The 112,261-nt window shown below is 44.5% G+C and overlaps 1 protein-coding gene across 2 annotated transcripts; it reads left to right on the plus strand.

Moving 5' to 3' along the window:
* The first annotated feature begins 9,658 nt into the window (after positions 1 to 9,658).
* Positions 9,659 to 110,572, plus strand: TGFB2 (transforming growth factor beta 2). 2 transcript variants are annotated; one of them, XM_004699902.2, is made up of 8 exons: positions 9,659 to 10,619; positions 28,155 to 28,238; positions 73,036 to 73,199; positions 100,940 to 101,072; positions 101,191 to 101,301; positions 103,088 to 103,265; positions 104,853 to 105,006; positions 109,621 to 110,572. In XM_004699902.2, the coding sequence occupies exons 1-8, from the start codon at positions 10,274 to 10,276 to the stop codon at positions 109,777 to 109,779; spliced, it is 1,329 nt and encodes a 442-aa protein (XP_004699959.1). In that variant the 5' UTR covers positions 9,659 to 10,273; the 3' UTR covers positions 109,780 to 110,572. The 2 variants fall into 2 exon arrangements, with proteins under 2 accessions (XP_004699959.1, XP_004699960.1); XM_004699903.2 differs by lacking the exon at positions 28,155 to 28,238 and having other exon boundaries at positions 9,660 to 10,619.
* Positions 110,573 to 112,261: the final 1,689 nt, after the last annotated feature.

A 112,261-nucleotide genomic window follows, 5' to 3' on the forward strand; every position in this document is an offset into this window, starting at 1 on the left:
TCTCCCCTCCCAAGGAATGGAGATAAACAGTAGAGTCCCATCAGCTCTCCAAACACCAGCCAGACACAGCAATCTCCCTGCAAGACAGAGAACCAAGCATAACATCAGAGCTGTTGCTACACATTAATATTTGGCTTTGTAGGATGACACTGGGTTCTCTTAAGTGTATTATAAATATAAAAGCTCAGAGGTCAGAAGGTTCTATATGATACTATCCTCCACAAGTGGCTCGAAGTCTACAAAGAGCTTGCATGAGACACAACTGCTGTATCTTTGCCCTTTGTCCCAAATACCCTTCTCAAAGGTAAGCAGAACTCAGCATTTGCGTTGGGCACTTTTGTGCAGATCGCTATTCACTGGGAGGTGAGTTTTTGTGGCTAGGTGCTGTCGAGTGACTTCTGCCTCCGCACCCTGATGGACGGCGGGACACACGGCCTGTCCTGGGCCATCTTCACAATGGTGGCTGTGCTTGAGCCCACTGTTGCAGCCACTGGGTTAACTCACCTAGTTGAGCATCGTTTTCACCTTCCCAAACCTGACGCCCTTCCCAGGGACTCGTCCTTTCTGATCATCTGTCCAAAGCACATGAGCCACGATCTTGCCATCCTAGCTCTTATTGAGCATTCTGGCTGTACATCTTCCAAGACAGATATCTTGTTCATCTGGCAGTCCATAATTCAACGGCATTAATTTTTCTGTCTTTCTTATTCATTGTTCAGTTTTTGTGTGCCTATGGCATGATTGACAAATACTGCGTCTTGGGTTAGGAGCACCTTAGTCCTCAGAGCGACATGATGAGAAAGTCTTTGGCCGCAGTTATCCCGGGCAGGCCGTGTGCTTTCTTGACTGCTGCTTCCATGGTGTTCCTTGTGAACCTTAAGTAAAATGAAATCCTTGACAACTTCCATCCTTTCTTTGTTTCTCATGATGCATTTCTTGGGACAGTTGTTAGGATTTTTGTTTTCTTTATATTGAGGTATAACCCACACTGTTTGATGTGATCCATGCACCTAGATTAGGGGAAGTAGATTTTTGGAATCAGAACTAAATTCAAAATATTTGGGCTTCCATGAGCTTTGTGTCCTTGAATAAAATTTCTGAGATAAGTATGCAAATCACATAGCAACACATGACTTAAAGAGATTACAATGCTACATGTGCAGCGTCTAGCACAGGGCCTGAGAGACAGGAGAGGCTCAAGAAAAGTTCTCCATTGTGATACAGCAGGAGGATGAGGTGCTGTCTATAGACTTGTCCTGCATTTCTGATCTGTGTAATTATAAATACTCTATTTCTGCCTCACAAAAATTTTCATGCTGGTAGTTAGAGTATTATTGAGGCCCATTAATTCTATTTGTGGAAAGCTTTCTCTGATACTATAGTATTGTCTTTAGTAGCAAAAGGTTGTAAGGAACTGCATGTTCCATGAGATGAGGACACGCGCGGACACGGGGTGCCCATGATCACTGTGAAGGCCAGAGAAGACACAGGTCAGCCGCGTGTGAGCAGAAGATGCAGACTCACAACACTTTGGGGAATATAATTTTAGGTACATTTTTTAATGGCAAAAACACGATCAGGCGAAAATAAGAATATAATAAATGATATGCTCTTTTTTTTGAAAACAGAAAATTTGACAGTCTGAGAAGACAAGTCTCCTGCAGAGGGCAGAGATCCTAACATTCAGTGAGATGCTAGCACATGCTTTTGTATGCGTCTCTGTTTCAGTTTAATGCACAGTAAGGGGGGGGGTGCAGAGATGACTGCACGGATCCTACCTTATCGTTTCCGTTTCACCAGCTCCCGTGCAAGGAAAGGGGAATGGCAAAGCACTGATGCTTCCTTCTCTTGGTGATGCCCTCTCTTTCCTGTGCCTCCTGATTAATAAAGATTTATCTTGAAATAGAAACCTCTGCTTTCTTGATTCATCTTAAAAATATTGTTTCCATTTCGTTTTAAGCTGCTTATCTTGCACTGCCCCAATCATTCATTATGGAAACGTGGGAACAGGGCAAGCAGTAATAATAACAACAAACATTTATACAGCATTTATCATCGGCCAGATACAAAGGGTTCTATAGGCCCTGAAATCATACAGTCTTTCTGATAACTCAGTGGAGAAAGCTCTGTGACTGCTATGCGGATGAAAAGACAGCACGAGAAATGTTGAACAACTTACCCAACATCATAGTTAACATTATCTAGTCCAGGCACAATTCACGGGCATGCTCTCTACACAGAAGTCCTTCTATTTATTTCTCACCCAGAGGGAGATACTGTACATTCGATTCTGCTTTGGAAAACAGAATGAGCGTAGCCATTTTCTCTCTCATTGACTTATGACAGGAAGCAGTGGCAGACAAGAGTCGATGGCGCGTATCAAAAGGTGAACACTCAGAGTCAGTAGATGACCTAGGTAGTCCATCATAGGTCTTGCCTGAACATGCCCGATAACAAGAACTCACAGTTGAACTATCTGTGTGTTGGAGACATATGCACTGATGTTTTCATTACTAAGAGTATTGTGCCACTATATTGCCATTCAGTTCCTAATGGCATTAGCTGACTCAGTATAAGTGGTGTAAGTGGCAGACATTTTGCATAGAATTGTATTGGCTAAGAGATAACGTAACTAAAACTTTAGAAATCATTGCTATTGATGTGCTCCAAAAAGTTCCTATTATGTAACAGCAATGAAACGATAGTGTTTATTTTATGTGCTGCGATTTTTGTTACGGTATGATTCTCGTGGGAGTGACTCCGGAATCGATGGAAGATATTCTTGAGGTAGAACTGTAAAATATATTAATGTTTAAAAAATTAATAACATACAAATGATGTTCTGATTTGATTGTTTAGTAAATATGATGAAAATACCCAAAGATTATTGAGAAGATGTTGGTTTTCTCGAAATATGAAAGTGCAAGTCATACCAGTATTCCCCTCTAGGGGGCACGATTTAGGTTGTCATTGAATCAATAGAAATCTTTTCTCCCCTGGCAACCAGAGTGCCTCGTTTCTGAATAACCAGTACCACTGTTGCATTGACTGAATTTAATTGCTACACCTGGTCAAGTAACTAGAATACCTTTGTAATACTCTGTTGTTTAATAATCTTAGCTTTTTAAAAGACCTAAAAAGTTAAACAAACAACCTAGTTATTATCACTATTAGGCAGCCACGATTATTTCTGAGTAATGCTGAAGTCTCTTCAGGTCACAGTGATATCATTTTGGATTTATTTAATTGATTTAGGATAAGGAACTTTATGGAACATAAAGATTGTCTTTATACTTGAAAGGACATTTATAGATATAGCTAAAACTAGCAAAGAAAGTACAAATTGCTGGTATCTTGATCAGCACCCTTTTTAAATATGTGGTGAGCTTGGTAGGTGTGTGTGTGTGTGTGTGTGTGAGGAGTTCGTACGTACTCAATAAGAAAGGTCAATATGTCCAAGTCAGGGTGGTGTAACCCATGCTCAGCACAGGACAGCAGAACCCTCCACTTTTGCTTGTTCGTTTGTTCTTTGTTCTCTGCACTGGCATTTAAAGGGCTAGAACTCATTTTCACTTTTTGAAAATTCACTCTTCATGTTTTGTTTTCTAAATTTAAAAAATGAAATTCCCTGACTATGCACAGCACACATGAAATGCGTGTTAATCTTCCCTCAGATGTTGTATCTCTAGTTTCTCTCTGTGTGAGAGGTTGACTTTCATGGAGCTCCAGAAAGCTTGAGGAAGCCCCTCTTTAGGGACTTCATTTCTGTGGCCGTGCAGACTTGCTACAGCTGTGCACAGAAGTGTTTTTAAAATGCAGCTCGGATCATATTAGAATTATAGGCAAAAGACCAGAGGCTTGGCAATATGCAAAACATGGGATCACCATTTTAACAAAAGAAAGATGACAATCTGATGTATTGTGGCCAATTCAGACTGCAATATGGCTCCCTTGTAGAGAAGGTAATCGGATACAAGTAGACAGGCATATATATGCCCAGGTTTGGACCTGTCACCATCTGCATGAGCTTCGTGGTGTGCCAAGTGCCAATATTTCCATTTGCAGAGTTACCCGCCTACATTTCATCTTGCTTTGTCTTTCTGCTGCCTCCACGCATTTAGAGATGATGGCTCTTAAACAATAAAAATTCCAATGTGCGATTCTCAAGCCCCATTCTAATTAGGAGAACCGATCATGCTTTTCTGTTTCCTTTGCCTTCTCTTTCCCTTCCTTCTAGTTTAAATATTTTTACTTGTATTTTGCTAAACCACTTCTCCTTTCTCCACCGGTAACCTTTGCAGGCTGCTGGGTTTGGGAGCGGCAGAAGGAATGAACGAAGAATGGAGATTCTCTGCCGTGAGAACAAATGTCAACCACTGGCCTCAAAGTGAAGGAAATTGTTGCTGCTTAGCATCAACATTAGTGAAAGCCTCATCTTTCTCACATGGAGTAGCTTCTGGTTTCAAACTGCTGACCTTGTGGTTTTGAACGTTGACCTGGTGGTTAGGAGCCTAATTGGTAACCACTATACCACCAGTGCTTTCTGCCTCTAGCCTTTCCTGCCCCACCCCACCCTGACTCCTTTTTCTTTATCTCTTGTTCTGTAGTCACCTTTAAAATAAAAATGACAAGAGCAATCTATCAGATGACTTTCCAAGGAGAAATCACTAAGGTTTTCAATCCATTAGTTGCATAAACTTGTTTATCTCTAGCAATGTAAATAGAACATGGGACAAAGATGGAAATAATCAAATATGAAAATTGTGGTTTCAGGAGATAACATTATAAGAATTTAAATGTGGCCTATTTTCAGATTAGATGCTTATTTTGCATTCTTCAAACGTGCTATAAAACCTAATCAATTATGGTTGTCCCCGCCAGACCACATACTCTTTCTGGATTTTAATGTTTTAAATCATTGTGAAATACTTTCAGAATTTGTCATATTAAAGTTATTCTTTTGACAAGGTTAGGATGGAGCTATTTAGATCATAAACTCACTCCTAGATCCATAGGGTGAGATGAGAAGTTTATTTTGGTTTTAACCAGAGGTTTGTTTAATCCCTTCTAAGAATTCGAAATTACTTCACTGAATGCACCCCTTAACTAGCAGGGAAGGGTTTGGTGAAACAGCTACCAACCTCTACTCTGATCTGAAAAACAAGGAATTCCATTTTAGGGTGTTAAATACTGAGAGACTTGAATGTGTATCTGGACTTGACTTTGATAGGCATTTGGCATTCTCTTCCCTCAAAATGCACTCTCTAGCCCTTGTCCCTGTAATCACTGGTAACAAAATATCATAATGTTTAAAATAATTAGGAGTCCTGGTGGTATAGTAGATTACTTGTTAGGTCTGCTAACTGCAAGTTCACCGGTTCAAAGCCACCAGCCACTCTACAGAAGAATGATGAGGCTTTCTGGCCACTTAAATATTTGCAGCCTCAGAAACCCACAGGAGCTGTGCTAGTCTACCGTCACAGGGTCACTCTGAGTGTTTTGTTTTGTTTTTTTAGAAATGGCTAGGAGGCATAACCATGAAGCAAAGGGGGGTTTTCTTCCCTTTGCTCTTTGGTTGTATTTGTAAATGAGCAAGCAGAAGCCAGGTGATTTTATTATAAATTCTCTCTCAGAAATGAGAAAGTGATAAAATAATAACAGTAACGTTGAACATGCACTTCCTAAGTGCCAGGTTTTGTTACAAGTGCTTTCTCTGCATCCTATAATTCAGTCCTCACCCTCTTCTTGTTTTTGGTAACGTTGATCCCCATTTTACAGAGGAAGAACCAAAACCAAGGCCTGAGTTACCGGGCAGGGATCACAAAGCTAGAAGGTGACAGGAACTCGAATCCAAGAAATCTTGACACTGGAGCCTGTCCTTTCAATCCTGGTTCTACTGTCTCCTACGGATCATCAAAACAGCCTGCTCCTGATTAAATACAATTGTACTGTGCATACCGGGCATATATAGTCCCTAGCACCTTGTAAGATTTCAACAAATAGAGTGGATGCTTTGTTTCTTGGCTATAGGGTTAAACGGCCTCCAGAAGGGTTATTTAACCCAAGAAAACACTAGTTTATGGTTATCAGAAAAATAGCTTTTGCTGTCTTACCTATGACATTTCCTAATGATGGTGGCATCTGACACTGGCTCCTCAGAGCAGTGTGAAGAGGCTCCTCTCCTGTTATCCTCAAGTTGCTCTCCGCAGTTACACAGAGCAGATGATGTCATTGACCAGCCCTTATCACCACCCTCTTGGGCGCTGGGGAAATTTAAAGTCGCCTCTTAGGAATGGGCCAGGGGTCTCAGGTTTAAAGGATTATAAAATAAGCCGCAAGCGTTCAACAAACTAAGTGTCTTGTACAAAATGGTATGCTTATGTTGGGAAAGAGTGGTCATCCGAAGCATTTTCGGCTTGTTTTCTGTAAGTAACGAGCTGCGTCTTTGTTGTCAGGGGCTCACTTGTTGATCTTTGTAGATCACTGCCATGCTCAAGCTGACACCCTAAGGGCGACGTAACTTGATGGCACAAACAACCCCAGGATGGGCTGATGGTTACACTTCCCTTTGGCTTTGGGGGGGTAACCGGGTGTAGAATTCCTTTTGAGTTGTTTCCACTTGAGACTGGCCACAGAATAGGAACCTGCTGATGCTGATTTGCACATAGCTATCAGAAGTGGGATAGGGCCCTTTCTTTATTCCAGAGTTTTCCGGTGGCTGTTAAGAGGGAAGGGAAGAAAATGCTGGGGAAGTGAGATACCAGGTGACGCTAAACTTTAGAGTCTTAAAGAGTAAGTTTTCTTCAGGACTCTCAGTGCCTTTGCCGTGATAATGGGGATTACTAATCTACAACAGGGGGATGGAGTGGCTGGTGTCTCCCAAATTAAGTTGGGTGCATAAATCCTGTTTGTCATATTCTGGGGCCAGTGTTTCTTAGAAGTATGTAGTGAGTGAGAATATTTGCAGGAGATTCTGACTGAAAAAATCCTAGCCCTGCGGACTACTCACTGTGGGCTTGAGACACTTTAGTCTCTGTACCTCAGTCTCTTCATCTGCAAAATAGGACTCAGATCTACTTCCTTGGGGTTATTGTGAGGCTTAAAGGAGTTTGGTGCCTATCAGTCCACGATTACTAAGTGTGATTCGTGTTACTCTCAAACTCACGGCCATCAAGTTGACTCTGATTCCCAGCGACCTCATAGGACAGGGTAGAGCTGCCGCTGTGGGTTTCCGAGACTGTAATTCTCTGGTGTAGAAAGCTTTAGCTTTCTCCTGAGTCATGGCCGCTAGTTTGGAACTGCTGCCTTTGCAGTTAGCTGCCCACTAAGTCACCTGGATTCCTTAGGGACCTGCTTTTGCTGGGTTCCTCACTGCCACAGAGTTGATACGGACTCATAGGGACCCTACAGGGCAAGATAGAGTTTCCTCCCCCCCCACCCCCATGAGATTCTGTGACTGTAACTCTTGATGGGAGTAGAAATCCCCATCTTTCTCTCCCAGAACAATTGGTGTTTCTAACTACTGACCTTGCAGTTAGCAGCCCAACATGTAAGTCACCCAGTGGGGCACCAGTGTTATGTGGTGGGAATACATAACGCTGGGAATCAGATGCAATAGTGATGCAATCATTAAATACTTGGCTGCTCATGGATAGGTGGGTCCCCTTTCCCAGGGACTTGAATGGAGACATCGTGTCCATCAGCTCCCATTAAGGTTACAGCCCGGCAAACCCTGTGAGCAGCGCTACGTGTCCTGTGGGGCCACTGGGAGTCAGAAGTCACTCACTAGCCCCTCCAACACCACCTCGAATCCTATTCAAGCAGCCCTCCATTTACTAATGCTACACACACACTGAACGTGTACATTCTGAAAGTTAGGAAAGGTTCCTACTGACTGCTTTCTTTTTGTAGTAGAACAGCTGAGCTATGAATAATATAGAGAGGCTTTGAGTTTGGGAAGAACTCAACAGAGTTTCCAGTTTAAATCACCATACTAGTCAGTATGGGCACCGCGTCATGGGGGAATGAAAATGTTGACTTTCAGTAACTAAAGGCAGAAAAGAGGGGAAATTGAACAGTGGCAAGGATTATTCTTGTATTCATCTGTTTTTGCCGAGGCTGAACTAGAAACAGTGAGATTGTGCATGGTGTATAACAGTAACTATCAAACCCTTCACATTCCAGTGTTCTGAATGTGTGCCCTGGGAAGGAGGAAGCGGCTGGTAAGCTCCAGCCTGAAGGAAGGTGGAGAGACAGACGCCTGAAGAAACGGTCAGGCAGCAAGCTCGAGTTCATCCTTCAAACAGTAAAACAAACCGATGCACCTTGTTCTCTCTGTAAAAGAAGCAACCCTCGTCATATTCTAGCAGTTCACACTAAACAAAGACCAGACTGCAAACCACTAATAAAGTAAGGACGGAGGTTAAGTTAGGGAAGCTCAGAAAATCTTAAGATTGCAGAAGTAAAAAGTACATTTTGGATCTGAAAGTTGTCCTCAAGGCTGGCCTGCCCCTAAGTACACTGGTGTAGGTGTAGGGGTGTGTGTGTGTGTGTGTGTGTACACACAGGAATGAAGACTTCCATTTGAGAACTAGTGATTCCATTAGGGAGGCACCGAGTGAGCCACAGTAAGTGAAAACGGGACGCTCGATAGTTGTCCTTCAACAAATTGTTCCAAAATGACTATATAAAGTAAATACCGTAAATCACTGCTGTCAGGGCACACACTGCACCTCCTCCTTCCCTTCCCTTCCCCACAGCAGTCCACATTTCCACACCCCCTTCAACTCCACGGTGGAGGAGAGCTCGTGGTCTAAGTAAATGAGAAGACTTCTGCCTGTAATCTTAGCACGTCACTTTGTTGAAGGCAAACACGTGGTTCAGAGAGAACTTATAAATCCCCACCAAGATCGTGATGTTATCTGCTGGCAGCAGAAGGTTCGCTCTGAGCCCAGCTCCCAGGGAAAGAGAGAGAGGGAGAGGGTGGAGAGAGAGAGAAGAGAAGAGGAGAGATGGAGGGTCCTGCATAAGGGAACAGTACCACAGTCTAGGGTGCTAATCGAGAACAAACAGGGGGGCTTCCTGGCTGCAGATAAAAGGACTATTTCAGAAAGGTGGCAAGTGCTTCTATCACCGAAGCGAGTACATCCAAGTGGAGGCGAGGCCAGGAGGGTTTGGGAAAGGACAGTCGCCCAAGGAAACCCCTACCCAACGCCCTTAGGAAATAAACTCAGCGGGCAGCGCGTCTCTGGAGTTGCCGCCGTGGTCCGTCCGCAGGGGGTGAAAGCCACCGCGGCCGCGGCCAGTCGCCTGTTGCTGGGTTGGCGTTTGGAGCGAGAGGAGGAGCAGGAGGAGCAGAAGGAGGGAGCTGGAGGCTGGACGAGTTGCGAGCAGCGGCGGCGGCGGCAAAGGAGCGGCCCGGCCAGGGCGCAGGCTATCCACAGCGCGGCTCCGGGAGCAGATCCTCGCGGCCTTTGCAGCCTCGGCGGTCCCCGGGCGACCCAGCCGAGTCCCGATCGCTGTGCGAAGCGCATCCGCCGCGCCGCGCCGGGCTCGCCCCCAGCGCGCGCCCACGGACTCGCGCGAGCGCGCGCACCCACACGCACGCGCACCCACACAGACACACACACACACACACTCCGACACGCGCGCGCGCGCCCACACGTGCGCTCTTCGGCTCCGGAGCGGCTGCTCTTGCTCCCAGGCGTCGCCGTGGAAGGACAGGCCGACCCGCTCCTCCTTTGACGCTATAAATTACCGCCTCGGCGCCCCGCGCAGCCCGGCAGGAGCCCCCGAGTCAGGTCGGCAGCTGCCAGCCCCGGACCTTCGCATCTCTTCCCTTTGGGCCGGAGGAGCCGAGTTCAGATACGCCACTTCGCACCTGAGACTGATACACAGAACTCAGTTTCGTCCTCTTAAATTTGTTTCTGTTTATTCGTCCCTCTTCCTCCCTCCCTCTCCCATCTTGTCGCTCCAAGAAAAAAAAAATTCTTATTAGCCACCCCCCCCAAACTCACAGCTTTCCCCTGGCCATCCATACTCATATTTCCACCCGGAGAACGAGTTGCATTTTTTAAAAAAGGAATTCCAGCAAGAAATATTTTTCTCGATTGGGAACTGACTCTCGGTTGTTTGCAAAAGTTTCGCATTAAAAAAAAAACCCCAAACCTAAAAACCTTGATCTATACGTTGAGACGTGTGGGTTTCTAGCTTTTTTTGTTTGCCTTATTTTTTTTCCTCTTTTTAAACGTTTTTTTTTTTCACCTTTAAAAAAATGCACTACTGTGTGCTGAGCGCCTTTCTGACCCTGCATCTGGTCTCGGTGGCGCTTAGTCTGTCTACCTGCAGCACGCTGGATATGGACCAGTTCATGCGCAAGAGAATCGAGGCGATTCGCGGGCAGATCTTGAGCAAGCTGAAGCTCACCAGCCCCCCTGAAGACTACCCCGAGCCCGACGAAGTGCCCCTGGAGGTGATTTCCATCTACAACAGCACGAGGGACTTGCTCCAGGAGAAAGCGAGCCGGCGAGCCGCCGCCTGCGAGCGTGAGAGGAGCGACGAGGAGTATTATGCCAAGGAGGTTTACAAGATCGACATGCCTCCCTTCTTCCCCTCGGAAAGTAAGTGCGCCTTCTCGCTGCCATTCCCCGAGGTGGGGCGCTGCCCGCTGCCCGGAGCTCTCGCCCGCAGCCGCACAGGGGATCGCCCTGACACCCCCGGGCCCCGCTGGCGCTCTCTCTCAGTCTCTTGCCCTTCTTCCCACCCACCTCCTTCCCCGTAGTGTGCTTGAGAACATTCGCTTTCAAAACGTGAACTTGCCACTTTATTTGCTCCACGGCCTCGACCAGAAGGCGTTATTTCCTCTCGCCGTGCTGCTCTCTGTCTTTTCCTCCTTGAGCTTCTGGACTTGGCTACCAGCGAGGTGTCAGCTCTCCCGCATCAGTCAGGGCTCTCCCTGGCGCCCACTTCGGCTGGTTTTCTTTGCGCACACTGGTGCAAAGCCCGTTGAACTGATGCGCGAAGGGTTAAACAAAAAGTGGCTCTTAAGTAGTCTCTCCCGAAGGTGCCTCCTTTCCAGGCTGCACCCCCATCCCGTGCCAATTGGCACCTCCAAGTCTTCCCAATTGTTTAAAACTTCCCCTCCCCCAAATGACAATATCGGCCTGACAAAACCCGGTTAAGAGACCGCTGGGGAAACCCACCTTGGAACCTTGAATTCCTGATTCCTCTATTAGGTCAGGAGGTGTTTACATTCCCCAACCATGAGCTCTTGCAACCACTTACTCCCCGCTTTGCCCTCACCTGGAGGGGCAGGCAGCGCAACCCCTTCTCAGGCGGTTTAAAAGGTGATTTTTTTTTAGGTCGTTGGCTGGATTTGTAGTTTAGTTTTAGTTCATGTTTTTCTTCTCAGCATTCAACCAAACCTACCTTCTTAAATTCGCCTGTGAGAGTATCGTTTTGGTTATAGCTTACCGGATAATTTTTCACACGATTTATTGTGTATCCTCGCCAATCCTGAGCCCCAGGTCTCTGCCCTTTCCCTGCCTTCCAGCAGTTAGTTCATGGAATTCCTAATTCCTGAGCACCAGACTGCGCTCTTTGCCTGGCTTCTTAGAGGGTAGTGTCCTGAAAACCAGCTGCGTACAGTAGCAAAGGGAGTGAAATGATTTATTGTGAGGTTCTTTGGGGCGGAGAAGGAAAGAAGGTAGTGAGTTTAGAATTCCTTCAAAAATTTTCTTCCCACACCCAGAAAAAAGAGGAAGTAAACGAATTTAGTGATACTAGAGAGGGTTAAATACCAAGTCAAAGAAAGAGCGAGAGGTGGAAGGAAAACACAAAACTCTGCTTCCAACATTTGTAAGCTCCACGTCTCAAGCCCTAAACTTTTCATTGGCTGTCATTTCTCTCCTCCCCCCTCCCATGCCCTATATACTTATTGGCTGCCTTTGCCAAGCCTCTGTGTTGCCTAAATAGATAATACAGCCATCTTGGTAATTTTATCCCAGGGGTTCTAATTGCAGGGTGGCGCGTTTCTCTTTTAATATTTATTTTTAGTTTGAGAAATTATAGCTCTCTGACTTGTCATATCTTGTACTTGATGGTCTCAGAATGTCAGCCTATGAGCCTAAATCCCAGTCTCCCCGGCTACCTTTTTTTTTCTTCTTCTCATATTGCTCACTAGCAAAGTAGATAGAGGAAATGCTGACAAACAGGGTGATTGTATTATGGTAATTATGGCACCATCCGAAACAGCGGGTGATAAATACACTCCACCCTGGCTCTTCCCCTTTGGGAAGGGAAGGGAAGGGAAGGAAGGCTTTCTGCTTGAGGTGGAGCCAAGGAAATATTAGGAAAGAGAGCTCATTGCAATTAGTAGAGAACCATTAAGACCAACCGAAGGGCTGAGTCAGTTTGCTGTTTGCAGCACGTGGATCAGCTCTGCTGCTATGAGGGCAGATAGGGGAGAAGGTTATGTGGAACTCATCCCTGCAGTGTTTACTGGCAAAAGCTCTGTGAGCTGCCAGGCTTTATAGTAGAGGAGAGGTCTGACTTCATCAGCATCTAGGTGTGGTGGGAGCAAGTTACCATAGAGGGTATTAATTCTTTGTTCTCTCAAGTACACTTTGGGCCCCAAAGCCGAGTGATCCAGCCCTGGGCTCATGGTCATCCCTAAGTGGGAAAAATTCTCAGATGGTTAGGAGGAGGATTTCTGAGTAAGGCATTTAAGATCAGTGTGTAGATTCTCCTCCCCATTTAGCCCAAACCCCCAACTAAATGGAGAGAAGAAAAAAACCCTCTGGGATGTCCAGTATAAAAAAAATAACACTCTCCATTTGGGGGCCAAGAATACAGACTTCTTACAGTGTGCACGGGAAGTTTAGAAGCAGAAAGCTGCATTAATAGTAGATTTGCTTCTACTGTGCAAAGACTGGATCGCTTTATAGAAAGTAGGTTAACTGATTTTCCAGCACTTTCTAGTTATGCTGGAATATAGCGAACTCTTCCAAAAATAGGAAGAAGTGAAGAAATCACTCCATCATATTTTTGAAGAGCAAAGTAAAAGTACAGCACTGACTTATGGACCAAATTTCCCTCCTTAAGACTTTACTGCTTATCTTTTAACTCTACCATCACTGCATGTCTGCATTTCTTGCAATGAATTCACTGAGGGTCACAAGCCCCAGAGATGCAGGCCTGGGAAAGATCAGTCGTTCATTTTTTACCACCAAGTTATTAGCGTTCAGGGAGTGACTTCAGCTCAAGTATTACAAATATGCTCTAATTATATTCAGTGTGCTATATGTCATTGCAGATTGTTGATAGCCCTTTGCAGGGCATTTTATAAACCTCAGACCAAATATTTTTAGCAATGTGGGGATTTAGAAGTAAAAATATAAGTGATATTGTATATGCCCTAAGGCATATTTTGTCTTAAATATTATCCTTGGCCAAGTATACTATATAAATACAGTAAATATGAATAAAACTGGCCAGGTGCCAATCTCTTGGGATAAATTTTAGTCAAGAAGGTATTCCTGGGATATAAATAATACTGTGTCAACATTTAAAGAAGGGGTCTGATTAGTTTTGAATTTATTCATATTGATCTTTTCACATGCTGTTAGTTTAAGGTTTACCGATAGTTTGCCCAGTGGGAATTAGTGCGCTTCTTGTTCTTTCGAGAATCTCCTAGGTGTTCAAGGTACATGTCTTCAAAAGACAACCACACCCAGCTTCAGAAATCGAGAGTAAATGCACAAGTACAGGAAGAACTGAAGCAATTGACAAGTAAAATCTCTAGTGACTTGGAAAATTACAAAAAAGGAAAAGTGGTAAAATTTTTGGAAGTCTTTTTTGTTGTCATGGCTTAGGTTTGAGGGCTGCTTACTAGCACACAGCGCACAGCGCACAGTGACTGGAAATGCTGTTAGCCATTCTGTAACGCACAGGACACTTCCCTACCTCTGAACAATACTCATCACACAATGTCAGAAGTGCCCACTTTGAGAAGTTTTGGTAGTCCTGGTATTTCTCTGGGGTTATTGAGTTCTGCTCATAGGGTCATTTTAAAAGCAAGAACTCACAGATATCTTTGTGATCAGAGGGCATAAAAATAAGAGCATTGAATAGCCACATAATCAGAAATAATTCTGTTAAGTTAATGAGAGCATACATTTTGCATGAAAATTACTCTATTTTTGTGTCCTGGAAGCATCTAAATCAGAGGCATCAAAATTTCCCGTGCATTTAGCCTAAGTAAAACACTGTGTGTTGTGTGTCAGCACAAGGAGAAGCGAGGAATTGTCATGGATTTTCATTGCAAGGAAAATAAGCAGCCCCTCTTAATGAAGAGTGGAATCTCCAAGCCAGGCAACTGAAGACAGTAATCGTGCTGGTTTATTCTATCCTATCGGATGAGATCGACGGACCATTTATAGACTGAACAAGAACAGGGAGGTTTCCCTTGAAATTGTTTATCATTTAGCACCAAGCTCTTTCTTTAGGTTTCATTGTATATTTCCAAATAAAATTGTGAAATGTAGAATGAATACCAACCACTAACGGTAGGGGTTTGAGGAATGGGACTTAGTATCCTGTTCAGGAATGGATGTATGTCCTGTATTATAAGTTGCTGGTCTGGTGGACCAATTGCCCAAGGATGGAAAATAGTAGCCATCGCTGGGACATCTGTAATATGTTTGCTTATGTTCAGGGATTTTATTTTTAAGATTAGTTGTGTTTGTGCGTGTTGCCTGTGCATGCACGCATGTGTATGAGAGAAAGCGCATGCAAGAGAGAAAGAGAGAGACAGATCTCACCAGATAGGTAGATCAAACTGACCCTTTTAACTTCCTGAATGACTATTAATATACAACAGGCCAAAGTTCAATACCACCATTCTTATTGCATCATTGCGGTCTAACACTTGTGCTAAATTGTAGTTACATTTAAGTTAGGCCACATTCTCCTCCTTCGGGATTTCCTCTCCTAACCCCCCTCCCCCTACTTTTCAAAGACTGCTAGGAAATACACTGTTTATTACTGAGGCCCTTGGACAGGCTTTGTTGCCAAGTGGAGACAGCTGACCAATGGAGGTTGGGCTTATGCTAACTGGCAGAGGCAGGTGGTATCCACTTGACCTCACAAAGGGAATGGAGCGCTCCCAGTGCCTCTACAGCGACCCCTGTGGTCTACTGAAGAGCCTGTGCCTTTTGATTCACAACTCCTTGGCAAAACAATGCTGATGTAACCTAATGACAGCATCTTTCATATAAAGATATTAAAGAATGACAGATCATTTTTCCTAGAGGAAAAAGAGATGTGAAAAAAGGGCTAATGACTCACTGTTGATCCCACATCAAATCTGGGTTACAATGGAGGAGGTCACTGACTCCTTAAGCCTCTGCCCAGAGATTACAACACACTGAAGGCTGTGTTTTTAGAAGATTAGGGGAAATACAGTGGAGGAGCCCGGCCATTGGCAGGGTGTGTGGGCCCACTAAGAAGTGGCTCTGATGTCAAACTGTCCCACCAGCATCTTTCCTCTTTTAAATGTGTGTGTGTGTGTGTGTGTGTGTTGGGATGCTAACTGCAAGGGCAGTAGTTTCAAACCACTAGTTGCACTGCAGGAGAAAGACAAGGCTTTCTCCTCCTGTAAAGAGTTACAGTCTCAGAAACCCACCGGGGCAATTCTGCCCTGACCTATAGGGTCACTATGGGTCAGTATTGCCTTAATGGCAGTATGTGTGTGTGAGTATATGTATATATAGTAAGGTGACCAGACGTCCCGCTTTTGGCGGGACAGTCCTGATTTTTGGCGTTTTAAAAGTCCCGATTTTTTGAAAGAATGCATGACAAGGTAGGGAACGGTCTATTTGGTCCATATAGAGCAAATTTTTAATCAAGAACACCCCCTCCCCCTCTGGTCAATGGTATCCCGCTTTACATCTGGTCACCTTAATATATAGATATCATGTATCTATGTATGTGCATGTGTTTGTGTGTGTTTATCAGTAGCAGCAACGTGGGCAGCAAGCAAAAAGACTGCATTGAAAAGCTCTGAAAACAGCCCTTTCAGCTCTCGTGATGCAGCATTTCCGGCCCTGATGGGATCCTGGAGAGGGATTGGATTTGCCAGCTGGGCTTGCTCTCCTTCTGCAGACTTCCTGTAAGGGTGTGTTCCACTCCGCACAGTGCAAGGGAGCGCTCAGAACAGTGTGCTGAAATGTGGCTCTGGCTGAGATAAACAAATGCTCTACTGTCGGCCTGAAACCATATGGTGTGCTTTTGTTTTTAAATTATCTATTGTTTAGCAAGGACTGGTTTTTTAACCTAGGAATGCAATGTTCTTTAGGTAATTTATTTTTAATTTAATTAGCACGTTTGGGGTCATCTCACACATTTGTTTAGAATGAGAAGTTTGCTTCTGATATCGCTTTAAAAGAAATTTGTTTCATGCTTAGGACGATAGGCTGGTTTTGGTGGTAGCAGCCGGGTTTCTACGAGTCCCTGGGTGGTACAAAGGGTTAAGCATTCAAGTACTAGCCAAAAGATTGATAGTTCTCACCCAACCGGAGGTGCCTCAGAAGAAAGACCCCTTGAGCCACTTCTAGGGTCACAGCCATTGGTAGCCCTGTGCAGGGCAGTTCTGTGCTGACAAACAGGAGTTTGCCATAGTTGGAACCGATTCCAAAGCAACTATTTTTCTTGGGTGTGTGGGTGTGTGGGTGTGTGTAGGGCGGTGGCTTCTGTACTCTTCTGACCTCTGCTACCCAGAAGTGGGTTTGCTATTTCTCTGCTGTTACCACTAGCTTCCTTCCTGGATTGGCTTGGTGGGTAAGCGCTCCCTTGACCTCCTTCCATCAGTTTCTGAATTGCCGCCTGTTCTTTACCCTCCTGCCACTGTTCATGGTCAGATGGTTCAGTGCTCCCACATACGCCCTGGTGGACACTGCTCAGTTTGCCGGCGAGAGCGGTCATCTGTGATGCCCTCGGCACCACTTCCACTAGCCCGGAAGTCTTAGGACCTCCACCGCCTTCCTTTGTAAGTTCCACCCACCATTTCTCTTGCTCTTTCAGATCCGTTCTTAGGTGTTCTTTATCGCTTCGCGACCCTGATGGAGGTGGGGCCCGGGACAGAGATGAACAGGTAATTCACCAGGCTGGTGTCTGGGTGGTCGTTCTGTGAGGATCCTGGGTGCCAGGAGCCCTTCGAGATCGACTGTTCACCTAAAGATTGTCTGTTTGGACCGAAGCCCCACCCCCACAACAGCTCCCTGGTAGAGGCCTGGTGCCCAGCTTCTGTGGGGGACAGCCCAGGAACCCCCGTGGAGCAGTTCTGCTCCAGAGCATGTGGTACTCTGTGATGCCTGTAATGCCTCTGATGACAGTTCTCATCTGAAGAGGAGGCCCTAAGAGCTAAGGCTCTTAGTGAAGACCAGGCGCCGCCGTAGAGACCATTGGCTTCTCCTCTTTGTTCAGTCCCATATCTCAGTGACCTGTTGTCGTTGCATTACTTCTGATTCCTAGTGATCTTGTAGGACAGAGTATAACTGTGCCCATAGTTTCCCAAACGGACCTTAATGGAAGCAGATCACCACACCTTGCTCTCGAAGAGAGGCTCTTGAATCAGAGCTACAGAGCGTTCTGAATCGCTGACCTTTCAGATAGCAGCCGTGTGCTTACCAGCTGTGCTGCCAGGCTTCCTACCTCTCACTGAACCTGGGCATGAACCCTCCTCTCCAGACACACTGTACTCTTTGCCTTTATGCACCTGTATCGATAATGCCTGTGGGCTCTGCTCTCTGCTGCTTTTCCCTTTATAACCTTTAGCCATCCTTCCAGGTTAGCCAGGTGCAGCCCCTGCATGAAGCCTCCTTGATTTGCTCAGCGGCCCTCAATTGGCTCTTCCTCTGCAGTCTCAGAAAATGTGCAGTTATCACCTGTTGGTTTTTGCTCTCGGTAAAAGTTACGTGTTCTCTGGGCTACCTTCCTCAATGGTTGCAAACTTCCTCAGAACAGGAACCAAGTGGTCTACTCTGACAGACCCCAGGGCATTGTAGTTGCTCAGTATATCTTTCATATAACAAATCTTTAATCTTTAATGAGCATATTTCTCTTTAGGAGAAACGATTGAATCGTGGGAGAAAGGATCTGTGGGGTCAAAACTCCAGGCCTTGGAGATGTGGAGAAATGAAATCTATTCACATTTCTTAGCCAGAAAAATGTGCCTGATGGAATACTCCTTACTATGCTAAAGGCGGCACAGGGTTTCTTATCAGCACATATCTCTTATGTTCAGTTTTACTGATAATAATGACGATGTCCAAAACGATAATGCTGATGATGGGCCTAAACCAAACTCACTAGGTCCAGTTGGTTCCAATTCATCAGGTCCCTCCAGAGGGCTTTCACGACTGGAACTCTTAGAAGAGCAGACAGCGTCATCACCTTTCTTGCAAAGAGCGGCTAGTGGGTTTAATCTGCCCGCCTTGCAGTTAGCAGCCCAGCACTTACCACACACCACCGTCAAAGCTCCAGTTAGCCTTTAGGGAGCACTTACTGCGTGCCAAGCAGTTTGAAATATTTTACATGTACAAAGGGACGTCACAAAGGTGGTAGGAAATCCCATTATCTTCCAATTGCATTTTTCCTATGGTTTTTTTAAGCCCTCTTCTCTACCCCATGATCTTCAGAGCATCCCTTGAGGTAAGCCCTAATATTTTCCCTTTGACATATGAGGCAGTGGATGCTGGTGCACTTCTGCTGGTGATGTTGTATTGAAAGTACAGCTTTCCAGTCATCATAAATAGTAAAAAACAAACCAACAAAATAATCTTAGTGCTATTAAGGTGAACACAACTCATTGCAACCCCATGGGTTGGAGAGTGGAACCGCTTCATGGGATTTTCATGGTGTGATCTTTTAGACCAGCTCATTGGCCTCTCTTCCCAAGTGCCTCTGGGTGGATTTGAACCACCAACCTTTCAGTGAGTCGTTGAGTCACCTAGGGACTCCTCCGAAGATAACATAGACTCCACCTAAGGACTCCTCCGTAGATAGCAGAGGCCCTAATAAGGACACCAGGAAATGGAGCGCACCACTTCTGTCTCTCTCTTGCAAAACAATATAGCAGTGCATCTCATGGTGACTCTTTGTCTCCCACCTCAAGATAAGTCCGTGAACTCTGCGTCCTTTCCTAGAAAATGAAATAAAGCTCAGAAGTCTTGGGCTCAGCTTTGAGTCTTTTTTCTTTTTCAGCATTTTATTCGGGACTCATACAACTTCTATCACAAACCATCCATCCATCCATTGTGTCCAGCACATTTGTACATTTGTTGCCATCATCATTCGCTTTGAGTCTTTTTTCCTTGCATCTAACACATCTAGCTTTTAGCTCTGTGTGTAGATGATCCAAACACTGTGATTCATGGAGATTTTTGGTTTTGGCTGTTCACTGCAACTATTTTCTTCATAAAAGGTTGGATGCATTTGATGAGTAGAGGATTCATCTTGTCTTTTTTCAGATAATTTATTTGGGAAGTCAGGATGGTGTCACACAGGGACCACAGACTTGAGATCCAGACAGACCCAATAAGTGCAGGGAGAATGAGAAGAAGGGAGTCACATCAGTGGAATCTCAGAGGCTGGAAGGGGAGCAGGAGCATCAGAGACATGAAGTTCTCCTCCAGGTCGTTGGCAGTGGTTAAAAGTGGTCTTGTTTAGGTTAGCAACTTGACTCTCCCAGGGTAAGCTATTAAAACCACTCCGTTGACATTGAAGTTGCTTCCTGAGGAATTCAGATCTTGGCTCTGCCATGAATGGCTTTAGAGCCCCAATTGAAGCCCTTTCATACCACCCAACCTCACTTTCCCTGATTTTAAAGACAACCACAACAATACGTGACACTAAAGTGTGTAAGGAAGTGCTTACCTAAGGAAGTCCTTCTGCCTCTCAGAGAGTTTTCTGTACATGTCGGTGGTTGTTCCCTCGTCTCAGGCACCACTGCTTTCAAGAGGCCACCTTGTGCTTTATTAAGACAGAATTTTGTGCTTTATCAAGACAGAACCAGCATGCTGTGGCCCATAAGAGACAATCTGCACTTCAGAGATACTCAAATAGGAAAACATATAGAATCAATGACACCAGATAACGCAGAAGGAAGAACAGTGGTTCATGTGCACAGAGGACAGACTGCTGTCCTGGAAAGCACATGAAAAAGAAGATTAAGTGGAGACATGTTATCTGTCCCCAGAAAAATTTTCTATGTGACGCATGTTAGGAACTGCCATCTGGAAATAACATCTTTGGAACAAGAGATCCTCCTTGTCAGAGTGTATTAGTATGCAGGCTTCAAACACCAAAACAACAACAACAACAACAACAACAACAACAATCAAACCCAATTCACTGCCACTGAGACCATTCATAGTAACCCTGTAGTGAAGAGTGGAACTGGCCCGGAGGGTTTTTGAGGCAGTAAATCTTTGTGAGAGCACACAGCTTCTTCTTTCCCCGGACTGCTGACCTTGAGGTGGGCAGCAAAACTGGCCACCCGCTACACCCCAGGGCTCCTTCATGCAATTTTAGTCCATTGGTTTCCAGGCTTTTTGTTTATTTGTTTTCTAATCTTAGCGTGTTGCCAGTTTGTCTCAAAGATAGGCATGTTTTTAGGGGGAAATGCTTAAGCATTTTTCACTGATCTCACTGAAGATGTGTGTGTGTATATGTGGGTATGTATACATAGATGTCATTTATCACTTGCCACTTTGTCTTTGAGTATTTTAGAAAAGTCCCGATTTTTGGAAAGAATGCACGACAAGCTAGGGTATACGGTTTTCGGCTGCCATGTGGCTATTTCGGCAGGATGTGAGTTTTATTAATGGTGTCCCGCTTTACCAATGTTAAAATCTGGCCACCTTATCTTTGAGGGTCCTAGAGTAGGAAATCCAATCAAAGGGGGAGGGGAAGGTGCTCCCAAAAGTCTGCCTGCTGTAGGGCCTTCTGTAGACCGTGCAGCTAGGGGAGGTGGTGGAGGGTCCGTGGCAGAATTCCCCCTTTACATGGGAAAAGCTCAGCTTCAGTCCCTGGTCAGTGTACCTCAAGCGCAGCCACCAGTCATCAGATGGGATTGGCAGCGATCGTGGGGATGCCACAGGGCCAGGCAGCACTGTTCCCCGTTTCGCACAGGATCCCCAAGATTTGGAGGCCATTCACAACAACAAAGCCTGTTTCAACCCCTTCTTGAACATGCCCTGTCTCTCATCAACTCCCCTCACCATTGTCTGTGTTGAGAAAGTAACCAGGACACTTGGAATCAAGGCAGAATTAAGTCAGACGGCCCTGGTGAGACTGGGGTAGACTTCATTTCACTTCTATCACCAAATACTGGCTGGTTGCTGATGTTAATTCAAGGACAGGCTGCGGCTACAGAATGCCATTAGGGAGTAGGCCTCTGGAAGAGGAAGACACAGGGAGGCAGGAGGTGGTTCCCTCCAAGGACTCCAGGAGGCGAAAGGCCCACTTGGGAGGTGTTATCAAAGAGGACAGGCCACAGGTAGCTAATGGCCCCAACCATTCTCTCAGTTCATTAACATCTGGCTTTCCTGAGGCCACCTAGCGAGATCACCTTGTTGGTATTAGCAACATTATCTGCTGTCCAAGATGGTTTCTGAGTTTGCTGGGTTCCATGTTGGTCAGCAATTGCACCCTCTCACCATACTTATTCAACCTGTATGCTGGGCAAATAATCAGTGATGCTGGGCTATCTGAAGAAAACTGGGAGGAAGGCTGCGATCTGCAGGTGACACAACCTTGCTTGCTGAGAGGGAGGAGGACTTGATGCCCTCACTGACGCAGATCACAGGGGCCGCCTTCAGTGTGGTAAAGAAGACCAGCACCGTCCCAACGGCACCATCTCTTCATGCTCTCAAGGAGCACTGGGCTCTGTTGCTCCCTGAGAGGTTTAGGGATGTGTGGCCTACATGTCCCTTTAACCACAAAGACGTGAGGAACTTCAGGCAAATGGAAAATTCTCTCTGGATAGTGTGAAGCCCAAACCTTCTGGAAATCATTTGAAAGCCTATCCAACCCTCTGAGGCAGCTGTTTGCTCTCACACCAGCATTTTCCACAAATCTGTGCTCCCTGGGACTTCCTAGCTGCTTATGTGTTGGTAATTAGGAAGCAGACCATCACTGAAGCAGAGATACCAAGCTTCGTAAGGAAACGTCATGGAGCAGCACTGGGAGAGAATGAGATGGCTTGTTTGTTTTGTTTTGTTTTTTTAGTTGTTGTCAGGAAATACTAGAGCATCATTTTGGTTTCATGAAAGGAAAGGAAAAATGTTGTGACTTAGACCTTGGCCCTGCTCATTTGGCTTCTTGTATCTCATCCCCACCCCACAGACAAACACTACATCTGTCTTGACAAGCGAGTTCACAAAAACAAAACAAAGCCCAAACCCAAAGCATTCATTCATAACTTTGGGCTGTTATAGAATCGTTATTTGTTGTTACCGAGTTTTGTGAACAAGAATGCAAACCTGGGTTTTAAGAAAGACCCTGAAATGATCTCACGGCCATTGGTCTTTGCCAAAATAAGAGGCAGTACCATCCAAAAGGGAATACTGTGTGTTTCCTAGTGCATTTTTAGAGCAGCATTAATGTAGGCATTGTTGCCAAAACATAACTGGGGCTGTTCTGGGAACTGGAATCTAATTGTTAAGTGCTGGGTTCCTTTCAGCCTTGTTAATTTCAGGGCTTCTGAGTTCCAGTTTCTCAGGGATGGCTCTGCCTATGGGATGGAGCAGGGCTTTTGTCTTTCCTTCCAACGGAGATTTGCCCTCATTTATTTTCCTCTCGATTGACTTAACCTTATTTTCATTTCTGCTTTGACATCTCCACAACAGCCCCACCCCAGTTGTTTCTACTTGCTTCCGCATGAACTCCTGTCACTGAACTTCTCAGCAAGTTCCAAATGCGGGAGGCACCTTCTGAATCTCATTCAGAGGGCAGGGGGGGGCGGGGGTGTTCCAGACCGAGGGCATTCCCTTGGAGAAAATTGTCTTTGGTGAAGAACTGTCTACTTGAACGCCTGTCCAGACTTTCTGTGGGCACATGTCTTACTAGCTCAGCTCGCTCCTTGACATTTTGAACTCTAGAGGTTAAGGAGGGGAACACGGAGGTAGGAGGGGAACATGGAGGTAGGAGTGCTTAATAGCACCTGATTTCTGCCTGGAAGTGACTGGGCAGAACCAAGGTCAAATCACCACTGGCCCCTCAGGTTTTGAAGCAATAGTACCCACCTTATGGTAAACCTCAAACCAAATCCAATGCCATTGAATAGATTTGGGCTCATAGGGACCCAATGTAGGAGTTCTGTGTCAGTATTTCAAACCCTGTCTTGCCTGCGTCTTCCTCTACCTGGTTTCATATCTAAGCCATTTAAAAAGAATTATGTTTATTTGCATGCTAGTTTAACTGGAGGCTTACTTCTCTTTAGTAGGAAGCATGACATTAAGTGTGGTGACATATATCACCATTATAAACTAAATCCTGAACTTCTGCTCCTTCTCCTGTGGAACATGTGCTCCAGAAATGGAGAGGATTAGTGCTAGTTTGCCTTAGAAAGAGAGATTTAAGAAGAATTTCATTGCCACAAAACCCTGAGTATCAATAAGAAGGTGACGTGTGGAGAGTTCTATAGGATCTCATTTAATTTGTTGGCACTCGTATTTGGGTTCTGGAAAGCAGGGCTTTGAATCAGGTTGACAATTGGGGTTAGCACATTGTCCTTTCTCAGTAACATTTCCATTCTTCAAGTGGAATTACTGTAGTTCAGTATTGGGAGGAAATAGGAGTAGCCACTTACACATGTAACTATAATCCAAGAGAGATGTATTATATGTTTGTGTAAGGGTTGAGAGGAATGGCATGGAGTTTAATTGAGCTTTCTGATTGATACTTAATTCTACTTAAGACACCACTAAGGAGCCCTGTTGGCAAGATAAGTTCTTGAAGTTTAAACCTACCCAAGTGGCTCTGTGGGAGAAAGACCTGCCATTCTACTTCCATAAAGATTGCAGCAACAAAAATACTATTGGTTTGGCCTGCCATATCAGTGGGGTGGCTATTATTCAAAATTGATGGCATCTCGGGCAACAGTAACATAACTAGTACAGTAAGAATGAGTTTATCTCTTTCCTATAGACACTTGCACATTACAGAAAACCACTACTTCCTTAGAACAAGGAACCATGATTAGGGATAATTGCTGTAAAGTCAAATGAGATTTTTCTGAAACGTGTTTCTACATCGAATTCTACATTCAAAGGCAGAACCAATGGTTCTCAGCATTATTCCTGCTAAAGTATCAGGAGGAATGCTTCCAACAAGTGCAGATTTCAAAGCAATGTCCACCCCCCACCCATCTAGTAATTCAAAGGTAAGAACTCCTGGTAATGCAGTGGTTAAGTGCTCAGTGGCCAACCAGAAGATTGGGCATCCCAAGTCACCGGTAGCCCCAATGGAGAAAAGATCAGGCAATCTGCTCCCATAAAGGTTAAACTTAAAAACTCCCTGCCATCAACTCAATTCCAACTCCTAGCAACCCAATAGGACAGAGGAGAACTGCCCCTGAGGCTTGCTGAGACTGTGAATCTTTCTGGTAGGAGCAAGCCTCATCTTTCACATGCAGAATAGCTGGTGGTTTCTAACTGCTGACCTTGTGGTTAACAGCCCAACACTTAACCACTTACGCCAACAGGGTTAACTTGTATAAAGAATTCAGCCTCGGAAACTCCATGGGGCAGTTCTACTCTGTCCTATAGGGTTCGCGATGGTCTACATGGACTCAGGGCACACAATAACAAAGCCACAATGCTTTAAGGTAAGCTCCAGATAGCTGCATTTTAATAATCCACGTGATTCTCATGTGGGAAGTTCAAGAAACACATTCTGGAAACACTATTTTTTGTTTTGTTTTTCGTTACTTTAATTCTTAGAACCAACGTAATACCAACAGCAACTCCTTTATAATTAACTTCATAGTCACTTAGTGACTTTGTAAATTAACTGTGCAAATATTTTAATCCGTGACTGTTTTGAACTGTTACTTGTGGAAGCCACAGTTCCCAATATCACTGAGTGTACACTCAAATGCTTCTAAGACTATCAACGTCTCAGATTTCCATAGATTTTATAAAGCATGTTCCACCTTTACTAAGGTGACCAGACGTCCCGCTTTTGGCTGGAGAGTCCCAATTTTTGGTGTTTTAAAAAAGTTCCGGTTTTTGGAAAGAATGTACAACAAGCTAGGGAACGGTCTATTTGGTCCATATAGACCAAATTTTAAATCAAGAACATCCCCCCCACCCCCCCTCCGCCCTCCAGTCAACGGTGTCCCGCTTTAAATCTGGTCACCTTAACCTATACCCAAAGCTTTGTTGATTTAAAAAAGATGTATCATCCATTCCATAAGGTGACTCCAGCTCACAGTGACCCTATAAAGCAGAGCAGAGCTGCCCCTGTGGGTTTCCGTGGATTTTTGTGGGAACAAAAAGCCTCATCTTTTCTCTTTGGAGCAGCTGGTGAGTTTGATGCACCGACCTTTCAGCTGGCAGTCCTGCCCCAGGTTTCCTAGGACCTGACTCCAGGACAGTGAGTTTGGTTTTAGTTTGATGCCACTCCGATCATGTCAGTGATTGGAAAGCGGTTATTTAAAAACTGGAGATTGTGTTCTTTAGCCTAAATAACAATACTTGTATTGCTCATATCGCCACCCCATTCATGTGTTTATTATCTGAGGCACTGGGTTTGCCACGGAATTCCCAGTTCCTTCACTACAAAGACCAAATAGGCTCAAGTTGGTCTGGATCCTTGTCGGTCCCGTATGTGATTAGAAATGCGCTTGAGTGAGTTCTCAAGGGCTGAGATTTCAGAAGGGAATTGCCAGGCCTTTCTTCTGAGGTATCGATGGTTGACTCTAGCCTATACCCCTGTGCCTAGCAGCCAAGTCTATTAACTGTTCACACTGCCTGTCCTTAGACGCGATCAGTTAAATAAATAAATAAACAAAAAGTTCCTGCTTAAAATCAACTAAAAAATGAGAGAAGATAAAAAATTCGAGCTGAGTGAAAATCAGCCACACGGTTACCTGCTGGGGGAATGGCTGCTGATCACAGCTCCCTTCCCTCTTCTCGCCTGAACTTGCTGTGACTTGCATGGTTTGGGAGGCTGCAGAGTGCTGAACTCAGTTAGAATTGTCCTTTTTCTGCACCACAACGTACACTGGCCTGAAGAAGGTGCTGTTTCCCAGGAAAAGGAGTTAAATCCCCCCAAGAAATGTATAGACCCATGGTGTGAAGAGCCAGTATTGCTAAGTGAATCACTCTGTGGATTCTGCCGCAGTAATCTGACTATGTTCTGTGAGATTCTTATTTAAGATAACTTTCAGCATCTCCTTTTAAAGATCAGATACGAATGAGAAAACTTTGTTTGACTTGCTAATCTTGTGACAAACAGTTTATACCCAGTGTAGCTTCCTGTCTTTGCTGACCGGTCTTTTGAGGTTTCTTTTTCCCTCTGTGATACTCTGGAGAAGGCTCTGAAAATAAACAACATGGTTGCTTATTGGTGGGAACAGATGGGAGCAGATGGTGGCTGGAGGCAGCATGTGGCGGCAAGGTGACAGCAGACTGTGTGCGCTGGGGACCGCATGCTGGGCCTCTTGGGCCGTGCAGATGGCCTCCTTTCCATTCGAGAGGTCTGACTGGCAGGTGTCGCTCATACGTCTGTGAGAACAGCTTCCTGCATTCTGGTTAGTGGGCTGCATGTTGTTAGAGAAGGTTAGACAAGGTAAGTTACAAGGTACAAGGGAAAAACCCCTGCACTTCCATTTAAAAGTGAGTGGCCAAAGGCACAAAGATGACACCCCCCACCAAAGAAGTCGACAAGGCATTTGTTAATTTCAAAAGAAGGCAAATCTGAATCATGGCTGTGGTATTTCTGGAAGACATGCCCTCTATGAACAGAAGGTGTGTGGCTACTAATCTGTGTAAGAAGCTAGGAGAGAGAGAGAGAGAGAGAGAGAGAGAGAGAGAGAGAGAGAGAGAGAGAGGCTAGCAGACAGTAAATAAGTTAGGTCTGTAACATCATTCTATTTCTTGGGTACCTTTTATGTGTCACTCACTCTTAAGTAAATCCCCTCATTTCAATCTTATCAAAATCCTCAGCGGTAGGGTCATCCCTGCCTCATCTGATGGGAACCACAGCTTCCATACAGCACTGGTCTGATGAGTCCTAGCTAATTTGCAACAAAGTTGGTGTTTCAATCCAAATTGTTGCATGCAAACGTTCTCTTATGACTTACTGGACTACAGCAGTGAAGTCTATGGACACTCAGCAATACTTCTTCTTCAATTTATGCGAATTATTGGTGTATGAGAACACGGTGGGCGAGATGCGAAGTCTGGTTGCTGTGACTTTAAAGAAAACAGGCTTCCCCAGTTCCTTACGTCAGGACTACTGATATACGCTTAATCCCAGGAATGAAACCTAGCTTTTTAAAGTGTAGGTCATAAGCCCCAAAACCCAATGTACCCTTGCATTTTTTACTCACCTGGGAAGGTGCATTCCCATTGAAGGTAAAAAAGAACAGCAGATGGTTCAAAACAAAAAACAAAAGCAAAACACCGAAATCCAGGCCCACCAAATGAAGAAAAAACAAAATAAAAAAAACCCAAACTGTCTTGTTTTTAATAAGTAGCCTCTGTTTTATCCAAGTAGGTCAGGACCTTTTCTATACATCATGGTTTCAGGTATTTATTTTGTCATTCAGCCTAGAAATTGCTCATTGTTCCTCTAAATCTGGAAGGTAAGGTATGGTGTTGAGGCAAGACTGAGTTCAGATGCCTATTCTGGCCATGAAGGGATGCGAAGCTCTGGACCTGGGACCAGCTATCCTTGATGGAATACTTTGTGTCTGATTATCTGGCTGGTATTGTCATCCCATGGTCCCAAGTAGCAGGGACGACTGTGACTGGGGGGATGAGAAGAACATTCAGAGAGTCTCTCTTCTGCTTTGAATCTTTGTGTAGCTCTGTACAAGGCCTCTCCTCCGTCAAATAGCTAATGACTGTGCTTTTTAAAACTCCTAGCTGTCTGCCCAGTTGTTACAACACCCTCTGGCTCAGTGGGCAGCTTGTGCTCCAGACAGTCCCAGGTGCTCTGTGGGTACCTCGGTGAGTATCCTTGTCTGTTTATACCTCCTTTGACAGAGTGATATCAAGTCCATCGTTCGTATGTGTCTCCTGTGGGGAACTGGGCAGAGAGGCAAAATGGAATTCGGACATGCTGAGTAATCACAAAGGGGCCCTAAATTTTTGATTCAGACTTTAAATACGAAAACCCCCCGAATAGCTTTGAAGTGATATGATGACTTGATTGCAATATGTGAAAAAAAGTGGACGGTGGGTATATGAGATATATGTTCTAAGAGTCACGGGGGGGGGGGGGGGGGGTTTGACATCTTGGTCTTGTGATTCCATAGAGGCCACAAATCTCCATAGATTCCATGGAGAGTTGAAGAATTGCCTCGAATGTCAGAGGGCCTATTTTTGTCAGCCTGTGGTGTTAGGTAGATGGGCATGGATGATATCTTATTTGTTTCTAGACTCTTACTCTTGGCAAAAAGTTGTTGCTTAATTAATGTTGTTGTTTTTTGAAATGAACATTTTATTGTGTTTAAGGAGCGTGGTGGGTTACTCGTTGATTTGCTAACCGCAAGGTCAAGCGTTCAGAACTACCAGCTGCGCTGAGGCAGAAAGACAGGGCTTTCGACTCTGTAAAGAGTTACAGTGGAGGAAACGAGGGACAGTTCTATCCTGCCCTATGGGGTTGCTAGGAGTTGGCACCAACTCGCTGGCAGAGAGTTTGGTTTTTGAGATGAAAGCTTACATAGCAAATCAGGTTCTTGTTGGACGATCTCTACACAGCTTACCCCGTGCTGTTGGTAATACCAATGAACATTTCCTGAGCAGAAGCGGGAGAAGGACATTTTCACTCCTTGGAGGTTTTGGAGGGAGGCCTGTGGAGAGTTATGCCAATGCCATTGTCATTGGCTTTCATTTTGATATTCCTGTGTTGCATGAGCAAGTGAATTGCACGGCTCAGCCCCTCAGCTGACTGGAAGTGGGGCTTTTTGCCACTTGCCCAGACCACTTAAAATTGGCCTTAAAACCAAGTGTGAACTCCTCTGAGCCAGTGCTGTGTGTTCATCTGAGGGCTGGGCGGTCTGCCCCTTCATGTCTTGGGACAGTTCACAATTCACCAGCATTTATTGAGTGCCCACTATATTCTGGTAACGAGACTAACAAAGCAACGTCAAGGATGATCCTCACACTCCAGGCATTCGGTAGCCCAAGTTGTCCCCACACCAGGCTCAGGAAGTGTGGGAATGGAACAACTTGGCATTGGCTCAGTCAGTATTTTTAAGGCTCTGAGAAGGTTTGGCTTATGTTGATCCTCAATGTAGGTGGAGGTCCTCTGGGAGGGACAAGGGAACTATTTTTATCACCAGAGGAAATGCCTGATTTATCCGACTATTTTACTCCCGGGTGTGTAAAGGGGTATCATTCTCTCCTATGTGGAAGAGTGGGTTCAATTTCCCACCAATGAATGGCATGCACAGGCTTCACCTGGAGGTCACAGGAGGCTTGTGTGTTGTTATGCAGTCGAAGAGGTGTCAGTGGGGCTTCCAGACTAGGAATAAAAACCTGGTGATCAACTTCCAAAACACAGCCAAACAAAATCCTGGCCAATCCACAATCCATCTTGAGGTCATGAATAGCCAGGCAATATTTCATTCTGCTTTGTATGAGGTAGCAGGAGTTTGGGGTTCACTTGATAGCCATTAAGAACAATGGCAACAACCTTGTTTCTTTGGAACCTGTGTAGTTTATTTACAGGGCTCTCAACTGGGTTTGTGGAGTTTTGGTGGCACCGCCAACCACAAAATCTATGGTTCAAACCCACCAGCCTTTCTAAGGGAGAGCCTATCTGCTCCTGTAAAGATGTATCCCCTCAGAAACCCTATATAAATTCGCTATGTGTTGGCGTCAACTTGATGGCAGTGTAAAAGGGGATTGGAGGAGCCCTGTTGGGCATCGTGGGTTAAGCACTGGGCTACTTGCTGAAAAGTCGGTGGTTCAAAGCCAGAGTTGGGGCAGTGGGCTCCAGCATGACTGACAGGCTTGGAAACCCTCTGGCACAGTCCTTCGTGGTCCTATAGGATGGCTGTGAGTTGGAATCCATGTGACAGCGGTTGGCTTGGTTTTGAACAGCTCTTTTCTCAAACACAACTGGATCTATTAAGGATATGAGTAGTCATGTATTTGAATGTAGAAAGCCCCAGGGGATTTAGAAGCAGCGGCCGGCCCTGTGAACAAAAAGCATGCAAACTTCAACCCATGCTTTCAACGCCCCCTCTAGTGAGGCCGACTGTCACCTGCTGTTTACAAGCTTTACAGATGACTGTTACTTTACGATATAAACCAAAGAGTTCAATGAGCACTCTTTCCCAAGAGCGCTCATTGGAAAGCAAAAGTGAAGGGGACGAGAGAGGGCCGTTTGTGCAATATTCCCCGCGTCCTTAAACGTTAAGGCATGGCCCCCTGTGGCAGGTAGAACATGACTAGCAATATCGATTTCTCTGTAAACCGTGTTTCGGTGAAGAAAATACCTTCTCCCTGGTCACAGAGCTCTTAGCAGCAGAGCCCAAATCTGAATTCAGCTCTGAATAACCCACCGGCCCCTGCCTTTTTTGTTCTCCTGTGGGAGTCCTGTTCCCTGTATTTTATAACTTTCTTACCTACCAGGTGCCCTGGCGCCCGGTGGTTACTCCCTGGTGTGGTAGCCCTTTGAAACCACCGTTGGCTGCTCCCCTGGAGATGGATGAGGCTCTGTACCCCGGTCAAGAGTCACAATCTGGGGAAGCCACAGGCTGTTTGACCTTGTCCTACCGCGTGGTGATGAGTAGGAATCCACTCGATGGCAACCAACGAGTGCTTGGTTTTGTTAGTGAGTCCGATGTAGTCTGCAGTGAGTTACTCGTTGAGACCCACCGCTTTGTAGTATCGCTCCTCTCACGATTTCCTATCTGAGACGCCTGTGCTGGCTCCTGGGCTGGTTTATCTCCCGAGATGCTCCTCGGTTGGGATGACTTTCAATCACTTCCATGCTCCACGTTGCCTCTTGTCCTCTGTGTTCGGCCGTGTTTCTGTGGGTGGGAAGGAGGGGGCAAGCACGGGTTCTGCTGCAGGCAGGGCTCGGGTGGTGGCGGTGGCGGCGCTGGTTCGTTCATGCGCCCACCTTCCAGGCCTGTGCACACACTTCACAGTTGGCCCCTTTGCCAGTCTGCTTGGGAAGCTGCTGAGCCACGGGGCTCTGCATTTCTGTCTTTTTTCTTTCTTTCTCTCTTTTTTTTGGGTCTCTGTTCTTAGAAATAGTAATTGGGTAAAAATGTAAGTGAGTCTCTGCCAGGGGCAAGCGTCCAGGGTCAGAATGGATTTCTCCATGCGGAGTGTGATTCTGAACACTCGTCAAGTCCAGTCCGGCGGTGCCAAGCCGCTCGAGGGCCATCCCTGTCACCTTGTGTGACCCGCCTCTCCATTCCAAGGAGATGTGAGGAGCGGCCAGAGAGGGCGAGCCCGGGGCCTGGGGTGCCTCTTGGTGTTCGCACTCGCTAACCGGGGTGTAGTTGACAACTGTGTGTTTCAACAGTGATGACTGGACTGGCAGCTCGGGTGCTGGGTGAGCTTTAAATCAATGGCTCTGGAGAGGCAATCCTCTCTGTTTCCCACAGCCTGTGTGGCTGCAAAGTTCCCCCGCTCTCCCTTTTTCAGTTAGCATCCCTAACAGTATCGACTAAGATGCGGTTAGCTTTTCTGGAGGGCTTCCTCCTGAGATAGAAAAAGTGTGAGCCGCAGAGACACGTGCTCCCCGTCAGATGGGAAGGTGGATTGAAATGGTCTCAAACACTTGCTGAGCAAGAGGCTTTTAAGTAGCTAGCTCGGTTCTGTTCCGAAGGTGGGGTTCCTGAACCGTGAACTCCACTTGAGTTTCCGAGGCTTCTTCAGAAGCCCGTTGTCTGGCCCTGCATCAGAACCACGCAATCAGAATCTCTGTGGTGGGCCCACCGAGAAGCCTGCACTCTGCAAACCAGTCCTGTAGGCGGTTTCTGTGCTTCACGACGTTGACTGTCATTGGAAGCTTTGGAGCGCAGCCCTGGGGTGCACCAGCTAACCACTTCACTGCCACTGAAAGGGTGGCAGTGGGACGCACCAGCTGCTCTGTGGGAGACCGATGAGACCCCAGCAATCTGCCCCCATGAAAGCTAAGCCAGGAAGCTTTATGAGACATGTCTGTTTGGTTCTGGAGGATGCAACAAGCACCCAACCATAAGAAGAAGGTTCTTATGATCTATGTATTATATGATATATGTGTTAATCACTGTGAATAATAATAAAAGAAGGCAATGGATGCTTGGATTGAGCTGGTCTGTTGACTCACAGTGGGCTGGCCTGTGGGTCCAGAGCCACAGGAGCTTCTGTTTGATCGAAAGCCTCATCTTTCTCCCATGGGACAGCCTGGTGGTTTCAAACTGTTGACCTTGAGGTTAGCAGCCCAATGTGTGCCCACTATGCCACTAGGGCTCCTTACAGAGGAGGTTGATCAGCCCCATGGGTGGTGGATGCCTGCCTTGGAAGTTACAGTGTGAGTGAATTCCTTCTCTACGGTGCCTTTAACTGGGCAACTGGAGTAGGAAGGAGATGTACTAAGTTCATGTATAATGTAGAAGCCAGATACATTTTATAATGTATAAGTTAATGTATAATTGCCCCAGGCACACTGTTTGTCAAAGCAAGCTGACCTCGTTGTGGTCCGTGACCCCTTTTGAGCTTTTCTTGGGGTAAGGATCCAGCCCACTAAGGAATGTAAACACGGCTGCCATGTTCAGCACCCTCATGTTCAAGTAGCTGTGTGCTTCTCTTTCCAAACCGCGGCTCTTTCAACTAGAGATACTCATGCCGGTGACAAGCTGACCCCGCCAACGTTAATGATACATTACTTGGTATTTACTTTGTGCCACCCAGTGTCACCTGCTATTCTGACATTATTTTTGAACGACTCAGTATTCTGAATCCAGCCATGCTGTGTGACTCTTCTGTCACTTCAGAAATAGGAAGCTGTTGATTTTCTGGAAGGAGAAGATTTGCCTGTTCACATCCTTTGCTTCCTCTGTGAACTTACTTGACCACCATCTTGATGGATCAGGAGATAATGGGAACATTTTCTGTGCCCTTTGACGAAAGAATTGATGTATTTCTACATGAGAACCACTTTGAATATGAAGCCAAAGGCAATGTGGTGATATCAAGTATTTCTTCTACAAAGCCGAGACCTTCAGAGGACATAATTGACCTACCGCTTGCATATCAGATGCGATTAAGTGGACTCTGACTCATGGCCATTCCATGCGTGTCAGAGTACCACGGTGTTCCATAAGGTATTCCAGGGCTAGTGCTTGGCCCATTGAGCATTTTGGAAAAATGTCTAGTTCTTCTGCATGGTGGATACCACTAACTAGCCCACACTGTTATTGAAACAGAGGAAGAATGGTCGGTAGTATTAACTCTACTTCCCCAAGTTATCAATGAAAAAAGATCTCTACATATTCACTATAAAAGGTATATGTAATTTTGAAAGATAAATGTCAAATGCATGGTAGGCTCTTGGGAAGACAAAGTTAAAGACAGGTGACACTGAGGGCATATTCTGTCATTCAATGGTACTTATTGGCAGCTATGTATTAGGCAGTAGTGATGTTATTGTGTGCCATTGAGTCAATGCCAGCTGAGGAACTGCATGTGACAGAACTGCCCCGTAAAGTTTCCTGAGCTGTAACCTTAATGGAGGTGGATCGCCAGGAATTTTCCCCAGGGCGCCACTGGATGAGTTCAAACCACCGCCCTCTCAGTTAGCAGTCACCCGCTGAACTATCATGCCACCAAGTTTTCATGTTACTAGTGATATCCTCAGTAGTGGGGGGACCATAGCAGAAAACACCATAACCTTGGGGAGTTTATGTGCTGGGGGGAGAAGACAGACACTTGATCATGAAAATTACGTTAGAAGGTTAGAAGTGGGCCAGTGCTGTGGGGAAATGAGACAGGGTCAAGCGTATGGCTGGGGAGCGTCCATTTTACACAGGCTGCCCGTGGCAGACATCATGAGGAAGGTGGCATGTAAGCCTAGACTGGAAGGAGGTGAGTGTTGCCGGGAGGCCTGCAGGAATGCTTGTATGGCAGAGGGAACAGCCAGTGTCTTCCCGGCACATTCAAGGCCATCAAAGCCTCAGAGATGAAAGTAAAGAGATCCTGGGGGTCAGGTTATATGGGGCCTTAGAGGATCTGTGGCTCTTACACAGAGTCAAATGAGCAGCAGGGTGGCTTTCGCTGAAGTGTGATGTGCCCTGCCTTTGGTTCCGGAAGGTCCGGTGGCTGTCAAGTGAGAAGATCACAGAGAGGCCGGCGAAAGCAGAAGCAGGGCGGGCATTGCTGAGCGTCTTTGCATTTCTCACCCAGACGGTCCTGTAACAAGAATGCCAGACAGAACTGCCTGGGTTAAATTCTTAGCGAATAGTTTTCTAACAGGTGACGGTGTGCTCTGTGGAGAATGTTCTTTTGTTTGATTGTTTTTAATTAATAGTCCCGAGTTACTGGCAACTTACTCACTGCCATTCCTTTCTGGAAAGGGGTTAGCTTTGCGCCTTTCCATGGATGAAAAGAACCCTCTGGGTCTTGCATCTTGTGGTGAGAGATGTGGAACGACAGCTGCTAGTGTTGGTGCTTGCTGTGGACCCTAGACTGCCTTGCCTAGGAATAGCCTTCGCCTAAAGGGCTCTGGTTACACCTTTTGCTGCTAACTATGAGGTCAGCAGTGCAAACTCACCAGTCACATTACAGGAGAAAGGTGAGGCTATCCGCAAAAGGCAATACTGCCCGCTCCTGCGTAGATTGAGTGTAGAGAAACCACTGGGGTGGGGTCCGGGTGGTGGTTCAACTCTGCCCTATAGGGTCACTACATGTTATAATCGACATGGTGGCAGTGGGTGAACCCTCTCTGACTTGGTGGCCAGAACACATCGCACACGTTGGCTTAGGAGAATGATTTCCCCACATGAAACAGAAGGCTGGGCCCACAAGGGTCTTTGGATCTGTATAGCTCTTTTTAACACATGAACATCAAGTGTCTTTGATTAACCTCCAAAATGGGGTCAGAAGCCAGGGAATTTGTAAAACTCTGTTGCCAACTAATCACCGCACATTTCTTGTGTGAACTAGAGTTTGCTTTCTAATCCTTAGATTTGGAAAAGCGAAACGGTTTAATCGTGGTGTTAGCTTTATTCCTTTACCTACATATCTAAGAAACAGCTTTTTAAGATTCTACTGTGTGCCAGGCCTGGTGGAGGGATACAGCATTGTTTCTGCCCTCAGGGGGCCTACAATCGTGTGTGGCAGACAGGCAGGCCCAACCAAGCTACAACAAGACAAAAAGCCAACAGCATGTGCTTGATTGCAAGTACAGTTATCTGAACGGTCGTAAGAAAATGATCTGACTTGGTGGGTATGCCAGAAGCCTTTCTGGGAGAGGTGGTATTTGCTGCTTGAAAAGAGGACCTCGGAGATTACAGGGTGGCTGTTAGCAGGCAGAGAGAGAAAACAGCTTATGTTTTCTGGAAGACAATGATGCGTCCTTTTGTGTCATTTTCCTCCTTTGGGAACTTGCTTCGGTCCCGTCTTGATGAATCATGAAATAGCAGGAATGGTTCTTGTGGTCCTTGAAGGAACTGGGGTGATTTCTAAAGTAGAATCACTTTGAATACAAAGGTGGAGACGAGGGCAGTCCAGTAGTATCCCGCATGCCTTAGAGAAAGTTGACTCTTTCAGAGAACGTAATTGACTCACATATATCCAGCTGCCATTGCGTGGACTCCAACGCATGGCATTGCCATTTGTGGCCAAGTGGAGCTGCGCTCCATGGGGTTGTCCTTACTGGCTAATTTTTTCAGGGAGTAGACTGCCAGACCTTTCTTCTGAAGTGCTTGTGGGTAGTCTCAAACCTTTCCGGTAGCAGGCACCTGGTGATGCTTGGCTGTGGTATCACGAGGCTCTGGAATGGGGCATTCGAGGTCACAAACACTGGCTAGAGTTTCTTCTAATCTCAAAGTCCTACATCAGTAGTTTCTCTCGCTCATATTACATGTCCTTTATGGGTTGATGGTAGGAGCCCTCATGGCATAGTGGTTATGTGTTGGGCTGTCAACTGCAAGGTCAGCAGTTCAAAACCAGTAGCCGATCCATGAAAGAGTAGGTTTTCTACTCTTGTAAAGAGTTACAGTTTTGGAAAACCTCAGGGTGGCTCTACCCTGTCCTGTAGGGTCACTATCATCCAAATTGACTCAATGGCACTGAGTTTATGGTTTGGCTTTAGCTCTGCTCCATGGAACCTTCATTCCGGGACTGAGGCTAAGGGAGTGGGCTAAAAGAGGGGCACGCTTGTCTCTCAGGGCAGATGAGAAAGAACACTAGCTGAACCATGAGATGAGGCTTTGTTACTTCCACTCACATCTCATTAGCCAAACCAGGACTTGGCTTCAGGGAGCCAGAAATGTGGCACAAGGGAGCGGCTGTGTTGGGAAGCGCCCAATGGAGAGGGATAGCCTACATTAGAACAGATGGTACAGTCTGCTACAGGGTGTGTGTGTGTGTGTGTGTGTGTTTGGGGGCGGGGGGTGGGGTGGGGCTGGTGAACCTTTTCACTCATGCCATTAGCGTTCTATATTGTGGACATGACAAAATTTGATTCATACTGTTGTCTGTGGAATCATGAGGCGCTTTAGAATGGAAGTTCACTGAGTAATTAGTAGGTTGACTTTATAAGACAGACATAAATGTTCTTTCCCCATTTTTTTTTTTCTGTTACTTGCTCCTCCAACTGAGGTATTTTGAGGTGGTGGAAAAGCGACAGTTGACCGTGCCAAGTCCTGATTGATGTGCTAAATGAAGTATATGCCTCTTAGGAAGAGTCTGAAATCAGCTTACTTCCGTAACACGTGGTGACATCCCTTAGCCTTAGGGTCTTAGATCGCCACCAAGGTACTGACAGGCCCAGCGGTAGCTGGCGGGTGTTGTCCGCAGTAAGGATTCAGGCTGCATTTCCATGAGAGTATCAGCCTTGTAGATGCTTAACTGTTTGCTGGCGGGAGCGTGGCTTTACTGTTGACTTATCTCGCTGTGTGTGAGCCACGGCAAGTTAACCATGAGGCCCTAACCCTGTCTTTAGTTCCCTAGGATCCTGTCTAATGTGCACTTCGGGCTGCTAACTCTGGCCCAGCGGGGAGGTTATTTAGACACAGGCCCCTCCCTGCAAACCGGTGAGTAACCCAGCCTGGCAGGGGCACTCTCAACGCAACGATAGCCGTCGGCTCTGGCGACCCCCTAAGCAAGCCAGGTAGCTTGGTGCTGTGTGTTCATAAATAAGCATCTCCACAGCCTATTCTTAGTAGCAGCAGATGCTGAGTTTTGCTCCCCTACCAGCGGGGTCAGCAGTGGGAAAGGGAAGAAAAAATGAAAGCATTGTTTTGCACATGGACGGCCATCTGTAGTTCTGAATTGCCCTGTTGTGTGTATGATGCAACCGCTGGAGCTGTTTTGCTGAATATGAACTTTGTCCACCGACTGGAGTCTAAATTGATTTTGGATCCCACTGACATCTAAATGGTCAGGCCATATTTTTCTAATATTCACTTGGAGTGTATGTTTACACTGAAGTAGAGGTGGCGCGTATGTGTTCACATCCACAGCAGGGAAGCTTCTCTTGTCCTGACCTGGGGAGCTTGTTTTCTCAAGACTGCTACTTGACCTCAGCCCATGATGTGGACTTAGGAGCGCAGGAAGGCAGCTCCCTGTGGAACTGCAGCCCCCGTGGCTTCCAGGATCCTTTATACCATGAACCAGCTGCTTTGGGGATGGTCTTGACTCATGGCAACCCCCAATGTGCCGGAGTAGAACCGTGCTCCAGAGCCTTTTCAATGGCTGATTTTCAGGACGTAGCCAGACAGGACTTTCTTCTGAGGTACCTCTGAGTGGTTAGCAGTGAGTGTGTTAGCTGCATTCATCAGGAAGATACTCCAGCAAGCATCCTTTACCCTAGGGTTATTGTCAGGGCGGGAGCAAATTGCTTTTCACAAACTAAACGAGTAAAACACCAAGAAGACCACACTTACTAGATGCGTTAGGTACTGTGGCAAGGCCTTGGACTTGAGCTTCATTTCTTCTTGAAAGGCTCAGATCCCCTACTTGTGGCCTTCACTGCTAAAGGAGTCCCTAGGTGATGTAAAACTAGGTGATGGTTAACTTGCTTAGCTGCTAACCTAAAGGTTGGAGGTTTGAGTCCACTCTGAGGTGTCTTGGAAGAAAGGTCTGTTGATCCACTTCCAAAAGTAGGAAATAGTATAAAGCCCAGTTCTACTCTGACACGTGTGTGGTTCCCATGCGGTGATGGCGCTAATGCATAGTAGAGGTTCCCTGGAGGAGCATTGAACATCGATCCATTCTGGGTTCCACATCTGCAGTTCCTGATTCAGGTGATCTGGCATGGGACCCAGTGTTACATTTGGAAAAATAAAAAGTTCCATGTCATTTTAATATGCAGCCGAAGGTGAGAAGCTTTGTTCCTTTTTTGGGGGCGGGGGTGGGGGGATGCTATATCTAGCTCTCTCTAGCTATCCATGTTATGATTTGAGTGGATTTTTGCATGGAGAAAAGAAATATATTGGGGTGAAAGTGCTCATTTATACATGACTTTAGTCACACCACCACTTCCACCACCAATAATAATGATATAGCCATTAGTTATTGAATGCTTATAATAGGCATTGTGCTAATTTCCATATTAGCCTTACAAGGTGAACACTGCTGTTCTTCTCAGTTTTATACACAAGGAAATGGAGACTCATGGAAAGCACACAATCCCCCATAATCCCACACCTTTACCTTGGCAGAGCCAGTTCTTGAACTTGATTTGTCTCCAAAGCATATCCTATCAATCATTTTTCTAAAATAATCAACTTAAATGAAGGAGATGATCACAAAGGAGATTCCTCTGAGTGAGAATCATATATTTGTAGATGTCAGGGAAACATTTTTTCTAGCTAAGGAAAACTATCTGTTTGGATGCCTTTATTATTTTTTCATCTAATATTCCTCTGCTAAACCTTTGTGAAGGTGCCGGGCAGGCAGCAGGACCCAGGGCTTGAACACTGGTGGTGGTGCTATTGACCGTGGCTTCTGGGCTTAGCTCACTTATGGTTCTCTGTGTTCTCCCCTGGAGCAAGGAAGATGGTTTCTTCTTATAAACTGGAGGGTGGGTGTTTTCTCTTGCCCAGTCCAGGTGATAATTAGAGCATGCAGTATAAAATCCTCATGCTGCTTGCTTTGTCCCCTGACTGCTCAAAAATTAGAATGACCCCAGTGCCGATCAGAATGGGCAGAATCCTGGCACTTCAATACCCCGTTCCTAGCTGGCCTGCCTGTTCCTCTATGCATGAAGGACCTCTGCAGTGGAAGCCTCCAATAAGCGTTTGTTGAACAGGAGAGCCAATGGGTCGTGCCAATATGAATTTCAATAGATACAGTGCCTGCATATGGCTAATTCTAGAAACCAACCTGTTGTCATAGTGATTCAAGGCCACACTCTTGGGTCCCAAAGTCAAACTGCTTCACAGGTTTGAAAGGCTTCAAACCACCAGGACTTTCTTTCGAGGTGCCTCTGGGTGAGAATGAACTGACTGACACCTTTTTAGTTGGTAGAAAGAACATTAGCTCAGTGGTTCTCAACCTGTGGGTCACGACCCCTTTGGGGGGGGGGCGGTGTCGAACGACCCTTTCACAGGGGTCGCCCAATTCATAACATTAGCAAAATTGCAGTGATAAAATAGCAATGAAAATAATTTCATGGTGGTGGTGGGAGGGGGGTGGTCACCACAACATAAGGAACTGTATTAAAGGGTCGTGGCATTAGGAAGGTTGAGAACCACTGACTTAGCTGATCGCAGTCGGCATACTGCGAAACCCAAACAAACCCACAGCCGTCAAGGTGATTTCATCTCACAGTGATGCTATGTAGACTTTATGAGACTGTAAATCCTTACAGCCTCATCTTCCTTCTGCAGAGTGGCTTTCGAGTTTGACCCACCCACCTTGCAGTTAAAACTTCAATGCTTAACCCACATCCCCACCAGGGCTCCTTTGTATATTGCTAAGGGCTTCTTCAAACCAGTTGCCATGGAGTGAATTCTGACTTTTTTTTTTTTTCTTGAGCTGCTTCTACGTGGACTCAAACTTCCCACCTTTCTGTTAGCAGCAGCCTTGCACGTTAAGCATTGGCAGCTAATCCGAGTCAATCCCAGGGACTCCCAGGGCTTCTTAGGAGATGAGAAAGAGTTGGTTGCTTAGGTTCCCAGTTTCTCCATGAGGCCACATGATCTTTTAGCCAAATCCTAAATGCCTACATCGGAGGAACTTTTTGTACACTAAGCGTCAAACCAAACCAAACCAAACTCATGGCCATTGAGCCTATTCTAACTCCTCAAGACCGAGCCATCAGTAGACATGGTGATGTGAACAGACCTCTCCCCAACCCCTTTTCTTTCGTCTTACCCTCATTAGCCTCTACTTCTCTCTCCCATCCTTGAAGAAAAGATACTGTCTTTTTCTTCACTCCAAGTGGCATTTTCATAGTGTGAATGGAGCATATTCACAGTTCCCAGGGGACGGGAGAATCTTGCCAGCCCAGGTGAAAGAGGAGACACCCCAGTTCAGTCATTCCTACCTCAGACAGCCTTCCGGGGACCCCGAGTTAGACTGTGCTCCCTCTGTGACTTCTAGCTGCTGTCAGCATAAGAGCCCTAAAAGACTTTGGGGCCTGCAGTCTTGGGTCTTTAGCCAGACAGCACAAATCCTTTTAGGGGGCTTCTTGTCCCCATCTGTGATTCTTGCATGAAACTTTAAAACACACGGGCTACGCTGAAACGACTTTTAAACTGCTCTCTGAGCAGCGTGGGAGGGGTTGGATTAGTACACTCCAGCCTTTAAACAGTTTTTAAATTTTTTTTTTATTGCTATATCCACCAGGCTGAACGGAGGAAATTCAAGTCTAACCCTGGAGGGACCCCTGTTTAGTCATCTGTCTAGACAGACGAGTTCATATAATGGGCCTCTCTGTTTCGTTTGCTTTGTTACAACAGACGGTGGTCCCTTCCTTGAAACTCTGTGAAGATGTCAACTTTTGCTTTTCTGATCCCAACCTCTGTTGATAAGCCAAGAGAGTGACTCACACATGAACCAACAATGACTCTGGAGGGTGACAATTAGGCCACCATCGGGTGGAAGGAAAATACAGGCTTTGCATAGAGGAGACCTCGTAAAAGCCTGATGATGTGACATTGGCAAGCCAGCTACCTTTTCTGAACCTCATTTTCCTCTTCTGCGAAATGAGCACTAATATAAAACAAGCCAACCAACAAAAAAAGCTATGGCCTCTTAATGGGGCTCTAAAGGAATTAGCATATAAATGACCTGCAGAGTAGGGTCTGGATCAATTGTTATTCCTTCATTCCCAGAGGCTCAGTGAAGGCTCACTTTCTTTTCTTCTTTTTTAAAAAAATAATTTTATTGGGGGGCTTTTACATCTCTTATCACAATCCATACATACATCCACTGTGTCAAGCACATTTGTACATTTGTTGCCATCATCATTTTCAAAACTTTTTTTTTCTACTTGAACCCTTGGTATCAGCTCCTCATTTTTGCCCCCTCTCTTCCCCACCCTCCCTCCCTTATGAACCCTTGACAATTTAAAAACTATTATTTTTGTAATGTCTTACACTGACCACTGTAGGAGCACAGAAACCCCAGCCCAGGATTTTACCAACAAGTCTGAATACACTGGGAGAAGCAAGCAATCATGTGTTTTTTTCAGTCGAGAAAAATAAAGTGGTACCAATTCCTGTGAGAAAGTCATATTGGAGAGAGTTTAGAAACCGGTAGAAATCATAAATAAGGTAGCACGACCATCATCTCTGTCTAATTGGGAGTTCCCGAAACAGTCGCTAGTGAGTCAATTCTGATTTATGGAGACCCCAGTGCTGAAGAGGAGGCCTGAGCTACAGGGTCTTAATGGCCAAGGCCTTTTAGAATCAGACTGCAGGGCCTTTCTTTCCAGACACCTCTGGCATGCTTAGAACGACCAGCCTTTCAGGCAGTAGCTGAGCACATAACCATCTGTGCCACACAGGGTCATCACATGCTCTTAGAGCAGTGATCCTCCACCTTCCCAATGCTGCGACCCTTTCATGCAGTTCCTCATGTTGTGGTGACCCCCAGCCATAAAATTATTTTTGTTGCTACTTCATCACTGGCATTTTGCTACTGTTATGCATCATTATGTAAATATCTGATATGTAGGCTGTATTCTCATTGTTGCAAATTGAACATAATTAAGTCTTAGTGATTAATCACAAAAACAATATGTAATTACCCTGTTTACCCAAAAATAAGACAGTGTCTTATATTAATTTTTGCTCCCAAAGATGCGCTGGGTCTTATTTTCAGGGGATGTCTTATTTTTCCATGAAGAAGAATACGGTACACATTTATTGTTTAATTAAAAGAGACCTCACACTTCCTGTCTGCTGCTGCACAGTGGTGCCCGCCGTTCTGGTCCAGAGTCTGGTGTTAAGGTAGCTTCCGGGGGCCTTATTTTTGGGGAGGTCTTATTTTTGGGGGGATGCCTTATATTTCAGCGAGAGGTAAAACTGTAAGTAGGTCTTATTTTGGGGGGATGTCTTACTTTCGGGGAAACAGGGTATATAGTGTGAAATATTTATTTCTAATGACAAATGAATGAAATTTTGTCTTGAAGCATGGTATAGCATGGGTAACAGGGTACTTGTATGTGTCTCAGTTCCCAAGACCATCAGAAATATGTGTTTTTTGATGGTCTTAGGTGACCCCTGTGAAAGGGTTGTTCGACTCCCAAAGGGGTCACGGCCCACAGGTTGAGAACTGCTGTCTTATAGATGCCTTAAAGGACTGCGTGGGGTAGATACAATAGGAGCCCCTATGGTGTCATGGGTTGCTAACTGAGCTGCTAACTGCAAAATCAGCCATTCAAACCCCCCAGTGGCTTTGTGTCTATGCCTGTGAGGATTTGAATTTGTAGAAACCCCCAGAGACCGCTCTTCTCTGTCCTGTGGGATCACTATTGACTCAATGGTAGTCCATTGGTGTTGGGTATGATTTGACCACTAAGTGGTAGAGGCACACTTTCATTCTCTCCTTCATTTCACTTTAAGCAAAGCCTGGATTGTTCCTGAAAAATAAAAATATGGTAAATGTTTATTTTTCCCTAGTTGAATTCAGTAAACACCCCCTCAGTGTATGCTGCCCCAAGGGCATGGTGTCTGAATTAGGCCAGAGGATAAAAAGTAGTTACACAGGGATGGTCCTCTTAGAAATGTCACCCCAGAAAAGGCCCACAGGGAAGGTCCTGGGATCAGACGTCACATTAGATTAGTTTCCCCATTAAGCCCCAGTGTTGTATCACCTACCTAAATTAGATCGTCCAAGTTCATGTGTTATTAGCATTACCAGTTATTGGGAGCATGGTAAATGGTTTGCTACGATAGCTATTCATGTTGTCTCTGCTCTTGTTACTTGTGTCTGAAGTAACAAGTTCCTGACAGCTCAGGAACAGAGAGGTTGCAGATCAAACTCCCTCAGAAGCCCCTCAGATGTAAGACCAGGTGATCTGCTTCCCAAAGGTCACAGCCCCGAAAAGCCTGAAGTGTGAAGTTCTGTGCTGTACACAGGGGCCTGCTAGGAGTCAGCTCGCAACAGAATCATCATGACATCATCCTTGCCTTCCAAGAGCTTATAACCAAATTAGGGAGACTCAGTTAAACACTCACTAACCTCACCGAAGAGGAATAAAAAAGGGTGAATGAGATTTGCAAGCAAAGTGCAATGGAAGCCGAGAAGAAGGTGTGGCTTATGAAACAGATTAGTGAACAGTGCCCACCGCAGAACAGCCTGGGTTCCGGTGCACTGGAATGGCCAGCCTTACAACGAAGTGGGAGACAAAACTTAGCCTCTCCTTCAGCCGTTAGAGCACAGAAGCACATGATATGTGTGTTGATAGCAACATTGTTCACATTTCACTGTGCAGTTAGGTCATTCTCACAGGCTGGAATTCCATTATCACCCAGTGCTTTCCGTGGCATTGGGTAGGGTCTGTCTGAGTCATGTCTCTTTCAATACAACTGCAATCAATAAAAAATCCAGCAACACATGGTTAACCACAAGGACATCCCTCCCCACCAGCTCCGTTCCCAAGTCAACACTGTAAGGTCATTCAATTTAGTGTTCCTCTCCCCAGTACATTTCAACTCGAGACATGCTGATACTCCTTTGAGTACATGAAGATAGAAGTTCTCAGAGGTGCTTGCCAGCACCAGGGTGGTGCCGCCTTGCCTCCTCTGCCCTTCAGCAACTCTGACAGCTATGCCTGCGACAACGTCTGCCTGATTTCATGGGCTATAGCAGAGTATATGCCTCCAGAGCATCGGTTCTCATCCTGTGGGTCGTGACCCCTTTGGGAGTCGAACTACCCTTTCACAGGGGTTGCCCGATTCATAGCAGTAGCAAAATGACAGTGATGAAGAAGCAATGAAAATTTCATGGTTGGGGGGTCACCACAGCATGAACCATATTTCAGGGTCTTGGCACTGGGAAGGGTGAGAGCCACTGCAAGTGCAGAGGCTAGCAGTTCCAGAAAGTCTTACTGAGTAAAAATCTTTTCCTCACCCTTCCTGGTACAACTCTGCTCCTTTCCTGTAACCTCCTTTCAAATGAATCTTGAGAAAATGGGTCCCTTTAGTCACCCCCTCTTTAGTGTTCACGCATTCTCTGTGTTATAGTGCTTGTTGTTTGTTTTCTTACACAGAAGGCACTGAGACAACAAACAACAAATGAGTTTGGGGGTTGCAAGGAGGAGCAAGGAAACAGAGGAGAGAGAGTCGAATAGAAAGAGGGTTCAGAAAGGGCACACAGGTAGTCTTTGCCTGCTTCCTGTTTGGGCCCGTGTCGTGTCCCTTATTCACCTGAGCAGCACTTCCCAGGCCTGCTGTGCCGAGAGAGTCCTTGGCCAGCAGCCTATAGCTGTAATCCCAGCAGTGAGTCCTTGAAACATTACCTCCTGTCACCCACGGGGGAAATTTGGCCTCACTATTACCTTTAATTGTAAAAGCAGACCAAGAGAATGTGATCTATTTTCTTTATCCATGTGAAAATGTTACACTTTTCTTTGCGCCTCCCTCAAGCTCCAGTTCCACTGTCGAGTTTTCGCTCAAGGTTGCCATCGGGGAAGAGGTGTGAGTGCAAAGTTTTGGGGTTGGTTAAATATCTTGGAGATAATGTGTTTGGCTAAATATCTGAAAGTTAATTAAATGGGTCTCCTTTTCTGCTCTTGCACCAGCGATAGGCTTAGTTCTGATATCTGGATCGGTGAAGGCTGGAATTTAAGTCTGCTGGGGGAGAAATACCTAATCTAATTGGACCGTTTTCGTCTACCTGCTATAATTCCTGGGGGAAACAACTCCCCCAACCCCCTGACATCGAGTCAATTCTGACTCCCAGTGATCCGATAGGACAGAGCAGAACCACCTCTCTGCGCTTCCAAGATTAAATCTTCACAGGAGCAGGCAGCTCATCTTTCTCTCTAAATGGAGAAAGATGGGTCTAATACATTCTGTCGCATGGAATTTCATTTGCGTTCTTAAGAAGCCCCTTAGTTATGGTAGAGAGGAATAGCTATATCTAGTTCCTTGTATTCTAACTTGGTGTTTTGTCAGCAATAATGATGATAATCAGGAGCCCTGTGGCACCAGGGTTAAATGCGTGACTGTAACCAAAAGATCAGGAGTTCAAACCCACCCAGAGACTCCATTGGAGGAAGACTTAGTGACCTGCTTCTGGAAAGATTATAGCCAAGAAAATCCTCCGGGCAGCCCCGGAGGAAATGGATACAATGGCTCCCAACAGCAGTGAGGACAAAAAGAGTAGCAAGGATAATAGGCTAATAGGACTGACATCGGTCGCGCTTTCTGTACTCCCGGTATTCTTGCAATCATTCCACCGATTTTGATCCATTGATTCTTCACAGTGATGGCATCATCATTTTCTCTACGTCACACAGGAAGAGACAGGCCTAATGAAAGAGGAGGTCACTTGCCCAAGACCAGGAGCTGCTAACTGGATAAAGGCAGAGCGTTCCCTCCATAACTCCTTCTCTCATCCTCGCTTCTTTACATTAATTGGGAACTCAAGTCAGCGACCGCTCGTATGCCACGAAAGCAGAGCAGTATGGTAGAATAGGGTAGAAACTCCAGAACTCAAAACTGCCCAGGTCTACTTGTTCCAAGAGGACTAAGGGAGGTATAGTAGGTTACGCCTTGGGTTCCTAACTGCAAGGTCAGTAGTTCGAAGTCATTGGCTGCTCTTCAGGAGAAAGATGAGGCTTTCTAACCCGGTAACCATTAACATTCTTGAAAACCCACAGAAGCAGTTGTATTCTGTCTTATAGGGTTGTTATGATTCGGAATTGGCTTGATAGCAGTGAGTGAGTATGTTTAGAGAAAGGCATTCCACTGCAGAAGTAGGCTCCACCTGGCCACAAATCTATCAATCAGAGTACTATTATGTCAAGCAAGAAATGTCTGTGGCTTGCATTTACACGCCAGCGCATGCACGCACAACACACACACACACACACACACACACACGCACATATGCTTCTTAGGGTGTAAACTAAAAAGAGCAATCAGGATGCCAAGCTCTTTTTAGCTCTTTTTTATTTTTTTAAACTAGCACTTTTGATTAGAAAACAGTACATACAAATGTTTATAGAATTGGAGGGTTTCTGATATCTTTATTTGAATTGTGCAAAGCAGCCAAATGTAGTTCGGCCCCGGGCTGCAGAGTATAGTCATCCGGGTGCCAAGAAGCACTGCACTCTGCCTGAGATGCCCCGCATTCCAGACCTGTTACCTTGTAAGTATAATATTTCCCAGATTTTTGCTTCATCTGGGTTGAAGAGCAGAGCTGCCCCGGGCGGGGCGGGCTCAGCTGCTGGGAAGAGAGCTCAGTGAGTAGAAGACTCCCTGAATGAGTGGGGAGCTGGGAAGGTGAAACAAGCTTTGCCGCAACAGCCTTTTGCTGACAACATCTAGGAAAATACTAGAGAGGCCGTAGCACCTGGGGGGTACTTACCATGAGCCGGGCCCAGAGCCAAGTGCGTTGCTCTCTTGATCCTGTTGAGAACTCTGGGAGGTCAATGCTATTATGGTCTCCAGTTCTTTAGTGAGTTATAGGGAATGTCCAATGTCTGATAACTAGTTCTATAGCAAGATCTCTCTTTACTTTTTACTTTGGGAAGATTGGTATCAAGCAAGGAACGATAGAGGGTAATACAGGGCTAGATGGAGCTCCACAGGAGTTTCAATGGCTGATTTTTCAAAAGTAGATCACCAGATCTTTCTTTTGAGGTGGCTTTGGGTGGACTTGAACTTTGGTTAGCAGTCAAGTGTGTCAACCCTTTGCATCACCCAGGGACTCCTTTACGATAGAAATCAAAAAAAAGGAAGAAAAAAAATCCCACACCCTTTGCTACCAAGTCAATTCTGACTCACAGTGATCCTATAGAGCAGAGTCGAACTTCCCCATAGAGTTTACACAGCTGCACATCTGTACGGAAGCAGACAGCCTCATCCTTCTTCTATGGAGCAGCTGGTGGATTCAAACTGCCAAGCAACCATGTAATTGGAAGACGATGACCCCAGATGAATGCATCCTGTGGACAGGATCTGACCTCTTCCTTTGCACATTTTCTCAATTGTATAGTCTACACAGGACTTTCATGTAACCTTTATGATGGTCCAAATGTAAATCATGCAAGCTTGTGTCTCTTTTCTAGTGTATTGTGTGCTGCAAATATTAAGAAAAACACAAGTGCATTGGAATGCAGTAATGGCACTGTTTGTTTGCCCTTCATGGGCCCCCTTTAATTTTCCTTTTGATGGGAAAGCAGGTTGCATGACTTGGGGAGAGGAGGCTGTGGGGGCCACCTTAACACCATGTAGGGTCCTATTGGCTTCATAGACCAAGAGAATTCTTCCTAAGAAGTAGCTGCCATTGGCATAAACTTGTAAACCATGATGATTGGGAGTTGTTCTTGTTTGTTTGTTTTCTGAACGGTTTTAACATAACCACATGTCAGGAGACTCAAGGGACTTGATGATAATGTCCCATAAGTCTTGTTTCCAGGGCTTAGAAGTTGCAACAGAATTCACGATAGGCTTACGAAGACCTTTCCATGAAAGGTATTTTCAAGTAGCAAATGTTATCTTTTGATTTCCCATTGAAAAAGGTAGAGAGAAGACACCTCCTGACAAAAGAATCCCTTGTTCTGGCTCTCCGCTCCTCCAGACTTGGGAAGTGCCTTTCCTGGCTCTTCCCTGCACTTTGACACCACAGGACGACTTTCTGGTGGTTGTGCTATTTCTGTAGAAGATGAGATACAGATAATGTTGATTTAAAGTTCTTTTAAATCATATCAAGCAATTCACAGGATTTTTTCCCTTTCTCTTCTAAAATACCTTGATTCATCCAAAAAGGAAAGCAAAAAAGAATCAAAAAGCTTTAAGTACTTTGAATGCATAGGACATGTGCCTTGTACAGTATTTCATGACTGTACCTTGTCATTATTATTTTTTAGAATTAGAAATTAAACCCCAGAAAACAAATTCTTTGCCATTGAGTCATCAATTCCAACTCTTGGCGCCCCCATAAGACCAGGTAGAACTGCCCCTGTTGGGTTTCCAAGACTGTACCTCTTCAGGGGAGTAGAAAGTCTTGTCTTTCTCTCAGAGAGCGGCTGGTGGTTTTGAGATGATGGTCATTTAGACCAGTCAAACAGCTCTGTGCACTGTTGCTTAGAATACGAATAACTTGAGAATGTTACAGTGCACACAGCAGTAGTAGCTTCATGGAAGGCTGAGAAGCAAACATGTTAGATGTTCTCTGTGTATGTTAACACTGTTGGATACTGCTAAATGTTATAAGCAAGAATTATGTAGCCAGAGGGTCTGTCTTTCCTAATGAAGAACTCAAAGCAGCTCCTTAGAAAGGAAATGAAAATAGATGATCTCAAGGAGTCCATGAGCGGCTTAGGTACAAGGCAAGTAAGCCACCATGGACTCCATTCCAATTTAAGTGATCCCAGGTGAGAGAGTAGAACTCCCCCAGAGGGTTTTCTAGGCTGTAATCATTACAGGATCACCTGGCCAGATTTTCCTCCCTGGGAGCCCTCTGGGTGGATTCAAACTGCCACACTTTCATTGAGTACTCAACCATTATGACACCAGAGCTCCATTCCTGGCCCCTTAAGGATGGAGAGATAGACTTTCTAGGAGCCAATTTCCCAGGCATTTGCTTTGCCTACTTGTTCCTAAACTCATAAGCTGAGTAGAATCCTTTCACCAGAAAGGAACAGACGGCAAACCTCAACTCTGCTGAGAAGGGGTAGTTCAAATGTAACCTGGGGAATGACCCAGGCGGCCGTGGACTGATGAGAGTTGCCTGCAGGAGTATGGCAGCTGCAGGAGTGTATGAGGCCACTTCATGCAGTAAATTGCTCAGAGGATTGAGGAGGCAACCTCACATAGCTCAGGCCAGCCTTGCTCTGAAAGAGGCTCCGCATTCTACTCTTTCCATCAGAATGAACTCTTCCAACGTTTGCAATAGACGTGGTGAGTGGGAGGAAGACTTGTTCAGAGTTAGGATATGGGTCTGATCTGGTTTTCTTCCTCTTACTAGCACTTTGTGTTTACAAGTTCTGACGCTTTGTTTCATCCTTTCCTAAATGGAAAATCTGCCTCAACAGTTGTTTCCTAGACTCATGTCAGTAAATGCTAATAAAGAGAATATAAGAACATGCTAATGATCTTTGGGTTGTGTGTCTTAGCTACGACGAGTAGCTAAGTAAGTCAGTAATGCTGACTTACACTTCAAAAAGTGTCAGGTGCCTTTAACAAGGCATGCTCACATGCATGGTCATATTCGAGCCAGACTGAAGCCCTGTGAAGGAGAAAGAGGAGGATTTCTACTTCTGTAAAGAGTTACTTGAGCTCTTGGTATTCAGCTCCTCATTTGCACCCCCTCCCTCCCTTACCCCAGTTCCCCCATGAACCCTTGATAATTTGTAATTTTTTTTTCATGTCTTACACCAACCGCTGTCTCCATTCACTCAAATTTTTGAAAATGATGATGGCAACATAGGTACAAATGTGCTTGACACAATGCATGTATGGATGGATTGTGATAAGAGCTATAAGAACCCCCAATAAAATGCTTTTAAAAAAAGAGTTAGAGTCTTGGAAACCTGCTTAGAGGCCATCCTGACAGGTCCTCTAGGGCCCTGTGAGTTGGAGTCAATTCAGTAGCAGTGAATTTGGCTTTGGTTTGGACCCTGTGAAAGGAGGCTGATCGTGCAGTGGTGAAGTACTTGTCTGCTAATGGAAAGATTGTGGGTGGAACCCATCAACTGCTTCGAGGGAGAACTGCTCCCTGTGAAAATTACAGATAGAAACCCTCCGATAACCTGCTCCCCATCAAGATTACAGCTAGAAAACCCTACGACAATCTGCTCCCCATCAAGATTACAGCTAGAACACCCTCTGACAACCTGCTTCCCATCAAGATTACAGCTAGAACACCCTATGGGGGCTTCTTCTTCTCTGTTATATAGGGTGACTGTGAGACAGAATTGACTGTTCAGTACACAACAGAGACTTGTTGGGGATCACTAGCCTGCAAAGCCCAGAGAAGGTGTGAGTGTTCTCTGCACAGCATGAGAGACAGTGGGAATAATTATGAAGTGTCCATGTGAGTTGTCATAAGCTAGTCATCTCTTTAATGCTCAGGGGTTGTTTAACTGCAGGTTGTTTTTCCAAAAATGTTTTTCAATGATAGTAAAATATGTATAAAATGAAACTGCTGTACTATCCTCAAGTAAACCACTCAGTACCACTAATTACATTCAAGGAATCCTGGTGGCATAGTGGATTGAACATCGTGCTGCCAGCCCGAGGCTGATGGCATCAGTCCACCAGCTGCTCTGTGGAAGAAAGACATGGTAGTCTGCTCCTGTAAAGGTTTACTACCTTGGTGACCCTAGGGAGCAGTTCTACTTTGTCCTGTATGGCCACTGTGAGCCAGACTCGACTTTGATGGCAATCAGTTTGGTTTTTGGTTTTTAATGTAATACAGCCATCATCACTATTTCCAAAACATTTTCATCACTCAAACAGAAACCTTGTACCTGTCAAGCAATAACCCCCCCCTTTCTCCTCTCCTGTAAGCCTTTCTGGTGACCTCTGATCTAATGTATCTTGTTGTAGATAATTCATATACTCATAACAGGATCAGCCAATATTTGTCCTTTTGTGTCTGATCTAGTTCACTCAGCATTTTGCTTTCGAGGTGTATCTATATAGCAGCAGGTGTCAGAATGTTATTTCTCTTTGTGACAAAAATACCATCCCATTATGTGACTATCTGAATTTTTGTTTATCTGTCCATCTGTTGATGAATCTTTAGGCTGTCTTCGCCTTTGGTCTATTGTGTACATTGATGTACTAACTGTTTGTACCACCCAGGGACTCCAGAGTCTCCTTCTATACCTGGATCATATGAGAGTAAGCCAGTGAGTCAACAGATCTATTGAACCCAAGGGTGGTTTTCTTAGACAGAGCCAACGGAATTTGGCACATGCCTGGTCACCATGCTCCTGAGACTGATAGTTACAAACCGAAGAGCAGAGAGTAGGCTCAGGTCTCTTTATTCTGGAAGGTAAAGAAAAGGAGGCTTCTCAACCACAAAATGTCAGGCACTGATGCAGGCTTGTGACTTATGGCCCTTTTGAAAAATGCCTGGTTATTGTTGGGTCCAGTTTCTTATTTATAATTGAGGAGGCAGGAAAACCAGATTGTAAAGATAAACAGAATTTGACTCAATGTAAGAAGCTTCGAGGTGACAGACTAACATGGCATGGCACACTGGCATGTTTGGAGACTGGAAATGCTACGGTGTTCTCAGGCCATGGAGCAGACTCGTGTGAGACAGAGTGGGAGAGGCTATGGCACTGCACATGAAGCAAGCTGAGGGTCATGGAATACAAACAAGACATGGAATGCAATGCTGAATCTGTAGGGCCTTCACACTGGTTAGCGTTGGTTAAGAGAAAGGAAAAGAAAGCGAAGGCTGGAGAACAGAATTGCTTACGCTCAACACTTACGTTGCTAGGAAAAGAATGTCAAGCTAAGGCAGGGTCGGTGATTCCTAATCTGCATCCCCTGTCTCCTCAAGGGCAGACAGTGTCTCTCTCAGCCTTAGATGGAGGTGCTCTGGTTCAAGCCACTCATGCTTTCAGACACGAGGGGACTGAGTTTGGAAATGTTGATGTCAAAAGATGAGTTCTCTAGATAAAAGCCCCCCCTTTTAGTGCTCACTTTTGAAACAGATGACACAACCTTGTTTACTGAGAGCGAGGAGGACTTCAAGCACTTGAAGGACTACAGGCTTTAGTATGGATTGCATGGGGTCCACAGTCAATGCTCCTGGAAGCGACCAGCAACAAAGCAAACAGCATATTGCAATAGCCGCATCTGCTGCACAAAACGTCTCTAAAGCTGTTAAAAGAGCAAAGATACCAATCTGACAACTGAGATGTGCCAGACCCAGTACAAGGTGCCATCGCATTTTCAGTGGCCTTCTATGCATGCGGAAGTTGGATATTGCATAAGAAAGATCATGGAAGAATTGATTTGTTTGAATTATGGCACTGGCGAAGAATACTGAAGGTGCCATGGACTGCCTGAAGAACAAATTATTCTTAGAAGAAATAGAGCCAGGATGTTCTTTAGACTTAAGGATGGTGAGACTTTGTCTCGCGTACTTGGGACATGTCATCAGGAGAGACCAGTTGCTCTAGAAGGACAACATGCTCAGTAAAGGGGCAAGGACAGTGAAACAGAGGAAGGCCGTTAGTAAGATGAACTGACACAGGGGCTGTAACAATCGGCTCAAACCTAACCCTTGTGGGGGGGTGCGGGACTGGGCAGTGTGTCAACCGGTCACTCTGAGTTGGAACTGAGGTGGAACAACAAGCATCTCCAACAAAAGGGTTGCTATCAAGTTGATGAAAATTCAGGAGGCCCCCGTGAGTGTCAGAGGAGAACTGAGCTCTAGACGGCCTTTCTGTTTGTTGTTGTCACCATACAGAGAATTTATTTTGCTAAGATGGCAACCTAGACAACCCTATGGGATCAATTCTACTCTGTCACGCGGGGCCACTGTTAGTGGTCATTGACAATAACAGTACATAACTCAACTCAGTTCCTGGTTAAACTTCGGCCCTAATGCAGTCAGACAAGTTACCACTCCAATGTGTTTTGTGTGTATGATTTGGCGATACCAGTGCCGTTTGTCATGCCAAACACCGCCCACCCATAATTGTTGCCAAACCCTTATTCTTTTACTACTTAAATAGGGGTGGAGGTGCAACTAGACATGATATAGCTGGTAAAAAGGTGGAATTAAAAAAGAGAAAAAAGCCCGTGACTGTGGCAGGCCCAGACAGTATTATTTCTGTCTGACTAGTCTCTCTGACATGACTAATGGCAGTGGCATGACCCAACTGTACACACACACAATGTTGAATTGCTGTTGTGCCATTTTGTCCCAGCCAAGAGTTAACCATGGGTTATGTTTAGCTATATACGGTTATTCTTTACTTCCTGCACGTGTCCTTTAGCAATTTCTTCTCCTTTGGATGGCTCTACCTGATACTGAAACCCAAACCTACTGCCATGAAGTTGATTCCGCTTCATAATGACCCTGTGGAAGGTCGCTGAGACTGGACGTCTTTATGGACACGGAGAGGTGCTCGTGGTTATCAGCCAAGCGTTAACCATTTGTCCACCTGTGGGCTCCCACTTCTGGAGATCGTCTGCCATATTGTATGCTTTACGTCCTTTCACACTCTAAGGGGCCACTGTGCAAGACCTGTTTCCACCTGCCCTCCATTTTAACTTCTTTTTACTCATCAGAAGATGCCATCTGAGTCAAAGTTTGGGCAGAATGATTGACACTTATTTGACCACATGTATTAGACTCATAAAGTACTTTTTAATACTTTGGGACACTTCTTGGAGATATTTTAACATGCTGAACATGCGTGCTGTTCCCATCTCTGTGTGACCCATCCCCTGCCAGCATCACCCAGACATTAGAAATGAATCAGTCTGACAGGCCCACAGACCAATTCTGAGGAGCAGACTGTGGGAGGGCCTAGCACATAGAGAACATGAATGTGGGAGTATATGTAGGGTGTAATTACTGGAAGGCTATGGAGGTGGCAAGGGAGCCCTGCTGATGCCGTGGTTATGGCTTGGGCTGCAGAGAAACCACCGGCTGCTCTGCAGAGGAAGATGGGGCTTCCTGCTCCTGTAAAGAGTGACAGTCTCAGACGCTCACAGGGCTGTGCTGCCCTGTCCTGTAGGGTTGCTTTGAGTCCCAGTGCGCATCGACTGGATGGCAGTGGGTTCATTACTGTTGTTGTTATGGTGATGGGCTAGATGGTAGTGCATTCATTGTGGATATTCATTGTTGATATTGCTGATGGCATATTTGCCTAGTGAAGCTCTCTGGCTTACTTCTAATAACAATTACATTAATAATAATAATAATAATAATAATAATAATAATAATAACAACCACAAATGGGTGATAAGTTTGTTTGACACACAAAAGGGATGCAAAGGGACCTTTGTAAGCCCTTCCTAGCTTGGGCTGTACTGATCTTCCAAGGCCAGCTGACCTCTGTGAGGCTGCTGTGAGGGAAGAGGGCACAGCTGCTCTCCCCCACCCACTGGGGAATTTAAAAAGTGCAGTGAACTCCAGGGTCATGAGGGACTCTCTCTGAACAAGAAAAAAGGGACTTGGTATTAAGGCTTATGGTCGAATAGCATCTGTGTTAGGCTCACTGTTGCAGCTGCCTCTCACCCAGCTCCCCTTCACCCAATGTTTAAGAAAGAGCAGACTGTTCAAAAAACCACAAGAATAGCACCCTTGCCATCCGGTCAGCGCTGCCTCCCAGAGAGCCAGGGTGTCAGAGGAGGACTGTGCTCCACCAGTTTCTTCTTCTTTGTTGTTGCTTCTGTGTTGCTGTATTTTCAATGGAAGTCTACATAGCAAAATAGGATCTGATCCAACTATTTTGACACAAATTGTGCAGTGACATTGGCCACGTTGTCTATGTCGTGTCCACATTCTCATGATTTCCCTTGGTTGTTCCTTCCCCTTCACCTGGTCTCTCACTCTCCCAATCTTCTCTTCTGTGCTTTATAGAGTGGGTGTTGATCATTTGGTCACATATAGGGGTGTGTGTGTGTGTGTGTGTGTGTGTGTGTGTGTGTGTGTGTTTTAAGTGTAATGCGTGAGGCTGATATTCAATACTTTGAGTTAACCCACGATTTAATTAAAAGAGGATAGTTTGGGTTCATAGAGTGACCACTATCCAAGGGAGGATTACCAAAATGACTACCTATAATTTTGTGTGTGTGCAGTGTTTCAGTATACATTCATTAGTTGTTAATAAAAAAGTCTTGGTAGTCAGTTGTTAACAACGAAAGCAGTTGTTCACCAGCCAAGCTCTCCTGGCTCCATATGGCAACAAGGCTGGGACTCTATGCTGGTCTGCTGTGGGAACCTTTAGATGTGCTCCAGCCAGCGCTCATTGCTACCCGGCCACAGCGGTGCTTCAGGTAATGCAGCAGCATCTGCATGTGCTACAAGCACACACTGTTCCCCTTGAGGATGCAGGTGCTTTTCTAGCTTCGGAGCTATCAAATTTACTGGTGTTTTAGTGAAAATATTGAGTGAATCAGCATCTGTGAACATATACCAATAGCATTTTTGAAAATGAAGCACTTCAGAGCAACATTTTAAAAGGCTCTGCCTGTTTACTCTTAGGTTGTCTTTAATAGTGTTGTAATTCAATATAGAAAGATTTTACAAAACAATTTTGTTAATTAATGTAAGAACTACTACATTTATGTAATTTACAAGTGTATTTTTCACATATTAGTGCAATTAATTTTGGTGATAAACATCAGTAAGGATTCTGTCTTGTATGGGAGGAGGTCCGTGGGCTGGGGTGGAGACTATATGAGTTACTGTCCATGTGGACATCAAGTGACTCCACTGATCTCAAGACAGTAATCTTGATTCCTCCAGTCCCAATTGTCCAGTAAGTCTGGTTTGTTAGAAGTTTCTGTTCTGTTTCACATTGTTCTTCCTTCCTGTCAGGATACATCCTCGTAGCCTTGATCCGCGTGTTCCATATGTGAGTAGTTGCACCATCTGGTCTAGGGATAGAGTAGGCTGTGGTCCATATAGACAAGGAGTTCCCCTCGTTTCTTGCATTTCCTCCTTTCTCTCCTGCTCCAGATGGGTAGAGGCCAATAGTTGTATCTGAACCCTCCCACCCCCTTTTGTTTGATGCTACTCACCAAAGTCAGATGTAAAATATGTTGTTTGGGGCCATTGGGTCCGTTCTGACTCACAGCTAAAATAGCTAAAAGAGAACAAATCATAAGCCCATTGCTGCAGCCACTGTGCTGTGTCAATCCATCTTGTTGAAGGTCTTCCTCGTTTTCACTGCCCCTCTCTACGTGTCTGACGTATGTGAGACCAAGTCTTGCCAGTCTTGCCATCCTTGCCTCTGAGGAGCGTTCTGGCTATACTTCTGCTAAGACAGATCTGTTTGTCCTTTTGACGGTCCGTGGTACTTCCAATCTTCTTCACCAGCACTATAAGCCAAATGTGCTGATTCTTCTTCATCTTTCTTATTCACTGTCCAACTTGCACATGACATGGTTGGAAATAACATGGCTTGGGTCAGGTACACCTTCGTCTTCAGTCACATCTTTGTTTTTCAGCACTTTAAATGGATCGTATGGAGCAGATTTACCCTGTGATCTCTTGACTGCTGCTTTTCATGAACATTGATCGTGGATCCAAGCATGACTCATAGCAACCCTGTATGACTAAAGACTAAGAATATAGCAATCTTATATGACTAAAATATTAAATTTTTGTAAAAGCATAGATCTTCATCTTTCTCCCCTGGAGCTGCAGGTAGGCTTGGACTGTGGTGGACCTTGCAGTTAGCAGCCCAATGTTTAGCCAACCGTGCCATTCAGACTCCTTAAACAAACCCCAATCTCTGCTAAATGAGGACACCGGGCATCATTCTCGGTGCGTCTGTTACTCCTCCTTTCCCTCTCTGGGTCTAATCTAAACGTCATAGCCATGCAGCGGCCCTGCATCTCCTCAAGCACTCCTTATGGAATTGGCTGCTGAGTAGCTGCCCCCTGAGGGGGCTGCCGGAATCCATCGTAATCCCTTCCAGGCACTACTGCTCTCAGGCTTTGTGCCCTGGGAGAAAGGTTGCCCTGTTTTGGGCATGGAAATAGCTATTCTTGATTACAAGGAAGAGAAAAGTTCTGTCGCCACAGTGCCAGTGCTACCTGACAAGCTATCTTGTGGGTTTGTTTTAATATTGCTTGGTTTCTTCAAGTTGGAGCGCCAGAGAGGTCTCAGAAAATCATGCTACTCAGCATCCTCGGCTGTACCTCAGGGTCTTCCTTTGAAAACGTACCCGGTAGGGTATTTTGTTTTTCCACTGGCTGCTTTCTGCCTTACAGGGAGGCCATTCCTGAGCCTGCTGTCAGAAGGCAAGCATTGGATTAGCACCAAGAAGCCCTGGGAATCATTTAAATCAAGCCTCTGAATCATGGCTTTCCCCACAGTAACTTGGCTTCACAGGGACATCAGGCTCCGATGACATAATATGCCTATGAGAAAGCATTTTATGAAGCATAAAGTCCTTCAAGTCCCCTGAAGACCCACGTGGTTAAAATTAACATTCATCACAATATCAAACCCCAAACGCACTGCCATTGAGTCAGTTCCGAGTTACAGAGACTCTAGAGGACAGCATGGAGCAGCCCCCGTGGGTTTCCGAGGCTCTAACGCTCCAACTCTGTATGGGAGTAGAAAGCCTCATCTTTCTCCCATGGAGCAGCCGCCTGGGGATTTCGAACTGCTGACATCGTGGTCAGCAGTCCAACTCGTAACAACTACACTACTAGGACTTGAAAAGAGCCCCCAAGTAACAAAGCGTTTTATGGATTCTGCCTCCGGGTGACCGCATGTGTTCCAGAGTAAGACTGCTCCACAGGATTTTTCTAGGCTGTGCTCTTTAGGGAAGCAGATTTTCAGGCATTTCTTCCATGGTACCAGTTGGTCGGCTGAACTGCCAACCTTTAGATTAGCAGCTGAGCTCCTTAACCATCTGCCATACTCGGCCTCCTTCAGTGACTTAGCTGTTTAAGAATGAATTCTCTTCTTCTTTGTGACATTTACTGATCGCCGCATACGCTAGAAGGACTTATCTTGCGTGGGGAGTTGTGGCACAGGAATAGCCCCTGTGCTCTTAGCACACTTCTAATGGTCCCCTCTCCCAGACAGCTGGTGCTCTGAGGGTCCTGGCTAGGCTATCCTGACGCAGCGCCTGCCCAAGCAGCAAAGTAAACGTGGGCAGAGAGCTCCTCTCTCCCCTCAGGGACCCCAAGGCCAGTGCTTCCGGAACACAGTAACATAGCTGGCTCCCTGCTGAAAGGAATTTTCACTTGCAGGGAACTGAGACCAAGTTCTGCTGGTCAGCATTGATCTCAGGAAAGGTGTTCTCAGGACAGTACCCATGGTGCTGGGTTGTAGAGTGCACCTGGACAACCACCGAGGGGCTCTTGTTGGGAGCTCTGGAGTTCATTCTGGCTTGGAGCACCGCCACGTGACAGAGCAGAACGAACCCCGGGCGTTTTCTAGGCTCTAATCGTTACCAGAGCGGGTCACCAGGTGGTTCTCCCTGAGAAAGTGTTAGGTGGGCTCAAACCACCAACCTTTGGGTTGGCAGCCAAGCCTTTAACCATTTGTGCCATTGTAGTAGTTCACTTGGAATTAACTCGAGGGCAACTGGTACAGGGTGGTATCTGCTGTGGACATTCCATCTGCCTTCCTAACACTTTATGAAGCAGTGGCTTCCCTCACAGAACTTTTGTTTAGTAAGTGCTTTTTAAGAAGAGTCGGTCTCTTGGCACTAACCGGAAGCCTTGATCTTATTGTGTTTGTACCCACTTTCTGTGATAAAAGACAGTAAGGAAGTCTGCAGAAATCATTGGAGTTTTGACAGCTCTTCCCACCGAAAAACTCCTAGAGAAAATTGAGAGTGGTCAGGCAGACCCTAAACATCCATAAAGAGAAGAAACCCACTTTCTTTTAAGAATTGTCGTTCTGCCTTCAAAAGGCAGTGCTCTCCCTTTGCTGGGGTCTGTAATATGCAGGGACTAGTTGGCTTAACTCTGGATTCCCCGGAGGCCCATTTTCTCTCCCCATCTCGCTACGAGCAGACTGAAATTGGAGCACCCGATAGCCTCGCTACACAGCCTTGAGGAGCCTGAAGCGCAGTGGTAGGGCTGGCTCTCGCTCCAGTAAGTAAGAACACGCGTGCAAGCCTTTTCACGTTCTCAGCAATGGTCTGCTTCTACAGTGGACAGTCTGATAGTAACCAATGGTTTTCCTTATACCCCACATGGTGGCTTGACCTGGAAGAACGAAAGCTGCTTAGCACCCGAGTGAATGTAACTTTTCAAAGCGGGCATAACACCTTTGGCACGGTTCATCTGGATTCCAATAATTCCTGTATGTTCCCAAATCTCAATTGCCCATAGCTGCCTTGCCAAAGCACACGATGAGGGATGAGCACACACCATTCATGACTGTACATCTACCAACCCTGAGAAGGCACCATCCTTTGACACACTCATGGTCTTTGTGGGGTGCTAAGTGGTTATCCTTTGAAATGCTAATAAGGGTATCTGGGAGTTCAAAGCTCTTCCCAGACAAGTGTCTCTTCCACTAGTCTAATGAAGAAGTCCCTGAGTGGCACAGGCAGTTAAAGGTTCCACTACTATAGCAGGAAGGTCTCTGATCCTAAACTGTCCCGAGGCACCTCTGAAACAAGGCCCATGTTCTGTTTCAGAAAGAAACCCAATGGAAACCTAGTGGAGCCATGCTACTCCGCGCGCACACGGAATCACCGTGAGTCGGAATGACTCCCGGACAACACACAGCAACGCCAACTCTCAAAACCCCTTGGTGGCACAAATGGCTTGCACTTGGCTGAAGACTTGGGCCACTAATCGCAGTTCAGCGGTTCAAACCTACCAGCCGCCCGCGGGGCGTAACCTTGCTGTAGTCGGCAGGGACTCAATGTCAATGACTGATAATCTAAATGCTGGTGATTTGAGCCCAGCTGCACGGTGGCTCAGCGGTTTTGTTCCTTGCTGGGCATGGGGTCCTCATGAGTTGGGGGACGACTAGACCGCCGTTCACAAGGACTGTGTAGGTGTGAGGCCCTCCATCCGTGTGCTACCGCCGTGATTCACCGCCGGGGAGACTGCGTGTTGGCTGTGTCTGCGTTCCTTCTCCCAAACGGGATAATCCAGACCATCTATTCCTCTTCGTATTTACTCACTCCCAAGGCCTGCATTTAATACATTGTAATAACAGCCCACGCCACTGGGATAAATTGGTAAACAGCTTGCAATCCTAGCAGGGTGTGCCTTGCCGCTTATTAACTTAGCTTTAGGGCAGAGCAGCAAATCATCACAGTGCCTCAAAGTAATTAGATGATTGCTTTACAGAAAAATTGGGCCACAAGCGAGGAGCTTATGGAAAACACAAAGAGGAGCTTGCAGTACAAGACACGCATTGGCCATTATATGCATCACTGCTGTAATTTTGGAGAGATTAGAGAAAGATTTTCAGGCTAGTAAGAAAACGCTACGCCCATTAAGCATGTCAAAGTCAACACCAATCATTGCAAGCTGTGGGGAAAGTGGAATCCCTTCTTGAGAGGAGAAAGCTGGGGTTTGCTTATCCTGGGATAAGAAGCTATGAGTGGCAATGGACTTGATGGAAGTTGGTGAGGATAAAGAAGGGTTTCTGGGTCTTGGTGAGCAAGAATGGCCAAGGCTGTGCCAGAACGCTGAAGGCCAGACCTTGTGGTCCTCATGTCGCCAAATACTTCAGGCCTCACTTTCTCAACCTGTGAAAAGGGATCAAGAAGGCATTTGCTTCTAGTCCATGGAGAGGATGGCATACAAGGCGAAGTCATTAATGTAATGAGCACACATTCTCTTCCTCCTCCTGAGATTGGCTGAAGCTATTGCTGAGTGCACGAATAGTTGCCTGGAGTGCTGTGTCATGGGGTTGGGCTGGTTGGACTTTTAAAAAGCTGTCCAATACCAAGCAAACCCTACCTGTTGCCTTCTAGTCAATTCTAGCTCATGGCAGCCCATGTGGTACAGAGTAGAACAGCTCCATGGGGCTGCCTTGGCTCTAATCTTTATGGAAGCCTTTCTTCCAGGGTGCTGCTGGCTAAGCTGGAACCACCAACCTCTAGGTTAGTAGCTGAGGGAGAATCACCCCCAACACCTAGAGACTCTTGAAGCACCACCATTGAATGGAAGACATGACTGTTTGCCCATTGGGTGATCTAAAGCCAAAAGGTGCAGACAGAAGAGGACTAGGACACGGGGCCAAGAAAGGATAGAGGGCAGAAAGACTACAAGCTGAGACGAGAGCAGAGCAAGGTTGCTTCCATGGTCTGTTGCAACCACAGGAGGACATGCTGCCTCTGTGTCTCATTTGTGCTCCATCTGTGCGCACCTGGGGTTTCAGGTGCCCCCCTGCCAACAGGAGGCTTCGGACACTCCTTGGAATTAGCCACCAGCCCCCGCCTCTCAGCAGCAGCAGCCAGCCCGGCCTGGCCCTGTCAGCACTCACTGCTTTTAATGCACAAACACCCTAGGTCTTGTCGCTGTTGTAGTTAGCTGCTGTAGATTTGGGCCCGGACTCAGGATGACTCGTGTGTGTCAGAGTAGATCTGATGTTTCAGAACTAGATCCCCGGGCCTTTCTTCTGAGGTAGATTCCACTTTCTGACCTTGTGCTTAGCAGCCGAGTGTGTTCCAGTATTGTTTGCACCACCCTGGGGAGACTGAGGTGGAACAAGGGTCGCCATTTAGGTTGAATCAGGCGGGGGAGGGGTGGTGGTGGAGCTTGAGCATATTAGTTTCCTCCTGCCCTTGAGAACAAAGGATCCCACAGCAGATGGCTTTCAAGGACAAGTGTGTTTTATCTCACAGTTCGGGGGCCAGCAGTGTGGAGGCAGAGTGCTTGAGGAGGCTCAGGAGGAAGACGTTGTCTTGCCCCTCTCTTCTCCTGGCAGCCGCAGGCAGCCATTGGTTTGGAGCTGTGGCATCGTTCTGCCATCCCTGATCAATCTTCTCTCTGTCTCTCACTCTTGAGTTTCTTCTCCTCGTTGGATATTGGGCTTAGGACTCCACCGACTGTTATCATTTAACTGATGACACCTTCAAAACATCAATTTCCAAGCAAGGTCGTCTTCAGAGGTACAAGGGCTAGGGCTTCAGCATCCATTTTTGGGGATGAGGCAGTGGCAGGGGGTGGAGTGCAGGCAAAATCCAATCCTTGATGGTGATGGAAACGTTGGAACAGAAACTAGAAATCCCATATCCCCCAGAGTTCAAGAAAACCCACCACAGTGGGCCAGCCCCCCGGCATTTTCCTTTATATGCACCGTGTAAAAAGGGGTCCAAATGCTTTTGCTGACAGTACACACCGTCTCCCATAGCAGTTAGATGAAGGCCAAGTCACATAAACTGATGCTGACCCATTAGAGTCGCAGTTGCCAAGGGCATGTCAAGTCTGACACAATCCCCCCTCTCCGAGACTCCCACTTCCAATCACACTGGCGGCGGTGCGGCCTTACATTTAATAGGAGGGATGACTGGAGAGAAACGCAGAAACCACTGCCGATGAGCTGTTTACTTCTCAGTCATTTTGTGTTAAATTGCTGTGACTTGAATGTCAGCAGTGTTTGGGATGTGGCAGTGAAATAAAATCCATACCCAGTGTGCCAAGACAAATTTCAGAAAACCCAGAACACAATTGTCTTGGTTGCTTGCTGGCTGTGCTGGCGCACACACAACTAGGAATGGGCGCAGGGCCTTGCAATCAGGGTGGGTGGCTTGTCTCACCGGACCCTCGAGACTGACTAATGAAGCCCAAATGACTTCCCTAAACCTAGCGGATGTCAGGAATGAGGGACCACTGCATCCATTAAGCGTGTCAAAAGTCTATGCCAATCATTGAAGGGCTGCAGGCACTGTGCAGCCATTTCTAGAAAGAGAAAGTCGTCATAGTGGGTTCTGTTCAGTCAAAGGTCTTGGGTACCCCTGGGGCAAAAGAACAAGTCAGGTGTGATGGGGGTACAAGGTCTTGGGCAATACTGGTATTAACCAATTCTGGGGTGTGACCCCATGAGCCCTGGTGGTGTAGTGGTTAAAACCACCAACTGCTCCTTGGGAGAAAGATGAGCTTGTCTAATCTGGTGAAGAGTTAAGGTCTCAGAAACCCACAAGGGGAGTTTTACTCTGGCCTCTAGGGTCACTGTGAGTCAGAGTCAACTTGATGGCAGTGAGTTTGGTTTTGTGGGTGAGTGAGGGTCCCCAATCTCCAAAGCAGTCACAATATAAGACTTGAATAAAAGCTTCTTTAGTTTTATCACAATGTCAAACTGATCTGGAGCTGAACAGGTACTGTTTCTCTGAAGTCACTCCTTGCACCCATGCTGTAATGGCTATGCTGCTATCTCTGCCAGGGGTAATGTCCACAACCTTGACCTTGAAGCAGAAGGCAGGGTCTTTGAGTGAAAAGCCCCAGGCTTGTGATTGAAAGGACATGCTCACCTGAAAGCTATTTCATGTTCCTTGATTTTAATTTCTTTTATCTGTAACATAGGGGTGAGGAGCTGATAGTTCATAGGGGTGAGAGATCAGAAGCGTTGGACTAACATCATCATGGTCAGTGATTCAAATGTACCAGAAGATCCTCAGCAGAAAGATGAGGCTTTCTGTTCCTGTAAAGATCCACTGTCTTGCCAACTCTATGTGGGGTGGCTCTGAGTTGCACTCAACTCTGTGGAAATGGGTTGGTATTTAGCACGGGTTGGGTAAGAGAAGAGAAGTAGATGCAATGTCATGGTATCATACAGAACCAGCCTTCTGAATTTGCTGTGAGATCAGAGTGCTCCTGTTAAGATGGGGCAGCGGTGATGAACATGCATTACTCATTACTGGCTAACTCATGACCCTGAGAAACAGAAAGGGCCATCTGAGCAAGTTCACTGTGGTTAGACCATTGCCTAGAGCAGATGTTCTCAAGCTTGAATCTCAGTAAAGGGTCATCGAGTAGGTCTAGCATGTTGTTTAGTAATAACTCTATTAATCACACCCCTTGCCCACGAAGTGATTTTGAGGCAAGTAGTGAGTTAAATTTCATCTACTATATAATCTCTAGAGAGATTTGTGAGGATTCCTGGTAGTTCAGGGGTTAAACACTGTGCTGCTAACCAGAGAGTTGACAATTTGACCCCACCCGCCGAGTTCCCCTGGAGAAAGACATGACAGTCTGCTTACGTGAAGATTACTGCTTTGGAAACCCTACACCCTGGACTATTTTGCTCTATAGGGTCTCAGCTCAATAGTGATAGGTTTGGCTTGGTTTCTGTTTTTAGTGGGATTTGGAGGCATCCTCGGGTAGTGCCAATGGTTCATAGACTCAGTTGCTAACCTGAAGACTGGTGGTTCCACCCTCCTTAGAGGAACCTCAGAAGAAAGACCTGGCATCTACTTCTGAACAACCAGCTATGACAAACCCAATGGAGCACAGTTCTACCCCACCAACAAGGGACCACCACGAGTTAGAGTTGACTAGATAGCAAGTGCTTTGGTTTGGGTTTGAGGGTGAGTGAGAGGAAATCAAGGATTTCTGGTATCTCTATCCTAGAACAGCCTCAAAGCAAGAATGACATCAGGACAGATTTGGCAGAGCACTGGGAGGCCATCTAGCCTATCTGCCCCCAGAGGCAGGAAACCCTCCTCTCTCTCACTGGAACCTAGCGTCTTTCAGTCTTGAAGGGCAATGCGTTTCTGTTATTTCATGATTTATTTTTGAATTCTTTTAATTCATTAGAAAATTGTTTATATACTGAGCCAAAATATGACTCTCTAGTTCTAGAAAGGTAGACTTTAAAAGAAAAGCAGGGAAGCCCTTGAAATATTTGAAATCCCCTATAGGTTTTGATGTCTACTGCTCTTCTCCTCCCTAGGCCAGTTCCTTTAAGGAGGGTTTCTCCATTCGGACTGGGCTAGAATGAGCTCAAGAGTGTTGAAAAGCCCAACGAGGCAAGCTACTAGGCCGTCAGGTGCTGGGACCCAGATAGCAGTACTTTAAAAACTCTCCAGGTGATTAAAATAACAGAGAACTGGTGCCAACCCCAGAGGGATTCTAGGTTTCCATCCTGGTTCTTCCGTGACTTAAATTTCTTCTTTTCTGTTTCACTCTTTCATTCTTTCCAGGTGTGGTGCCCAAAAAAGTGTTTAGAGTAAGGTGACCAGACGTCCGGCTTTTGGCCGGACAGTCCCGATTTTTAATATATTATCCCCCCCGCGTCCTGCGGCATTTTTAAAAAGTCCCGATTTTTGGAAAGAATGCACAGCAAGCTAGGGTATACGGTTTTCGGCTGCCATGTGGCTATTTTGCCAGGATGTGAGTTTTATCAATGGTGTCCCACTTGACCAATGTTAAAATCTGCTCACCTTCGTTTAGAGGCTCTTTTGTCTTTCTGCTTTTCTTTTTGTTTTTCACCTTTGATTTAGTGGCTCTCAATGTATAGGGAAAATGAAAGTCACCCAATGAGTTTGTTAAAGTGCAGCTCCTCCAATCCCACCCCACTGTCTGAGAACTACTACTATATAAGATCCATCCTTGTTGTTGGAGCTGCCACTGAGTGGGCCCTGACCGATGGTGTCCCGTGCACGATAAAATGAAAGACAACCTGGTCATTGGCTATCTCCATGATGGGTTGTTGTGACCTATAGGGTTTCCACTGGCTGATTTTTTCAGAAGTTAATTTTCAGGCCTTAGCTTAGTCCTTCCATGTAAACATGTTCTGCATCGAGTCACCCACAAGCTGGATATAGACAGTGGCTGGGCCAAAGGTGCATAGGCTGGGCATCAACCCTGGGCTTCTTGCGCATAAGCCTTCTAGACTTCTGCCACTGACCCACCACAGCTCCTTCCTCTCCACAACAGGCAGAGAAATTGTACCATGTAGAGTGGTTCTAAGGTGCTGCGGTACCACAAGCTACTTCTGCTTATTCTCATCTCCTCTTCTAATTAAATCAGTCAGCCAGAAAGAAAGTTCTGTCTCCATGTAGGCATGGAAGGAAGGCCGAATGGCCACTAGGTAGCGTTAATGTAGAATGAAGAGGAGGGGTGAGTGGGTGGGTAGGAAGGGATCTTTATGAATGGAAATTTGTGCTAGGCATGGTGCTCAAACTTTCCATCTGGATTCTCCTGTAATCCCGATGACACAATTCAATATATGAGGTAATTACCTATATAGGGGGCATTGGTAGTTCAGTGGTAGACTTCTCACATGGGAAGCCAGGGGTTACTTGCTGGGCAGTGCACCTCACCTCTCTGTCAATGGAGGCTTGAGTAATTACACAGATGACAAGACAGGTCCAGAGAGGTAGGCTGATTTTGTCTTAGATCTCAGAAAGCCCTTTACATCCTTCACCCCATGGTGATCCTGTAATCACACATGGTTATGGCAGGGCTGGTTACAGAATTTGTGGAGTCCCTCGTTCAGAATCAAACTATGTGTTCCCCTGTTCACAAACCAGTGGGAAATGCTGTTAAATGTACAAAAAAATAGAAAATGTTCATCTTTTTCTATGACCTTTCTCTCGAAAGATCCTTGTATTGTCATTGCCTCCTGGTGTTCTTAAAGGGAATCCTGCTTGCACGCTGGTGAAGCCTTGAGCTGCCAATCAAAAGGCTGGCAGCAATTTGAAGCCACCAGAGAGCAAAAAGACTGCTTCCCTCCATATTTACCACCTTGGAAACCCGATGGGGCAGGTCGCCTGTGCACGGCAGGATCATTTTGACTTGGAATCAACTTGATGGCACAGCTTTCCGTTTTGTTGTTGCTGGCTTTATTTATTTATTTTTGTTTTGTAGTGCCATGTTCCCTTGGGCATAGGAGTCCTTGTGGGATACATGGAGTATGTATGTGTTTGCCCTGGAGTATACAGCCAACCATCTATTGGATTAAATTCTTTTCCCCACCAGCCTCAGACCGATGACAAGTTGAGCTTTGAATCTCCCTTCCTATAGTACCATGGGCCCATTCTGTAGGATGACAACTTTTGTCCTGGAGCATGCTCAGAATTGGATTAGGAGTGGGTACTTTGATCAAATTGACCATCAAACTTGGGCCACACTGCCAACCTTAGGTGGAAACAGCTGCCACTGTACCACCCTAAAATGCCTTAACTCTGAGCTTCCCCAGGGATGGAAGGTAATATTGGGCATTGGGTGGGCCATTGGATGGGAGAGACCAGAGAGGAAGGAACAGGAGCCAATAGAAATCCTGGTGAGGCAGGAGGTGGGACTGTGCTAGAGTCCAGGCTCCCAGGCCCCCTGCTTGTGCTCCCTTATCTTATCAGATGTCACTTAAAAAGCACAGATTCAAAGGTGAAATGACGAAGGATGCCAAGATGGTGACCGACTAGAGGGCGCTTGCATGAAGCCTTTCTGATTGTAGGGCCCTGTGAGACAGCACTTAACTAAAGGCTTAGGGAGTTAGCTCTGGGCTGTGAGAAACCAGAGAACTACGAGAAAAGATTTCGGAGCCCAAGGCACCTATAGGAGAGCCCAGGAAGAAGATAAGAAGCATTCCTCTACTCACTTTACCTTCAACAGATGGCAGGGCCACACAGACTTTCTTAAAGGCCATTTGTGATCAGTGCTCTCACGAGCTTTCTGTACCCTGTCATTTTGCAAATTCTAAATGCTGGATTTCTTCCTCCCCCTCCCTCCCATATACTGCCCCCTCACCCAAGTAGGGGTGTGTGACTGAGAAGAGGGACACCCCTACACCTAGTTACACCAGGGAATCTTCCATGTGCAAGATTTTCCCTGCAAGGAAGGTCTGTGTGGAAAGCATGGCAGAAGGAACTGGCCCAGCTCACTTGTGCTGGTGGAATGAAATCCAAGGCGCTGCAGGAAAATCTGTTTGATGGAACTGAAAAAGCGCATTAGTACCCGTGAGGCAGGAGTGGGCCAGGCTGGGAGTGTGGGCAAGTTGGCCACGGTGAAGCCCAAGTACCTGGCAGGAGAAGAGCAACTTGGCCTGGATTGACAATGGCCTTTAGTGAGAACTCCCAGTGCAGAGGGGGAATGAGTTCTTAGAGAAAGCAGAGGAAAAATCTCCCTCCCTCCAAGACTAAGTGGGTGGATCAGGCTTGCATAAGCCATCAAATACCTAGCCTGCAGCTCTGGCACCTCGAATCCAGAGAAGGAACCTGCTGCGTCTCAGCTGGGTGTGGATGGGTCTGGTTGCCAGTTCCCCACACTATAGTCCCATCCGTTGGCCACAGAACTACCCAAAGCAATTTTCCGTTCTCTCTCTCTTTCTCTCTCTCTCTCTCTCTCTTTTTTTTTTTTTTTTACAAATCCAGAGATAATCTGGCACGTTGTTCAAGTTTTTCAGCCAGGCAGGGGGCTCATGACCCATAACAGATGTCAGCAGGGGACGGCTATGACTGACCTCTGGCAGTGGCCGCCAGCAATTCAGTCAGCAGTCTTTATGTAAGTCCCTGACTTGCATGCTGGTGGTGTTTCATCTAGGCCTGGTTTATTCCTTGTGTTTCCAGGGCAGAGTGGGGTGACTGCTGGGGTGTGGTCAGCGGTCAGCCTACCTTGCAGATAAACAGCTTCTACTTATGAAACGAGAAAAAACAAACAAACCAACAAAAAACCAGGCATTGCACCCTCGACAGCCTCGAGGGTCAGACTTGCTTGAGGACTGTTTTCTGAAGTACGGGGAGCAGAACCGCTGCGCGGAACTGCCAAGCTGTGCTTGTGAATATTTGCAGAGGACCTACCTCTTCATGGTTCAGGAGTCTGGGGGCAGGGCGGTTGGAAGGTTTGCTTAGGAGAAGAAGAAACAAAATTGACCTCATGGGCTGAAGCAGCCATTAAAAAAATGAAGTAAAGAGTGTATGGGCAGAAGACCAAGAAGTGGAGGGGGAAATGGTCTCAAGTTTATTAAACACAAAGGAGAATCAAAATAAATCTCAAGAGCACTCATTTACAAATGTGGCGAAGGATGAGATTGGGGCAGGTGGGTGTGAGAGGTGGATATGTTCCGAAGTAGAGCAGGCTAGAAGGGAAGGGAAATAATGATTGTGATGTTTACTTTTCCTAAGAACTGGAAACCCACTTTAAGTAGCTTTGCTACTTCGGATGCTCCTTCAGAGGATGTATAAAGTTTTGGTTGTCTAATGATGAGGCGCCACAAAGATGCACGCTGACACTTGGTTTGCGGACAATTCTAGCCTAGTGAGAGGCTCTGTGAAGGCAGAGAACCTGGCCTCAGCTCTGAGCTGGCTTTCCTGCTGGTCAGATAATACCAGCCTTTCCAGCCATTGGGGTGGGCGTGTTGCAAGACAGAGGAGTATTTATTCCTTTTCAGTAGCTACTGTGCTACTGGTAGGCGTCACATTGGGCTGCAACCCACCTGGTCGCAGTTCAAAACCACCAACAACTCTGCAGGAGAAAGAAGGGGCTTTCTACTCCCATACACAGTTAGAGTCTTGGGAAGCTGCAATGGGTCACCAAGAGTCAGCATTGACTCAATGGCAGTGAGTTTGATCTTTTGGTTTGATGCTTGTAGTACGAGTTGCCATGGGGTCAACTCTCATTCATAGAGACCTCACCCGTGTCAGAGTAGAACCTTGATTCAAAGGGGTTTCTTGGCTATTATCTTCATGGGTCTAGTTCAGTGGTTCTCAACCTTCCAAATGCTATGACCCTTGAATAGAGTTCCTCATGTTGTGGTGACCCCCCCCCAACCATAACATTATTTTCCTTGCTACTTCATAACTATAATTTTGCTACTGTTATGAATTGGGAGACCTCTGTGAAAAGGTCATTTGACTCCCAAAGGCGTCGTGACCCCCAGGTTGAGAATTGCTGTTCTAGATGGACAGGGTTTTCTTTTGAGATACCTCTGAGCGTATTTGAATCGCCAGTTAACATTGGCGTGCATTAATCACCTGAGTATATAAAACACCTGTGCTACCTAGTTGTTGCGTGTCCTTGAGTCGAATCCCACTTGTATCAGGTCCAACTGACCAAGAGAAGCTGCCCCATACATTTGTCTAGGGTGTAATCTTCATGGGAGCAGATCAGCAGGCCTTTTCTCCTCTCTTCAGAGTTGCTATTGCGTTAGAACAGCTGACCTTGCAGTTAGCAGCCGAGGGCTTCACTGCCAGGCCACTGGGGCTCCCTGTTCGGCTATGCTAGGTGGCTCACAAACTTTTCTGCTTGTCTGTAGATGTTTGTCATCTTGAAAAACGGTTTCCTAGTTCTTTCAGAGCACATCCAAGGCAGGTCAGCCGCATGTCTGCACGAATGCTTTCTGCTCTCCCAAACCTGAATACTTTGGATTTTTTGGTTTTTGTTTGTTTGTTTCTGAGGCTTTTGGTTTCGTAGACTTACAAGGCCCCAGTTCACACGCAGTTGTTTTAAAATGTGCTGAGTGCCGAGCGCGTACTAGTCATCAAGCCGAGTGCGGCATGGAATTCGCCGCTTCCCCATGAGCTGGCTTTCTGAGCATCACGGGAATGGGGAGAGGTCTGGGGAAACCCTGCGGGGCTCTCAGGATGAACACATGTTGGTGTGTCCCTAGCAATCTCTTCAGTGGCATCACCTGGGCACAGATTTCCCAAGAGATCATGAAAGGTAGCTATTTCTATTTTAAGGGTGGCTTATTTACTTCATAAGAAGTTAGTCTCGCCAACAGCTAGATGCCCGTGTCTGTCAGACTCTGTTGCCAATCAGCTCGGCATTTGGTGACCTCCATGTGTGCAGGAGCCTGGCTCTGGTGTGTGCAGGAGGAAGAAAGATTGGCAAACAGGATGTCTGCCCTCAAGATTCTTAAAGTTTCATGAGGGGAAAAATCCAAATAAATAATATAAACATCATATACACAAGTAATACAAATGTTTTGTTTTTTTTAACAAAATGAACGGAATGCCTAGGTTGTAATCAAGCTGCATAAATGAAGAGAGGGTAGAAAGTAAGGAGACCACCAGTGTTGGATGGAACGTTCAAGAATAGTGAAAGCAAACTGGGCAGGAGGGTTTGCAGGGGTTTCATAGTAGCACATGGTACCAAGTGCCCGGTCTACTCTTGTTGCTAGGTGCCATCAAATTGATTGGATTCATGGCAACCATAGCACAACAGAACCAAAGACTGCCCAGTCCATCACTGTCCACACAATTACTGTTACGTTTGAGCCCATTGATGCTCACTCTGTAAATCCAGCACCCTGAGGGTCTTCCTATGTTTTGGCAGCCGTCTACTTTACCAAACATGACATTCTTTTCCCATGGCTTGTCTCCTGATGTCTAAAGTATGTGAGAAAAAGCCTACTCCAACTAAATGAACACTACATATGAAAACACGGAGGTGGAATAGGATCTACTTTGGTCTTTAGCTAGCCATGTTGGAAGGCTCTGATGGCCCACCACCACACAGTTGCTGTTGAATCAACTCTGACTCACATCAACCCCATGTATGTAGAACACACAGAGTAGAACGGTGCCCCACAGGGCTTTCAATGACTGTTTTCTGAAATAGGTTCCCAGGTGTTTCTTTTGAGATACAACTGACTTCATTCAAAGTTCCAACCTTTCAGGTAGCAGCCAAGTCCATTAACCATGCTTACCACCCAAGGACCCCTGAAAGAGATTAGAGGAATCTGAAGTGTTAGCATGAGCTTGAAATTGTCTGGTATGAGCTGCCTCTCTATATGCTTGATCTGGGATAGCTGATATATGGATATTGTTTTGTTTGTCGAAATTTTTTTACCGTAACTTGGGTAGAGAATGTATTTGCTCCTATGAGTGTGAAAACCCCAAATCTGGAAGCCAAAAAAGATGCAATACATGAGCCTGGATAGAGTAGGGTATTGGATGCCAAACTTCCAAGGGAAAAAAATATATGGGCAAACTGCTTGCCATTAGGAGCTATTTTCTTGGCACATCTGATTAAAGTGTATGCTGGCCTGACTGCTTTCTTTAGGCGTCAACTGTCATGAACGTGTTCCAAATCATAACCGTCTAGGATTTTCCACCACTCTGTCAACTTTCAAAGGATAGGGTTAACTGCGTGCCCTGAAAAGGAGTTGGAAATGGTTTGTTAATCTCTATTAATCTGCTACCCCTGTAACCAAGTGCACATGTTTGTTCTTTTCTGTCTTTCCCCCCTGCCCCCCTCTCCCCGCCCCCCTACCCCAGTTAAATTGTTAATGGTATTAAATTGGTCCTTGGAAACGAAACCGTCCTGTAGATAGTTCCCTTCTGGTTTCTTGGGACTGCCTCGTGCTGCGGTCTTTTTTGCGAGAACAATGGATTTTTATCATTTTCAACGATTGCCCTAACTTTTTACAGATGCCATCCCGCCTACGTTCTACAGACCCTACTTCAGAATTGTACGATTTGATGTCTCAGCGATGGAGAAGAATGCTTCCAATTTGGTGAAAGCCGAGTTCAGAGTCTTCCGTTTGCAGAATCCCAAAGCCAGAGTGCCTGAACAACGGATAGAGCTGTATCAGGTAACTTGTCCTTGAGTTATTTGAGCCAGTTGGCGACCACCAGGTAAAAGACTTTCTACTGTCTTACTGTTTTTACCCCCTTAACTTGGTTGATACAGCCATTTTATACATTCACAATCTCAAAATTTACTTGCCATGAAGCCTCTACTGACTCACGGTGCTCCCAAGGCTGTCAGAGGAGAACTGTGCTCCAAAGAGTTCAATGGCTCCTTTACAGAGGTAGAGCATGGTCAGGCCTTTCTTTGAAGATGCATCTGGGTGGATTTGAACCTCCAACCTTCCACTTAGCAGGCAAGCCATTTGTGCTATAGGCGCTCCTTTATTACCATTGCTGGAGTGATAGGGAGCATATTCTTCAGTCACTCTAGAAGCAGGAGCCTGTAGACTGTAGCAGTGACGCTCGGCACACCTAGTCAAGTGGTATGAAGAGCTGGAGGAGCCCAGTGGGAGGACTTCACGCCAGAAACCCCCCCCCCCCTCATCTGGACAATCAGCAAATGGCGGCCTGATTCCACCCTCAGGAGAAAAGTCAGCTGGACCCCCCTTCCTTGTCCTGCAGCTCTCCCTTTCTGTGTGTCTTTCCTTTCGTCTTCCTGCCTATTGTCTTCTCCCTCCCTGGTTTTGCTGCTTCCTGTCTCTTCCCTAACCACATCCGGTTTTCCTCTCTCCTCTGCTTCTACCATTCTGGGTCAGTTTAACACACACACACACACCCCACACACACACATGTTCCTTTCCTCCACTCTTTCTGGAACCTTTACAACCACTTCTCGGTCATCTTTCTAAGTAGGCAGCTGTGTCCTGACAGTGATGGTGATGGCGATGAAGTGCCACATTACAAGGGTGACAGATAGTCACAAACCTTTGTATATTACTCAAGTGAGAGCTACAAACCAGTAGCATCAGCAGCACCTGTGAGAAATGCAGAAATTTAGCCTCCAACCCAGAACTACTAAGTCAGAATCTACATGTTAACACGATTTGGATGTATCGTAAAGCAATCCTGTAAATGCCTTGAGTCGGGTGAGGGACATAGCTGGATTAATCAGACTCATCCAAACCCAAACTCATTGCCACCAGGTCAACTCTGCCGCCGTGTGACTCTCTAACGGTCTAGATCGGACCCACCGGGTTCTCCAGGCCCGCAAACCTTCCCAGAAGCAAACTGCCACAGCTTTCTACCATGGGGCAACTCCTTTTGGCTTGCAATCAAGCACTTTAACCAATGTGCCACTCGGAATCCTTAGTCAGACCGAGGCACTGTCAAGTCCACTCGGATTCAAGGCCACCTATATGTGTCAGGGTAGTTCTGTGCTCCATAGAGTTTTCAGTGGCTGATATTTTCCAGAAGAAGGTCAGCAGGTTTGTTTGTTTATTTTTTTTTTTCCAGAGGTGACTCTGGGCGGACTCAAACCCCCAACTTTTCAGTTAGGAGCTGAGCACCATCTGTAATCCCTCCTCCCTCAAGGACTCGGTGATGTAAACAGATGGCTGACATTCACAGTGTCCCATGAACCGTTTGTACAAGCATTGACTATAGAGTTTAGAAGTCTTCACCAGGGAGCTGAGAATATGAGTGAAAACCATTCAAACACGAAGACCTGCAAGGCCCTCGAGAAGTCACCCCACACCTGAAGCAGAGGACCAGGAAAAAGGAGGGACCGAGGCAGTTGCCCCTCAAGGCAAATGCACAGAGGAAGAAACAAAGGGGGTGCAGCGCAGACCCAGAGGTGCCCGGTGACAATGTGGTGTGTGAAGTGAATGTCATTGAGGAAAAGGAAAGGATTGACATCTAGATGCAGAAACGTCCGATTATTCCCTATTGTAAACATCTGGGAACCTGTGTCCTTTGGAGGAGAATTTCCTCTGCGTGCACTATGAAAATAGAGATATACAAATAAGCCTTGAATGTGAGACCTCAGAGAATAAACTTAAATGTTTTAAAGCCATTTTGAAGTATTAATTTACAAGTGTGTTCATTAAAAATCAATCTTAGTGAAATGGGTCCCTAAGAACCTCTCCTGGGATTTGTTCCAATCTGGTTAATGTGTGTTCTGAGAGTGGCCTACCACTCCATACCTGGGATGCCACCATCGCTTGACATCACCTGGTAGGATCAGGCAGAGATAATGCGTCCCAGACACTATGCTGAATACTAGCTAAGTCGTGCCTCGGTTAACACTCCTAACAATGCTACAATGTGTGCACAATGCAGGGCTTTTTCTAGTACTATGTTCTCCTCTCTTTTACAGAGAATAACTGTGATTCACCAAGAAATGAGGTCACTTGGCTAGGGTCACAGCACTAGGAAGTGTCAGGACTGGCTAGGAATCCATTCTGACTCCCAGCTCTCTGCCCCTCACCACATCGTATGCTGCTGCTAGCACCTTGTTCCCTTTTGCTCTCCCTCTGTGTTAGCCAGAAGAGAAGGAAAATAAAAGAAAGTAGGCCAGAGGGTGGAGTGATCCTTGGAGGGAAAGTAAAGACTGGTTCCGCCAAAGAAAAAGCCAGCTTAAAGGTAGCCAAATACGTTGCAAGGTAATTTAAAAGAGAAAAAGAAAAAAGATGGAGAGTGAACAAATTCCCATCCGTGAATGTATCACATCTATTTTCTAAATTCTAGTTTCATTAAAGCGTTCTTCCATCTTTGCTGACAGCAGCATCACGGATTCGCTGAGTACGTGGATTTTAGTACATTGAAAGCAGGGTCTTCTAGGTTTTGTGTAACATAAGCTGCTAAAACATGGTCAGTCTTTGTGCTGCGCCCCACCCTCCCACCCCCAGCTGCCCCCCTTGTGATCTGAAGAGGGGCCTCAGGCAGAAGTATTACTGCTGACTTGCCTTACTCTCAGAGACCAAAAGGTCTTTGGCAGGACATGCATCCACTGAGGCTGATAACTTAGAGGACCCTTAATGAGTCCTTGGTGGGCGTGTCCCTTCTCAGTCATCATGAACACAACGGCTGCCCATGATGTGAGTAAAAGTATCCGGATGGATTAGAGTAGCATCCTCAGATAAGAAAGATCCAGATCCGGATGCAAGCATATAGTTTGGAAAGGGTGAACGTGGGCATCTCCACTGCCACAGAACACGGGAATCTGAAAGGAGATGCTTTTAGAGCAAACATAAGGAAGGATAACATCTCCTTATCTCTCTCAAGCTCAGCTGTGTAGCAATATTACCTTCTGAAACTCAGCCAAGATCCAGGCGGTAGGCCAAAGAGATTTGAGAGCCTTATACCAGAAGAACAGCGTGCACACACACCCAGCATACTTGTAAGAAAAGAGTAACCTTTCGTCTTTATTCACTTATGACTTGGTTGGTTATCTTTAGGACTGGGCAACTCAAACCAAACTCCCTGCCATCGAGGCAATTCGAGTGTGGGGGTGGAGTGCTAGAGAAAGATATGTATAGGCTGAGAATTTTTGATCAACACCACAGTAATACTAGCCCATAACATCAAAATCACAGAACACAGGAACTTTTGTGGATAGTGTCCCTGAATCTTATCCTGCGTATAGTTGTATTAGTTTTCTAAGGCATCCATGGCAAAGTATCATAAACTTAATGGAACAGAAATGTGCTGTGTGGTAGTGCTGGAGGCTGGAAGCATGAAATCAATATACTCACCAAGTGGATTTCTTCTGAGGCTTTGAAAGAAGCTTGGTTCCATGACTCTTGTCTATCTTCTGGTGATGGCTGGTGGTCCTGGGTAGTCCTCGGCTTTGTACATGTGCTACTCCAATCTCGCCATCATCTGCTTTACCTCTATCTTCATCTGACTGTCTTCCACCTGTGTCAGTCTCACTGTGTTTGTTCTCCTCTTTGATAGGGACAGTGCACTCAGATGAGATTAAGCCCACCTACTGGGACAGGACTTGATTTCAACTTAATACAGTTTTGAAGACCATATATCCAAACAAGATCATGCCCACTAGTACCATGGATTAGGGCATCAGCACTTCTTTTGGGGTACACACTTCAATCCATCGTAATAGTTGCCCACGTTCTATCTTCTTGACCTGCCTCTGACATCTGATTCTGGCCTCTATATTTGGAGTCCCATTTTTTGCTTGTTGTTCTCTAATTTTCCCTGGCCTTCAGCTGCCAATTTTTATATCTTTGCAACCTCTGCTAATCAACTTCTTCTTCTTCTAGCTCCAGTACAAAAGGTTATGCATATGGTAGAAACTTTGAATTGCAAAGACAAGGCTGAATTGTAATCAGGAGACTGAACACATGCAATACATTTTAGAGAGAATTATATTGAGTAATAATTAAATATTATTTTGAAGCAGAGAAAAAAGCTTCATGCTAAATTGGCAGATCCTCAGCTGCTAGGAAAGATTGTTTAGTACAACAAGATCTTCAAAGTTTCCAGATTCCTGTTGGTTCCTGCATCATTTGGTATGCTACCCCCTAGAGAAAGGTAGAGTGACTTTGAATATGATCTCAAGGAGTTCAGCTGGTTGCCTGGATGATTTATGGGGATTCTTCAGAACATTGACTGTAATGATGGGGGAGTGTGTGTGTGCCTGCATGCATGTTCACTTGTGGGTACAGGCCATTTTACAAGGACTGTTCCACCCCACCCCCCACTCTCTCCCTGAAGATAGTGATTCTCCCTGGACAGGGCAAGGAGAGTTACTCCTCGATTATGCTGTTAGAATAAACTCTCCTGGTCACTCATTGGGGCCATTCTCCATTGGGAATTATGGATTCAAGGCATATCTCAAGAATTTTCAGGGCATTTTGACCCAGTTACTATTTCCAAAGTCTTGATAATACCCATATGAATTGACCTAAGGCAGAATTTCTGACACCTTGCCAGAGGGAATTGAGAGATTGTCTTTTCCTGGGTTATGCAGATATGCTGATTCTCCCAGTACTACAGAGGCAGGGAACCCCAGCCCTCTGTTGAAGGGAACTTGGGCTCCTATTCCCCTCCCTTCTCTAGAGCATCCTCTGCCAGGACTGCGATGGATGGGAGTTCTGAGTTCTCTGACCTCTGCCGTGCTACCAGATTCCAAATGGTTTCTAACAGTAGGACCCAGGTCTGATTTCAAAATGTACGCCAAGATTGAAGAGAATATGAGAGGACTAAAGTCCTCTGGCAGATGAGCAGGAAGAGGATAAAAGATAAACCTTTTTATCCCCCATACAGAAGACCCTTGCTATGTTTTTAAAGCTTTATGCCAAAGCCTGTCTTTATTGGAATGTTCTCAGGTAAAGTGCCAGTGCACTGGGAGTGCTTTACCCCCCCCCCCCCCAGGGTCATTGTAGCTCTCAGGCCATTTGCAAGTTGGAATGTATTTTTTATATGACATGATTCTATGTTTATGATTAAAACCATGTCCAGAGTTCTGAGATAAAGAGAGCAGGAGAATACTCCAAATGCATATCGCCAGTGAAAGAAAGGGCATCCACGCCATGGTCCAGGGCAGAGCTCAGAGTAGATGTAGTTGCTCGCTGCCTTAGAGTCATGGTAACCCCATACACTGGAGGGGGGGGGTCGGGGGGAGGGCTCAGCAGAATGAATCTAAGAGTGGGTCATGGCTTAACAAAACCAATGATATCAAAGATATTAAGACACCAGTGACCTAGTACCCAGTGGAACCACTAAAGGAGACTTACGGTTAGATGTGCTGACTCCCTAGGAGCTAGGGACTCTCAGATACTTCTAGCTTCAGCTCACTAACTCACACCCTTTGCACACTTCTTTACCTCCTTTAGGATAATAACTTTTTTTTTTACCTTTTTACTTCTTTCCATTATAATTTCTCAATAGCAAATTATAACAAATAATAGTGACCTCAAATAACAACCGATGCTCTGTATCTCATGATGGAGGGGGAAGGCACTTCAAAACTTTGCGTAGTGCTTGGCTAAGCCACGTGTCTGCTCCACATGCCTTTTTCTTGGGTCATTTAGTGGTATTTGCAACACAGTTGGACTGGTCCAGAAGATTGCTGACTTCTCTCACAGATCTGGAGCTTTCAGGGATCATGGGAAGGCGGGGCTCAGCTAGGTCCCTCTCTCTTTTCCAAGTATTCTTTGGGTGTCTCTCCATGGTCATATCAAAAGGAGAGTCAAACTTCTTACATGGACATGCAGGACGCCAAGTGTACAAAGAGAGTTGTGAGCATATTGGATTATACTGCCATCTTGCTTGGGCACCTAGAATAGACAGGGGCATAATTCCATGGGGCTGAGCCATGCACCAGAATCGATAACTTCTTTAGCATCTAAGAATATTGATAACATGGACATCTGAATAAATCAGATTGATCTTGGAGTGGATTAGGTTGATTCCTATGTACCGTATCTTGTTTGATTGATGTGAGAAGTACGTTCATAATCCTTCAATGTAAGCACGAACATCTTGGGGTGTTTAACTGCCCTTTCTCATTACCCTGTAGAAGACACCATGGCATATGTGTTCAATGACAGAATAGCTGACCTACATTTCCCGTGTAATCCCTGATTCACTTGAAGTGAATTGTAAGGAGGAGAGCACACAAAACATACAACAGTCCAGTGGGAAGAGGATGCTCAGCATAGGATAGTGCTCGTCCTTCTGGTTTACATCCAGATTTGGACTCCGAAGTCCTTCATTCCTTTAGGAGGAAGAGCTCTCCCTGGAGTTACTTTCCATACTCAGCTTCCAGTCTTTTATTCTTGATTTTGGTTCAAAAAGATATATTACAAATCATTTGCCATGTCAACCTTTTTATACATCTAATTCAGTAACATTAATTATGTTCTTCACATTGGGCAACCATCACTGCCATCCCTTCCCAATTCTTCTACCACCCTTGACCGAAACTCAGTGCCCTCTCATTGCCCTTGCCTCCCTCGTACTCCTGGAAATCACTAATAATCTTTGGTTTCTGTACTTTTAGTTGCCAATTCAGATAAGTGGGAGCATGTAGTATTTGCCAGACTAACATAATAGCTCAGACCACTGAAAAATAGCTCACTGGCGAAGCAGTGTGATGGGCTAGGTTCATACATCATAAAGCATTAGTCTAAAAAGATTAAGACAGCGCCTTGGCGCATGGGGCTGGTGTGAGACCACACAGGTTGATGCTGGGTAACTTGGCAGAGTCGAATCTCCGCCCTGTTCATCATTAGATAATGAATGTGCTGAGTTTTAAGAGGGGAAGCTTAGTGTTTTTAAAAAATAATGTATTTTTCTTTTGTTGTTGAGAATATGCATAGAAAAACAAATGCCAATTCAATAATTTCTGCTTGTACAATGTAGTGACATGGACTACAGCATTCAAGTTCTACCATCATTCTTACCTTTCTTTTCGGAATTGTTCCTCCCCGATTGACATACACAGTACCCCCTAAATTTCCTAAATAATCTTTTCAGTTGCCATTGTCAATTTGTTCCCATTTCAGTAGATCTTAAAAGAGTATAATGCTCAAGGCAGATATTCTTTACTAGTTATGCTAAATTATTTTTATGTAGACCTCAGGCGATATTTTTGGTTTAAGATTTAAAGATTATCTCAGAGCAATAATTTGTGAGGTGTGAGGGCAACCCAGATCCTGCTGAAGCCATGTCTAGCTTGGCAAAAGGACTCGGGGTCCTCACTACCCTGCCTCCCTACAGGACGCTGTCAAAATGTGGACAAACGGGGGCCGAATAAGATATTACTGCCCTCCTCTTTTTGTGTGTGACCTCTTTCTTCACTAGTTGGATTTTAATGCCTAGCTGAATTTGCATGTAAACAGTAACCAGTTTGTCAAGTGCAGTGAAATCTCATTTAGAGCAGAGACCCCTTGCAAGGATATCTAGAAAAGAGGTGAACTCACTCTTAAGTCACTTATATCCATTTATGTTGAGCTCCAAGCTGTATCATGCACATTCAACACTTTTTCTAGATTTAGGGTTAAAAGGTGGATTGATGTTTATGGAAAAAATAAATAATAAAGACCTTAGTATGGAGGAGCGATTTTCAGCATTCCTCAATGGACATTCCATTTATATCAACCTCCGCAAAAGATTTTAAACTATGCACACCCCTGAATGCTTCCAGTGAAAGTTCAGGTAGGCAACCTAGGCCCGAGTTGGAATCTAAGACATTTTATGTTTGGTTTGAATATTTGATTACATTTCAGGTGGAAGTTTACATAGCAAATCTTCTTCCCATTCAACCATCAATACACAGAGCATTCTGTGACATTGGGTGCTCTCATCACAACATGCTAACAAGCTCCTTGTTTCCATCCTGCCTTCTCCATTCCAACCCGGTAGTTTCATTGCCCCTCTTTGTCATATCAGCTTTGCTTTTGGGCAAATGTTGCCTATTTGGGCTCATGTTCTAAGGAGGACATTGTAAATGGTACTATTTTCCTAATTTTCTTTTCGGAGTGTTCCTTGTTAGTGTAGATAAATCCAACTGCTTATTGGTTGCTTTTCTTGTACCCATCCATTGTGCTGCACCATTTCATTCATTCTAGTGACTTTGTTGTGGGCTCTCCGGGATTTTCTAGGTATAGGATTCTGTCACCTATCAAAAGGAATCGTTTTATTCCTTCCTTACCAATTTGGGTGTCCTTTATTTCTCTTTCTTTCCTTATTGCTCAAGATAGAACTTCCAGTACATTATTAAATAAGAGAAGTGATAGTGGGCATCCTTGTTCCATTCTGGGTCTCAGAGAGAATACTTTCCATCTCATTCCAGTGAGAAAAATGGTGCTTGTTGGTTTTGTATGTATGCCCGTAATAATGTCAAGGAGTTTTCTTTTTATTCCTGTTTTTCTGAGAATTGTTATCAAGACAGGGTGTTTATGCCAATAAATCAGTGCTCTGTATCATTTTTGCCCCATGATAGGTGAAATCTTGTTTGTAATAAGTGGCTTCAGTATTCATTCTTTGTCTTTGGTTTGGGGAAGTTTAACTAGGATGTGCCGTGAGGACTTCATTTTGGAAATCTATCTTGTACGGAGTTGATTATACTTCATGGATTATTGACCTTTTTCATCTCATGATATTAGGGAAATTTTCTTCAATAACTCTCCAAAAATTCTCTTTGTTTTTATCCTCTCTTTAGCTTCTAGAATTCCAATCACCTGTAAATCTTTCCTCTTGATAATGTCCCACATTAATCTTAGACTTTCTTCATCATCGTCTTTTATTCCCGCTGATTTTTCCTTACACAGATTCTTGTCTAGGCATCTATCTTCTATTTGCTGATTGTTTCTTCTATTGATTACATTCTACAGCTGTGTCCTTCCATTGAGTTATCTATTTCTGACATCTTATGGTTTAGTTTCTGGATTTATAGTTGCTGTCTTTTGAATTCTCAATGCCGATTTATTTAGCTCTTGTGTTGTTTTCCGAAATTCTTATAGGATTTTGTTTATGTGTGTGTGTGTGTGTGTGTGTGTATTTTAATCTCTTTGAGGATCCTAGAAGTATTTTGAATGTCTTACCAGGTAATTTTATTACCATCTCTTCCTCAGGATGTTTTTCTGTCCCTTTATTTTGTTCACTTGTTTGAACCATTGTATGCGGTTTCTTCATATGACTTATTATTACCTGCTTTTTTTGAAGCATTATAGTATTAATAATTTATTTATATATTTATTGATTGATTGCTTATTTATTTTCTGCTGATTGTATTTTGTTTTCTTTTGTTTGTTTTGTTTCCATGTACCTGGAGCCTTGCTTCTCTGTCTCTTCAAAAATCTCTTTCCTCCATTGTATTATTTTAATTGTTATTTAACTGTGCTCTATCTGTAACTTTGGTGGTGCCCGTGGCTGGACATGATGTGCTCTCATAGCAGGTATGGTAAGCCACACCCACAAGTGACTTTTCTGTCGTTAGCCTCGTATGTTTTTCTTACCATATTGGAGGCGCTGGAATGGGTTCATCCCATGATATTGGGTGACAGGTGTTGTGGTCAGAGTCACAGCTCTTGTGGGACCATGGAATGCTTCCAATGTGATACTAGTTTCGTGAGCTTTCTGAAGACCAAGATGAAATGTCTCCGTATCTGCTGAGAAGGAATGCTCCCAAAGATAGGCCCATTGTTCTAGCTTAGTACCTAAGTATGTGGTGGAGTGTCGTGAGGTTTTCGTGTAGCAGAGAAGACCTGCAGGAATTGTTTGCATGTGTGAGGTTTGATGATGTTCGCAGAATGTTAGAAGAAGCCACTTGGATTTACTGCTCATCATTTGGCCGAGGTACAGATATTGCCCGTAAGGATGTGAGTGGCGTTGCTGGTGAGGGGAAATGTGTTTCCTGCTGGTCACCGGGGCATGAGTGCAGCTCACGGTCTCACTGGTTGCTTTGTTGGCTACTGTGTGTGTGTGTGTGTGGCATTGGTTGTTGGTTGGTCAAGGTGAGAATACACTAATTCCTGTGTATTGGATGTGTGGCCAAGGAACTTGCTCTACTAGTTGACATGTTGTGGGGCAGTGGGATCAGTAACATACCAGTCCCTGGTCTCGCAGAAGTAGTGTATGCTGCTGCTCACCAGGGTCAGTAGGTTTGGTGCAGTTGAAATAAGCATGAGGCTCTAGTTGCATTTAACCCTGGGCTGGGGGTGTGCGAGTCACTGCTCGTCCCTGAACAGGGTCAAGGAGAATGCTCCCTCAGTCTCAGGCATGTGTGCTGAGGCAAGCGCCACTGAGTGCAGTTGGTTATTAGGACCTGGGCCCAAGCAAATGTAAGTGGTGGGGATTTGTTTAGAATTTAGTCAGGTATAGAAGCTCTAGTCTCCCCTCCACTCCATCAGCTCCATCCACCCAAAAGATCAGCAGCCACTGCTGGTGAATAGTTCTGTTTCTGCTCTCTAGTTCCCTTCCTGCTTTATGTTTGCCTTAATCTCCAGGCTCTCCTCTGCCTTACTGCGCTGTCCCTGACTAGATCAGGTCAGTTTATGCTTACCTTGTTTTGCTCTGTGTTAGCCCCACAATATCTGTGTCTCCTGCTAGGGATTCCATGACATTTCCTACCTGTACTCCTCACTAGGAGCCCTGGAGGCTGGGACGCTAATGGCAAGGTTGGCAGTTCGGAGTCACTAGCCTCTCCACAGGTGAAAGAAAGTGTTTTCCACACCTGCAAAGGGCTATATTCTTTGAAAATTCATAGGGGCAGTTCTGCCCTGTGTTGTAGGATCGCTGTGAGTCAGCATGAAGTCAATGACTGTGAGTTTGAGCTTGAGGTTTTTGAGTACTCCTCAATTGGGAATGCTGTTCACTTTGCCTCAAGATGGCCACACTTTACCAGTATGATAGGTAGGTTTATTGTGCCAACCTGGTCAATAGACACATTGACCAGGATTAATAAGGTTGCAGTTTAATTTAAGGGCAAAGAGATAAATGACTCAGCAAGTCTCGCCTTTCTGTCTCTTGCTCTTTGATGATTGGACCAATGTGTGACTGACTTAACTAGTTCTCTGCCTCAACTTGTGAGCTACACTACCTGGGGGACACCCAACCTGTGGACTATGTTGTTAAAGTTTGAGGTTTCCTTCTAGACCTACTTTGCCACACTGCTGGTGTATATATCATTTGAGCGGGAGACTCTCGGACCCTGGTTAACTCTTGGTGACTTGCCTTGCTGTTTGCTGCATGTGGCCAGACTGCCTGTATTGCTCTACAGAACACTCAGTTGTCTGATTCCTTGATTTGCACCCAACAGCCCTTGTGAGTTGAAGGACTGCCAGTATATTAACTATTTCATGGAAGGGAGTTGAACTGAGCCCTCTGTACTGCTCTGTGAATTAGTCAACTGCTTATTTCATTGTGTTCTATCTATCTTCTCTCTCTCTCTCTCTCTCTCATCTATCTATCTATCTATCTATCTATCTATCTATCTATCTATCTATCTATCTATCTGATCATAAATGGCTTGGTTTTGTTTCTTTAGAAAACCCTGTCTAACACAAGCAGGTCATCCACTAGAGCACCTACAGTAGGTAAATCTCCTCGTTCACTGTTCATTCATGACACCTTTCTCAGTGTCATGGAATTGTTCACCTTTCTGTGTGCTGTTCTGTGGTCCAAGATTGTCATTGTAATCTGTTTCCTTTCGTTTCTCCATTGTGTTCTGAATCAGGATGGCATGGTGTGTATGGAAAAGCCCTCATCTTGGGCCATCTCTTGGTTGGAACTTTGTGCTGCAAATCTGAAGGGTGAGGTTGCTATCCTTGCAGAGAACACAGCATTACTGGGGTTAATGGAAACTGCTCTGTTTTTCTAAATGGCCCCCTCCTCCCCCCGCCCCAGCACACAGAAGAGTTCAGCTTTCATTTCTCATTTTGCCCAAGGGTGTGTAAAATAAAAAGAGGTCAGCCAAAAAAACCGACTGTCTGTTAAATTAGACTTGCAAAAAGTGCCACTGGGAAAAAAAAGTTATACTGGCTTCTGTTGTGTGGAATTTTACGGCATACAATCCTGTTAATACTGATCCTAACCTGGCGCCACATCGGAGACATACACAACATAGTAATCCACTTAAAAAGAAAAAGGGGAAAAAAGAAAAGAAAAGCCATGAGGTATAATAAACACTTTGTTTGCATGAGGCTATTAATATCTTAGGTTTTTAAAAACTGATCAAATGACATGCTTGCGCCTCATAAGGAAATTGAATCGCTATCATTTGCATTAGGTTATGACATTACCTAGAGTCTATTAACCTTGTGAACATACAAGACCCCAAAGAATTGGTATTAACTGTGCCTTTTTTCCCTTGCTGTATTCAAAGAAATGCTTGAGTACAATCGGGCAATAGTCATGCATTTTTCTATAGTTATTTTTTCATAATGTACTTGGTACTGATATTGATCATTATTATCAATGCACACAGTATTTTCCATGTGTTAGGCACTGTTTAAATGATAGATGATAAATAGATAGATAGATAGATAGATAGATAGATAGATAGATAGACAGACAGACAGACGGGGACGGGTAGGTAGGTAGATAGATTTCTTTAATCCTATGCCAAAAACCAGACCAGTTGCCACTGAGTTCATTCTGACTACTGAGTCCGTGTGTTTCAGATTAAAACTGCACTCAAATGGGTTGGCTGTGATTTTTCAGATGTAGTGTTTCAGGCCTTTCTTTCCCAGGTGCCTCTGGGGGGATTTAAGTTGCCAGCCTTTCAGTTTATAATGAGGTGCCTAACCATTTGCACAATTATATTAAGGATTTCTAATAACAACCTGACGAAGGAGATAATATTATTAGTCTCATTTTACAAGTAAGGAAAATGGAGGTCCTAGCACTTTCTCAGGTCATGTAGCTAGGGAGAGGCTGAGCTAGGGTAGGAACTGAGGCAGTCAGGCCACAGCACCATGTGCTAGAAAACTTTACTAGGTGAAAGAAGACAGACTTCAAAGGTGGGTTAATATCTGTCCAAGGCATGGATGAGCATGAGGAAGTCCCATCACTGAGATTATGTCTCCATTAGGAAAATGTGTATAAATCTCCTATTTGCAAGAATTTTGGAAGAAGTAGAGGTATACACAGAAACATCTAGTTCAGTTTCTGGCTGCTCAGTGGTCATTACTATTATGATTATGACAGTTCACACAGCTTGAATGTTGATAAGAAGCAGCCTCTTGAATTTAAAGTCTGTTCAGAAAACCCTAAAGAGCGAAAGCCCCAGAGCTTGACACTGGCTCTTCCCAGTCCAGTCATGGCTAATGAAGTGGAGTTGGAATAGACTTGAATTCATAAAATGTGGGTGTACTGGAACAATAACCAGAACAGGAAAATTTACTGGTCAACACCCTACTGGAAACTTAATCTCCCTCTTAGAAAGCATGTGTCTTGCACAGCACCTAAATTCTGGTCTCAGATTTGGAAACAGCGGTGACTTGACCATCTCTGAATGTGTGTCACTCTCCCCAGTCCTGGCACTAACCCAGTCTTCTGCAGCAGGCTTCTGAAAGGGCTTGCTACTCCACTGCTGAGTTTCCCCTTCCAAGGCTCCTACTCAGAATTTTCCCCATTCTGGTTATTATCATTACAAACAAACAAACAAGAACATCACTATCATCCAGTTGATCCTGATTTATAGCAACCCTATAGGACAAATAGAGCCCACTTTGGAGTTTCCAAGACTAAATAATTACAGGAGTAGACAGCTCCATCTTTCTCTAAGATTGCCCTTCTACATACCCACATTTTGTTGCGTTGGCCATGATTGAACCAGTTTGACCAGAGTCAAAGTTCTGGAAAGCTCACCCTGGTCTTGCTTGTCTGTATTTTTAGTTGCTTTAAGAGCCTCCTTGAAGATTATGTTCAACTCTCACTCTGCTTATTATGGTCCTACTCCATTCGTGGTGCGCAGCTCAGACTGGAAAGCAGAGGAATTCTATGGAGCCAGTCCTCTCCCACCCTTTCTAACTCTTGGCTTTATGGATGTACAGATTCCTTCATCTCTCTGAGCCTCCAGTTTCACTTGTAATATGGAAAAACAAAACAAAACACAGCACTGCTTGTCTAGTGAGTTATTGGGAGAACATATGTGACAAGCTGGCATGTTATATATGCAAGGAACAGATCTAATGAGGGTGGTTTTCATCATCTAATAGAGGGATGATCAGCAAGGTTCCTATCTTTCCTTGGGTGGCCTGGGATTATAAAACTTCCCCTTGATGGTGTGACTATTTACAGATGTGGCCAGGTCTCTCCTGCCATAATCGGTGCAGCAGGGCAGGATTATGTAAACAGCCACTATTTATTTACTTTCGGGGTCCCCTGGTGGTCTACATCCATCCAAAACACCTTACGAAACCAGCCCTGTGATCCAGTTCTGAAAGGTCCCAGGACTGAAAATCCTGTGGTGCACAGTTCAATTATGAAACCAATACTAAGGGTGCCTTGAGTTGAACTGGACTCAATGGCAACTGGTGTGTGTGTGTGTGTGTGTGTGTGTGTGTGTGTGTGCGCACGCGCACGCGCGCATTTGCTTTATTAAGATTTGAAGGGAAGCAAAAGGAGCCCTAGTGGTCAAGTTGTTAAACACAGCTCTGCTAAGTGTAAGGTCAGTGGTTTGAACCTACCCCCCGCTCCATGAAGGAAAGGTGAGCAGTCTCCTTTCATGAACTTGGCAGCCTTAGAAAGTCTATGGAGTAATTCTACTTTGCCTTCTAGGCTCTCTATGATTCCAAATCCATTTCATGGCAGCTGGCTTGGTGTTTGCTTTGGAGGTTCAGTAATGGAAGGCTGGGCCCTTGATGTTTCTTTTTCTTTTTGAAGGATGATTACAGAGTGATTGGTCTGAGAGGGGACATCGTTTTACCTCAGCCCTTGTTCCAAACCACGTCTTTGACACATCAACTATTTTATCACCTCCACCGGGGCACATGAATTCATGTTTATTTTCTGATTTCAAAGAGTTCAGAATATCTTTAAAATTGGTGTTCGAGAACTCTATTTACAGACTATCATGCATACTTGATAATTTCTACAGTGGGCATGAATCAGGATTTTCGAAAGATAGTGTTGATTTTGAAAATCATGCTAGGAAAGGGGAAAGTGTACGGAATTAAGTTGATTTTTCTATGTGAAAGAATCCAACGGCTCCTATGCTACTATCTTGATCTAAGTGGGTCTTGCCTTTCACAGGCAGGAAGCTTGTTTTAAGGGACTAGCTCTAGGGGAGACTCTTGCAATCAGTCCGGTGGAAGAGCCTGATCTCGCCAAGCTTCTGTCACGCTGGTGCAGCTTAGATCCCTGGCAATCTCCCCGTCACATCTCCCTGCCCAGCTCAGTTCTACGTGCTTTTCTGTGTGCCCAACCCACAGTCACTGCCAGTGAGCGAGTCGAGTCTAACGCACAGTGAGTGAGGCTGTGTCCCTAAACTGCTGTTGATAGCACTGAGAAGTGGTGAAGTTTAGGACATGCTGTACGCTGAGCTGTTTTCATTATTATAACAAAGAAAACACTATTTCCAAACAGAATTATCTTCTCAGGCACAGGATTCATTACACCAGCACATTTGGGGGGTAGGGGGGTGGAGGAGTGCATAATTCAATCAAAATGGTATGAGTGATGTTAGTATTAATGAAATAATATATAACACTGATCCACACACATTTTGGTGTCTCAAATATTAGACTTGTTTCTAGCTGTATTTGACCTGCTGATTCCGAAAAAAATGGCACTAGTTTCCCCCTAGCAGCTCTAGTTTCTGCGATACAGAACATAAACATGCCATTCTTCACTCTGCTTGCCCATCAAAAACAAGGATATTTTAATGTAGCTAGTCTGAGAGAGAGGAAGTACATGCTGGCTTTACTTAAAGTGGTGTGTATTGCACTAACTATTTAGGTCAAGTTATATTTCACGTGGTGTCCTTTGATTCAGAGATATTTGAACAGTGCAAACTATATGAACTTAGACTTTTTCCCATGTATCACTTCACCTTATTAGGAACTGAACAGCAGGCAATTCCTATTTGGTACCTTAAGAAGAGCCAGAAATAAGAGTTACTGTATAATATGTAAGGAGTCCTGGTGGCATAGCGAGTTATGTATTTGACTGCCAACCACAAGGTCAGCTATTCGGGTCTACCAGCTCCTCTACAAGAGAAAGGTGAGACTGTCTACTCCCATCAAGATTTAGAGCCTCAGAACTCGCTGTCCTGCAGCAGCCACGGATCATGATAGACCTACTGAGAGTAAGTTTGATACAATATGTTGAGCTTCAAATGTTCTGAAACTCAAAATGGTTCTGTTGGAATTCTAACGCCTTTATTAAAATTAAAATAGCCCAGCCTTGTTACAAGATGTTACAACAACTCCACCTGTGAACAGAAACTCTTAAAGAAGAGTTAGAAATTTTCTTTTAAAATAACCTTGGAGCCATTTAACATGAATTATCCATTGACTTCTATATATTAAAAAGGTGTTCTGCAACGTTGACTGCATAATTTGAAGAAGAAAATTTGGATCTTCAAAATATTTATGAACGTTGCTACGGTGTCTTACATTTCAACACTTTAAATTGCCCTCACACCTTCCACATATCTGCTGTCTCAGTTGTCTTTTCCCACTCTTCTCAACAGTGTTCTGGCTTTGCAATATTCCATGGTAGACCGTGCATATTGCAGTCTCCCATACCAAAAAGAAAAACCCACTGCCATCCAATAGAGCCTAACTCATAGAACAGAGAAGAACTCTGTTTGGTTTTCCAAGCCTTTTGGTTTTCCAAGCCTTTCAATCTTTAAAAGGCTGCAGAGCGATTGGTGGGTTCAAACCACTGACCTTATGATTGGCATCTCAACGTGTAAACAACTAGCCACCTTGGGTCCATAGACAGCTTCCTTTGGAAGTCCCTTAATCTTTACTTATTTTTCAAATAGTTCTTACTGTACTGTCTTATCCTATAATTTATGGGTCTAAATCATTCTCATATTTAAAACTAAGATGATACCTTAATAACTTAGTTATAACTTAATAGCTGAAAACATAGTGGAACAGCAGATCTAAGAAACTGGAGCTGGTGTGTTCTACCCAATGAAATTTTCTGAATCAGCACCCCAAATGATCCCAGGATCAAGCCAAAAAACCAAGACACCAAGAAAAAAAAAGTTTTGGTTGGGCTCTGTAATGCCAGTGAGCTAATCAGGATACAATTTTGAGAATGTGATCAAGAAAGTGAAGTAATTATAATAGGGGATGAGGTATCTTGGAACCATAATTGAAATTGATAAACCATACAGGTATCAATGATTCTAGTCTATATTTCAACTTTGACAAAGTTGGCTAGTTATTCTACTAAAATCTTTAATAAAGAGTCAAATTTTCAGCTGCACTTGATCTTTTGTTCATGTGCTTGCAGACTTAATCTCTGGGTCATCACACAGCTCCCTTGGCTGTTTCTTGGACACGCTGTGTTCACTCTCCCCTAAGGTCTTGGTGACCTGTGTGCCAACCACCTTGCTCTATTCCAAGTACTCATATGGCTTCTTTGCTTCATTTCTTTAGGTCTTTCTCTGAGATGTCACTTTGTACAGAAAGGCCTTCCCCGGTGTTCTAGCACACATCTCAGGGTCCCATTTTTCATTACACCCCCTCCCTCAACTGTATTGTATTTTTTGCCTTAAAACTTGGCTTCATCACTTGTTATACTTTAACTCTAGGTCTCTCTTTATCTTACTTGTGGTCTTACGTCCACTTCTTTAGAGAAATTCCTAAAGCAGTTGGTCTGCGAACCTCAAGGCCAGCAGTTCAAAACCACTCATTGATGTATGGGAGAAAGATGAGGCTTCTTATTCCTGTCAATAGTTACAGTTGTGGATACCCAAAGGGCCACAGAGTGGCTATGGGTCGAAAAGTGGCTCTATAGCAGTGTTTGGGTTTTGGGTGTATAGTGAGGACCCCTGGTGGTGCAGTGGTTAAGCACACTAACCTAAAGTTTGGTGGTTGGAACCCACAGCCTTGGAAACCCTATGGTAGTTCTATCTCTATGGGGCACTCCAGATAGAGTGCTAGTGGGTAGGAACCAACTTGCCAGAAGTAGGCTTGGTTTTGGTGCATAGGGAGTGCTCATTCGAGATGCCCAAATGAATTTAAGAGAAACTTCCAAATAAAAATTAAGTACAAGGAACATGGTTGAAATAAGTATTCAACTCTGGGCAGTTGGCCTTTTGAAAAAAAATCACTCTTTTTATTGTGATTTAGAGATTCTAGAATATTTATTTCAAAAATATCTAACTATTTATGTAAAATACGATGTATATTCCCTACCCACTTTCTGTTCAGAGCTAATTCTGATTACGTGAATAGTCATCATATGTTGTGGATAGATTTATACTTCTCTCCCCGAAAAATGTGTGTTGTAAATCCTGTTATGTTATGATCATGATGAAAGACTAGTGTTGGGTTTATTTTGAGTCAGTCTCTTTTGAGATATGAAAGCGATTTAACAAGTAAACAGAGGACAGTTGGGGTAACATAGATGCCAAGCCACATGTGAATTTTTAAGGAACCAGAAGGTAGAAACAAAAATGGCAAGGACCTTCCCTTCCAGTTGAGCTGACAGAAAGAGAAAGCCTTTCCATTGAGCCAGTGCCCTGAATTCAGACGTCTCGGCTCCTAAAATGAGAAAATGAATGCATTTCTCAAAGCTGCCCATTTGGCTATTCTTATTATAGCAGTGCTGGACTCTAACTAAGACACCAGGTAAGTAAGAATAAGCAAATAAATAAAATTATATAATAGATAAATAAGCCTCCTATTCTTAGGTAACCCATAAGCTCTGTATATGTTTGTAGAGAAACCACACTTATTATTTGATAGTCACACCCCCTAAATTAAAGTGCTCAGTTGAACATGAGCAGGGGCTTAAATTACAGGACAAACCATATGTGTTATAGGTAGCCAGGAAGCAGGAAAAAGAGTGCTGGGAGCAAGTTCCCCAAGCGTATATATGTTCATATCAAGTCTCTGTGGCATGAGAAGGGGAGATTAAATAAGACAATCAGAAGATATGGCCCTGAAGAATTCACATGGTGTTGGAGGACCCTTGTTCTCCCTGAAGCAGTGAACAAGTAGATCATTACAAAAAACCATACTTCCAGGCTATGTCATTCACACTGAAAACCTAGAAGAATTCAGCGAAGAAAAGGACATTATATTCTCATGAAGTTTTCCTTCAGATCCTCTCATTGGCTGCAAGACTACACATATCTCTGTTTCCTTGTCTGCTCTGAAGTGACTTTATGTCAGGTGATTCCCCACCCACTGCTGTGTAATTTCTGTGTGATGGTCTATAAATGCTATTGGGTTGCTTCATCTAAGAGACCTTCACACAAAGGATTCCTTCATCCCTTAGACCTGTAAAAATGCATTTAGTTCTTTATGCACATGCAGTCAGCACAAAGGACCATCTGTAGAGAATGAAAAAAAAATTGAAACAATGGAGAATTATAAGGTGTTTTCATGGGGAAGAATGACTTTCTTCTGTGTGTGTGTACGTGTGTGTAGCTTGAAGGCATATCTGATGACATTTCCATCTAGGTCATTAAAGGTCATTTATACTGTACTTTTATCATAATTGCATGTGAATGTGTGCAATTTAGGCATATAGCTAAACATGTGATACTAAAGAGAAACTGTTTGATTTAGTGACATAATATAGACATCTGTGCTCCAAAGAGACTGTGCTTCTTTCTCCTCGAGTTGATGTGGGCTTCAGGGGAGTAGCCAGGGGAGGCTCTGGTGGAGTTCTCAGGAGGTATACATTACTTACTGCCTGCCTCTTAGAGAGGCAATTACAAAGGAGCCATGGCAATTACAGGACATAACAATTGTAGATGCAAGATAAGTGCTGGGTCTGTTGAGGCACTTCTGGAGAATAAACATCCCGTGTGTCCATTTGTTAGGTACCCGCGCAGTGACCCTGTTTTGATGAAGCATGTGGCAGATAACAGGAAGGGAGAGCTGCACGTGTGCCTTAGTAGAATAAAAGTGGTCTTTTCCAGTTCTGGCTCCAATTTCTATTATTTGGAAAATCCTTTTTGCCTTTTCTCATTTTTAGCTCTATAAATCTTCTTTCTAATTAACTAAGTACAGTGGGTGGGACAGAGGTCTCACCTGGCAGAAGAGCCAGATTTGATTCCTGGCTAAAGTGCTTCATGTACAACCACCACTTCTCCATCACTGGAGACACGTATTGCTATAGTGCGACACAGGTTTCAGCAATGCCTTAGGAATACAGGTTTGACAATCTGCTTCTGAAATCCTCGGGACCATATGGTCAAACCCACAAAGGATCATGGGAAGACACAGCATGGGGCACCTGTTTACGTGGCCATGCCTCAAAGACTGACTCCAAGGCTGCAAACAGCCAGTATAACCCAAACCAAACTTAGTGTCATCAAATGAACTCTCACTTGCAATGCCCCTGATAGGATTTCAAGGCTGTACATCTTTACAGGAGCCTCATCTTTCTCTCAAGGACCAGCTGGTGGGTTTGAAGCACAACCTCGTGGTTAGCAGCCCAATGCTTAACTCATAGCACCATCAGGGCTGCGGTGTTTATAAATGTATATTGAACTACATCCGAGGAGTCGAGCATGAAATGAAACGCATGACTAAATGAGGGCTCGGTGTGGTGCATTCAAGACAGTCATCAAATAGCGGCCCAACAAATGAGTGACTCTAGGACACTGCAAACCAATCACATTACATCTTTCACTGTGCCTAGCTTGTTGTTGTTATTAACGAGGAGGAAAAGCTCCTCCACTTTATTGAAAGCTTTCCAGGGTATGGATGTGGTGGACAGTCAGGAGTTGGAGAGTCAGCAATTCCTTCTGTGGATAAGCCAGAGCACATCCTCACCAGTGTCTTCTGTACGTTTTTCTCCATGAGAAAGACAATCAAGATAGTATCAGGAGCCCAACCCAGAGAGTCAGAAGCCTCCAGAAGTGAATCCATGGCAATAGTATTTCTAAACTGATATTGTCATCAACTATTGCAATTCTATTGTTTCTATTGTATACATTATACTACAGATTACTGTATTCTTCGATTAAAGGATGATAACCAACACCGAAGAAAGCAACTCAGGATCCAGCAACAGGTTCTGGGTTGGGCCCGGTGGTATTCAGCACTGTTACCACCAACTTGAGCAAAATCATCTGGATGGCCAGATGTTGATACTGTATGGCTAGGAAGGACACATATATGCTGAATAGGAGAATACAGATTCACAGATCTTCCCAAAGGTTAAAAATGCAGACCAAACGAAAGCATTCAAAATCAACAAGCAATATTACATGACTTGCATTGAGGCTCATGAAAAGAATTACCCAGCAGAGATGAGGTCAGCGATTCTCAGAGTACTCCCTACACCCGCAGCTCTGCATCACCTGGGAAGATGGTAGAAAAGCACGTTCCAGCCTCACCCTACGGGACCAGAGAGTCTGAGGTAGAGCCCCGCGCACTCTTTTAACAAGCCCGCCAAGAGTTTCTGACGCTACGGGAGTTGATACACTGGGCTAAGGAACCCAATCTTCTCTCCTTCCGTGTCTTTGTTTGTTTTGTCTTTATTCCATCTCATTCCAGAAAGGATTTGGGTTGGAAAATTTGACTTAACAGCACTTTGTGTGTAAGAGCAAAGTTCTGTTTTATAAAACGCTTAATATGGCTCAATGGTATGATGCAGCTAGTGCCAAAATAGTTTTCACTAATTCTCGTGACCAGCACAAGAGCAGCAGAATCCACTCTCCTCCCCGTGGGCAGAACATGCTGTATGTGTATCTTCTGCTTACACTGGTAGGCCATATCTGGCCTTCGTCGAGAAATCCGTTTAAGAGGGGCAGTGCAAGGGGACCAGACGGGAATGGTGAAGCTTGCCTTAGAGGAAACAATTGAGTGAAGTGACCTTCTGATGTTGGAAGCTTGACACAGTAACAAAGGAGGATCATTTTCCACCTGGCTCCAGAGAGCAACATATGCATTGGAAAGCCTTCTCCATTGATCTTCAAAGGAAAGCATCGGTCCATCGTCTTCCAACGGGATTTTGGTAATTCACCTAAGCACTTCAGACGTCTTTCCCTTCATCTGCAGTGTGAATAATAGGCCCAGGAGACTCAGGCCACGTGAAGACTAAAACATGTGCAAACAATTAAGTATTCGAAAAACCATAATGGATTGTAAAACTATGTACAATAGACTATTATTAGCCAAGACTAATCCACTGCCATCAAGTCAATTCCAACTGATGATTGCCAATGTAGGTCAAGTTAAACTGTGTTCCAAAGGGGTTCTTATGACTATGATCTTTCAGAAGCAGGCCTTTCTTCTGGGGCACGTCTGGGTGGGTTTGAACTGCCAACCTTGCCATTAGTAGTGGAATACTTAGCTGATTGTGTCACCCAGGAATGACTTAGCTAAGGTTCTCTGATGCAAGATTTTAAGTTCAATGGAAAGAATAATTCCAACGACTTGACCATAAGGCGACCTTCCTCTCTATCACGAGAACTCTTCAGACAAAGATACAGATGTTTGAGAATGAATTGTACTAGAACAGAGTAGATGGCCTGTAAATGCCTTTCCCCATTATAAGCATAATTGGCAAGCAACATGAGCACAACCTCCTTCTATATTTTCTATCATATTATTTTATGATTTTATGGCTGTCTTTCCTCAAGGGAATACGGGTGATGGAGCAGAACTGCTCCACGAGGGGTCTAGGTCTGTGTGAATCTTTACAAAAGTGGACTGTCACGTCGTTCAGCCTCAGCACAGCTGCAGGGTTCGAACCAACACCTTTGTGGTTATAACAGCAGACCACTTAACCACTGCACTATCAGGACTCCTTGGTGTATGCTAGAGAGTAACTTTCCAGCAAGGAGCTAGGGAGAGCAGAGGCTAAAACAGGATGGGAAGTTGATGGATCTGGTCACTTTTTGTCTAAGCTTTTCAATTTAAGGAAGTCCCATGAGATAATAGCAGCAGGTTGATTTTTCCATGCCTTCAGGTTTAATTTGATGTGGGAGATAATGGAAGATAAATGCCGAGTGAGGAGTTTGTGCCTATTCTTAAGAAGAACATACCCTTCATGTTAAGATTTGAGACTTTAAGATGTGATTAGGAGGCTCTCTAGCTCGTTATGTAACAAAATCATGACGCTGCAGGAGGAGTACTTTTTTTGGTAGCATCATTCATCCTTGTCAGCAACCCAAATGATTAAAGGTTTGGGAAAGTGCCTCTCTAAATATGGGCTAAAGTAACTGGGTTTATTTAGCTTAGAGATGGAACGAGCCTGAGATGAGGGGGTCTTAATAGTAGTCTCTAAGAATACAGGGATATTCTACTAGTGATAAAAGACGGCTGCTTCCTGTTCCCAGTGAGGACTGGGTAAGGAACAAGGGTGGTAAATCCCAGCAAGTGGGTTAAAGAATTCGTTGACCGTACAGTTCAAGACAACAAATCCGTAGGACAAAAGTTATTTCTCTCTTTCAGAATTGTATAACTAGCCAGTCTGTTCTTGGTCTAGGGGACCTTTCACCCATGTGGTAGTATGGAGTTATCTATTGTGGGAGCTGACCAGTGACTTGCAGTCAAAGGCCTGCTCCCTTCATTTCCTAATGTGATTTTAAAGACAAGCAGCTTCAGAGTCTCGTTGGCTCTCTGTTCTGTTGTTAAAGTGAAATCATCTCAATTTACACCTTCACTATGAGGAAAGGAATTTCCACAGATTTTCCTGTTTATATTTATCTGCCCACTGGACTGTGGCACCTGTTGCTATCGATTTGATCTCAACTTATATCCACCTTAGAGAACTTCTCCAGAGGATTTTGAAAGCTGCCAAGCTTTACTGAAGCAGAAGAATACATATTTTTCCCACAGAGAAGCTGGTGGGTTTGGACCACTGACCTTTCAGTTAGCACTTTAAATACTGCACCATCAGAGCTCCTTGTAGAAAGAGATAGAGGCAAATGATAATCCAGCTCATTCCTCCCATGCTCTCAGCCTTCAAAAGCCCTGCCTGTGAGATCACAAGGTGTCAACAGGATTGGGTAACAGGCATCAGAAGACCAAAACAAACAAACAAGAAAAAAACAAACCGTATTGTTGAGAACAGGGGGGTTGGAGCAGAGACCCCCAAACCCATTTGTAGTCAATGGGATACCCCCTCACCGAAGGGTCACAAGGAGGGGCTGAGTCAACCAGGGTGCAATAGAGCACAGATGTGCACAATAGAACACAGTGTCCCTCTGGTTCCTTGAGGCTTCTTCACCCCTACTATCATGACCCCAGTCCTACCCTTCACTTCCGCTAGACTGGAGCATGTGCACAAGTACAGATAAGAGATAACAGCTTACAACACATGGATTCCAGGAACAGGAATGGGAGTAGCGATACCAGGAGGATAGGGGGAGGTAGGGAGAGGAGGGAAAGAAGCGGAAACTGATCGTGATGATCTACATATAACTGCACCTTCCCCCTCCGCCAACCCAGGGAGACAAACAACAGAAACCATGGGGCAAGGGAGACAGAGGTCAGTGTAAGATATGAAAATAATAATAATAATTAATAATTTTTCATATATCATTTATTGGGGGCTCTTACAACAATCCATACATCAGTTGTATCAAGCATATTTGTACATAAGTTGCCACCATCATTAAAAATTTTTTTAATTAAATAGTGTCTTTGGGGGCTCTTACATCCCTTATCACAATCCATACATTCATCCATTGTGTCAAATGTCTGGGATCTTAAAGGCTTGAAGATAAACAAGTGGCCATCTAGCGGAGAAGCAACAAAGCCCACATGGAATGGAAGAAGCACAGCAGTCTGTGTGATCTGGAGATGTTGATGGGATCAGGTATCAGGCATTTAAGACCCAGAACAAAATCATACCCCATGTGAATGGGACCGTTGTGGAGTAGACAACTGGACATCTACTTACAGAAAGAAGGGTCACAAGGAAGAGATGAGCCAGTCAGGCTGCAGTATAACACCAATGAAACACACAACTTTCCTCTAGTTCTTTAATGCTTCCTTCCCCCCATTATCATGACTTCAGTTTTACCGTACAAATCAGGTTAGATCAGAACATGCACACTGCTACTGATAAGAGCCCACACACAGGGAATCCAGGATAGATGAAACCCTCAGGGCCAAAAATGAGAGCAGAGATACCAGGAGGATTAGGGGAGGGTGGGGGGAGAAAGGGGGAATCAATCACGAGGATCAACATATAACCTCCTCCCAGGGGGACGAACAATGGAAAAGTGGGTGAAGGGCAACAGAGGATGATATAAGATATGAAAATAATAATCTATAACTTATCAAGCGTTCAGGAGGGAGGACAGGCAGGGGAAGGAGGGGAAAAATGAGCTGGTATCAGGGGCTCAAGTAGAAAGAAAATGCTTTGAAAATGATGATGGCAGCATGCGTGCAAATGTGCTTGACATGATGGATGTGTGGATTGTAATAATTTATAATTTATGAAGGGGTCATGAGGGTGGTGGGGAGGGAGGGAGAAAAGAGGAGCTAATAGTAAGGGTTTAATAGGAAGTAAATGTTTAGAAAATGATGATGGCAACATTTGTACAAATATGCTCGATATGATTGACGTGTGGATTGTGATCTCAAACACCAAACCAAACACACAGCAACCCTGATGTTGGCATTAGGACATGACTCGGGGTTGCTTTGGACCTTCTCTCCACACTGGTTCCTGGGAAGTGATGGAGAAAGTTACTTAGCCTCCCTCAGTTTTTGTTTCCTTAATCTAAAATGGGGGGCTGGTGGACAATAGCACATATCAAGTCAATGTGCCTAACTCTCAAGTCATGCTAATTTACTTCCTTTATTTCACAAAGATCATCTTTTGTTGGTGGTACAGTCACAATTACTTATAGATTCTCTTCATCTAGTTAGTTGAACGTTAGGGATAGGGGTATAGAATTTGTCTAAAATTTAGGAGGGGACCCACAGAGCCCAGTGGTATGAAATATCCTTCCTTTTCTACATTTACTTAATCCAGAAAATGTCTGCTCTAGTGCCAAGAGTTCCAGGAAGCATTGGAGGCCAAATTACCTGCAACAAATCACAAAAGGAAAGTGCTTTTTAGAATCAATGGAAAGATATAGATTTTTGTCTTATGAGGCCTAGAGGAGAATTAATAAATCTTCTAAATGTTCATTTAATACGTATTGATTGAGTAGAGTGCTGTTCTTTGAAATGATATCAAATTGAAGGCAAATCCTTACCCTGGGGAAGTTAATGAACGTTTTGGAGAGACCAAACTTATAGGCACGAAGCAACCACAGAATAGTTAGATGGATAACAGGAAGGGCAGTGTAAAACAGTAGGGCTTAAGCCCCAAAGTACTGAGGAAAGACAGGATACAGGGTTTGAGTAAGGATTTAATGCTGCTGCAGGAGACTTGGTGTTGTGGTTTGACTGATTCATGCAGCGCTATCATTTAAAGACAGAATCAAAACAAAACAAACGAGCATGTTCACCTCCGGTAGAAATCTGAGAGCGTGCTGCAGTCGCTTTTTATGTATTTACAGTGAAAGCAGCCTCCTGAGGTCTTCCGTCTTCAGGCTACTTCGCTTTCAGACTCTCCTCTGCACGCAGTGCCAGGCGGCCCCGCCCCAAATGCACTCTTTGTCTGTGGGCTATGGAATGCCTTTATACATCATAACAAGTCATGCTGGGAGCGAAAGTCACAGCTAGAGGTTCTCCTCAAAAGCTGAGGCATGGCAAGCATTTTCATGTCATCGAAATTAGCACTGAAGTTAGAAGTCCTTTCTCTCTGTCGTAGAAGGAGATTTATAATTCATGGTTGTCACTGAATTATGTCACTGGGTGAACATGGGCTCTCTGAACTGGGCTTCTCCTCTTGAGCCTCCCCACATCCTAGCTCCTCAAATTGAATACATAGGAAAGCAGAGTAACACAACCATTAACTTAATAGCATAGAATTTATGGTTGAAATCATGCACAGCTTATGTGAGCAAAGTAAAATCATTACTGTTGCTTTTCTTTAGACACTTGGCTCTATGGCTCCTGTCACCTTTATCTTAACTTGCTGCTGATTTAGTAGACATATTTTCATGGCAAATGGGCTGGTGGTATGTTTTGTAGGCATGAGACCCTGCTGTGGAGATGACAATGCAGACTAGAGTGGAGCGAAATTAGGACAGTGGATCAGGACACACTTCATGGCTTTGGCTTAGTCATGCTGTCATTATGCCAACTGAGCATTTCCCCTTGCTCTTTCCCCCTTCTAGATTCTGAAATCCAAAGATCTAACATCCCCAACTCAGCGCTACATCGACAGCAAAGTGGTGAAAACCAGAGCTGAAGGCGAATGGCTCTCCTTTGATGTAACCGAGGCTGTGCACGAATGGCTTCACCATAAAGGTTACCAACCACACTTCTGTTTTCCATCCTGGATAGCCCGTGATCCTAAGTTATTGCATGTTGATTGTATAGACACACACCCACACAACAATGACCTCCTTGACTTCATATTTTCCAGACAGGAACTTGGGATTTAAAATAAGTTTGCACTGTCCATGCTGTACCTTTGTACCATCCAACAATTACATCATCCCAAATAAAAGTGAAGAACTAGAAGCAAGATTTGCAGGTAATTAAAACTTGATCCTAAACGGACATGAAGAAAAGAGCATAGTTTGAGTTGATCGTTTCAGAGGGGAGGAAGCCAGTTTGCATGTGGAAGTGGGATTGTTTGGGGAGGCTTGGAGGATTTCCTTTGGGCAAAAATATAGTTAGGGAAGGAAATATGAGATTGGGAAGGGCTGTAAAAAAGGGATTGAGTCCCAGTTTATAATGATCAATGTCCGTGGTAAACTTGGTCAATATTAACTTACTGACTTATTAACCCTCCATTAAATTATCAATAGTCAGTGAAACCTTTTTCTCTTCATATAAGCAATTCAAATGTACACTTCTGCAGGCAAGGTAATCCATTGGTGATCTTGCAAACTCAGTGTCAGGGACACTAGACTGTGTCTCACAAGAGAAGGAAGCCCCTCTTTCACCTCAGCCTCCATCATTACATTACACTGACATGTACCGAAACAGTCCACCGTTTCCAGCTTGTGCTCAATATCTGAAGGAGCTTCCTCACCAACCTGTGATCATACACACAACAAGATTTGGATTTCCCTCTCCCCTTGCTCCCATTTATTGAATTCCCAAAGGTCAGGAAGATGCCAAGGGTGCAAGTCGCTTCTCATATTAGATCATTAGTCTGTGACGTGTAGAAGGGGCGAAGGATTCTGTGCCATGTGGCCAATGTAGTATCGGCTCTGCACTGTCAAGTCAGGGAGTGGGTTCCCTCCCCCTTAACTCACACCGCCGGGGACCTCCATCCACTTTCAAAGGACCACAGTGGCCCTCGCACATAGAAAAACACTCCCAGAGGGCTAGAGATTTATTTCAGTCTCTAACCTAGTCATGATTCTCTCATGTGTGGGGGTTAAATGCTTAAACCGGCAGTCTCTTGAGCATGCTCTGGAGAGCTCGAGTTTCTAAATCAGATGGAATCAGGAAAGTGTTGAGGACACCATAAAATAAATGAAAAAGCCCTTTCTTCACAGTTTCCCCAAATAGCAGTCGGTGAGTGTGACTGCTATTGCACTTGAACCCAATTCACTGCCATTTAGTGGGCATCTCGGCGTATGCTCTTTAGGGAATACTTTTGACTTGCGCCATCTCAGGAAGACTGTGAGCCAGCAGGGTGACGAGGCGTGTTCTATTGGCATGCCTTCACTGGTGCAGGGGAAAACATAGCCTAAACTGTAGATTCCCAAACTGATTTGGCCTACCAATCCCCTTTTCAGAAAAAAATTTACTCAGTGCCCCACTCTGGCAATTAAAATATTTTGTACTGCTGTCCATCATCTAGGATAAAGTGTAGGTATCTGTTTTGGCAGCGCCTCCTGGATTGTTCTAGGATCCCCAGGTGGCAGTGTTGACTACTTCTGGAAACACTGACCAAATATCGGCTAAAGTATTGCTCAAATATTGACTAAACTAAACTGCCTAGATTGCCTTAGAACCCATGGGAGGGCAACTGATGGCAACAATAAGGTTGCCCTCGGGCTCCAGGCCAAAGACTTACCCTGCCGTGATTTTGAGTACCAGCCAGCACTTCCTTTGACATGGACTGTCTTTCTGACCATTGAGAAGTGTCATTTGTCTCTTGTGGTAGTCCTCTTTTACCATATGTATTTCCATGGGGACAGTGGGAGCAGGGGAGCGGGGTGGTTGACAATAACCAGCTGATGCTGCTCGGGTGGTCATCACTGTTATTTGTGACAATATGCAAAAGAAAAAATATATATATAGCTGATGATTTTTGATGAAGATAAGGCTAAATGTTTATTACCCAAATGCATTTTTTCAAGGTATTGATGGCACCTCCACATATACCAGTGGTGATCAGAAAACTATAAAGTCCACTAGGAAAAAAACCAGTGGGAAGACCCCCCATCTCCTGCTAATGTTATTGCCCTCCTACAGACTTGAGGCTCAACAGTCCAACCGACGGAAGAAGCGCGCCCTGGATGCTGCCTACTGCTTTAGGTAAAGGCATGGTTTCTGCTAACGGCTTTTGCCCTCTCTTGTGATACATATTGTCTAGGATGGGAACATGTGTATTCCAATTCCAGCCAGGTTTGGGAGAAGTTAGCTATCATTATCTCATAACATCTTCTCTTCCAGAGGCTTAAAACAATTATTTCTGTGTTGGTTTCACCAGCTCTTTATGGTCCCTATGGCCCATTACTAATTGAAAGGTTAGCAGTTCGAGCCTACCAGGTGATGCCAGAGAAGAAAAAGCCTAGGGAGCTGCTTCCTTGAAGATGGTGGCCTTGATAACTCTGTGGAACAGTTCTGCTTTGTAGCACAGGGATCGCCATGAGTCAGCATGACCTCAGTGGCAACTAACCACAGAAACTCCTGTGCTCCTCGGTAATGACTCAACTATGAAGGGGATGGGAGGGGTGGACATGAGCTCCTTGCATCCCTCGAATTTCTCTCTTAAATCTTCTAGCTGAAGAAGAGAAAGCTATTTGCTGCCTCCGAGCAATTGAAAGTTTCTTTGAAGTGCTTGATAGCAGCTCCTTAATTAAGGGGAGACTGCACTATCTGGATGAAGCATTTTCCCTCACTTTAGCATGCCCCCATCAGACCCCTCTCACAGAACCAGAGCCAAATAGGAGAGGAGCGGGGGTTCCGAACGAGGAGAATCTCCTTTCCATTCCAGTGAGAATGTATGGTGGGAGAGTGCGACTGTTTCCCATGGATTCCTAGAGATTGAATCCTTTTCCATGGATTCAAGTTTGGTAGCAGGAGGACCCCTTTTTTGAGACTTATGGGGTAGTGGAGATCCCTGGTGATGCACATGGTTAACATTTGGCTGATAGCCCAAAGGTTGTAGGTTCTAGTCTACTCAAAGAAAGCCCAGAAGAAAAGCCCGGTGATCTACTTTGGGGGAAAGCAGCCATTGGAAATGCTAGGGAGAACAGTTCTGTTCTGGTCCACATGCAGTGGCCATGAGTCCGAATGTATTCAATGGCAACTGGTATGGGCCATCGCTAAAAAAATACCTAAGATGTCAGAGTTGAGGAATACAATGGCCAATCATGGCTGCCACTGGCCTACTTAGGATGACTCCATCGTTTCTACAGCTCTAGCTCATTCCCAGATCAAGGAACCTGGGGTGAAAGAATAAGATTTAGTCTCAAAGAAAAAGGCCTAAGCTAGTTCTTCAAGTACAGTTACTGTACTTCATTCATTTTTCTATTTGAAAAAAAGTGTTGGTAATAATTTTCTATTTGATAATAAAGGTTTGATGGCAAGACTTCTCAGTGCTGAGCAAAAATGACTTGCTCTCTTGCAGCCTTCTCTCTGCTTATATTTGTTTCTTTGAGAGTAAACGTTTGACTCTCCAGGTCTCAGGCACATATACTGAGACATAGAGCTCATGAGGGAAGCCTCTCTGGTGAATTACCATGGTTTCTTATCATGAAAGTCACTGAAGCCCATCAAAGCTTGACCTATAAAACATACTTAGGAGATGTTGGTTGAATTAATGAATGAGTTATTTTTCCAGATTGAGGTGAAGGGGGAAACCAGGTTTAAAGTCTTCAATGTTATTTCTTCTAACAGTAATGTGCAGGATAATTGCTGCCTACGTCCACTTTACATTGATTTCAAGAGGGATCTTGGGTGGAAGTGGATCCACGAGCCTAAAGGGTACAATGCTAACTTCTGTGCTGGTGCGTGCCCCTATTTGTGGAGTTCAGACACTCAGCACAGTAGGGTAAGTATTTCTCAAACTTGTCCTTCCTATTCTCAGGTCCTGTTGCTCCTGTTTCCAAGTGAATTCAAATGAGGATGGTTCCCTTTCATGATCATGTGTGACTAGATGGTAGATAAATTATTTTGAACGATGAAGAAGAATTTAAGCTGAAGATAGTATTAGAAAGTAGCACCAATCAATTTGAAACACTAAGTCTTGCTTTCCCAATTAGATTCTTAGCAACTTGACTCATTTTCCCCCTCCTCGCTTTATATTTTTAACACCTGTAAGCATGAATAGGTAGCCAGTAAATCAGTAATAACAACAACCTTGGAATGAATCAGACGATTCAGATGTGAAGGGATGTGGGTTTCCATGGTTAAAAAAACAAACAAACAAAAAACCAAAATAGTTATTGCTACATAAGGAACTATCATATTAAGAAGAGCACACATGACTTAAATTGATGCTTTATTTTGAGATTTACTGCTGTATGACTATAAAAGGCAAGTTGACATCTCTGAACCTGAATTTCTTATCGGGAGAAAGGAATGTATATATTAAAAATTATCTTTAAAATAACAGCCTGAAATAAAAAATAAAATAACAGCCTGAAAGTGGATGTGAAGAATGAAATACGATACGCATGAAAGAGTCTTCTTCAGTAATTTGAAGATTAATATAAAAATATTTTAGTATACCCCAAACAAATGAGAATCTGAATATTTTATCAAGTGACTCAAATCAGAATAGAGGGCTAATTCTGAAGGCAAGTTCTTGATTGTACGTTACAAGTTCCCAGCTTAGATCCACCAACACTTGTCCAATATAATAATGGTGGATTCCACATGTGTTGCAAATGGTTAATGTGCTTGGCTGCTAACTGAAAAGTTGTGAGTTCTTGTTCCCCCAGAGGACCCTCAGAATAAAGACCTGGTTACCTACTTTAGAAAAATTAGCCATTGAAAACCCGATGGACCAAAGTTGTCCTTTGACACACATGGTGTCATCAAGAGTTAAAATAAATTCAACAACAACTTAAAAAATCTTTTTTAACTGTATTAGAAAAGTCCTGGGGGTGCAATGGGTTTGAAACAAGTATCTGTTAACTTAAACATGGCAACCTGCTAACCAAGATTACAGCCTAGGAAACCTTATGGGACAATATAGGGTCACAATGATGTGGGATCTACTCAACAACATACAATAATAACAGTGGCATTGTGTTGTGTGTATTCATGTGGAATTTAGGGGTGGGTAGGCCTTTGTAAGTTATCTTATCGAAACCTTTCATGTTTTCAAAGACATGGGGGTCTGGAGAATATAGATCACTTGTCCAAGATCAATCAGAAAATTGGTGACCAAAAAAAAAAGACCCTGATAACAAAATAGGTTATTCTTTGGGTGACGAACCACAGGTCAGCAGTTCGAACCCACCAGGAGCACCACAGGAGAAAGTTGAGGCTCTCTTTGCCCATAAAGACTTACAGTCCCAGAAACGCTTGACGGGTTACTGCAAGTCAGAAGTGACTTGAAGGCAGTGGGCTTGAGTGGGTTGCTTTGTAACCAGGACTTTATTTCCTGCGACTCGCTGATGTTTATCCTGAATTGTGGCCATACATTGGGGTTTCTTTTCTGTTCTTGATTAGACCTCTGTAAATCTCCCTATTAGAGAGGCATTAGAAATTTTGCCTTCACTGCAGGGTAGGAAAATGAATCTGCTGCCAGAAAGCTCACATAATGCGCTCAGCCAAATTCAGGAGCTCGGGGGTTATCCTTTATTTTGGACAATCTGTATTCTAGAATTCCTGTTTTATTCACATGAAAAATCATGTGCTAGTGAAATATGAAGTGTATTTATTTATAAGTGCCTACATATGCTGGACTTTAAATTGACAAATATGGCTCCCCTTCCTTCATCTGTTTTCCCAACTCCCCTGTAGACTTGGCACTGTGGGGTAACCACGTGCTTGGCCATGTGAGAGGTGCTTGCTCTTGCCGCTCCCTTTGTCTGGGCTCTCTGGCTCGGCTGTCTCTTCTGGGCAGTGTCAGCAGTAGCCGTAATGCGGGCAAGGCCTGGTTGCCAAGTCGAAACATAATTCTCTTCCCTGATACACAGAGGGAGTGTGTGAAGCCTGAGACCGTGCTTGTTTTTCAGGGAGAGAGGAAGAATAACTGTCATGGTCACAAATATGTGGTTTGGACAGTTCCCCAAGAAGCCAGAGGTAGCTTAATAAAGTAGTCAGTGTTGCTGCGCTGAACAGATCTTCTGTCTTACGTTTTTTTTAAAATTGCTATGAATTTCGAGGAAAAGAGCATTTTGCTGTTTGACTAACGCATTAATGGCATCCTTGGAAATGTCTCTGTATCATCAGTGGTAACCTACATACTTCCACTGGCAAAAGTCACACACCCCTTTGATAAAGCATGGAGTCAAAGGTACAAGACCGATAAAATTTTTCTACATTTTCCTTGAAGATCGGCCATCCACTCCTCTAACTCAGCCATGACCAGTTACCATATAGAAAGCGTAAGGAAGGGTTTCTTAGTATTGTTGCTGTTGCTTGTACGCAATGTGTAGGAGCTGATTAATAATATAGATTGCTTTCAAAATGTTTAATAGTTTTATTGACATATAATTCATACACCGTGTAATTCCGTGGTTTCATTAAACACGTTAAAAAGAGTCAGCACTACAATCAGTTTAAGAACATTTTCTTCATTCTTGAATTCATTATTATTAGCTCCCCTGCCCTGCCAACCTCCCCTGCCATCCCCCTAAGAAACCAATAATCCAGTTACCATCTCTATAGATTTTCCAATCTTGGATTTCATCTAAAGAAAAGAAATACAACTCTACTCAACAACAATAACAAAATCAAACATAAACACCTAAATCTAAAAGAGAGCAGGAAATAATAAAAGCTTGAACAAATTTAAATTGAGTCAAAAGGGAGAGCAAACGATGTGCTTAAATGTGAACCTAACTGCATCAGCATGAGTCCACTTTCCTACACACTCTGTCTGACAGCGAGGCTAGTCCCCACCCCTGGAGCATAGACGGCCTTTGACGCCCACCTTTATCATCATTGTATTAATGGAGTAAACATAAAGAAAAGACTTTTCTCAGTAACATTCAAACTTTTCTAATGAAAATTCAGGTGACATTAATTGGCCTGAAACGATACTTAGAATAGACAGAGTCTTCATGGAAGAAAAGTGGCTGTTTTGAAACGCATGCTGTTGTCATTCGGTGCCACAGAGTAGTTCCAACCCATAGCAACCCTGTGCCAAAAGGGGACTGAAACACCACCTCGTTCTGCACCATCCTCACAATCGTTCCTCTGCCTGAGCTCATGGTTACAGCCACTGTGCCAACCCATCTCCTTCAGGGCCTTCCTCTTTTTTATTGCCCCTCCCCCACTCCGGGTTACTTTTCATACATAAGGGAAACTAAAGCCCCGATTAGTCAAAATTTGGATTCATCTGCTACCCATATATTCATTACCTCACCTAGCACCAAAACTTGTCGAGAGAGATTTACTAGGGCTATGACGTAAAGTCGTCTCCTGAGTCCCTGACCTCAAGAGAACTCTTACTGACAGTAGGATATAAAAATGTACAGCTGCTTTCCCCTTATCAGCATGGTTTGGTTCCAAAGATCAGATCATTATGTGAAAATTGGCCTGATGCAAAATTGGAAGAGAGCATCAGATTAGGAAATGGAGGATGACTACATCACTACATAACAGCCAAGTGGCATCATTACATGACTGCCAAACCACTAAGAATCATGGCCCACAGGCAAGTTCCCACATAACCTTAATCATCACAGCCAGGATTACTCTTCCCCAGCATACCAGCATTCATTTCTACCAAGTGTATATCTTTAATGAACCAAATAGCCCTGGTCTTTTATTATTATTATTATAAATTAAAATTTTCAGATAATGAGATAGTTGATAAGTGAGGACAGATGTTTAACTGTGAACCAATTTAAGTTACAAAGAAGGGTAGAAACAAGAGGATCACATTTGACAGGATCACACTTGGTTATTGAAAGGATCACATTTTATGAGGAACCGGGGAAGGAAGTATATGCCGCGTATCAGTGAGCATAGTCAAGGGACTTTTGAAAGCTTTGGGACATCTGTTGAATGAGCAATTTTTGCCCACCCGTACTTTTGCAGGATCCGTTTACTTACAATGTACAAGAAAAGGATTCAGTGTGAAAGTGCTCAGTTCAAGGACCGCTAGAGACAACTAGGCATTTACCTTGATGTGGAATTCAGGAAAGCAAGATTCAAACCCCCAAGTAATTCAGATGGTCTCCTCTGTGCTAGGAGGCTCCCAGGTGGTATGGGACTTCTAACATAACATCACAGAAGAGGGATCTGCAACCTACTTTGTAAAGGTTACAACCAAGGAAACCCTGGGACCTCTACCCTGGGTAACACTTGAGAGTCATCATGAGTCAGAATTGACCAGTCAGACCGCAGCATGCTTGATTTGGGTTTGGCACTCAGTGCTGTGGATGATAAGATATTAATAAGGAATCGGTTTTTTTAAATAATTGCTTTTGTTTCTTTGTCTTAGTCTTTCCCTAAGTTCTCTCTCCTGTGTGTGATTTTTCAGGTTCTTGGCTTATATAACAGCATAAATCCAGAAGCATCTGCTTCTCCTTGCTGTGTGTCCCAGGATTTAGAACCACTCACAATTCTCTACTATGTTGGCAAAACCCCCAAGATTGAGCAACTCTCTAACATGATCGTGAAGTCGTGCAAATGCAGCTAAAATTCTTGGAAGAGTGTCCAGATGAGAATGACAATGACGACGATGAAAACAATGACAGTGTCGGTGTTGGATCAAGGAGACATAAGAGAGCCTCGACTCATCAGTGTCACAAAATGGTTTTTAATAGAAAAAGCGGTACTAGTTCAAACATGTTGGAAGTTTGTGTTCTGTTTGTTAAAACTGGCATCTGAAACAACCACAACAAAGGGGAAGGCCTTATTCTACGCTTCACCTACTCTGTAAGCGAGAGAGACAAGAAGCAAAACCTTTTGCTTTTTTAAGAAAAAATAAATAAACACTGGAAGAATTTGTTAGTGTTAATTATGTGAAAGAAAGCAAACAAACAAAAACCACGGAAAATCCCATTAAGTGGAGTTGCTGTACGCACCGATCCTTTCCCACGCCTCACTTGACTGTTCTGTATTGCTATGCAATAGGCACCCTTCCTGTTCTTACTCTTAGAGTTCACAGTGAGTTATTTATTGTGCGTTACTATATATAATGAACATTTCATTACCCTTGGAAAATAAAACAGGTGTATAAAGTGGAGACCAAATGCGTTGCCAGAAACTCATGGATGGCTTAAGGAACTTGAACTCAAATACGCCAGAAAAAAAAAAGAGGTCACACACATTAATGGAATAAAAAACCAAGTGAGTTATTGTATGACCAAGCAAGTCTGCATTATGATAAAGACCCTGAAAATACATATGATGTACCATCTGCCTAAGGAAACATCTTGTAAGGTTCAAAAACTGAAAAGCCTGTTAATAAAGGAAACTTTCAATGAGAATAAGTCTGTAGGATTTTTTTTTCCTTTTTAATTGTAAATGGCTCTTTTTGTCAGTTTAGTAAAAACCAGTGAAATGTTGAATTGTTTTTAACATGTACTGGTCTACTTTAGACCCGCAAGTATTGCTACAGAGCTATGCTATAGGTCCCCCCCTTCATTTTGGTGTATGTAACTATGTCTATATTATTACAGTAGATGGGTGTAGAGTCAGCATAATTGGAAATACATCTGCAGGTCTCTTTTGCAGATTATTAAATCAAAACATTGACTGCTTTATGTGTAGTGAATAAATTTTCACCATATTTTTTACATTCTGTAAGAATGTCAACTCTGATTAGATTTGACTTCCATTTGTAAATTGGACTTCAATATGGGTTCTTTTTAGTGATCACTCAGAATCATGGGTCTCAGAACAGGACTTTTGAGTAAATTCTCTATAATGAGTTGCACTACAAATACATGTTGTACTTGCTTGACTTGTGCTGTATGTATTGTCCATTATTATGACATAAGCTACCTGAATCCACCTGTTCTTTTATTTTTTTATTATTTCTTTCTCTTAACAAAATGATAGATTCAATTTCAGTAGTCTTCCTATGTTTTTTAAGCATCATCACTAAGCAATTCCAACTTGAAACGTTTTTTGTTTTAGGAGAATGAGAATGTTATCGATACATAGACGATTGATGGTTTCAGTTTTAGCAAAAACCAGGATCTGTCTGAAACTAAGAATATTGAAGAAAAAGATTTCTCTAATTAGGATGAATCCGTCTTCTCATCACAGAATTCCGTGCTTATGAAAAAGAAGACGGTTCAGAGCAACAAACATCTTTTGCTTTAATTTCCGCGTTTAGTGCCCAGGAGTGGGAGCATAATATGATCTGCATTTCAGTTTACTTTTTTTTTTAAGGGAATTAAAAGTGTGGCCCATGAATCATTCATTTTATTTTGTAGAAGTCTAAAGGTTTTTCTAGATATACTTTGAAGGATGAAAAAGCTTAAGCCACGTTCTCCCATTGTCAACTATTTTCTCTCCACAGACTGAGTATTATCCACATCTGAGGTTTGAATTTATCTTTCTAGTAAATTCTTTGCCACATCAGGGGAGAGAGAGTGCTGTATAATGGGATTCATAGGATATGTCAGTTTTGTCAAGTAACTCACTTTTGTATTTCGCTTTCAGAGAAAGACAAATAGGTAAAAAATAAAAGGTTGCAATATCTTCAGTTTTACTTAAAGAGCAGCACAGTGAGGGCTGAGGGGGGAACTCGGAGTAAAGTTGTTGGAATTTCTTTTGAAATTCCTCCATTATTCAGTGAAGTGGAGAATTGGATTGACAAATTTGAAAACTGGGAAGTGTGAGAGATGGGCTACCAGCATGTCAACAACCCCTGTGCTGGCTGTAACCCAACCCCAGATTTGAGGGAGTCTTCCTTCTTGCTCTTCCTCTTCCACTTCCCCATGGATTCCATGTCAGTCACTTTTGTATCTGCAGGTATTTTCCTCTCAGATCAGACAAGATTCTGTTTTGTATTATTGTATCTTTCTTTATGAATGCACTGATAATATTTTGAATACTCTATTTTAAGATCTCTGGAATATTTTTTTTTAAATTTCAGGGTTCTATAATGTCTTTATTTCCCTAAGTAAATATTACCATGGGTAGGAAGGGTGGTGGTGGGGACGGGG

Source organism: Echinops telfairi, unplaced genomic scaffold (assembly GCF_000313985.2).
Source record: "Echinops telfairi isolate 266 unplaced genomic scaffold, ASM31398v2 ScPeMD7_7424;HRSCAF=8462, whole genome shotgun sequence".
NCBI lineage: Eukaryota > Metazoa > Chordata > Mammalia > Afrosoricida > Tenrecidae > Echinops > Echinops telfairi.

Excerpts from the sequence above, each read along its gene's own strand:
- TGFB2 (XM_004699902.2), top strand. The coding sequence starts at position 10,274 with ATGCACTACTGTGTGCTGAGCGCCTTTCTGACCCTGCATCTGGTCTCG. Across the intron at positions 73,200-100,939 it reads AACGGATAGAGCTGTATCAG|ATTCTGAAATCCAAAGATCT; the intron begins GTAACTTGTCCT and ends TCCCCCTTCTAG. Across the intron at positions 103,266-104,852 it reads GATGCTGCCTACTGCTTTAG|TAATGTGCAGGATAATTGCT; the intron begins GTAAAGGCATGG and ends TTCTTCTAACAG.